The sequence below is a fragment of the Phyllobates terribilis genome, unplaced genomic scaffold, assembly GCF_046119375.1.
Source record: "Phyllobates terribilis strain yellow unplaced genomic scaffold, ASM4611937v1 Scaffold_5__5_contigs__length_657084704, whole genome shotgun sequence".
Classification (NCBI taxonomy): Eukaryota; Metazoa; Chordata; class Amphibia; order Anura; family Dendrobatidae; genus Phyllobates; species Phyllobates terribilis.
Window position 1 is genome coordinate 66,603,740 of NW_027362765.1, and position 141,296 is coordinate 66,745,035.

Here is a 141,296-nt window from a genome sequence, read left to right on the forward strand (position 1 = left end):
TCACACAGTCCCTGCTCCCTCATTACCGGTCCCCAGTGCAGAGTCCCGGTGCTTCACCCAGGACTGAGTCCTGTCCCCTCTATCACACAGTCCCTGCTCCCTCATTACCGGTCACCAGTGCAGAGTCCCGGTGCTTCCCCCAGGACTGAGTCGTGTCCCCTTTATCACACAGTCCCTGCTCTCTCATTACCTGTCCCCAGTGCAGAGTCCCGGTGCTTCCCCCAGGACTGAGTCCTGTCCCCTCATTACCGGTCCCCAGTGCAGAGTCCCGGTGCTTCCCCCAGGACTGAGTCGTGTCCCCTTTATCACACAGTCCCTGCTCTCTCATTACCTGTCCCCAGTGCAGAGTCCCGGTGCTTCCCCCAGGACTGAGTCCTGTCCCCTCTATCACACAGTCCCTGCTCCCTCATTACCGGTCCCCAGTGCAGAGTCCCGGTGCTTCCCCCAGGACTGAGTCCTGTCCCCTCTATCACACAGTCCATGCTCCCTCATTACCAGTCCCTAGTGCAGAGTCACGGTGCTTCCCCCAGGACTGAGTGCTGTCCCCTCTATCACACAGTCCCTGCTCCCTCATTACCGGTCTCCAGTGCAGAGTCCTGGTGCTTCCCCCAGGACTGAGTCCTGTCCTCTCTATCACACAGTCCCTGCTCCCTCATTACCGGTCCACAGTGCAGAGTCCCGATGCTTCCCCCAGGACTGAGTCCTGTCCCCTCTATCACACAGTCCATGCTCCCTCATTACCAGTCCCCAGTGCAGAGTCACGGTGCTTCCCCCAGGACTGAGTGCTGTCCCCTCTATCACACAGTCCCTGCTCCCTCATTACCGGTCTCCAGTGCAGAGTCCTGGTGCTTCCCCCAGGACTGAGTCCTGTCCTCTCTATCACACAGTCCCTGCTCCCTCATTACCGGTCCACAGTGCAGAGTCCCGATGCTTCCCCCAGGACTGAGTCCTGTCCCCTCTATCACACAGTCCATGCTCCCTCATTACCAGTCCCCAGTGCAGAGTCACGGTGCTTCCCCCAGGACTGAGTCCTGTCCCCTCTATCACACAGTCCCTGCTCCCTCATTACCGGTCCCCAGTGCAGAGTCCCGGTGCTTCCCCCAGGACTGAGTCCTGTCCTCTCTATCACACAGTCCCTGCTCCTTCATTACCGGTCCACAGTGCAGAGTCCCGATGCTTACCCCAAGACTGAGTCGTGTCCCCTTTATCACACAGTCCCTGCACCCTCATTACCGGTCCCCAGTGCAGAGTCCCGGTGCTTCCCCCAGGACTGAGTCCTGTCCTCTCTATCACACAGTCCCTGCTCCCTCCTTACCGGTCCACAGTGCAGAGTCCCGGTGCTTCCCCCAGGACTGAGTCGTGTCCTCTTTATCACACAGTCCCTGCTCTCTCATTACCTGTCCCCAGAGCAGAGTCCCGGTGCTTCCCCCAGGACTGAGTCGTGTACCCTCTATCACACAGTCCCTGCTCTCTCATTACCGGTCCCCAGTGCAGAGTCCCGGTGCTTCCCCCAGTACTGAGTCCTGTCCCCTCTATCACACAGTCCATGCTCCCTCATTACCAGTCCCTAGTGCAGAGTCACGGTGCTTCCCCCAGGACTGAGTCGTGTCCCCTCTATCACACAGTCCCTGCTCCCTCATTACCGGTCCCCAGTGCAGAGTCCCGGTGCTTCCCTCAGGACTGAGTCCTGTCCCCTGTATCACACAGTCCCTGCTCCCTCATTACCGGTCCCCAGTGCAGAGTCCTGATGCTTCCCCCAGGACTAAGTCCTGTCCCCTCTATCACACAATCCATGCTCCCTCATTACCAGTCCCCAGTGCAGAGTCCCGGTGCTTCCCCCAGGACTGAGTCCTGTCCCCTCTATCACACAGTCCCTGCTCCCTCATTACCGGTCCCCAGTGCAGAGTCCCGGTGCTTCCCCCAGGACTGAGTCCTGTCCTCTCTATCACACAGTCCCTGCTCCCTCATTACCGGTCCACAGTGCAGAGTCCCGATGCTTCCCCCAGGACTGAGTCGTGTCCCCTTTATCACACAGTCCCTGCTCCCTCATTACCGGTCCCCAGTGCAGAGTCCCGGTGCTTCCCCCAGGACTGAGTCCTGTCCTCTCTATCACACAGTCCCTGCTCCCTCATTACCGGTCCACAGTGCAGAGTCCCGGTGCTTCCCCCAGGACTGAGTCGTGTCCTCTTTATCACACAGTCCCTGCTCTCTCATTACCTGTCCCCAGTGCAGAGTCCCGGTGCTTCCCCCAGGACTGAGTCGTGTCCCCTCTATCACACAGTCCCTGCTCTCTCATTACCGGTCCCCAGTGAAGAGTCCCGGTGCTTCCCCCAGTACTGAGTCCTGTCCCCTCTATCACACAGTCCATGCTCCCTCATTACCAGTCCCTAGTGCAGAGTCACGGTGCTTCCCCAAGGATTGAGTCGTGTCCCCTCTATCACACAGTCCCTGCTCCCTCATTACCGGTCCCCAGTGCAGAGTCCCGGTGCTTCCCCAAGGACTGAGTCGTGTCCCCTTTATCACACAGTCCCTGCTCTCTCATTACCTGTCCCCAGTGCAGAGTCCCGGTGCTTCCCCCAGTACTGAGTCCTGTCCCCTCTATCACACAGTCCATGCTCCCTCATTACCAGTCCCTAGTGCAGAGTCACGGTGCTTCCCCCAGGACTGAGTCCTGTCCCATCTATCACACAGTCCTTGCTCCCTCATTACCGGTCCCCAGTGCAGAGTCCCGGTGCTTCCCCCAGGACTGAGTCCTGTCCTCTCTATCACACAGTCCCTGCTCCCTCATTACCGGTCCCCAGTGCAGAGTCCCAGTGCTTCACCCAGGACTGAGTCCTGTCCCCTCTATCACACAGTCCCTGCTCCCTCATTACCGGTCCCCAGTGCAGAGTCCCGGTGCTTCTCCCAGGACTGAGTCCAGTCCCCTCATTACCGGTCCCCAGTGCAGAGTCCCGGTGCTTCCCCCAGGACTGAGTCGTGTCCCCTTTATCACACAGTCCCTGCTCTCTCATTACCTGTCCCCAGTGCAGAGTCCCGGAGCTTCCCCAGGACTGAGTCCTGTCCCCTCTATCACACAGTCCCTGCTCCCTCATTACCGGTCCCCAGTGCAGAGTCCCGGTGCTTCCCCAGGACTGAGTCCTGTCCCCTCTATCACACAGTCCATGCTCCCTCATTACTAGTCCCTAGTGCAGAGTCACGGTGCTTCCCCCAGGACTGAGTCCTGTCCCCTCTATCACACAGTCCCTGCTCCCTCATTACCGGTCTCCAGTGCAGAGTCCTGGTGCTTCCCCCAGGACTGAGTCCTGTCCTCTCTATCACACAGTCCCTGCTCCCTCATTACCGGTCCACAGTGCAGAGTCCCGATGCTTCCCCCAGGACTGAGTGGTGTCCACTTTATCACACAGTCCCTGCTCTCTCATTACCTGTCCCCAGTGCAGAGTCCCGGTGCTTCCCCCAGGACTGAGTCCTGTCCCCTCTATCACACAGTCCATTCTCCCTCATTACCAGTCCCTAGTGCAGAGTCACGGTGCTTCCCCAGGACTGAGTCCTGTCCCCTCTATCACACAGTTCATGCTCCCTCATTACCGGTCCCCAGTGCAGAGTCCCGGTGCTTCCCCCAGGACTGAGTCCTGTCCTCTCTATCACACAGTCCCTGCTCCCTCATTACCGGTCCCCAGTGCAGAGTCCCGGTGCTTCCCCCAGGACTGAGTCCTGTCCTCTCTATCACACAGTCCCTGCTCCCTCATTACCGGTCCCCAGTGCAGAGTCCCGATGCTTCCCCCAGGACTGAGTCCTGTCCCCTCTATCACACAGTCCCTGCCCCCTCATTACCGGTCCCCAGTGCAGAGTCCCGATGCTTCACCCAGGACTGAGTCCTGTCCCCTCTATCACACAGTCCCTGCTCCCTCATTACCGGTCACCAGTGCAGAGTCCCGGTGCTTCCCCCAGGACTGAGTCGTGTCCCCTTTATCACACAGTCCCTGCTCCCTCATTACCGGTCCCCAGTGCAGAGTCCCGGTGCTTCTCCCAGGACTGAGTCCAGTCCCCTCATTACCGGTCCCCAGTGCAGAGTCCCGGTGCTTCCCCCAGGACTGAGTCGTGTTCCCTTTATCACACAGTCCCTGCTCTCTCATTACCTGTCCCCAGTGCAGAGTCCCGGTGCTTCCCCCAGGACTGAGTCCTGTCCTCTCTATCACACAGTCCTTGCTCCCTCATTACCGGTCCCCAGTGCAGAGTCCCGGTGCTTCCCCCAGGACTGAGTCCTGTCCTCTCTATCACACAGTCCCTGCTCCCTCATTACCGGTCCCCAGTGCAGAGTCCCGATGCTTCCCCCAGGACTGAGTCCTGTCCCCTCTATCACACAGTCCCTGCCCCCTCATTACCGGTCCCCAGTGCAGAGTCCCGATGCTTCACCCAGGACTGAGTCCTGTCCCCTCTATCACACAGTCCCTGCTCCCTCATTACCGGTCACCAGTGCAGAGTCCCGGTGCTTCCCCCAGGACTGAGTCGTGTCCCCTTTATCACACAGTCCCTGCTCTCTCATTACCTGTCCCCAGTGCAGAGTCCCGGTTCTTCCCCCAGGACTGAGTCCTGTCCCCTCTATCACACAGTCCATGCTCCCTCATTACCAGTCCCTAGTGCAGAGTCACGGTGCTTCCCCAGGACTGAGTCCTGTCCCCTCTATCACACAGTTCATGCTCCCTCATTACCGGTCCCCAGTGCAGAGTCCCGGTGCTTCCCCCAGGACTGAGTCCTGTCCTCTCTATCACACAGTCCCTGCTCCCTCATTACCGGTCCCCAGTGCAGAGTCCCGGTGCTTCCCCCAGGACTGAGTCCTGTCCTCTCTATCACACAGTCCCTGCTCCCTCATTACCGGTCCCCAGTGCAGAGTCCCAGTGCTTCTCCCAGGACTGAGTTCAGTCCCCTCTATCACACAGTCCCTGCTCCCTCATTACCGGTCCCCAGTGCAGAGTCCCAGTGCTTCTCCCAGGACTGAGTCCAGTCCCCTCTATCACACAGTCCATGCTCCCTCATTACCAGTCTCTAGTGCAGAGTCACGGTGCTTCCCCCAGGACTGAGTGCTGTCCCCTCTATCACACAGTCCCTGCTCCCTCATTACCGGTCTCCAGTGCAGAGTCCTGGTGCTTCCCCCAGGACTGAGTCCTGTCCTCTCTATCACACAGTCCCTGCTCCCTCATTACCGGTCCACAGTGCAGAGTCCCGATGCTTCCCCCAGGACTGAGTCCTGTCCCCTCTATCACACAGTCCATGCTCCCTCATTACCAGTCCCCAGTGCAGAGTCACGGTGCTTCCCCCAGGACTGAGTCCTGTCCCCTCTATCACACAGTCCCTGCTCCCTCATTACCGGTCCCCAGTGCAGAGTCCCGGTGCTTCCCCCAGGACTGAGTCCTGTCCTCTCTATCACACAGTCCCTGCTAATTCATTACCGGTCCACAGTGCAGAGTCCCGATGCTTCCCCCAGGACTGAGTCGTGTCCCCTTTATCACACAGTCCCTGCACCCTCATTACCGGTCCCCAGTGCAGAGTCCCGGTGCTTCCCCCAGGACTGAGTCCTGTCCTCTCTATCACACAGTCCCTGCTCCCTCATTACCGGTCCACAGTGCAGAGTCCCGGTGCTTCCCCCAGTACTGAGTCCTGTCCCCTCTATCACACACTCCATGCTCCCTCATTACCAGTCCCTAGTGCAGAGTCACGGTGCTTCCCCCAGGACTGAGTCGTGTCCCCTCTATCACACAGTCCCTGCTCCCTCATTACCGGTCCCCAGTGCAGAGTCCCGGTGCTTCCCTCAGGACTGAGTCCTGTCCCCTGTATCACACAGTCCCTGCTCCCTCATTACCGGTCCCCAGTGCAGAGTCCCGATGCTTCCCCCAGGACTGAGTCCTGTCCCCTCTATCACACAATCCATGCTCCCTCATTACCAGTCCCCAGTGCAGAGTCCCGGTGCTTCCCCCAGGACTGAGTCCTGTCCCCTCTATCACACAGTCCCTGCTCCCTCATTACCGGTCCCCAGTGCAGAGTCCCGGTGCTTCCCCCAGGACTGAGTCCTGTCCTCTCTATCACACAGTCCCTGCTCCCTCATTACCGGTCCACAGTGCAGAGTCCCGATGCTTCCCCCAGGACTGAGTCGTGTCCCCTTTATCACACAGTCCCTGCTCCCTCATTACCGGTCCCCAGTGCAGAGTCCCGGTGCTTCCCCCAGGACTGAGTCCTGTCCTCTCTATCACACAGTCCCTGCTCCCTCATTACCGGTCCACAGTGCAGAGTCCCGGTGCTTCCCCCAGGACTGAGTCGTGTCCTCTTTATCACACAGTCCCTGCTCTCTCATTACCTGTCCCCAGTGCAGAGTCCCGGTGCTTCCCCCAGGACTGAGTCGTGTCCCCTCTATCACACAGTCCCTGCTCTCTCATTACCGGTCCCCAGTGAAGAGTCCCGGTGCTTCCCCCAGTACTGAGTCCTGTCCCCTCTATCACACAGTCCATGCTCCCTCATTACCAGTCCCTAGTGCAGAGTCACGGTGCTTCCCCCAGGACTGAGTCCTGTCCTCTCTATCACACAGTCCCTGCTCCCTCATTACCGGTCCCCAGTGCAGAGTCCCAGTGCTTCCCCCAGGACTGAGTCCTGTCCCCTCTATCACACAGTCCCTGCTCCCTCATTACCGGTCCCCAGTGCAGAGTCCCAGTGCTTCACCCAGGACTGAGTGGTGTCCACTTTATCACACAGTCCCTGCTCTCTCATTACCTGTCCCCAGTGCAGAGTCCCGGTGCTTCTCATAGGACTGAGTCCAGTCCCCTCATTACCGGTCCCCAGTGCAGAGTCCCGGAGCTTCCCCCAGGACTGAGTCGTGTCCCCTTTATCACACAGTCCCTGCTCTCTCATTACCTGTCCCCAGTGCAGAGTCCCGATGCTTCCCCCAGGACCGAGTCCTGTCCCCTCTATCACACAGTCCATGCTCCCTTATTACCAGTCCCTAGTGCAGAGTCACGGTGCTTCCCCCAGGACTGAGTCCTGTCCCCTCTATCACACAGTCCCTGCTCCCTCATTACCGGTCCCCAGTGCAGAGTCCTGGTGCTTCCCCCAGGACTGAGTCCTGTCCTCTCTATCACACAGTCCCTGCTCCCTCATTACCGGTCCACAGTGCAGAGTCCCGATGCTTCCCCCAGGACTGAGTGGTGTCCACTTTATCACACAGTCCCTGCTCTCTCATTACCTGTCCCCAGTGCAGAGTCCCGGTGCTTCCCCCAGGACTGAGTCCTGTCCCCTCTATCACACAGTCCCTGCTCTCTCATTACCGGTCCCCAGTGCAGAGTCCCGGTGCTTCCCCCAGTACGGAGTCCTGTCCCCTCTATCACACAGTCCATGCTCTCTCATTACCAGTCCCTAGTGCAGAGTCACGGTGCTTCCCCCAGGACTGAGTCGTGTCCCCTCTATCACACAGTCCCTGCTCCCTCATTACCGGTCCCCAGTGCAGAGTCCCGGTGCTTCCCTCAGGACTGAGTCGTGTCCCCTTTATCACACAGTCCCTGCTCTCTCATTACCTGTCCCCAGTGCAGAGTCCCGGTGCTTCCCCCAGTACTGAGTCCTGTCCCCTCTATCACACAGTCCATGCTCCCTCATTACCAGTCCCTAGTGCAGAGTCACGGTGCTTCCCCCAGGACTGAGTCCTGTCCCCTCTATCACACAGTCCTTGCTCCCTCATTACCGGTCCCCAGTGCAGAGTCCCGGTGCTTCCCCCAGGACTGAGTCCTGTCCTCTCTATCACACAGTCCCTGCTCCCTCATTACCGGTCCCCAGTGCAGAGTCCCAGTGCTTCACCCAGGACTGAGTCCTGTCCCCTGTATCACACATTCCCTGCTCCCTCATTACCCATCCCCAGTGCAGAGTCCCGGTGCTTCTCCCAGGACTGAGTCCAGTCCCCTCATTACCGGTCCCCAGTGCAGAGTCACGGTGCTTCCCCCAGGACTGAGTCCTGTCCCCTCTATCACACAGTCCCTGCTCCCTCATTACCGGTCCCCAGTGCAGAGTCCTGGTGCTTCCCCCAGGACTGAGTCCTGTCCTCTCTATCACACAGTCCCTGCTCCCTCATTACCGGTCCACAGTGCAGAGTCCCGATGCTTCCCCCAGGACTGAGTGGTGTCCACTTTATCACACAGTCCCTGCTCTCTCATTACCTGTCCCCAGTGCAGAGTCCCGGTGCTTCCCCCAGGACTGAGTCCTGTCCCCTCTATCACACAGTCCCTGCTCTCTCATTACCGGTCCCCAGTGCAGAGTCCCGGTGCTTCCCCCAGTACTGAGTCCTATCCCCTCTATCACACAGTCCATGCTCCCTCATTACCAGTCCCTAGTGCAGAGTCACGGTGCTTCCCCCAGGACTGAGTCGTGTCCCCTCTATCACACAGTCCCTGCTCCCTCATTACCGGTCCCCAGTGCAGAGTCCCGGTGCTTCCCCCAGGACTGAGTCGTGTCCCCTTTATCACACAGTCCCTGCTCTCTCATTACCTGTCCCCAGTGCAGAGTCCCGGTGCTTCCCCCAGTACTGAGTCCTGTCCCCTCTATCACACAGTCCATGATCCCTCATTACCAGTCCCTAGTGCAGAGTCACGGCGCTTCCCCCAGGACTGAGTCCTGTCCCCTCTATCACACAGTCCTTGCTCCCTCATTACCGGTCCCCAGTGCAGAGTCCCGGTGCTTCCCCCAGGACTGAGTCCTGTCCTCTCTATCACACAGTCCCTGCTCCCTCATTACCGGTCCCCAGTGCAGAGTCCCAGTGCTTCACCCAGGACTGAGTCCTGTCCCCTGTATCACACATTCCCTGCTCCCTCATTACCGGTCCCCAGTGCAGAGTCCCGGTGCTTCTCCCAGGACTGAGTCCAGTCCCCTCATTACCGGTCCCCAGTGCAGAGTCCCGGTGCTTCACCCAGGACTGAGTCCTGTCCCCTCTATCACACAGTCCCTGCTCCCTCATTACCGGTCTCCAGTGCAGAGTCCCGGTGCTTCCCCCAGGACTGAGTCCTGTCCTCTCTATCACACAGTCCCTGCTCCCTCATTACCGGTCCACAGTGCAGAGTCCCGATGCTTCCCCCAGGACTGAGTGGTGTCCTCTCTATCACACAGTCCCTGCTCCCTCATTACCGGTCCCCAGTGCAGAGTCCCGGTGCTTCCCCCAGGACTGAGTCCTGTCCTCTCTATCACACAGTCCCTGCTCCCTCATTACCGGTCCCCAGTGCAGAGTCCCGATGCTTCCCCCAGGACTGAGTCCTGTCCCCTCTATCACACAGTCCCTGCTCCCTCATTACCGGTCCCCAGTGCAGAGTCCCGGTGCTTCACCCAGGACTGAGTCCTGTCCCCTCTATCACACAGTCCCTGCTCCCTCATTACCGGTCACCAGTGCAGAGTCCCGGCGCTTCCCCCAGGACTGAGTCGTGTCCCCTTTATCACACAGTCCCTGCTATCTCATTACCTGTCCCCAGTGCAGAGTCCCGGTGCTTCCCCCAGGACTGAGTCCTGTCCCCTCTATCACACAGTCAATGCTCCCTCATTACCAGTCCCTAGAGCAGAGTCACGGTGCTTCCCCAGGACTGAGTCCTGTCCCCTCTATTACACAGTTCATGCTCCCTCATTACAGGTCCCCAGTGCAGAGTCCCGGTGCTTCCCCCAGGACTGAGTCCTGTCCTCTCTATCACACAGTCCCTGCTCCCTCATTACCGGTCCCCAGTGCAGAGTCCCGGTGCTTCCCCCAGGACTGAGTCCTGTCCCCTTTATCACACAGTCCCTGCTCTCTCATTACCTGTCCCCAGTGCAGAGTCCCGGTGCTTCCCCCAGTACTGAGTCCTGTCCCCTCTATCACACAGTCCATGCTCCCTCATTACCAGTCCCTAGTGCAGAGTCACGGTGCTTCCCCCAGGACTGAGTCTTGTCCCCTCTATCACACAGTCCCTGCTCCCTCATTACCGGTCCCCAGTGCAGAGTCCCGGTGCTTCCCCCAGGACTGAGTCCTGTCCCCTCTATCACACAGTCCCTGCTCCCTCATTACCGGTCCCCAGTGCAGAGTCCCGGTGCTTCCCCCAGGACTGAGTCTTGTCCCCTCTATCACACAGTCCCTGCTCCCTCATTACCGGTCCCCAGTGCAGAGTCCCAGTGCTTCACCCAAGACTGAGTCCTGTCCCCTCTATCACACAGTCCCTGCTCCGTCATTACCGGTCCCCAGTGCAGAGTCCCGGTGCTTCTCCCAGGACTGAGTGCAGTCCCCTCATTACCGGTCCCCAGTGCAGAGTCCCGGTGCTTCCCCCAGGACTGAGTCGTGTCCCCTTTATCACACAGTCCCTGCTCTCTCATTACCTGTCCCCAGTGCAGAGTCCCGGAGCTTCCCCCAGGACTGAGTCCTGTCCCCTCTATCACACAGTCCCTGCTCCCTCATTACCGGTCCCTAGTGCAGAGTTCCGGTGCTTCCCCCAGGACTGAGTCCTGTCCCCTCTATCACACAGTCCCTGCTCCCTCATTACCGGTCCACAGTGCAGAGTCCCGGTGCTTCCCCCAGGACTGAGTCTTGTCCCCTCTATCACACAGTCCCTGCTCCCTCATTACCGGTCCCCAGTGCAGAGTTCCGGTGCTTCCCCCAGGACTGAGTCCTGTCCCCTCTTTCACACAGTCCCTGCTCCCTCATTACCGGTCCCCAGTGCAGAGTCCCGGTGCTTCCCCCAGGACTGAGTCTTGTCCCCTCTATCACACAGTCCCTGCTCCCTCATTACCGGTCCCCAGTGCAGAGTCCCGGTGCTTCCCCCAGGACTGAGTCCTGTCCCCTCTATCACACAGTCCCTACTCCCTCATTACCGGTCCCCAGTGCAGAGTTCCGGTGCTTCCCCCAGGACTGAGTCCTGTCCCCTCTATCACACAGTCCCTGCTCCCTCATTACCGTTCCCCAGTGCAGAGTCCCGGTGCTTCTCCCAGGACTGAGTCCTGTCCCCTCATTACCGGTCCCCAGTGCAGAGTTCCGGTGCTTCCCCCAGGACTGAGTCCTGTCCCCTCTATCACACAGTCCCTGCTCCCTCATTACCGGTCCCCAGTGTAGAGTCCCGGTGCTTCCTCCAGGACTGCGTCCTGTCCCCTCTATCACACAGTCCCTGCTCCCTCATTACCGGTCCCCAGTGCAGAGTCCTGGTGCTTCCCCCAGGACTGAGTCCTGTCCACTCTATAACACAGTCCCTGCTCCCTCATTACCGGTCACCAGTGCAGAGTCCCGGTGCTTCCCCCAGGACTGAGTCCTGTGCCCTCTATCACAGAGTCCCTGTTCCCTCATTACCGGTCCCTAGTGCAGAGTCACAGTGCTTCTCCCAGGACTGAGTCCTGTCCCCTCTATCACACAGTCCCTGCTCCCTCATTACCGGTCCCCAGTGCACAGTCCCGGTGCTTCCCCCAGGACTGAGTCCCGCCCCCTCTATCACACAGTCCCTGCTCCCTCATTACCGGTCCCCAGTGCAGAGTTCCGGTGCTTCCCCCAGGACTGAGTCCTGTCCCCTCTATCACACAGTCCCTGCTCCCTCATTACCGTTCCCCAGTGCAGAGTCCCGGTGCTTCCCCCAGGACTGAGTCTTGTCCCCTCTATCACACAGTCCCTGCTCCCTCATTACCGATCCCCAGTGCAGAGTTCCGGTGCTTCCCCCAGGACTGAGTCCTGTCCCCTCTATCACACAGTCCCTGCTCCCTCATTACCGGTCCCCAGTGCAGAGTCCCGGTGCTTCCCCCAGGACTGAGTCTTGTCCCCTCTATCACACAGTCCCTGCTCCCTCATTACCGGTCCCCAGTGCAGAGTCCCGGTGCTTCCCCCAGGACTGAGTCCTGTCCTCTCTATCACACAGTCCCTGCTCCCTCATTACCGGTCCCCAGTGCAGAGTCCCGGTGCTTCCCCCAGGACTGAGTCCTGTCCTCTCTATCACACAGTCCCTGCTCCCTCATTACCGGTCCCCAGTGCAGAGTCCCAGTGCTTCACCCAGGACTGAGTCCTGTCCCCTCTATCACACATTCCCTGCTCCCTCATTACCGGTCCCCAGTGCAGAGTCCCGGTGCTTCTCCCAGGACTGAGTCCAGTCCCCTCATTACCAGTCCCCAGTGCAGAGTCCCGGTGCTTCCCCCAGGACTGAGTCGTGTCCCCTCTATCACACAGTCCCTGCTCTCTCATTACCTGTCCCCAGTGCAGAGTCCCGGAGCTTCCCCCAGGACTGAGTCCTGTCCCCTCTATCACACAGTCCCTGCTCCCTCATTACCGGTCCCCAGTGCAGAGTCCCGGTGCTTCCCCCAGGACTGAGTCCTGTCCCCTCTATCACACAGTCCATGCTCCCTCATTACCAGTCCCTAGTGCAGAGTCACGGTGCTTCCCCCAGGACTGAGTCCTGTCCCCTCTATCACACAGTCCCTGCTCCCTCATTACCGGTCTCCAGTGCAGAGTCCTGGTGCTTCCCCCAGGACTGAGTCCTGTCCTCTCTATCACACAGTCCCTGCTCCCTCATTACCGGTCCACAGTGCAGAGTCCCGATGCTTCCCCCAGGACTGAGTGGTGTCCACTTTATCACACAGTCCCTGCTCTCTCATTACCTGTCCCCAGTGCAGAGTCCCGGTGCTTCCCCCAGGACTGAGTCCTGTCCCCTCTATCACACAGTCCATGCTCTCTCATTACAAGTCCCTAGTGCAGAGTCACGGTGCTTCCCCAGGACTGAGTCCTGTCCCCTCTATCACACAGTTCATGCTCCCTCATTACCGGTCCCCAGTGCAGAGTCCCGGTGCTTCCCCCAGGACTGAGTCCTGTCCTCTCTATCACACAGTCCCTGCTCCCTCATTACCGGTCCCCAGTGCAGAGTCCCGGTGCTTCCCCCAGGACTGAGTCGTGTCCTCTCTATCACACAGTCCCTGCTCCCTCATTACCGGTCCCCAGTGCAGAGTCCCGATGCTTCCCCCAGGACTGAGTCCTGTCCCCTCTATCACACAGTTCATGCTCCCTCATTACAGGTCCCCAGTGCAGAGTCCCGGTGCTTCCCCCAGGACTGAGTCCTGTCCTCTCTATCACACAGTCCCTGCTCCCTCATTACCGGTCCCCAGTGCAGAGTCCCGGTGCTTCCCCCAGGACTGAGTCCTGTCCCCTTTATCACACAGTCCCTGCTCTCTCATTACCTGTCCCCAGTGCAGAGTCCCGGTGCTTCCCCCAGTACTGAGTCCTGTCCCCTCTATCACACAGTCCATGCTCCCTCATTACCAGTCCCTAGTGCAGAGTCACGGTGCTTCCCCCAGGACTGAGTCCTGTCCCCTCTATCACACAGTCCTTGCTCCCTCATTACCGGTCTCCAGTGCAGAGTCCCGGTGCTTCCCCCAGGACTGAGTCATGTCCTCTCTATCACACAGTCCCTGCTCCCTCATTACCGGTCCCCAGTGCAGAGTCCCAGTGCTTCACCCAGGACTGAGTCCTGTCCCCTCTATCACACAGTCCCTGCTCCCTCATTACCGGTCCCCAGTGCAGAGTCCCGGTGCTTCTCCCAGGACTGAGTCCAGTCCCCTCATTACCGGTCTTCAGTGCAGAGTCCCGGTGCTTCCCCCAGGACTGAGTCGTGTCCCCTTTATCACACAGTCCCTGCTCTCTCATTACCTGTCCCCAGTGCAGAGTCCCGGAGCTTCCCCCAGGACTGAGTCCTGTCCCCTCTATCACACAGTCCCTGCTCCCTCATTACCGGTCCCTAGTGCAGAGTTCCGGTGCTTCCCCCAGGACTGAGTCCTGTCCCCTCTATCACACAGTCCCTGCTCCCTCATTACCGGTCCACAGTGCAGAGTCCGGGTGCTTCCCCCAGGACTGAGTCTTGTCCCCTCTATCACACAGTCCCTGCTCCCTCATTACCGGTCCCCAGTGCAGAGTCCCGGTGCTTCCCCCAGGACTGAGTCCTGTCCTCTCTATCACACAGTCCCTGCTCCCTCATTACCGGTCCCCAGTGCAGAGTCCCGGTGCTTCCCCCAGGACTGAGTCCTGTCCTCTCTATCACACAGTCCCTGCTCCCTCATTACCGGTCCCCAGTGCAGAGTCCCAGTGCTTCACCCAGGACTGAGTCCTGTCCCCTCTATCACACATTCCCTGCTCCCTCATTACCGGTCCCCAGTGCAGAGTCCCGGTGCTTCTCCCAGGACTGAGTCCAGTCCCCTCATTACCAGTCCCCAGTGCAGAGTCCCGGTGCTTCCCCCAGGACTGAGTCGTGTCCCCTCTATCACACAGTCCCTGCTCTCTCATTACCTGTCCCCAGTGCAGAGTCCCGGAGCTTCCCCCAGGACTGAGTCCTGTCCCCTCTATCACACAGTCCCTGCTCCCTCATTACCGGTCCCCAGTGCAGAGTCCCGGTGCTTCCCCCAGGACTGAGTCCTGTCCCCTCTATCACACAGTCCATGCTCCCTCATTACCAGTCCCTAGTGCAGAGTCACGGTGCTTCCCCCAGGACTGAGTCCTGTCCCCTCTATCACACAGTCCCTGCTCCCTCATTACCGGTCTCCAGTGCAGAGTCCTGGTGCTTCCCCCAGGACTGAGTCCTGTCCTCTCTATCACACAGTCCCTGCTCCCTCATTACCGGTCCACAGTGCAGAGTCCCGATGCTTCCCCCAGGACTGAGTGGTGTCCACTTTATCACACAGTCCCTGCTCTCTCATTACCTGTCCCCAGTGCAGAGTCCCGGTGCTTCCCCCAGGACTGAGTCCTGTCCCCTCTATCACACAGTCCATGCTCTCTCATTACAAGTCCCTAGTGCAGAGTCACGGTGCTTCCCCAGGACTGAGTCCTGTCCCCTCTATCACACAGTTCATGCTCCCTCATTACCGGTCCCCAGTGCAGAGTCCCGGTGCTTCCCCCAGGACTGAGTCCTGTCCTCTCTATCACACAGTCCCTGCTCCCTCATTACCGGTCCCCAGTGCAGAGTCCCGGTGCTTCCCCCAGGACTGAGTCGTGTCCTCTCTATCACACAGTCCCTGCTCCCTCATTACCGGTCCCCAGTGCAGAGTCCCGATGCTTCCCCCAGGACTGAGTCCTGTCCCCTCTATCACACAGTTCATGCTCCCTCATTACAGGTCCCCAGTGCAGAGTCCCGGTGCTTCCCCCAGGACTGAGTCCTGTCCTCTCTATCACACAGTCCCTGCTCCCTCATTACCGGTCCCCAGTGCAGAGTCCCGGTGCTTCCCCCAGGACTGAGTCCTGTCCCCTTTATCACACAGTCCCTGCTCTCTCATTACCTGTCCCCAGTGCAGAGTCCCGGTGCTTCCCCCAGTACTGAGTCCTGTCCCCTCTATCACACAGTCCATGCTCCCTCATTACCAGTCCCTAGTGCAGAGTCACGGTGCTTCCCCCAGGACTGAGTCCTGTCCCCTCTATCACACAGTCCTTGCTCCCTCATTACCGGTCCCCAGTGCAGAGTCCCGGTGCTTCCCCCAGGACTGAGTCATGTCCTCTCTATCACACAGTCCCTGCTCCCTCATTACCGGTCCCCAGTGCAGAGTCCCAGTGCTTCACCCAGGACTGAGTCCTGTCCCCTCTATCACACAGTCCCTGCTCCCTCATTACCGGTCCCCAGTGCAGAGTCCCGGTGCTTCTCCCAGGACTGAGTCCAGTCCCCTCATTACCGGTCTTCAGTGCAGAGTCCCGGTGCTTCCCCCAGGACTGAGTCGTGTCCCCTTTATCACACAGTCCCTGCTCTCTCATTACCTGTCCCCAGTGCAGAGTCCCGGAGCTTCCCCCAGGACTGAGTCCTGTCCCCTCTATCACACAGTCCCTGCTCCCTCATTACCGGTCCCTAGTGCAGAGTTCCGGTGCTTCCCCCAGGACTGAGTCCTGTCCCCTCTATCACACAGTCCCTGCTCCCTCATTACCGGTCCACAGTGCAGAGTCCGGGTGCTTCCCCCAGGACTGAGTCTTGTCCCCTCTATCACACAGTCCCTACTCCCTCATTACCGGTCCCCAGTGCAGAGTTCCGGTGCTTCCCCCAGGACTGAGTCCTGTCCCCTCTATCACACAGTCCCTGCTCCATCATTACCGTTCCCCAGTGCAGAGTCCCGGTGCTTCTCCCAGGACTGAGTCCTGTCCCCTCATTACCGGTCCCCAGTGCAGAGTCCCGGTGCTTCCCCCAGGACTGAGTCCTGTCCCCTCTATCACACAGTCCCTGCTCCCTCATTACCGTTCCCCAGTGTAGAGTCCCGGTGCTTCCTCCAGGACTGCGTCCTGTCCCCTCTATCACACAGTCCCTGCTCCCTCATTACCGGTCCCCAGTGCAGAGTCCTGGTGCTTCCCCCAGGACTGAGTCCTGTCCTCTCTATAACACAGTCCCTGCTCCCTCATTACCGGTCCGCAGTGCAGAGTCCCGGTGCTTCCCCCAGGACTGAGTCCTGTGCCCTCTATCACACAGTCCCTGTTCCCTCATTACCGGTCCCTAGTGCAGAGTCACAGTGCTTCCCCCAGGACTGAGTCCTGTCCCCTCTATCACACAGTCCCTGCTCCCTCATTACCGGTCCCCAGTGCACAGTCCCGGTGCTTCCCCCAGGACTGAGTCCCGCCCCCTCTATCACACAGTCCCTGCTCCCTCATTACCGGTCCCCAGTGCAGAGTTCCGGTGCTTCCCCCAGGACTGAGTCCTGTCCCCTCTATCACACAGTCCCTGCTCCCTCATTACCGTTCCCCAGTGCAGAGTCCCGGTGCTTCCCCCAGGACTGAGTCTTGTCCCCTCTATCACACAGTCCCTGCTCCCTCATTACCGATCCCCAGTGCAGAGTTCCGGTGCTTCCCCCAGGACTGAGTCCTGTCCCCTCTATCACACAGTCCCTGCTCCCTCATTACCGGTCCACAGTGCAGAGTCCCGGTGCTTCCCCCAGGACTGAGTCTTGTCCCCTCTATCACACAGTCCCTGCTCCCTCATTACCGGTTCCCAGTGCAGAGTCCCGGTGCTTCCCCCAGGACTGAGTCCTGTCCCCTCTATCACACAGTCCCTGCTCCCTCATTACCGGTCCCCAGTGCAGAGTCCCGGTGCTTCCCCCAGGACTGAGTCCCGCCCCCTCTATCACACAGTCCCTGCTCCCTCATTACCGGTCCCCAGTGCAGAGTTCCGGTGCTTCCCCCAGGACTGAGTCCTGTCACCTCTATCACACAGTCCCTGCTCCCTCATTACCGGTCCCCAGTGCAGAGTCCCGGTGCTTCCCCCAGGACTGAGTCCTGTCTCCTCTATCACACAGTCCCTGCTACCTCATTACCGGTCCCCAGTGCACAGTCCCGGTGCTTCCCCCAGGACTGAGTCCTGTCCCCTCTATCACACAGTCCCTGCTCCCTCATTACCGGTCCCCAGTGCAGAGTCCCGATGCTTCCCCCAGGACTGAGTCCTGTCCCCTCTATCACACAGTCCCTGCTCCCTCATTACCGGTCCACAGTGCAGAGTCCCGATGCTTCCCCCAGGACTGAGTGGTGTCCACTTTATCACACAGTCCCTGCTCTCTCATTACCTGTCCCCAGTGCAGAGTCCCGTTGCTTCCCCCAGGACTGAGTCCTGTCCCCTCTATCACACAGTCCATGCTCCCTCATTACCAGTCCCTAGTGCAGAGTCACGGTGCTTCCCCAGGACTGAGTCCTGTCCCCTCTATCACACAGTTCATGCTCCCTCATTACCGGTCCCCAGTGCAGAGTCCCGGTGCTTCCCCCAGGACTGAGTCCTGTCCTCTCTATCACACAGTCCCTGCTCCCTCATTACCGGTCCCCAGTGCAGAGTCCCGGTGCTTCCCCCAGGACTGAGTCCTGTCCTCTCTATCACACAGTCCCTGCTCCCTCATTACCGGTCCCCAGTGCAGAGTCCCGATGCTTCCCCCAGGACTGAGTCCTGTCCCCTCTATCACACAGTCCCTGCTCCCTCATTACCGGTCCCCAGTGCAGAGTCCCGGTGCTTCACCCAGGACTGAGTCCTGTCCCCTCTATCACACAGTCCCTGCTCCCTCATTACCGGTCCCCAGTGCAGAGTCCCGGTGCTTCCCCCAGGACTGAGTCGTGTCCCCTTTATCACACAGTCAATGCTCCCTCATTACCAGTCCCTAGTGCAGAGTCACGGTGCTTCCCCAGGACTGAGTCCTGTCCCCGCTATCACACAGTTCATGCTCCCTCATTACAGGTCCCCAGTGCAGAGTCCCGGTGCTTCCCCCAGGACTGAGTCCTGTCCTCTCTATCACACAGTCCCTGCTCCCTCATTACCGGTCCCCAGTGCAGAGTCCCGGTGCTTCCCCCAGTACTGAGTCCTGTCCCCTCTATCACACAGTCCATGCTCCCTCATTACCAGTCCCTAGTGCAGAGTCACGGTGCTTCCCCCAGGACTGAGTCCTGTCCCCTCTATCACACAGTCCTTGCTCCCTCATTACCGGTCCCCAGTGCAGAGTCCCGGTGCTTCCCCCAGGACTGAGTCATGTCCTCTCTATCACACAGTCCCTGCTCCCTCATTACCGGTCCCCAGTGCAGAGTCCCAGTGCTTCACCCAGGACTGAGTCCTGTCCCCTCTATCACACAGTCCCTGCTCCCTCATTACCGGTCCCCAGTGCAGAGTCCCGGTGCTTCTCCCAGGACTGAGTCCAGTCCCCTCATTACCGGTCCCCAGTGCAGAGTCCCGGTGCTTCTCCCAGGACTGAGTCCTGTCCCCTCATTACCGGTCCCCAGTGCAGAGTCCCGGTGCTTCCCCCAGGACTGAGTCCTGTCCCCTCTATCACACAGTCCCTGCTCCCTCATTACCGGTCCCCAGTGTAGAGTCCCGGTGCTTCCTCCAGGACTGCGTCCTGTCCCCTCTATCACACAGTCCCTGCTCTCTCATTACCGGTCCCCAGTGCAGAGTCCTGGTGCTTCCCCCAGGACTGAGTCCTGTCCTCTCTATAACACAGTCCCTGCTCCCTCATTACCGGTCCCCAGTGCAGAGTCCCGGTGCTTCCCCCAGGACTGAGTCCTGTCCCCTCTATCACACAGTCCCTGCTCCCTCATTACCGATCCCCAGTGCAGAGTTCCGGTGCTTCCCCCAGGACTGAGTCCTGTCCCCTCTATCACACAGTCCCTGCTCCCTCATTACCGGTCCCCAGTGCAGAGTCCCGGTGCTTCCCCCAGGACTGAGTCTTGTCCCCTCTATTACACAGTCCCTGCTCCCTCATTACCGGTCCCCAGTGCAGAGTCCCGGTGCTTCCCCCAGGACTGAGTCCTGTCCCCTCTATCACACAGTCCCTGCTCCCTCATTACCGGTCCCCAGTGCAGAGTCCCGGTGCTTCCCCCAGGACTGAGTCCCGCCCCCTCTATCACACAGTCCCTGCTACCTCATTACCGGTCCCCAGTGCAGAGTTCCGGTGCTTCCCCCAGGACTGAGTCCTGTCCCCTCTATCACACAGTCCCTGCTCCCTCATTACCGGTCCCCAGTGCAGAGTCCCGGTGCTTCCCCCAGGACTGAGTCCTGTCTCCTCTATCACACAGTCCCTGCTACCTCATTACCGGTCCCCAGTGCACAGTCCCGGTGCTTCCCCCAGGACTGAGTCCTGTCCCCTCTATCACACAGTCCCTGCTCCCTCATTACCGGTCCCCAGTGCAGAGTCCCGATGCTTCCCCCAGGACTGAGTCCTGTCCCCTCTATCACACAGTTCCTGCTCCCTCATTACCGGTCCCCAGTGCAGAGTCCCGGTGCTTCCCCCAGGACTGAGTCCTGTCCCCTCTATCACACAGTCCCTGCTCCCTCATTACCGGTCCCCAGTGTAGAGTCCCGGTGCTTCCCCCAGGACTGAGTCCTGTCCCCTCTATCACACAGTCCCTGCTCCCTCATTACCGGTCCCCAGTGTAGAGTCCCGGTGCTTCCTCCAGGACTGAGTCCTGTCCCCTCTATCACACAGTCCCTGCTCCCTCATTACCGGTCCCCAGTGCAGAGTCCTGGGGCTTCCCCCAGGACTGAGTCCTGTCCCCTCTATCACACAGTCCCTGCTCCCTCATTACCGGTCCACAGTGCAGAGTCCCGGTGCTTCCCCCAGGACTGAGTCTTGTCCCCTCTATCACACAGTCCCTACTCCCTCATTACCGGTCCCCAGTGCAGAGTTCCGGTGCTTCCCCCAGGACTGAGTCCTGTCCCCTCTATCACACAGTCCCTGCTCCCTCATTACCGTTCCCCAGTGCAGAGTCCCGGTGCTTCTCCCAGGACTGAGTCCTGTCCCCTCATTACCGGTCCCCAGTGCAGAGTCCCGGTGCTTCCCCCAGGACTGAGTCCTGTCCCCTCTATCACACAGTCCCTGCTCCCTCATTACCGTTCCCCAGTGTAGAGTCCCGGTGCTTCCTCCAGGACTGCGTCCTGTCCCCTCTATCACACAGTCCCTGCTCCCTCATTACCGGTCCCCAGTGCAGAGTCCTGGTGCTTCCCCCAGGACTGAGTCCTGTCCTCTCTATAACACAGTCCCTGCTCCCTCATTACCGGTCCGCAGTGCAGAGTCCCGGTGCTTCCCCCAGGACTGAGTCCTGTGCCCTCTATCACACAGTCCCTGTTCCCTCATTACCGGTCCCTAGTGCAGAGTCACAGTGCTTCCCCCAGGACTGAGTCCTGTCCCCTCTATCACACAGTCCCTGCTCCCTCATTACCGGTCCCCAGTGCACAGTCCCGGTGCTTCCCCCAGGACTGAGTCCCGCCCCCTCTATCACACAGTCCCTGCTCCCTCATTACCGGTCCACAGTGCAGAGTCCCGATGCTTCCCCCAGGACTGAGTGGTGTCCACTTTATCACACAGTCCCTGCTCTCTCATTACCTGTCCCCAGTGCAGAGTCCCGTTGCTTCCCCCAGGACTGAGTCCTGTCCCCTCTATCACACAGTCCATGCTCCCTCATTACCAGTCCCTAGTGCAGAGTCACGGTGCTTCCCCAGGACTGAGTCCTGTCCCCTCTATCACACAGTTCATGCTCCCTCATTACCGGTCCCCAGTGCAGAGTCCCGGTGCTTCCCCCAGGACTGAGTCCTGTCCTCTCTATCACACAGTCCCTGCTCCCTCATTACCGGTCCCCAGTGCAGAGTCCCGGTGCTTCCCCCAGGACTGAGTCCTGTCCTCTCTATCACACAGTCCCTGCTCCCTCATTACCGGTCCCCAGTGCAGAGTCCCGATGCTTCCCCCAGGACTGAGTCCTGTCCCCTCTATCACACAGTCCCTGCTCCCTCATTACCGGTCCCCAGTGCAGAGTCCCGGTGCTTCACCCAGGACTGAGTCCTGTCCCCTCTATCACACAGTCCCTGCTCCCTCATTACCGGTCCCCAGTGCAGAGTCCCGGTGCTTCCCCCAGGACTGAGTCGTGTCCCCTTTATCACACAGTCAATGCTCCCTCATTACCAGTCCCTAGTGCAGAGTCACGGTGCTTCCCCAGGACTGAGTCCTGTCCCCGCTATCACACAGTTCATGCTCCCTCATTACAGGTCCCCAGTGCAGAGTCCCGGTGCTTCCCCCAGGACTGAGTCCTGTCCTCTCTATCACACAGTCCCTGCTCCCTCATTACCGGTCCCCAGTGCAGAGTCCCGGTGCTTCCCCCAGTACTGAGTCCTGTCCCCTCTATCACACAGTCCATGCTCCCTCATTACCAGTCCCTAGTGCAGAGTCACGGTGCTTCCCCCAGGACTGAGTCCTGTCCCCTCTATCACACAGTCCTTGCTCCCTCATTACCGGTCCCCAGTGCAGAGTCCCGGTGCTTCCCCCAGGACTGAGTCATGTCCTCTCTATCACACAGTCCCTGCTCCCTCATTACCGGTCCCCAGTGCAGAGTCCCAGTGCTTCACCCAGGACTGAGTCCTGTCCCCTCTATCACACAGTCCCTGCTCCCTCATTACCGGTCCCCAGTGCAGAGTCCCGGTGCTTCTCCCAGGACTGAGTCCAGTCCCCTCATTACCGGTCCCCAGTGCAGAGTCCCGGTGCTTCTCCCAGGACTGAGTCCTGTCCCCTCATTACCGGTCCCCAGTGCAGAGTCCCGGTGCTTCCCCCAGGACTGAGTCCTGTCCCCTCTATCACACAGTCCCTGCTCCCTCATTACCGGTCCCCAGTGTAGAGTCCCGGTGCTTCCTCCAGGACTGCGTCCTGTCCCCTCTATCACACAGTCCCTGCTCTCTCATTACCGGTCCCCAGTGCAGAGTCCTGGTGCTTCCCCCAGGACTGAGTCCTGTCCTCTCTATAACACAGTCCCTGCTCCCTCATTACCGGTCCCCAGTGCAGAGTCCCGGTGCTTCCCCCAGGACTGAGTCCTGTCCCCTCTATCACACAGTCCCTGCTCCCTCATTACCGATCCCCAGTGCAGAGTTCCGGTGCTTCCCCCAGGACTGAGTCCTGTCCCCTCTATCACACAGTCCCTGCTCCCTCATTACCGGTCCCCAGTGCAGAGTCCCGGTGCTTCCCCCAGGACTGAGTCTTGTCCCCTCTATTACACAGTCCCTGCTCCCTCATTACCGGTCCCCAGTGCAGAGTCCCGGTGCTTCCCCCAGGACTGAGTCCTGTCCCCTCTATCACACAGTCCCTGCTCCCTCATTACCGGTCCCCAGTGCAGAGTCCCGGTGCTTCCCCCAGGACTGAGTCCCGCCCCCTCTATCACACAGTCCCTGCTACCTCATTACCGGTCCCCAGTGCAGAGTTCCGGTGCTTCCCCCAGGACTGAGTCCTGTCCCCTCTATCACACAGTCCCTGCTCCCTCATTACCGGTCCCCAGTGCAGAGTCCCGGTGCTTCCCCCAGGACTGAGTCCTGTCTCCTCTATCACACAGTCCCTGCTACCTCATTACCGGTCCCCAGTGCACAGTCCCGGTGCTTCCCCCAGGACTGAGTCCTGTCCCCTCTATCACACAGTCCCTGCTCCCTCATTACCGGTCCCCAGTGCAGAGTCCCGATGCTTCCCCCAGGACTGAGTCCTGTCCCCTCTATCACACAGTTCCTGCTCCCTCATTACCGGTCCCCAGTGCAGAGTCCCGGTGCTTCCCCCAGGACTGAGTCCTGTCCCCTCTATCACACAGTCCCTGCTCCCTCATTACCGGTCCCCAGTGTAGAGTCCCGGTGCTTCCCCCAGGACTGAGTCCTGTCCCCTCTATCACACAGTCCCTGCTCCCTCATTACCGGTCCCCAGTGTAGAGTCCCGGTGCTTCCTCCAGGACTGAGTCCTGTCCCCTCTATCACACAGTCCCTGCTCCCTCATTACCGGTCCCCAGTGCAGAGTCCTGGGGCTTCCCCCAGGACTGAGTCCTGTCCCCTCCATCACACAGTCCCTGCTCCCTCATTACCGGTCCACAGTGCAGAGTCCCGGTGCTTCCCCCAGGACTGAGTCTTGTCCCCTCTATCACACAGTCCCTACTCCCTCATTACCGGTCCCCAGTGCAGAGTTCCGGTGCTTCCCCCAGGACTGAGTCCTGTCCCCTCTATCACACAGTCCCTGCTCCCTCATTACCGTTCCCCAGTGCAGAGTCCCGGTGCTTCTCCCAGGACTGAGTCCTGTCCCCTCATTACCGGTCCCCAGTGCAGAGTCCCGGTGCTTCCCCCAGGACTGAGTCCTGTCCCCTCTATCACACAGTCCCTGCTCCCTCATTACCGTTCCCCAGTGTAGAGTCCCGGTGCTTCCTCCAGGACTGCGTCCTGTCCCCTCTATCACACAGTCCCTGCTCCCTCATTACCGGTCCCCAGTGCAGAGTCCTGGTGCTTCCCCCAGGACTGAGTCCTGTCCTCTCTATAACACAGTCCCTGCTCCCTCATTACCGGTCCGCAGTGCAGAGTCCCGGTGCTTCCCCCAGGACTGAGTCCTGTGCCCTCTATCACACAGTCCCTGTTCCCTCATTACCGGTCCCTAGTGCAGAGTCACAGTGCTTCCCCCAGGACTGAGTCCTGTCCCCTCTATCACACAGTCCCTGCTCCCTCATTACCGGTCCCCAGTGCACAGTCCCGGTGCTTCCCCCAGGACTGAGTCCCGCCCCCTCTATCACACAGTCCCTGCTCCCTCATTACCGGTCCCCAGTGCAGAGTTCCGGTGCTTCCCCCAGGACTGAGTCCTGTCCCCTCTATCACACAGTCCCTGCTCCCTCATTACCGTTCCCCAGTGCAGAGTCCCGGTGCTTCCCCCAGGACTGAGTCTTGTCCCCTCTATCACACAGTCCCTGCTCCCTCATTACCGATCCCCAGTGCAGAGTTCCGGTGCTTCCCCCAGGACTGAGTCCTGTCCCCTCTATCACACAGTCCCTGCTCCCTCATTACCGGTCCACAGTGCAGAGTCCCGGTGCTTCCCCCAGGACTGAGTCTTGTCCCCTCTATCACACAGTCCCTGCTCCCTCATTACCGGTCCCCAGTGCAGAGTCCCGGTGCTTCCCCCAGGACTGAGTCCTGTCCCCTCTATCACACAGTCCCTGCTCCCTCATTACCGGTCCCCAGTGCAGAGTTCCGGTGCTTCCCCCAGGACTGAGTCCCGCCCCCTCTATCACACAGTCCCTGCTCCCTCATTACCGGTCCCCAGTGCAGAGTTCCGGTGCTTCCCCCAGGACTGAGTCCTGTCACCTCTATCACACAGTCCCTGCTCCCTCATTACCGGTCCCCAGTGCAGAGTCCCGGTGCTTCCCCCAGGACTGAGTCCTGTCTCCTCTATCACACAGTCCCTGCTACCTCATTACCGGTCCCCAGTGCACAGTCCCGGTGCTTCCCCCAGGACTGAGTCCTGTCCCCTCTATCACACAGTCCCTGCTCCCTCATTACCGGTCCCCAGTGCAGAGTCCCGATGCTTCCCCCAGGACTGAGTCCTATCCCCTCTATCACACAGTCCCTGCTCCCTCATTACCGGTCCACAGTGCAGAGTCCCGATGCTTCCCCCAGGACTGAGTGGTGTCCACTTTATCACACAGTCCCTGCTCTCTCATTACCTGTCCCCAGTGCAGAGTCCCGTTGCTTCCCCCAGGACTGAGTCCTGTCCCCTCTATCACACAGTCCATGCTCCCTCATTACCAGTCCCTAGTGCAGAGTCACGGTGCTTCCCCAGGACTGAGTCCTGTCCCCTCTATCACACAGTTCATGCTCCCTCATTACCGGTCCCCAGTGCAGAGTCCCGGTGCTTCCCCCAGGACTGAGTCCTGTCCTCTCTATCACACAGTCCCTGCTCCCTCATTACCGGTCCCCAGTGCAGAGTCCCGGTGCTTCCCCCAGGACTGAGTCCTGTCCTCTCTATCACACAGTCCCTGCTCCCTCATTACCGGTCCCCAGTGCAGAGTCCCGATGCTTCCCCCAGGACTGAGTCCTGTCCCCTCTATCACACAGTCCCTGCTCCCTCATTACCGGTCCCCAGTGCAGAGTCCCGGTGCTTCACCCAGGACTGAGTCCTGTCCCCTCTATCACACAGTCCCTGCTCCCTCATTACCGGTCACCAGTGCAGAGTCCCGGTGCTTCCCCCAGGACTGAGTCGTGTCCCCTTTATCACACAGTCAATGCTCCCTCATTACCAGTCCCTAGTGCAGAGTCACGGTGCTTCCCCAGGACTGAGTCATGTCCTCTCTATCACACAGTCCCTGCTCCCTCATTACCGGTCCCCAGTGCAGAGTCCCAGTGCTTCACCCAGGACTGAGTCCTGTCCCCTCTATCACACAGTCCCTGCTCCCTCATTACCGGTCCCCAGTGCAGAGTCCCGGTGCTTCTCCCAGGACTGAGTCCAGTCCCCTCATTACCGGTCCCCAGTGCAGAGTCCCGGTGCTTCTCCCAGGACTGAGTCCTGTCCCCTCATTACCGGTCCCCAGTGCAGAGTCCCGGTGCTTCCCCCAGGACTGAGTCCTGTCCCCTCTATCACACAGTCCCTGCTCCCTCATTACCGGTCCCCAGTGTAGAGTCCCGGTGCTTCCTCCAGGACTGCGTCCTGTCCCCTCTATCACACAGTCCCTGCTCTCTCATTACCGGTCCCCAGTGCAGAGTCCTGGTGCTTCCCCCAGGACTGAGTCCTGTCCTCTCTATAACACAGTCCCTGCTCCCTCATTACCGGTCCCCAGTGCAGAGTCCCGGTGCTTCCCCCAGGACTGAGTCCTGTCCCCTCTATCACACAGTCCCTGCTCCCTCATTACCGATCCCCAGTGCAGAGTTCCGGTGCTTCCCCCAGGACTGAGTCCTGTCCCCTCTATCACACAGTCCCTGCTCCCTCATTACCGGTCCCCAGTGCAGAGTCCCGGTGCTTCCCCCAGGACTGAGTCTTGTCCCCTCTATTACACAGTCCCTGCTCCCTCATTACCGGTCCCCAGTGCAGAGTCCCGGTGCTTCCCCCAGGACTGAGTCCTGTCCCCTCTATCACACAGTCCCTGCTACCTCATTACCGGTCCCCAGTGCAGAGTTCCGGTGCTTCCCCCAGGACTGAGTCCTGTCCCCTCTATCACACAGTCCCTGCTCCCTCATTACCGGTCCCCAGTGCAGAGTCCCGGTGCTTCCCCCAGGACTGAGTCCTGTCTCCTCTATCACACAGTCCCTGCTACCTCATTACCGTTCCCCAGTGCACAGTCCCGGTGCTTCCCCCAGGACTGAGTCCTGTCCCCTCTATCACACAGTCCCTGCTCCCTCATTACCGGTCCCCAGTGCAGAGTCCCGATGCTTCCCCCAGGACTGAGTCCTGTCCCCTCTATCACACAGTTCCTGCTCCCTCATTACCGGTCCCCAGTGCAGAGTCCCGGTGCTTCCCCCAGGACTGAGTCCTGTCCCCTCTATCACACAGTCCCTGCTCCCTCATTACCGGTCCCCAGTGTAGAGTCCCGGTGCTTCCCCCAGGACTGAGTCCTGTCCCCTCTATCACACAGTCCCTGCTCCCTCATTACCGGTCCCCAGTGTAGAGTCCCGGTGCTTCCTCCAGGACTGAGTCCTGTCCCCTCTATCACACAGTCCCTGCTCCCTCATTACCGGTCCCCAGTGCAGAGTCCTGGGGCTTCCCCCAGGACTGAGTCCTGTCCTCTCTATCACACAGTCCCTGCTCCCTCATTACCGGTCCCCAGTGCAGAGTCCCGGTGCTTCCCCCAGGACTGAGTCCTGTCCCCTCTATCACACAGTCCCTGTTCCCTCATTACCGGTCCCTAGTGCAGAGTCACAGTGCTTCTCCCAGGACTGAGTCCAGTCCCCTCATTACCGGTCCCCAGTGCAGAGTCCCGGTGCTTCCCCCAGGACTGAGTCGTGTCCCCTTTATCACACAGTCCCTGCTCTCTCATTACCTGTCCCCAGTGCAGAGTCCCGGAGCTTCCCCCAGGACTGAGTCCTGTCCCCTCTATCACACAGTCCCTGCTCCCTCATTACCAGTCCCTAGTGCAGAGTCACGGTGCTTCCCCCAGGACTGAGTCCTGTCCCCTCTATCACACAGTCCCTGCTCCCTCATTACCGGTCTCCAGTGCAGAGTCCTGGTGCTTCCCCCAGGACTGAGTCCTGTCCTCTCTATCACACAGTCCCTGCTCCCTCATTACCGGTCCACAGTGCAGAGTCCCGATGCTTCCCCCAGGACTGAGTGGTGTCCACTTTATCACACAGTCCCTGCTCTCTCATTACCTGTCCCCAGTGCAGAGTCCCGGTGCTTCCCCCAGGACTGAGTCCTGTCCCCTCTATCACACAGTCCATGCTCCCTCATTACCAGTCCCTAGTGCAGAGTCACGGTGCTTCCCCCAGGACTGAGTCCTGTCCCCTCTATCACACAGTCCTTGCTCCCTCATTACCGGTCCCCAGTGCAGAGTCCCGGTGCTTCCCCCAGGACTGAGTCATGTCCTCTCTATCACACAGTCCCTGCTCCCTCATTACCGGTCCCCAGTGCAGAGTCCCAGTGCTTCACCCAGGACTGAGTCCTGTCCCCTCTATCACACAGTCCCTGCTCCCTCATTACCGGTCCCCAGTGCAGAGTCCCGGTGCTTCTCCCAGGACTGAGTCCTGTCCCCTCTATCACACAGTCCCTGCTCCCTCATTACCGGTCCCCAGAGCACAGTCCCGGTGCTTCCCCCAGGACTGAGTCCTGTCCTCTCTATCACACAGTCCCTGCTCCCTCATTACCGGTCCCCAGTGCAGAGTCCCGATGCCTCCCCCAGGACTGAGTCCTGTCCCCTCTATCACACAGTCCCTGCTCCCTCATTACCGGTCACCAGTGCAGAGTCCCGGTGCTTCCCCCAGGACTGAGTCGTGTCCCCTTTATCACACAGTCCCTGCTCTCTCATTACCTGTCCCCAGTGCAGAGTCCCGGTGCTTCCCCCAGGACTGAGTCCTGTCCCCTCTATCACACAGTCCATGCTCCCTCATTACCAGTCCCTAGTGCAGAGTCACGGTGCTTCCCCAGGACTGAGTCCTGTCCCCTCTATCACACAGTTCATGCTCCCTCATTACCGGTCCCCAGTGCAGAGTCCCGGTGCTTCCCCCAGGACTGAGTCCTGTCCTCTCTATCACACAGTCCCTGCTCCCTCATTACCGGTCCCCAGTGCAGAGTCCCGGTGCTTCCCCCAGGACTGAGTCCTGTCCTCTCTATCACACAGTCCCTGCTCCCTCATTACCGGTCCCCAGTGCAGAGTCCCAGTGCTTCTCCCAGGACTGAGTCCAGTCCCCTCATTACCGGTCCCCAGTGCAGAGTCCCGGTGCTTCCCCCAGGACTGAGTCGTGTCCCCTTTATCACACAGTCCCTGCTCCCTCATTACCGGTCCCCAGTGCAGAGTCCCGGTGCTTCCCCCAGGACTGAGTCCTGTCCCCTCTATCACACAGTCCATGCTCCCTCATTACCAGTCCCTAGTGCAGAGTCACGGTGCTTCCCCCAGGACTGAGTGCTGTCCCCTCTATCACACAGTCACTGCTCCCTCATTACCGGTCTCCAGTGCAGAGTCCTGGTGCTTCCCCCAGGACTGAGTCCTGTCCTCTCTATCACACAGTCCCTGCTCCCTCATTACCGGTCCACAGTGCAGAGTCCCGATGCTTCCCCCAGGACTGAGTCCTGTCCCCTCTATCACACAGTCCATGCTCCCTCATTACCAGTCCCCAGTGCAGAGTCACGGTGCTTCCCCCAGGACTGAGTCCTGTCCCCTCTATCACACAGTCCCTGCTCCCTCATTACCGGTCCCCAGTGTAGAGTCCCGGTGCTTCCCCCAGGACTGAGTCCTGTCCTCTCTATCACACAGTCCCTGCTCCTTCATTACCGGTCCACAGTGCAGAGTCCCGATGCTTCCCCCAGGACTGAGTCGTGTACCCTTTATCACACAGTCCCTGCACCCTCATTACCGGTCCCCAGTGCAGAGTCCCGGTGCTTCCCCCAGGACTGAGTCCTGTCCTCTCTATCACACAGTCCCTGCTCCCTCATTACCGGTCCACAGTGCAGAGTCCCGGTGCTTCCCCCAGGACTGAGTCGTGTCCTCTTTATCACACAGTCCCTGCTCTCTCATTACCTGTCCCCAGTGCAGAGTCCCGGTGCTTCCCCCAGGACTGAGTCGTGTCCCCTCTATCACACAGTCCCTGCTCTCTCATTACCGGTCCCCAGTGCAGAGTCCCGGTGCTTCCCCCAGTACTGAGTCCTGTCCCCTCTATCACACAGTCCATGCTCCCTCATTACCAGTCCCTAGTGCAGAGTCACGGTGCTTCCCCCAGGACTGAGTCGTGTCCCCTCTATCACACAGTCCCTGCTCCCTCATTACCGGTCCCCAGTGCAGAGTTCCGGTGCTTCCCCCAGGACTGAGTCCTGTCCCCTCTATCACACAGTCCCTGCTCCCTCATTACCGGTCCCCAGTGCAGAGTCCCGGTGCTTCCCCCAGGACTGAGTCCTGTCTCCTCTATCACACAGTCCCTGCTACCTCATTACCGGTCCCCAGTGCACAGTCCCGGTGCTTCCCCCAGGACTGAGTCCTGTCCCCTCTATCACACAGTCCCTGCTCCCTCATTACCGGTCCCCAGTGCAGAGTCCCGATGCTTCCCCCAGGACTGAGTCCTGTCCCCTCTATCACACAGTTCCTGCTCCCTCATTACCGGTCCCCAGTGCAGAGTCCCGGTGCTTCCCCCAGGACTGAGTCCTGTCCCCTCTATCACACAGTCCCTGCTCCCTCATTACCGGTCCCCAGTGTAGAGTCCCGGTGCTTCCCCCAGGACTGAGTCCTGTCCCCTCTATCACACAGTCCCTGCTCCCTCATTACCGGTCCCCAGTGTAGAGTCCCGGTGCTTCCTCCAGGACTGAGTCCTGTCCCCTCTATCACACAGTCCCTGCTCCCTCATTACCGGTCCCCAGTGCAGAGTCCTGGTGCTTCCCCCAGGACTGAGTCCTGTCCTCTCTATCACACAGTCCCTGCTCCCTCATTACCGGTCCCCAGTGCAGAGTCCCGATGCTTCCCCCAGGACTGAGTCCTGTCCCCTCTATCACACAGTCCCTGTTCCCTCATTACCGGTCCCTAGTGCAGAGTCACAGTGCTTCTCCCAGGACTGAGTCCAGTCCCCTCATTACCGGTCCCCAGTGCAGAGTCCCGGTGCTTCCCCCAGGACTGAGTCGTGTCCCCTTTATCACACAGTCCCTGCTCTCTCATTACCTGTCCCCAGTGCAGAGTCCCGGAGCTTCCCCCAGGACTGAGTCCTGTCCCCTCTATCACACAGTCCCTGCTCCCTCATTACCGGTCCCCAGTGCAGAGTCCCGGTGCTTCCCCCAGGACTGAGTCCTGTCCCCTCTATCACACAGTCCATGCTCCCTCATTACCAGTCCCTAGTGCAGAGTCACGGTGCTTCCCCCAGGACTGAGTCCTGTCCCCTCTATCACACAGTCCCTGCTCCCTCATTACCGGTCTCCAGTGCAGAGTCCTGGTGCTTCCCCCAGGACTGAGTCCTGTCCTCTCTATCACACAGTCCCTGCTCCCTCATTACCGGTCCACAGTGCAGAGTCCCGATGCTTCCCCCAGGACTGAGTGGTGTCCACTTTATCACACAGTCCCTGCTCTCTCATTACCTGTCCCCAGTGCAGAGTCCCGGTGCTTCCCCCAGGACTGAGTCCTGTCCCCTCTATCACACAGTCCATGCTCCCTCATTACCAGTCCCTAGTGCAGAGTCACGGTGCTTCCCCAGGACTGAGTCCTGTCCCCTCTATCACACAGTTCATGCTCCCTCATTACCGGTCCCCAGTGCAGAGTCCCGGTGCTTCCCCCAGGACTGAGTCCTGTCCTCTCTATCACACAGTCCCTGCTCCCTCATTACCGGTCCCCAGTGCAGAGTCCCGGTGCTTCCCCCAGGACTGAGTCCTGTCCTCTCTATCACACAGTCCCTGCTCCCTCATTACCGGTCCCCAGTGCAGAGTCCCGATGCTTCCCCCAGGACTGAGTCCTGTCCCCTCTATCACACAGTCCCTGCTCCCTCATTACCGGTCCCCAGTGCAGAGTCCCGATGCTTCACCCAGGACTGAGTCCTGTCCCCTCTATCACACAGTCCCTGCTCCCTCATTACCGGTCACCAGTGCAGAGTCCCGGTGCTTCCCCCAGGACTGAGTCGTGTCCCCTTTATCACACAGTCCCTGCTCTCTCATTACCTGTCCCCAGTGCAGAGTCCCGGTGCTTCCCCCAGGACTGAGTCCTGTCCCCTCTATCACACAGTCCATGCTCCCTCATTACCAGTCCCTAGTGCAGAGTCACGGTGCTTCCCCAGGACTGAGTCCTGTCCCCTCTATCACACAGTTCATGCTCCCTCATTACCGGTCCCCAGTGCAGAGTCCCGGTGCTTCCCGCAGGACTGAGTCCTGTCCTCTCTATCACACAGTCCCTGCTCCCTCATTACCGGTCCCCAGTGCAGAGTCCTGGTGCTTCCCCCAGGACTGAGTCCTGTCCTCTCTATCACACAGTCCCTGCTCCCTCATTACCGGTCCCCAGTGCAGAGTCCCAGTGCTTCTCCCAGGACTGAGTCCAGTCCCCTCATTACCGGTCCCCAGTGCAGAGTCCCGGTGCTTCCCCCAGGACTGAGTCGTGTCCCCTTTATCACACAGTCCCTGCTCTCTCATTACCTGTCCCCAGTGCAGAGTCCCGGTGCTTCCCCCAGGACTGAGTCCTGTCCCCTCTATCACACAGTCCCTGCTCCCTCATTACCGGTCCCCAGTGCAGAGTCCCGGTGCTTCCCCCAGGACTGAGTCCTGTCCCCTCTATCACACAGTCCATGCTCCCTCATTACCAGTCCCTAGTGCAGAGTCACGGTGCTTCCCCCAGGACTGAGTGCTGTCCCCTCTATCACACAGTCACTGCTCCCTCATTACTGGTCTCCAGTGCAGAGTCCTGGTGCTTCCCCCAGGACTGAGTCCTGTCCTCTCTATCACACAGTCCCTGCTCCCTCATTACCGGTCCCCAGTGCAGAGTCCTGGTGCTTCCCCCAGGACTGAGTCCTGTCCTCTCTATCACACAGTCCCTGCTCCCTCATTACCGGTCCCCAGTGCAGAGTCCCGATGCTTCCCCCAGGACTGAGTCCTGTCCCCTCTATCACACAGTCCCTGTTCCCTCATTACCGGTCCCTAGTGCAGAGTCACAGTGCTTCTCCCAGGACTGAGTCCAGTCCCCTCATTACCGGTCCCCAGTGCAGAGTCCCGGTGCTTCCCCCAGGACTGAGTCGTGTCCCCTTTATCACACAGTCCCTGCTCTCTCATTACCTGTCCCCAGTGCAGAGTCCCGGAGCTTCCCCCAGGACTGAGTCCTGTCCCCTCTATCACACAGTCCCTGCTCCCTCATTACCGGTCCCCAGTGCAGAGTCCCGGTGCTTCCCCCAGGACTGAGTCCTGTCCCCTCTATCACACAGTCCATGCTCCCTCATTACCAGTCCCTAGTGCAGAGTCACGGTGCTTCCCCCAGGACTGAGTCCTGTCCCCTCTATCACACAGTCCCTGCTCCCTCATTACCGGTCTCCAGTGCAGAGTCCTGGTGCTTCCCCCAGGACTGAGTCCTGTCCTCTCTATCACACAGTCCCTGCTCCCTCATTACCGGTCCACAGTGCAGAGTCCCGATGCTTCCCCCAGGACTGAGTGGTGTCCACTTTATCACACAGTCCCTGCTCTCTCATTACCTGTCCCCAGTGCAGAGTCCCGGTGCTTCCCCCAGGACTGAGTCCTGTCCCCTCTATCACACAGTCCATGCTCCCTCATTACCAGTCCCTAGTGCAGAGTCACGGTGCTTCCCCAGGACTGAGTCCTGTCCCCTCTATCACACAGTTCATGCTCCCTCATTACCGGTCCCCAGTGCAGAGTCCCGGTGCTTCCCCCAGGACTGAGTCCTGTCCTCTCTATCACACAGTCCCTGCTCCCTCATTACCGGTCCCCAGTGCAGAGTCCCGGTGCTTCCCCCAGGACTGAGTCCTGTCCTCTCTATCACACAGTCCCTGCTCCCTCATTACCGGTCCCCAGTGCAGAGTCCCGATGCTTCCCCCAGGACTGAGTCCTGTCCCCTCTATCACACAGTCCCTGCTCCCTCATTACCGGTCCCCAGTGCAGAGTCCCGATGCTTCACCCAGGACTGAGTCCTGTCCCCTCTATCACACAGTCCCTGCTCCCTCATTACCGGTCACCAGTGCAGAGTCCCGGTGCTTCCCCCAGGACTGAGTCGTGTCCCCTTTATCACACAGTCCCTGCTCTCTCATTACCTGTCCCCAGTGCAGAGTCCCGGTGCTTCCCCCAGGACTGAGTCCTGTCCCCTCTATCACACAGTCCATGCTCCCTCATTACCAGTCCCTAGTGCAGAGTCACGGTGCTTCCCCAGGACTGAGTCCTGTCCCCTCTATCACACAGTTCATGCTCCCTCATTACCGGTCACCAGTGCAGAGTCCCGGTGCTTCCCCCAGGACTGAGTCGTGTCCCCTTTATCACACAGTCCCTGCTCTCTCATTACCTGTCCCCAGTGCAGAGTCCCGGTGCTTCCCCCAGGACTGAGTCCTGTCCCCTTTATCACACAGTCCCTGCTCTCTCATTACCGGTCCCCAGTGCAGAGTCCCGGTGCTTCCCGCAGGACTGAGTCCTGTCCTCTCTATCACACAGTCCCTGCTCCCTCATTACCGGTCCCCAGTGCAGAGTCCTGGTGCTTCCCCCAGGACTGAGTCCTGTCCTCTCTATCACACAGTCCCTGCTCCCTCATTACCGGTCCCCAGTGCAGAGTCCCAGTGCTTCTCCCAGGACTGAGTCCAGTCCCCTCATTACCGGTCCCCAGTGCAGAGTCCCGGTGCTTCCCCCAGGACTGAGTCGTGTCCCCTTTATCACACAGTCCCTGCTCTCTCATTACCTGTCCCCAGTGCAGAGTCCCGGTGCTTCCCCCAGGACTGAGTCCTGTCCCCTCTATCACACAGTCCCTGCTCCCTCATTACCGGTCCCCAGTGCAGAGTCCCGGTGCTTCCCCCAGGACTGAGTCCTGTCCCCTCTATCACACAGTCCATGCTCCCTCATTACCAGTCCCTAGTGCAGAGTCACGGTGCTTCCCCCAGGACTGAGTGCTGTCCCCTCTATCACACAGTCACTGCTCCCTCATTACTGGTCTCCAGTGCAGAGTCCTGGTGCTTCCCCCAGGACTGAGTCCTGTCCTCTCTATCACACAGTCCCTGCTCCCTCATTACCGGTCCACAGTGCAGAGTCCCGATGCTTCCCCCAGGACTGAGTCCTGTCCCCTCTATCACACAGTCCATGCTCCCTCATTACCAGTCCCCAGTGCAGAGTCACGGTGCTTCCCCCAGGACTGAGTCCTGTCCTCTCTATCACACAGTCCCTGCTCCTTCATTACCGGTCCACAGTGCAGAGTCCCGATGCTTCCCCCAGGACTGAGTCGTGTCCCCTTTATCACACAGTCCCTGCACCCTCATTACCGGTCCCCGGTGCAGAGTCCCGGTGCTTCCCACAGGACTGAGTCCTGTCCTCTCTATCACACAGTCCCTGCTCCCTCATTACCGGTCCACAGTGCAGAGTCCCGGTGCTTCCCCCAGGACTGAGTCGTGTCCTCTTTATCACACAGTCCCTGCTCTCTCATTACCTGTCCCCAGTGCAGAGTCCCGGTGCTTCCCCCAGGACTGAGTCGTGTCCCCTCTATCACACAGTCCCTGCTCTCTCATTACCGGTCCCCAGTGCAGAGTCCCGGTGCTTCCCCCAGTACTGAGTCCTGTCCCCTCTATCACACAGTCCATGCTCCCTCATTACCAGTCCCTAGTGCAGAGTCACGGTGCTTCCCCCAGGACTGAGTCGTGTCCCCTCTATCACACAGTCCCTGCTCCCTCATTACCGGTCCCCAGTGCAGAGTCCCGGTGCTTCCCTCAGGACTGAGTCCTGTCCCCTGTATCACACAGTCCCTGCTCCCTCATTACCGGTCCCCAGTGCAGAGTCCCGATGCTTCCCCCAGGACTGAGTCCTGTCCCCTCTATCACACAATCCATGCTCCCTCATTACCAGTCCCCAGTGCAGAGTCCCGGTGCTTCCCCCAGGACTGAGTCCTGTCCCCTCTATCACACAGTCCCTGCTCCCTCATTACCTGTCCCCAGTGCAGAGTCCCGGTGCTTCCCCCAGGACTGAGTCCTGTCCCCTCTATCACACAGTCAATGCTCCCTCATTACCAGTCCCTAGTGCAGAGTCACGGTGCTTCCCCAGGACTGAGTCCTGTCCCCTCTATCACACAGTTCATGCTCCCTCATTACAGGTCCCCAGTGCAGAGTCCCGGTGCTTCCTCCAGGACTGAGACCTGTCCTCTCTATCACACAGTCCCTGCTCCCTCATTACCGGTCCCCAGTGCAGAGTCCCGGTGCTTCCCCCAGGACTGAGTCCTGTCCCCTTTATCACACAGTCCCTGCTTTCTCATTACCTGTCCCCAGTGCAGAGTCCCGGTGCTTCCCCCAGTACTGAGTCCTGTCCCCTCTATCACACAGTCCATGCTCCCTCATTACCAGTCCCTAGTGCAGAGTCACGGTGCTTCCCCCAGGACTGAGTCCTGTCCCCTCTATCACACAGTCCTTGCTCCCTCATTACCGGTCCCCAGTGCAGAGTCCCGGTGCTTCCCCCAGGACTGAGTCCTGTCCTCTCTATCACACAGTCCCTGCTCCCTCATTACCGGTCCCCAGTGCAGAGTCCCAGTGCTTCACCCAGGACTGAGTCCTGTCCCCTCTATCACACAGTCCCTGCTCCCTCATTACCGGTCCCCAGTGCAGAGTCCCGGTGCTTCTCCCAGGACTGAGTCCAGTCCCCTCATTACCGGTCCCCAGTGCAGAGTCCCGGTGCTTCCCCCAGGACTGAGTCGTGTCCCCTTTATCACACAGTCCCTGCTCTCTCATTACCTGTCCCCAGTGCAGAGTCCCGGAGCTTCCCCCAGGACTGAGTCCAGTCCCCTCATTACCGGTCCCCAGTGCAGAGTCCCGGTGCTTCCCCCAGGACTGAGTCGTGTCCCCTTTATCACACAGTCCCTGCTCTCTCATTACCTGTCCCCAGTGCAGAGTTCCGGAGCTTCCCCCAGGACTGAGTCCTGTCCCCTCTATCACACAGTCCCTGCTCCCTCATTACCGTTCCCTAGTGCAGAGTTCCGGTGCTTCCCCCAGGACTGAGTCCTGTCCCCTCTATCACACAGTCCCTGCTCCCTCATTACCGGTCCCCAGTGCAGAGTTCCGGTGCTTCCCCCAGGACTGAGTCCTGTCCCCTCTTTCACACAGTCCCTGCTCCCTCATTACCGGTCCCCAGTGCAGAGTCCCGGTGCTTCCCCCAGTACTGAGTCTTGTCCCCTCTATCACACAGTCCCTGCTCCCTCATTACCGGTCCACAGTGCAGAGTCCCGGTGCTTCCCCCAGGACTGAGTCCTGTCCCCTCTATCACACAGTCCCTGCTCCCTCATTACCGTTCCCCAGTGCAGAGTCCCGGTGCTTCTCCCAGGACTGAGTCCTGTCCCCTCATTACCGGTCCCCAGTGCAGAGTCCCGGTGCTTCCCCCAGGACTGAGTCCTGTCCCCTCTATCACACAGTCCCTGCTCCCTCATTACCGGTCCCCAGTGTAGAGTCCCGGTGCTTCCTCCAGGACTGCGTCCTGTCCCCTCTATCACACAGTCCCTGCTCCCTCATTACCGGTCCCCAGTGCAGAGTCCTGGTGCTTCCCCCAGGACTGAGTCCTGTCCTCTCTATAACACAGTCCCTGCTCCCTCATTACCGGTCCCCAGTGCAGAGTCCCGGTGCTTCCCCCAGGACTCAGTCCTGTGCCCTCTATCACACAGTCCCTGTTCCCTCATTACCGGTCCCTAGTGCAGAGTCACAGTGCTTCCCCCAAGACTGAGTCCTGTCCCCTCTATCACACAGTCCCTGCTCCCTCATTACCGGTCCCCAGTGCACAGTCCCGGTGCTTCCCCCAGGACTGAGTCCCGCCCCCTCTATCACACAGTCCCTGCTCCCTCATTACCGGTCCCCAGTGCAGAGTTCCGGTGCTTCCCCCAGGACTGAGTCCTGTCCCCTCTATCACACAGTCCCTGCTCCCTCATTACCGTTCCCCAGTGCAGAGTGCCGGTGCTTCCCCCAGGACTGAGTCTTGTCCCCTCTATCACACAGTCCCTTCTCCCTCATTACCGATCCCCAGTGCAGAGTTCCGGTGCATCCCCCAGGACTGAGTCCTGTCCCCTCTATCACACAGTCCCTGCTCCCTCATTACCGGTCCCCAGTGCAGAGTCCCGGTGCTTCCCCCAGGACTGAGTCTTGTCCCCTCTATCACACAGTCCCTGCTCCCTCATTACCGGTCCCCAGTGCAGAGTCCCGGTGCTTCCCCCAGGACTGAGTCCTGTCCCCTCTATCACACAGTCCCTGCTCCCTCATTACCGGTCCCCAGTGCAGAGTCCCGGTGCTTCCCCCAGGACTGAGTCCCGCTCCCTCTATCACACAGTCCCTGCTCCCTCATTACCGGTCCCCAGTGCAGAGTTCCGGTGCTTCCCCCAGGACTGAGTCCTGTCCCCTCTATCACACAGTCCCTGCTCCCTCATTACCGGTCCCCAGTGCAGAGTCCCGGTGCTTCCCCCAGGACTGAGTCCTGTCTCCTCTATCACACAGTCCCTGCTACCTCATTACCGGTCCCCAGTGCACAGTCCCGGTGCTTCCCCCAGGACTGAGTCCTGTCCCCTCTATCACACAGTCCCTGCTCCCTCATTACCGGTCCCCAGTGCAGAGTCCCGATGCTTCCCCCAGGACTGAGTCCTGTCCCCTCTATCACACAGTTCCTGCTCCCTCATTACCGGTCCCCAGTGCAGAGTCCCGGTGCTTCCCCCAGGACTGAGTCCTGTCCCCTCTATCACACAGTCCCTGCTCCCTCATTACCGGTCCCCAGTGTAGAGTCCCGGTGCTTCCCCCAGGACTGAGTCCTGTCCCCTCTATCACACAGTCCCTGCTCCCTCATTACCGGTCCCCAGTGTAGAGTCCCGGTGCTTCCTCCAGGACTGAGTCCTGTCCCCTCTATCACACAGTCCCTGCTCCCTCATTACCGGTCCCCAGTGCAGAGTCCTGGTGCTTCCCCCAGGACTGAGTCCTGTCCTCTCTATCACACAGTCCCTGCTCCCTCATTACCGGTCCCCAGTGCAGAGTCCCGGTGCTTCCCCCAGGACTGAGTCCTGTCCCCTCTATCACACAGTCCCTGTTCCCTCATTACTGGTCCCTAGTGCAGAGTCACAGTGCTTCTCCCAGGACTGAGTCCAGTCCCCTCATTACCGGTCCCCAGTGCAGAGTTCCGGTGCTTCCCCCAGGACTGAGTCGTGTCCCCTTTATCACACAGTCCCTGCTCTCTCATTACCTGTCCCCAGTGCAGAGTCCCGGAGCTTCCCCCAGGACTGAGTCCTGTCCCCTCTATCACACAGTCCCTGCTCCCTCATTACCGGTCCCCAGTGCAGAGTCCCGGTGCTTCCCCCAGGACTGAGTCCTGTCCCCTCTATCACACAGTCCATGCTCCCTCATTACCAGTCCCTAGTGCAGAGTCACGGTGCTTCCCCCAGGACTGAATCCTGTCCCCTCTATCACACAGTCCCTGCTCCCTCATTACCGGTCTCCAGTGCAGAGTCCTGGTGCTTCCCCCAGGACTGAGTCCTGTCCTCTCTATCACACAGTCCCTGCTCCCTCATTACCGGTCCACAGTGCAGAGTCCCGATGCTTCCCCCAGGACTGAGTGGTGTCCACTTTATCACACAGTCCCTGCTCTCTCATTACCTGTCCCCAGTGCAGAGTCCCGGTGCTTCCCCCAGGACTGAGTCCTGTCCCCTCTATCACACAGTCCATGCTCCCTCATTACCAGTCCCTAGTGCAGAGTCACGGTGCTTCCCCAGGACTGAGTCAAGTCCCCTCTATCACACAGTTCATGCTCCCTCATTACCGGTCCCCAGTGCAGAGTCCCGGTGCTTCCCCCAGGACTGAGTCCTGTCCTCTCTATCACACAGTCCCTGCTCCCTCATTACCGGTCCCCAGTGCAGAGTCCCGGTGCTTCCCCCAGGACTGAGTCCTGTCCTCTCTATCACACAGTCCCTGCTCCCTCATTACCGGTCCCCAGTGCAGAGTCCCGATGCTTCCCCCAGGACTGAGTCCTGTCCCCTCTATCACACAGTCCCTACTCCCTCATTACCGGTCCCCAGTGCAGAGTCCCGATGCTTCACCCAGGACTGAGTCCTGTCCCCTCTATCACACAGTCCCTGCTCCCTCATTACCGGTCACCAGTGCAGAGTCCCGGTGCTTCCCCCAGGACTGAGTCGTGTCCCCTTTATCACACAGTCCCTGCTCTCTCATTACCTGTCCCCAGTGCAGAGTCCCAGTGCTTCCCCCAGGACTGAGTCCTGTCCCCTCTATCACACAGTCCATGCTCCCTCATTACCAGTCCCCAGTGCAGAGTCCCGGTGCTTCCCCCAGGACTGAGTCCTGTCCCCTCTATCACACAGTCCATGCTCCCTCATTACCAGTCCCTAGTGCAGAGTCACGGTGCTTCCCCAGGACTGAGTCCTGTCCCCTCTATCACACAGTTCATGCTCCCTCATTACCGGTCCCCAGTGCAGAGTCCCGGTGCTTCCCCCAGGACTGAGTCCTGTCCTCTCTATCACACAGTCCCTGCTCCCTCATTACCGGTCCCCAGTGCAGAGTCCCGGTGCTTCCCCCAGGACTGAGTCCTGTCCTCTCTATCACACAGTCCCTGCTCCCTCATTACCGGTCCTCAGTGCAGAGTCCCGATGCTTCCCCCAGGACTGAGTCCTGTCCCCTCTATCACACAGTCCCTGCTCCCTCATTACCGGTCCCCAGTGCAGAGTCCCGATGCTTCACCCAGGACTGAGTCCTGTCCCCTCTATCACACAGTCCCTGCTCCCTCATTACCGGTCACCAGTGCAGAGTCCCGGTGCTTCCCCCAGGACTGAGTCGTGTCCCCTTTATCACACAGTCCCTGCTCTCTCATTACCTGTCCCCAGTGCAGAGTCCCGGTGCTTCCCCCAGGACTGAGTCCTGTCCCCTCTATCACACAGTCCATGCTCCCTCATTACCAGTCCCTAGTGCAGAGTCACGGTGCTTCCCCAGGACTGAGTCCTGTCCCCTCTATCACACAGTTCATGCTCCCTCATTACCGATCCCCAGTGCAGAGTCCCGGTGCTTCCCCCAGGACTGAGTCCTGTCCTCTCTATCACACAGTCCCTGCTCCCTCATTACCGGTCCCCAGTGCAGAGTCCCGGTGCTTCCCCCAGGACTGAATGCTGTCCTCTCTATCACACAGTCCCTGCTCCCTCATTACCGGTCCCCAGTGCAGAGTCCCAGTGCTTCTCCCAGGACTGAGTCCAGTCCCCTCATTACCGGTCCCCAGTGCAGAGTCCCGGTGCTTCCCCCAGGACTGAGTCGTGTCCCCTTTATCACACAGTCCCTGCTCTCTCATTACCTGTCCCCAGTGCAGAGTCCCGGTGCTTCCCCCAGGACTGAGTCCTGTCCCCTCTATCACACAGTCCATGCTCCCTCATTACCAGTCCCTAGTGCAGAGTCACGGTGCTTCCCCAGGACTGAGTCCTGTCCCCTCTATCACACAGTTCATGATCCCTCATTACCGGTCCCCAGTGCAGAGTCCCGGTGCTTCCCCCAGGACTGAGTCCTGTCCTCTCTATCACACAGTCCCTGCTCCCTCATTACCGGTCCCCAGTGCAGAGTCCCGGTGCTTCCCCCAGGACTGAGTCCTGTCCTCTCTATCACACAGTCCCTGCTCCCTCATTACCGGTCCCCAGTGCAGAGTCCCGGTGCTTCCCCCAGGACTGAGTCCTGTCCTCTCTATCACACAGTCCCTGCTCCCTCATTACCGGTCCCCAGTGCAGAGTCCCGATGCTTCCCCCAGGACTGAGTCCTGTCCCCTCTATCACACAGTCCCTGCTCCCTCATTATCGGTCCCCAGTGCAGAGTCACAGTGCTTCTCCCAGGACTGAGTCCAGTCCCCTCATTACCGGTCCCCAGTGCAGAGTCCCGGTGCTTCCCCCAGGACTGAGTCGTGTCCCCTTTATCACACAGTCCCTGCTCTCTCATTACCTGTCCCCAGTGCAGAGTCCCGGTGCTTCCCCCAGGACTGAGTCCTGTCCCCTCTATCACACAGTCCCTGCTCCCTCATTACCGGTCCCCAGTGCAGAGTCCCGGTGCTTCCCCCAGGACTGAGTCCTGTCCCCTCTATCACACAGTCCATGCTCCCTCATTACCAGTCCCTAGTGCAGAGTCACGGTGCTTCCCCCAGGACTGAGTGCTGTCCCCTCTATCACACAGTCACTGCTCCCTCATTACCGGTCTCCAGTGCAGAGTCCTGGTGCTTCCCCCAGGACTGAGTCCTGTCCTCTCTATCACACAGTCCCTGCTCCCTCATTACCGGTCCACAGTGCAGAGTCCCGATGCTTCCCCCAGGACTGAGTCCTGTCCCCTCTATCACACAGTCCATGCTCCCTCATTACCAGTCCCCAGTGCAGAGTCACGGTGCTTCCCCCAGGACTGAGTCCTGTCCCCTCTATCACACAGTCCCTGCTCCCTCATTACCGGTCCCCAGTGCAGAGTCCCGGTGCTTCCCCCAGGACTGAGTCCTGTCCTCTCTATCACACCGCCCTGCTCCTTCATTACCGGTCCACAGTGCAGAGTCCCGATGCTTCCCCCAGGACTGAGTCGTGTCCCCTTTATCACACAGTCCCTGCACCCTCATTACCGGTCCCCAGTGCAGAGTCCCGGTGCTTCCCCCAGGACTGAGTCCTGTCCTCTCTATCACACAGTCCCTGCTCCCTCATTACCGGTCCACAGTGCAGAGTCCCGGTGCTTCCCCCAGGACTGAGTCGTGTCCTCTTTATCACACAGTCCCTGCTCTCTCATTACCTGTCCCCAGTGCAGAGTCCCGGTGCTTCCCCCAGGACTGAGTCGTGTCCCCTCTATCACACAGTCCCTGCTCTCTCATTACCGGTCCCCAGTGCAGAGTCCCGGTGCTTCCCCCAGTACTGAGTCCTGTCCCCTCTATCACACAGTCCATGCTCCCTCATTACCAGTCCCTAGTGCAGAGTCACGGTGCTTCCCCCAGGACTGAGTCGTGTCCCCTCTATCACACAGTCCCTGCTCCCTCATTACCGGTCCCCAGTGCAGAGTTCCGGTGCTTCCCCCAGGACTGAGTCCTGTCCCCTCTATCACACAGTCCCTGCTCCCTCATTACCGGTCCCCAGTGCAGAGTCCCGGTGCTTCCCCCAGGACTGAGTCCTGTCTCCTCTATCACACAGTCCCTGCTACCTCATTACCGGTCCCCAGTGCACAGTCCCGGTGCTTCCCCCAGGACCGAGTCCTGTCCCCTCTATCACACAGTCCCTGCTCCCTCATTACCGGTCCCCAGTGCAGAGTCCCGATGCTTCCCCCAGGACTGAGTCCTGTCCCCTCTATCACACAGTCCCTGCTCCCTCATTACCGGTCCCCAGTGTAGAGTCCCGGTGCTTCCTCCAGGACTGCGTCCTGTCCCCTCTATCACACAGTCCCTGCTCCCTCATTACCGGTCCACAGTGCAGAGTCCTGGTGCTTCCCCCAGGACTGAGTCCTGTCCTCTCTATAACACAGTCCCTGCTCCCTCATTACCGGTCCCCAGTGCAGAGTTCCGGTGCTTCCCCCAGGACTCAGTCCTGTGCCCTCTATCACACAGTCCCTGTTCCCTCATTACCGGTCCCTAGTGCAGAGTCACAGTGCGTCCCCCAAGACTGAGTCCTGTCCCCTCTATCACACAGTCCCTGCTCCCTCATTACCGGTCCCCAGTGCACAGTCCCGGTGCTTCCCCAAGGACTGAGTCCCGCCCCCTCTATCACACAGTCCCTGCTCCCTCATTACCGGTCCCCAGTGCAGAGTTCCGGTGCTTCCCCCAGGACTGAGTCCTGTCCCCTCTATCACACAGTCCCTGCTCCCTCATTACCGTTCCCCAGTGCAGAGTCCCGGTGCTTCCCCCAGGACTGAGTCTTGTCCCCTCTATCACACAGTCCCTTCTCCCTCATTACCGATCCCCAGTGCAGAGTTCCGGTGCTTCCCCCAGGACTGAGTCCTGTCCCCTCTATCACACAGTCCCTGCTCCCTCATTACCGGTCCCCAGTGCAGAGTCCCGGTGCTTCCCCCAGGACTGAGTCTTGTCCCCTCTATCACACAGTCCCTGCTCCCTCATTACCGGTCCCCAGTGCAGAGTCCCGGTGCTTCCCCCAGGACTGAGTCCTGTCCCCTCTATCACACAGTCCCTGCTCCCTCATTACCGGTCCCCAGTGCAGAGTCCCGGTGCTTCCCCCAGGACTGAGTCCCGCCCCCTCTATCACACAGTCCCTGCTCCCTCATTACCGGTCCCCAGTGCAGAGTTCCGGTGCTTCCCCCAGGACTGAGTCCTGTCCCCTCTATCACACAGTCCCTGCTGCCTCATTACCGGTCCCCAGAGCAGAGTCCCGATGCTTCCCCCAAGACTGAGTCCTGTCTCCTCTATCACACAGTCCCTGCTACCTCATTACCGGTCCCCAGTGCACAGTCCCGGTGCTTCCCCCAGGACTGAGTCCTGTCCCCTCTATCACACAGTCCCTGCTCCCTCATTACCGGTCCCCAGTGCAGAGTCCCGATGCTTCCCCCAGGACTGAGTCCTGTCCCCTCTATCACACAGTTCCTGCTCCCTCATTACCGGTCCCCAGTGCAGAGTCCCGGTGCTTCCCCCAGGACTGAGTCCTGTCCCCTCTATCACACAGTCCCTGCTCCCTCATTACCGGTCCCCAGTGTAGAGTCCCGGTGCTTCCCCCAGGACTGAGTCCTGTCCCCTCTATCACACAGTCCCTGCTCCCTCATTACCGGTCCCCAGTGTAGAGTCCCGGTGCTTCCTCCAGGACTGAGTCCTGTCCCCTCTATCACACAGTCCCTGCTCCCTCATTACCGGTCCCCAGTGCAGAGTCCTGGTGCTTCCCCCAGGACTGAGTCCTGTCCTCTCTGTCACACAGTCCCTGCTCCCTCATTACCGGTCCCCAGTGCAGAGTCCCGGTGCTTCCCCCAGGACTGAGTCCTGTCCCCTCTATCACACAGTCCCTGTTCCCTCATTACTGGTCCCTAGTGCAGAGTCACAGTGCTTCTCCCAGGACTGAGTCCAGTCCCCTCATTACCGGTCCCCAGTGCAGAGTCCCGGTGCTTCCCCCAGGACTGAGTCGTGTCCCCTTTATCACACAGTCCCTGCTCTCTCATTACCTGTCCCCAGTGCAGAGTCCCGGAGCTTCCCCCAGGACTGAGGCCTGTCCCCTCTATCACACGGTCCCTGCTCCCTCATTACCGGTCCCCAGTGCAGAGTCCCGGTGCTTCCCCCAGGACTGAGTCCTGTCCCCTCTATCACACAGTCCATGCTCACTCATTACCAGTCCCTAGTGCAGAGTCACGGTGCTTCCCCCAGGACTGAATCCTGTCCCCTCTATCACACAGTCCCTGCTCCCTCATTACCGGTCTCCAGTGCAGAGTCCTGGTGCTTCCCCCAGGACTGAGTCCTGTCCTCTCTATCACACAGTCCCTGCTCCCTCATTACCGGTCCACAGTGCAGAGTCCCGATGCTTCCCCCAGGACTGAGTGGTGTCCACTTTATCACACAGTCCCTGCTCTCTCATTACCTGTCCCCAGTGCAGAGTCCCGGTGCTTCCCCCAGGACTGAGTCCTGTCCCCTCTATCACACAGTCCATGCTCCCTCATTACCAGTCCCTAGTGCAGAGTCACGGTGCTTCCCCAGGACTGAGTCCTGTCCCCTCTATCACACAGTCCCTGCTCCCTCATTACCGGTCCCCAGTGCAGAGTCCCGGTGCTTCCCCCAGGACTGAGTCCTGTCCTCTCTATCACACAGTCCCTGCTCCCTCATTACCGGTCCCCAGTGCAGAGTCCCGATGCTTCCCCCAGGACTGAGTCCTGTCCCCTCTATCACACAGTCCCTACTCCCTCATTACCGGTCCCCAGTGCAGAGTCCCGATGCTTCACCCAGGACTGAGTCCTGTCCCCTCTATCAAACAGTCCCTGCTCCCTCATTACCGGTCACCAGTGCAGAGTCCCGGTGCTTCCCCCAGGACTGAGTCGTGTCCCCTTTATCACACAGTCCCTGCTCTCTCATTACCTGTCCCCAGTGCAGAGTCCCGGTGCTTCCCCCAGGACTGAGTCCTGTCCCCTCTATCACACAGTCCATGCTCCCTCATTACCAGTCCCCAGTGCAGAGTCCCGGTGCTTCCCCCAGGACTGAGTCCTGTCCCCTCTATCACACAGTCCATGCTCCCTCATTACCAGTCCCTAGTGCAGAGTCACGGTGCTTCCCCAGGACTGAGTCCTGTCCCCTCTATCACACAGTTCATGCTCCCTCATTACCGGTCCCCAGTGCAGAGTCCCGGTGCTTCCCCCAGGACTGAGTCCTGTCCTCTCTATCACACAGTCCCTGCTCCCTCATTACCGGTCCCCAGTGCAGAGTCCCGGTGCTTCCCCCAGGACTGAGTCCTGTCCTCTCTATCACACAGTCCCTGCTCCCTCATTACCGGTCCCCAGTGCAGAGTCCCGATGCTTCCCCCAGGACTGAGTCCTGTCCCCTCTATCACACAGTCCCTGCTCCCTCATTACCGGTCCCCAGTGCACAGTCCCGATGCTTCACCCAGGACTGAGTCCTGTCCCCTCTATCACACAGTCCCTGCTCCCTCATTACCGGTCACCAGTGCAGAGTCCCGGTGCTTCCCCCAGGACTGAGACGTGTCCCCTTTATCACACAGTCCCTGCTCTCTCATTACCTGTCCCCAGTGCAGAGTCCCGGTGCTTCCCCCAGGACTGAGTCCTGTCCCCTCTATCACACAGTCCATGCTCCCTCATTACCAGTCCCTAGTGCAGAGTCACGGTGCTTCCCCAGGACTGAGTCCTGTCCCCTCTATCACACAGTTCATGCTCCCTCATTACCGGTCCCCAGTGCAGAGTCCCGGTGCTTCCCCCAGGACTGAGTCCTGTCCTCTCTATCACACAGTCCCTGCTCCCTCATTACCGGTCCCCAGTGCAGAGTCCCGGTGCTTCCCCCAGGACTGAGTCCTGTCCTCTCTATCACACAGTCCCTGCTCCCTCATTACCGGTCCCCAGTGCAGAGTCCCAGTGCTTCTCCCAGGACTGAGTCCAGTCCCCTCATTACCGGTCCCCAGTGCAGAGTCCCGGTGCTTCCCCCAGGACTGAGTCGTGTCCCCTTTATCACACAGTCCCTGCTCTCTCATTACCTGTCCCCAGTGCAGAGTCCCGGTGCTTCCCCCAGGACTGAGTCCTGTCCCCTCTATCACACAGTCCATGCTCCCTCATTACCAGTCCCTAGTGCAGAGTCACGGTGCTTCCCCAGGACTGAGTCCTGTCCCCTCTATCACACAGTTCATGCTCCCTCATTACCGGTCCCCAGTGCAGAGTCCCGGTGCTTCCCCCAGGACTGAGTCCTGTCCTCTCTATCACACAGTCCCTGCTCCCTCATTACCGGTCCCCAGTGCAGAGTCTCGGTGCTTCCCCCAGGACTGAGTCCTGTCCTCTCTATCACACAGTCCCTGCTCCCTCATTACCGGTCCCCAGTGCAGAGTCCCGATGCTTCCCCCAGGACTGAGTCCTGTCCCCTCTATCACACAGTCCCTGCTCCCTCATTACCGGTCCCCAGTGCAGAGTCCCGATGCTTCACCCAGGACTGAGTCCTGTCCCCTCTATCACACAGTCCCTGCTCCCTCATTACCGGTCACCAGTGCAGAGTCCCGGTGCTTCCCCCAGGACTGAGTCGTGTCCCCTTTATCACACAGTCCCTGCTCTCTCATTACCTGTCCCCAGTGCAGAGTCCCGGTGCTTCCCCCAGGACTGAGTCCTGTCCCCTCTATCACACAGTCCATGCTCCCTCATTACCAGTCCCTAGTGCAGAGTCACGGTGCTTCCCCAGGACTGAGTCCTGTCCCCTCTATCACACAGTTCATGCTCCCTCATTACCGGTCCCCAGTGCAGAGTCCCGGTGCTTCCCCCAGGACTGAGTCCTGTCCTCTCTATCACACAGTCCCTGCTCCCTCATTACCGGTCCCCAGTGCAGAGTCCCGGTGCTTCCCCCAGGACTGAGTCCTGTCCTCTCTATCACACAGTCCCTGCTCCCTCATTACCGGTCCCCAGTGCAGAGTCCCAGTGCTTCTCCCAGGACTGAGTCCAGTCCCCTCATTACCGGTCCCCAGTGCAGAGTCCCGGTGCTTCCCCTAGGACTGAGTCGTGTCCCCTTTATCACACAGTCCCTGCTCTCTCATTACCTGTCCCCAGTGCAGAGTCCCGGTGCTTCCCCCAGGACTGAGTCCTGTCCCCTCTATCACACAGTTCCTGCTCCCTCATTACCGGTCCCCAGTGCAGAGTCCCGGTGCTTCCCCCAGGACTGAGTCCTGTCCCCTCTATCACACAGTCCCTGCTCCCTCATTACCGGTCCCCAGTGTAGAGTCCCGGTGCTTCCCCCAGGACTGAGTCCTGTCCCCTCTATCACACAGTCCCTGCTCCCTCATTACCGGTCCCCAGTGTAGAGTCCCGGTGCTTCCTCCAGGACTGAGTCCTGTCCCCTCTATCACACAGTCCCTGCTCCCTCATTACCGGTCCCCAGTGCAGAGTCCTGGTGCTTCCCCCAGGACTGAGTCCTGTCCTCTCTGTCACACAGTCCCTGCTCCCTCATTACCGGTCCCCAGTGCAGAGTCCCGGTGCTTCCCCCAGGACTGAGTCCTGTCCCCTCTATCACACAGTCCCTGTTCCCTCATTACTGGTCCCTAGTGCAGAGTCACAGTGCTTCTCCCAGGACTGAGTCCAGTCCCCTCATTACCGGTCCCCAGTGCAGAGTCCCGGTGCTTCCCCCAGGACTGAGTCGTGTCCCCTTTATCACACAGTCCCTGCTCTCTCATTACCTGTCCCCAGTGCAGAGTCCCGGAGCTTCCCCCAGGACTGAGGCCTGTCCCCTCTATCACACGGTCCCTGCTCCCTCATTACCGGTCCCCAGTGCAGAGTCCCGGTGCTTCCCCCAGGACTGAGTCCTGTCCCCTCTATCACACAGTCCATGCTCACTCATTACCAGTCCCTAGTGCAGAGTCACGGTGCTTCCCCCAGGACTGAATCCTGTCCCCTCTATCACACAGTCCCTGCTCCCTCATTACCGGTCTCCAGTGCAGAGTCCTGGTGCTTCCCCCAGGACTGAGTCCTGTCCTCTCTATCACACAGTCCCTGCTCCCTCATTACCGGTCCACAGTGCAGAGTCCCGATGCTTCCCCCAGGACTGAGTGGTGTCCACTTTATCACACAGTCCCTGCTCTCTCATTACCTGTCCCCAGTGCAGAGTCCCGGTGCTTCCCCCAGGACTGAGTCCTGTCCCCTCTATCACACAGTCCATGCTCCCTCATTACCAGTCCCTAGTGCAGAGTCACGGTGCTTCCCCAGGACTGAGTCCTGTCCCCTCTATCACACAGTCCCTGCTCCCTCATTACCGGTCCCCAGTGCAGAGTCCCGGTGCTTCCCCCAGGACTGAGTCCTGTCCTCTCTATCACACAGTCCCTGCTCCCTCATTACCGGTCCCCAGTGCAGAGTCCCGATGCTTCCCCCAGGACTGAGTCCTGTCCCCTCTATCACACAGTCCCTACTCCCTCATTACCGGTCCCCAGTGCAGAGTCCCGATGCTTCACCCAGGACTGAGTCCTGTCCCCTCTATCAAACAGTCCCTGCTCCCTCATTACCGGTCACCAGTGCAGAGTCCCGGTGCTTCCCCCAGGACTGAGTCGTGTCCCCTTTATCACACAGTCCCTGCTCTCTCATTACCTGTCCCCAGTGCAGAGTCCCGGTGCTTCCCCCAGGACTGAGTCCTGTCCCCTCTATCACACAGTCCATGCTCCCTCATTACCAGTCCCCAGTGCAGAGTCCCGGTGCTTCCCCCAGGACTGAGTCCTGTCCCCTCTATCACACAGTCCATGCTCCCTCATTACCAGTCCCTAGTGCAGAGTCACGGTGCTTCCCCAGGACTGAGTCCTGTCCCCTCTATCACACAGTTCATGCTCCCTCATTACCGGTCCCCAGTGCAGAGTCCCGGTGCTTCCCCCAGGACTGAGTCCTGTCCTCTCTATCACACAGTCCCTGCTCCCTCATTACCGGTCCCCAGTGCAGAGTCCCGGTGCTTCCCCCAGGACTGAGTCCTGTCCTCTCTATCACACAGTCCCTGCTCCCTCATTACCGGTCCCCAGTGCAGAGTCCCGATGCTTCCCCCAGGACTGAGTCCTGTCCCCTCTATCACACAGTCCCTGCTCCCTCATTACCGGTCCCCAGTGCACAGTCCCGATGCTTCACCCAGGACTGAGTCCTGTCCCCTCTATCACACAGTCCCTGCTCCCTCATTACCGGTCACCAGTGCAGAGTCCCGGTGCTTCCCCCAGGACTGAGACGTGTCCCCTTTATCACACAGTCCCTGCTCTCTCATTACCTGTCCCCAGTGCAGAGTCCCGGTGCTTCCCCCAGGACTGAGTCCTGTCCCCTCTATCACACAGTCCATGCTCCCTCATTACCAGTCCCTAGTGCAGAGTCACGGTGCTTCCCCAGGACTGAGTCCTGTCCCCTCTATCACACAGTTCATGCTCCCTCATTACCGGTCCCCAGTGCAGAGTCCCGGTGCTTCCCCCAGGACTGAGTCCTGTCCTCTCTATCACACAGTCCCTGCTCCCTCATTACCGGTCCCCAGTGCAGAGTCCCGGTGCTTCCCCCAGGACTGAGTCCTGTCCTCTCTATCACACAGTCCCTGCTCCCTCATTACCGGTCCCCAGTGCAGAGTCCCAGTGCTTCTCCCAGGACTGAGTCCAGTCCCCTCATTACCGGTCCCCAGTGCAGAGTCCCGGTGCTTCCCCCAGGACTGAGTCGTGTCCCCTTTATCACACAGTCCCTGCTCTCTCATTACCTGTCCCCAGTGCAGAGTCCCGGTGCTTCCCCCAGGACTGAGTCCTGTCCCCTCTATCACACAGTCCATGCTCCCTCATTACCAGTCCCTAGTGCAGAGTCACGGTGCTTCCCCAGGACTGAGTCCTGTCCCCTCTATCACACAGTTCATGCTCCCTCATTACCGGTCCCCAGTGCAGAGTCCCGGTGCTTCCCCCAGGACTGAGTCCTGTCCTCTCTATCACACAGTCCCTGCTCCCTCATTACCGGTCCCCAGTGCAGAGTCCCGGTGCTTCCCCCAGGACTGAGTCCTGTCCTCTCTATCACACAGTCCCTGCTCCCTCATTACCGGTCCCCAGTGCAGAGTCCCGATGCTTCCCCCAGGACTGAGTCCTGTCCCCTCTATCACACAGTCCCTGCTCCCTCATTACCGGTCCCCAGTGCAGAGTCCCGATGCTTCACCCAGGACTGAGTCCTGTCCCCTCTATCACACAGTCCCTGCTCCCTCATTACCGGTCACCAGTGCAGAGTCCCGGTGCTTCCCCCAGGACTGAGTCGTGTCCCCTTTATCACACAGTCCCTGCTCTCTCATTACCTGTCCCCAGTGCAGAGTCCCGGTGCTTCCCCCAGGACTGAGTCCTGTCCCCTCTATCACACAGTCCATGCTCCCTCATTACCAGTCCCTAGTGCAGAGTCACGGTGCTTCCCCAGGACTGAGTCCTGTCCCCTCTATCACACAGTTCATGCTCCCTCATTACCGGTCCCCAGTGCAGAGTCCCGGTGCTTCCCCCAGGACTGAGTCCTGTCCTCTCTATCACACAGTCCCTGCTCCCTCATTACCGGTCCCCAGTGCAGAGTCCCGGTGCTTCCCCCAGGACTGAGTCCTGTCCTCTCTATCACACAGTCCCTGCTCCCTCATTACCGGTCCCCAGTGCAGAGTCCCAGTGCTTCTCCCAGGACTGAGTCCAGTCCCCTCATTACCGGTCCCCAGTGCAGAGTCCCGGTGCTTCCCCTAGGACTGAGTCGTGTCCCCTTTATCACACAGTCCCTGCTCTCTCATTACCTGTCCCCAGTGCAGAGTCCCGGTGCTTCCCCCAGGACTGAGTCCTGTCCCCTCTATCACACAGTCCATGCTCCCTCATTACCAGTCCCTAGTGCAGAGTCACGGTGCTTCCCCAGGACTGAGTCCTGTCCCCTCTATCACACAGTTCATGCTCCCTCATTACCGGTCCCCAGTGCAGAGTCCCGGTGCTTCCCCCAGGACTGAGTCCTGTCCTCTCTATCACACAGTCCCTGCTCCCTCATTACCGGTCCCCAGTGCAGAGTCCCGGTGCTTCCCCAAGGACTGAGTCCTGTCCTCTCTATCACACAGTCCCTGCTCCCTCATTACCGGTCCCCAGTGCAGAGTCCCGGTGCTTCCCCCAGGACTGAGTCCTGTCCTCTCTATCACACAGTCCCTGCTCCCTCATTACCGGTCCCCAGTGCAGAGTCCCGATGCTTCCCCCAGGACTGAGTCCTGTCCCTTCTATCACACAGTCCCTGCTCCCTCATTACCGGTCCCCAGTGCAGAGTCACAGTGCTTCTCCCAGGACTGAGTCCAGTCCCCTCATTACCGGTCCCCAGTGCAGAGTCCCGGTGCTTCCCCCAGGACTGAGTCGTGTCCCCTTTATCACACAGTCCCTGCTCTCTCATTACCTGTCCCCAGTGCAGAGTCCCGGTGCTTCCCCCAGGACTGAGTCCTGTCCCCTCTATCACACAGTCCTTGCTCCCTCATTACCGGTCCCCAGTGCAGAGTCCCGGTGCTTCCCCCAGGACTGAGTCCTGTCCCCTCTATCACACAGTCCATGCTCCCTCATTACCAGTCCCTAGTGCAGAGTCACGGTGCTTCCCCCAGGACTGAGTGCTGTCCCCTCTATCACACAGTCACTGCTCCCTCATTACCGGTCTCCAGTGCAGAGTCCTGTTGCTTCCCCCAGGACTGAGTCCTGTCCTCTCTATCACACAGTCCCTGCTCCCTCATTACCGGTCCACAGTGCAGAGTCCCGATGCTTCCCCCAGGACTGAGTCCTGTCCCCTCTATCACACAGTCCATGCTCCCTCATTACCAGTCCCCAGTGCAGAGTCACGGTGCTTCCCCCAGGACTGAGTCCTGTCCCCTCTATCACACAGTCCCTGCTCCCTCATTACCGGTCCCCAGTGCAGAGTCCCGGTGCTTCCCCCAGGACTGAGTCCTGTCCTCTCTATCACACAGTCCCTGCTCCTTCATTACCGGTCCCCAGTGCAGAGTCCCGATGCTTCCCCCAGGACTGAGTCCTGTCCCCTCTATCACACAGTTCCTGCTCCCTCATTACCGGTCCCCAGTGCAGAGTCCCGGTGCTTCCCCCAGGACTGAGTCCTGTCCCCTCTATCACACAGTCCCTGCTCCCTCATTACCGGTCCCCAGTGTAGAGTCCCGGTGCTTCCCCCAGGACTGAGTCCTGTCCCCTCTATCACACAGTCCCTGCTCCCTCATTACCGGTCCCCAGTGTAGAGTCCCGGTGCTTCCTCCAGGACTGAGTCCTGTCCCCTCTATCACACAGTCCCTGCTCCCTCATTACCGGTCCCCAGTGCAGAGTCCTGGTGCTTCCCCCAGGACTGAGTCCTGTCCTCTCTATCACACAGTCCCTGCTCCCTCATTACCGGTCCCCAGTGCAGAGTCCCGGTGCTTCCCCTAGGACTGAGTCCTGTCCCCTCTATCACACAGTCCCTGTTCCCTCATTACTGGTCCCTAGTGCAGAGTCACAGTGCTTCTCCCAGGACTGAGTCCAGTCCCCTCATTACCGGTCCCCAGTGCAGAGTCCCGGTGCTTCCCCCAGGACTGAGTCGTGTCCCCTTTATCACACAGTCCCTGCTCTCTCATTACCTGTCCCCAGTGCAGAGTCCCGGAGCTTCCCCCAGGACTGAGGCCTGTCCCCTCTATCACACGGTCCCTGCTCCCTCATTACCGGTCCCCAGAGCAGAGTCCCGGTGCTTCCCCCAGGACTGAGTCCTGTCCCCTCTATCACACAGTCCATGCTCCCTCATTACCAGTCCCTAGTGCAGAGTCACGGTGCTTCCCCCAGGACTGAATCCTGTCCCCTCTATCACACAGTCCCTGCTCCCTCATTACCGGTCTCCAGTGCAGAGTCCTGGTGCTTCCCCCAGGACTGAGTCCTGTCCTCTCTATCACACAGTCCCTGCTCCCTCATTACCGGTCCACAGTGCAGAGTCCCGATGCTTCCCCCAGGACTGAGTGGTGTCCACTTTATCACACAGTCCCTGCTCTCTCATTACCTGTCCCCAGTGCAGAGTCCCGGTGCTTCCCCCAGGACTGAGTCCTGTCCCCTCTATCACACAGTCCATGCTCCCTCATTACCAGTCCCTAGTGCAGAGTCACGGTGCTTCCCCAGGACTGAGTCCTGTCCCCTCTATCACACAGTTCATGCTCCCTCATTACCGGTCCCCAGTGCAGAGTCCCGGTGCTTCCCCCAGGACTGAGTCCTGTCCTCTCTATCACACAGTCCCTGCTCCCTCATTACCGGTCCCCAGTGCAGAGTCCCGGTGCTTCCCCCAGGACTGAGTCCTGTCCTCTCTATCACACAGTCCCTGCTCCCTCATTACCGGTCCCCAGTGCAGAGTCCCGATGCTTCCCCCAGGACTGAGTCCTGTCCCCTCTATCACACAGTCCCTACTCCCTCATTACCGGTCCCCAGTGCAGAGTCCCGATGCTTCACCCAGGACTGAGTCCTGTCCCCTCTATCACACAGTCCCTGCTCCCTCATTACCGGTCACCAGTGCAGAGTCCCGATGCTTCCCCCAGGACTGAGTCGTGTCCCCTTTATCACACAGTCCCTGCTCTCTCATTACCTGTCCCCAGTGCAGAGTCCCGGTGCTTCCCCCAGGACTGAGTCCTGTCCCCTCTATCACACAGTCCATGCTCCCTCATTACCAGTCCCCAGTGCAGAGTCCCGGTGCTTCCCCCAGGACTGAGTCCTGTCCCCTCTATCACACAGTCCATGCTCCCTCATTACCAGTCCCTAGTGCAGAGTCACGGTGCTTCCCCAGGACTGAGTCCTGTCCCCTCTATCACACAGTTCATGCTCCCTCATTACCGGTCCCCAGTGCAGAGTCCCGGTGCTTCCCCCAGGACTGAGTCCTGTCCTCTCTATCACACAGTCCCTGCTCCCTCATTACCGGTCCCCAGTGCAGAGTCCCGATGCTTCCCCCAGGACTGAGTCCTGTCCCCTCTATCACACAGTCCCTGCTCCCTCATTACCGGTCCCCAGTGCAGAGTCACAGTGCTTCTCCCATGACTCAGTCCAGTCCCCTCATTACCGGTCCCCAGTGCAGAGTCCCGGTGCTTCCCCCAGGACTGAGTCGTGTCCCCTTTATCACACAGTCCCTGCTCTCTCATTACCTGTCCCCAGTGCAGAGTCCCGGTGCTTCCCCCAGGACTGAGTCCTGTCCCCTCTATCACACAGTCCCTGCTCCCTCATTACCGGTCCCCAGTGCAGAGTCCCGGTGCTTCCCCCAGGACTGAGTCCTGTCCCCTCTATCACACAGTCCATGCTCCCTCATTACCAGTCCCTAGTGCAGAGTCACGGTGCTTCCCCCAGGACTGAGTGCTGTCCCCTCTATCACACAGTCACTGCTCCCTCATTACCGGTCTCCAGTGCAGAGTCCTGGTGCTTCCCCCAGGACTGAGTCCTGTCCTCTCTATCACACAGTCCCTGCTCCCTCATTACCGGTCCACAGTGCAGAGTCCCGATGCTTCCCCCAGGACTGAGTCCTGTCCCCTCTATCACACAGTCCATGCTCCCTCATTACCAGTCCCCAGTGCAGAGTCACGGTGCTTCCCCCAGGACTGAGTCCTGTCCCCTCTATCACACAGTCCCTGCTCCCTCATTACCGGTCCCCAGTGCAAAGTCCCGGTGCTTCCCCCAGGACTGAGTCCTGTCCTCTCTATCACACAGTCCCTGCTACTTCATTACCGGTCCACAGTGCAGAGTCCCGATGCTTCCCCCAGGACTGAGTCGTGTCCCCTTTATCACACAGTCCCTGCACCCTCTTTACCGGTCCCCAGTGCAGAGTCCCGGTGCTTCCCCCAGGACTGAGTCCTGTCCTCTCTATCACACAGTCCCTGCTCCCTCATTACCGGTCCACAGTGCAGAGTCCCGGTGCTTCCCCCAGGACTGAGTCGTGTCCTCTTTATCACACAGTCCCTGCTCTCTCATTACCTGTCCCCAGTGCAGAGTCCCGGTGCTTCCCCCAGGACTGAGTCGTGTCCCCTCTATCACACAGTACCTGCTCTCTCATTACCGGTCCCCAGTGCAGAGTCCCGGTGCTTCCCTCAGTACTGAGTCCTGTCCCCTCTATCACACAGTCCATGCTCCCTCATTACCAGTCCCTAGTGCAGAGTCACGGTGCTTCCCCCAGGACTGAGTCGTGTCCCCTCTATCACACAGTCCCTGCTCCCTCATTACCGGTCCCCAGTGCAGAGTTCCGGTGCTTCCCCCAGGACTGAGTCCTGTCCCCTCTATCACACAGTCCCTGCTCCCTCATTACCGGTCCCCAGTGCAGAGTCCCGGTGCTTCCCCCAGGACTGAGTCCTGTCTCCTCTATCACACAGTCCCTGCTACCTCATTACCGGTCCCCAGTGCACAGTCCCGGTGCTTCCCCCAGGACTGAGTCCTGTCCCCTCTATCACACAGTCCCTGCTCCCTCATTACAGGTCCCCAGTGCAGAGTCCCGATGCTTCCCCCAGGACTGAGTCCTGTCCCCTCTATCACACAGTTCCTGCTCCCTCATTACCGGTCCCCAGTGCAGAGTCCCGGTGCTTCCCCCAGGACTGAGTCCTGTCCCCTCTATCACACAGTCCCTGCTCCCTCATTACCGGTCCCCAGTGTAGAGTCCCGGTGCTTCCCCCAGGACTGAGTCCTGTCCCCTCTATCACACAGTCCCTGCTCCCTCATTACCGGTGCCCAGTGTAGAGTCCCGGTGCTTCCTCCAGGACTGAGTCCTGTCCCCTCTATCACACAGTCCCTGCACCCTCATTACCGGTCCCCAGTGCAGAGTCCTGGTGCTTCCCCCAGGACTGAGTCCTGTCCTCTCTATCACACAGTCCCTGCTCCCTCATTACCGGTCCCCAGTGCAGAGTCCCGGTGCTTCCCCCAGGACTGAGTCCTGTCCCCTCTATCACACAGTCCCTGTTCCCTCATTACCGGTCCCTAGTGCAGAGTCACAGTGCTTCTCCCAGGACTGAGTCCAGTCCCCTCATTACCGGTCCCCAGTGCAGAGTCCCGGTGCTTCCCCCAGGACTGAGTCGTGTCCCCTTTATCACACAGTCCCTGCTCTCTCATTACCTGTCCCCAGTGCAGAGTCCCGGAGCTTCCCCCAGGACTGAGTCCTGTCCCCTCTATCACACAGTCCCTGCTCCCTCATTACCGGTCCCCAGTGCAGAGTCCCGGTGCTTCCCCCAGGACTGAGTCCTGTCCCCTCTATCACACAGTCCATGCTCCCTCATTACCAGTCCCTAGTGCAGAGTCACGGTGCTTCCCCCAGGACTGAGTCCTGTCCCCTCTATCACACAGTCCCTGCTCCCTCATTACCGGTCTCCAGTGCAGAGTCCTGGTGCTTCCCCCAGGACTGAGTCCTGTCCTCTCTATCACACAGTCCCTGCTCCCTCATTACCGGTCCACAGTGCAGAGTCCCGATGCTTCCCCCAGGACTGAGTGGTGTCCACTTTATCACACAGTCCCTGCTCTCTCATTACCTGTCCCCAGTGCAGAGTCCCGGTGCTTCCCCCAGGACTGAGTCCTGTCCCCTCTATCACACAGTCCATGCTCCCTCATTACCAGTCCCTAGTGCAGAGTCACGGTGCTTCCCCAGGACTGAGTCCTGTCCCCTCTATCACACAGTTCATGCTCCCTCATTACCGGTCCCCAGTGCAGAGTCCCGGTGCTTCCCCCAGGACTGAGTCCTGTCCTCTCTATCACACAGTCCCTGCTCCCTCATTACCGGTCCCCAGTGCAGAGTCCCGGTGCTTCCCCCAGGACTGAGTCCTGTCCTCTCTATCACACAGTCCCTGCTCCCTCATTACCGGTCCCCAGTGCAGAGTCCCGATGCTTCCCCCAGGACTGAGTCCTGTCCCCTCTATCACACAGTCCCTGCTCCCTCATTACCGGTCCCCAGTGCAGAGTCCCGATGCTTCACCCAGGACTGAGTCCTGTCCCCTCTATCACACAGTCCCTGCTCCCTCATTACCGGTCACCAGTGCAGAGTCCCGGTGCTTCCCCCAGGACTGAGTCGTGTCCCCTTTATCACACAGTCCCTGCTCTCTCATTACCTGTCCCCAGTGCAGAGTCCCGGTGCTTCCCCCAGGACTGAGTCCTATCCCCTCTATCACACAGTCCATGCTCCCTCATTACCAGTCCCTAGTGCAGAGTCACGGTGCTTCCCCAGGACTGAGTCCTGTCCCCTCTATCACACAGTTCATGCTCCCTCATTACCGGTCCCCAGTGCAGAGTCCCGGTGCTTCCCCCAGGACTGAGTCCTGTCCTCTCTATCACACAGTCCCTGCTCCCTCATTACCGGTCCCCAGTGCAGAGTCCCAGTGCTTCTCCCAGGACTGAGTCCAGTCCCCTCATTACCGGTCCCCAGTGCAGAGTCCCGGTGCTTCCCCCAGGACTGAGTCGTGTCCCCTTTATCACACAGTCCCTGCTCTCTCATTACCTGTCCCCAGTGCAGAGTCCCGGTGCTTCCCCCAGGACTGAGTCCTGTCCCCTCTATCACACAGTCCCTGCTCCCTCATTACCGGTCCCCAGTGCAGAGTCCCGGTGCTTCCCCCAGGACTGAGTCCTGTCCCCTCTATCACACAGTCCATGCTCCCTCATTACCAGTCCCTAGTGCAGAGTCACGGTGCTTCCCCCAGGACTGAGTGCTGTCCCCTCTATCACACAGTCACTGCTCCCTCATTACCGGTCTCCAGTGCAGAGTCCTGGTGCTTCCCCCAGGACTGAGTCCTGTCCTCTCTATCACACAGTCCCTGCTCCCTCATTACCGGTCCACAGTGCAGAGTCCCGATGCTTCCCCCAGGACTGAGTCCTGTCCCCTCTATCACACAGTCCATGCTCCCTCATTACCAGTCCCCAGTGCAGAGTCACGGTGCTTCCCCAGGACTGAGTCCTGTCCCCTCTATCACACAGTCCCTGCTCCCTCATTACCGGTCCCCAGTGCAGAGTCCCGGTGCTTCCCCCAGGACTGAGTCCTGTCCTCTCTATCATTACCGGTCCACAGTGCAGAGTCCCGATGCTTCCCCCAGGACTGAGTCGTGTCCCCTTTATCACACAGTCCCTGCACCCTCATTACCGGTCCCCAGTGCAGAGTCCCGGTGCTTCCCCCAGGACTGAGTCCTGTCCTCTCTATCACACAGTCCCTGCTCCCTCATTACCGGTCCACAGTGCAGAGTCCCGGTGCTTCCCCCAGGACTGAGTCGTGTCCTCTCTATCACACAGTCCCTGCTCCCTCATTACCGGTCCCCAGTGCAGAGTCCCGGTGCTTCCCCCAGGACTGAGTGCTGTCCCCTCTATCACACAGTCCCTGCTCTCTCATTACCTGTCCCCAGTGCAGAGTCCCGGTGCTTCCCCCAGGACTGAGTCGTGTCCCCTCTATCACACAGTCCCTGCTCTCTCATTACCGGTCCCCAGTGCAGAGTCCCGGTGCTTCCCCCAGTACTGAGTCCTGTCCCCTCTATCACACAGTCCATGCTCCCTCATTACCAGTCCCTAGTGCAGAGTCACGGTGCTTCCCCCAGGACTGAGTCGTGTCCCCTCTATCACACAGTCCCTGCTCCCTCATTACCGGTCCCCAGTGCAGAGTCCCGGTGCTTCCCTCAGGACTGAGTCCTGTCCCCTGTATCACACAGTCCCTGCTCCCTCATTACCGGTCCCCAGTGCAGAGTCCCGATGCTTCCCCCAGGACTGAGTCCTGTCCCCTCTATCACACAATCCATGCTCCCTCATTACCAGTCCCAAGTGCAGAGTCCCGGTGCTTCCCCCAGGACTGAGTCCTGTCCCCTCTATCACACAGTCCCTGCTCCCTCATTACCTGTCCCCAGTGCAGAGTCCCGGTGCTTCCCCCAGGACTGAGTCCTGTCCCCTCTATCACACAGTCCATGCTCCCTCATTACCAGTCCCTAGTGCAGAGTCACGGTGCTTCCCCCAGGACTGAGTCCTGTCCCCTCTATCACACAGTCCTTGCTCCCTCATTACCGGTCCCCAGTGCAGAGTCCCGGTGCTTCCCCCAGGACTGAGTCCTGTCCTCTCTATCACACAGTCCCTGCTCCCTCATTACCGGTCCCCAGTGCAGAGTCCCAGTGCTTCACCCAGCACTGAGTCCTGTCCCCTCTATCACACAGTCCCTGCTCCCTCATTACCGGTCCCCAGTGCAGAGTCCCGGTGCTTCTCCCAGGACTGAGTCCAGTCCCCTCATTACCGGTCCCCAGTGCAGAGTCCCGGTGCTTCCCCCAGGACTGAGTCGTGTCCCCTTTATCACACAGTCCCTGCTCTCTCATTACCTGTCCCCAGTGCAGAGTCCCGGAGCTTCCCCCAGGACTGAGTCCAGTCCCCTCATTACCGGTCCCCAGTGCAGAGTCCCGGTGCTTCCCCCAGGACTGAGTCGTGTCCCCTTTATCACACAGTCCCTGCTCTCTCATTACCTGTCCCCAGTGCAGAGTCCCGGAGCTTCCCCCAGGACTGAGTCCTGTCCCCTCTATCACACAGTCCCTGCTCCCTCATTACCGGTCCCTAGTGCAGAGTTCCGGTGCTTCCCCCAGGACTGAGTCCTGTCCCCTCTATCACACAGTCCCTGCTCCCTCATTACCGGTCCCCAGTGCAGAGTTTCGGTGCTTCCCCCAGGACTGAGTCCTGTCCCCTCTTTCACACAGTCCCTGCTCCCTCATTACCGGTCCCCAGTGCAGAGTCCCGGTGCTTCCCCCAGGACTGAGTCTTGTCCCCTCTATCACACAGTCCCTGCTCCCTCATTACCGGTCCCCAGTGCAGAGTCCCGGTGCTTCCCCCAGGACTGAGTCCTGTCCCCTCTATCACACAGTCCCTACTCCCTCATTACCGGTCCCCAGTGCAGAGTTCCGGTGCTTCCCCCAGGACTGAGTCCTGTCCCCTCTATCACACAGTCCCTGCTCCCTCATTACCGTTCCCCAGTGCAAAGTGCCGGTGCTTCTCCCAGGACTGAGTCCTGTCCCCTCATTACCGGTCCCCAGTGCAGAGTCCCGGTGCTTCCCCCAGGACTGAGTCCTGTCCCCTCTATCACACAGTCCCTGCTCCCTCATTACCGGTCCCCAGTGTAGAGTCCCGGTGCTTCCTCCAGGACTGCGTCCTGTCCCCTCTATCACACAGTCCCTGCTCCCTCATTACCGGTCCCCAGTGCAGAGTCCTGGTGCTTCCCCCAGGACTGAGTCCTGTCCTCTCTATAACACAGTCCCTGCTCCCTCATTACCGGTCCCCAGTGCAGAGTCCCGGTGCTTCCCCCAGGACTCAGTCCTGTGCCCTCTATCACACAGTCCCTGTTCCCTCATTACCGGTCCCTAGTGCAGAGTCACAGTGCTTCCCCCAGGACTGAGTCCTGTACCCTCTATCACACAGTCCCTGCTCCCTCATTACCGGTCCCCAGTGCAGAGTTCCGGTGCTTCCCCCAGGACTGAGTCCTGTCCCCTCTATCACACAGTCCCTGCTCCCTCATTACCGTTCCCCAGTGCAGAGTCCCGGTGCTTCCCCCAGGACTGAGTCTTGTCCCCTCTATCACACAGTCCCTTCTCCCTCATTACCGATCCCCAGTGCAGAGTTCCGGTGCTTCCCCCAGGACTGAGTCCTGTCCCCTCTATCACACAGTCCCTGCTCCCTCATTACCGGTCCCCAGTGCAGAGTCCCGGTGCTTCCCCCAGGACTGAGTCTTGTCCCCTCTATCACACAGTCCCTGCTCCCTCATTACCGGTCCCCAGTGCAGAGTCCCGGTGCTTCCCCCAGGACTGAGTCCTGTCCCCTCTATCACACAGTCCCTGCTCCCTCATTACCGGTCCCCAGTGCAGAGTCCCGGTGCTTCCCCCAGGACTGAGTCCCGCCCCCTCTATCACACAGTCCCTGCTCCCTCATTACCGGTCCCCAGTGCAGAGTTCCGGTGCTTCCCCCAGGACTGAGTCCTGTCCCCTCTATCACACAGTCCCTGCTCCCTCATTACCGGTCCCCAGTGCAGAGTCCCGGTGCTTCCCCCAGGACTGAGTCCTGTCTCCTCTATCACACAGTCCCTGCTACCTCATTACCGGTCCCCAGTGCACAGTCCCGGTGCTTCCCCCAGGACTGAGTCCTGTCCCTTCTATCACACAGTCCATGCTCCCTCATTACCAGTCCCTAGTGCAGAGTCACGGTGCTTCCCCAGGACTGAGTCCTGTCCCCTCTATCACACAGTTCATGCTCCCTCATTACCGGTCCCCAGTGCAGAGTCCCGGTGCTTCCCCCAGGACTGAGTCCTGTCCTCTCTATCACACAGGCCCTGCTCCCTCATTACCGGTCCCCAGTGCAGAGTCCCGGTGCTTCCCCCAGGACTGAGTCCTGTCCTCTCTATCACACAGTCCCTGCTCCCTCATTACCGGTCACCAGTGCAGAGTCCCGGTGCTTCCCCCAGGACTGAGTCGTGTCCCCTTTATCACACAGTCCCTGCTCTCTCATTACCTGTCCCCAGTGCAGAGTCCCGGTGCTTCCCCCAGGACTGAGTCCTGTCCCCTCTATCACACAGTCCATGCTCCCTCATTACCAGTCCCCAGTGCAGAGTCCCGGTGCTTCCCCCAGGACTGAGTCCTGTCCCCTCTATCACACAGTCCATGCTCCCTCATTACCAGTCCCTAGTGCAGAGTCACGGTGCTTCCCCAGGACTGAGTCCTGTCCCCTCTATCACACAGTTCATGCTCCCTCATTACCGGTCCCCAGTGCAGAGTCCCGGTGCTTCCCCCAGGACTGAGTCCTGTCCTCTCTATCACACAGTCCCTGCTCCCTCATTACCGGTCCCCAGTGCACAGTCCCGGTGCTTCCCCCAGGACTGAGTCCTGTCCTCTCTATCACACAGTCCCTGCTCCCTCATTACCGGTCCCCAGTGCAGAGTCCCGATGCTTCCCCCAGGACTGAGTCCTGTCCCCTCTATCACACAGTCCCTGCTCCCTCATTACCGGTCCCCAGTGCAGAGTCCCGATGCTTCACCCAGGACTGAGTCCTGTCCCCTCTATCACACAGTCCCTGCTCCCTCATTACCGGTCACCAGTGCAGAGTCCCGGTGCTTCCCCCAGGACTGAGTCGTGTCCCCTTTATCACACAGTCCCTGCTCTCTCATTACCTGTCCCCAGTGCAGAGTCCCGGTGCTTCCCCCAGGACTGAGTCCTGTCCCCTCTATCACACAGTCCATGCTCCCTCATTACCAGTCCCTAGTGCAGAGTCACGGTGCTTCCCCAGGACTGAGTCCTGTCCCCTCTATCACACAGTTCATGCTCCCTCATTACCGGTCCCCAGTGCAGAGTCCCGGTGCTTCCCCCAGGACTGAGTCCTGTCCTCTCTATCACACAGTCCCTGCTCCCTCATTACCGGTCCCCAGTGCAGAGTCCCGGTGCTTCCCCCAGGACTGAGTCCTGTCCTCTCTATCACACAGTCCCTGCTCCCTCATTACCGGTCCCCAGTGCAGAGTCCCAGTGCTTCTCCCAGGACTGAGTCCAGTCCCCTCATTACCGGTCCCCAGTGCAGAGTCCCGGTGCTTCCCCCAGGACTGAGTCGTGTCCCCTTTATCACACAGTCCCTGCTCTCTCATTACCTGTCCCCAGTGCAGAGTCCCGGTGCTTCCCCCAGGACTGAGTCCTGTCCCCTCTATCACACAGTCCCTGCTCCCTCATTACCGGTCCCCAGTGCAGAGTCCCGGTGCTTCCCCCAGGACTGAGTCCTGTCCCCTCTATCACACAGTCCATGCTCCCTCATTACCAGTCCCTAGTGCAGAGTCACGGTGCTTCCCCCAGGACTGAGTGCTGTCCCCTCTATCACACAGTCCCTGCTCCCTCATTACCGGTCTCCAGTGCAGAGTCCTGGTGCTTCCCCCAGGACTGAGTCCTGTCCTCTCTATCACACAGTCCCTGCTCCCTCATTACCGGTCCACAGTGCAGAGTCCCGATGCTTCCCCCAGGACCGAGTCCTGTCCCCTCTATCACACAGTCCATGCTCCCTCATTACCAGTCCCCAGTGCAGAGTCACGGTGCTTCCCCCAGGACTGAGTCCTGTCCCCTCTATCACACAGTCCCTGCTCCCTCATTACCGGTCCCCAGTGCAGAGTCCCGGTGCTTCCCCCAGGACTGAGTCCTGTCCTCTCTATCACACAGTCCCTGCTCCTTCATTACCGGTCCACAGTGCAGAGTCCCGATGCTTCCCCCAGGACTGAGTCGTGTCCCCTTTATCACACAGTCCCTGCACCCTCATTACCGGTCCCCAGTGCAGAGTCCCGGTGCTTCCCCCAGGACTGAGTCCTGTCCTCTCTATCACACAGTCCCTGCTCCCTCATTACCGGTCCACAGTGCAGAGTCCCGGTGCTTCCCCCAGGACTGAGTCGTGTCCTCTTTATCACACAGTCCCTGCTCTCTCATTACCTGTCCCCAGTGCAGAGTCCCGGTGCTTCCCCCAGGACTGAGTCGTGTCCCCTCTATAACACAGTCCCTGCTCTCTCATTACCGGTCCCCAGTGCAGAGTCCCGGTGCTTCCCCCAGTACTGAGTCCTGTCCCCTCTATCACACAGTCCAAGCTCCCTCATTACCAGTCCCTAGTGCAGAGTCCCGGTGCTTCCCCCAGGACTGAGTCCTGTCCTCTCTATCACACAATCCCTGCTCCCTCATTACCGGTCCACAGTGCAGAGTCCCGATGCTTCCCCCAGGACTGAGTCGTGTCCCCTTTATCACACAGTCCCTGCTCCCTCATTACCGGTCCCCAGTGCAGAGTCCCGGTGCTTCCCCCAGGACTGAGTCCTGTCCTCTCTATCACACAGTCCCTGCTCCCTCATTACCGGTCCACAGTGCAGAGTCCCGGTGCTTCCCCCAGGACTGAGTCGTGTCCTCTTTATCACACAGTCCCTGCTCTCTCATTACCTGTCCCCAGTGCAGAGTCCCGGTACTTCCCCCAGGACTGAGTCGTGTCCCCTCTATCACACAGTCCCTGCTCTCTCATTACCGGTCCCCAGTGAAGAGTCCCGGTGCTTTCCCCAGTACTGAGTCCTGTCCCCTCTATCACACAGTCCATGCTCCCTCATTACCAGTCCCTAGTGCATAGTCACGGTGCTTCCCCCAGGACTGAGTCCTGTCCTCTCTATCACACAGTCCCTGCTCCCTCATTACCGGTCCCCAGTGCAGAGTCCCAGTGCTTCCCCCAGGACTGAGTCCTGTCCCCTCTATCACACAGTCCCTGGTCCCTCATTACCGGTCCCCAGTGCAGAGTCCCAGTGCTTCACCCAGGACTGAGTCCAGTCCCCTCTATCACACAGTCCCTGCTCCCTCATTACCGGTCCCCAGTGCAGAGTCCCGGTGCTTCTCCCAGGACTGAGTCCAGTCCCCTCATTACCGGTCCCCAGTGCAGAGTCCCGGAGCTTCCCACAGGACTGAGTCGTGTCCCCTTTATCACACAGTCCCTGCTCTCTCATTACCTGTCCCCAGTGCAGAGTCCCGATGCTTCCCCCAGGACTGAGTCCTGTCCTCTCTATCACACAGTCCCTGCTCCCTCATTACCGGTCCACAGTGCAGAGTCCCGATGCTTCCCCCAGTACTGAGTCCTGTCCCCTCTATCACACAGTCCCTGCTCTCTCATTACCTGTCCCCAGTGCAGAGTCCCGGTGCTTCCCCCAGTACTGAGTCCTGTCCCCTCTATCACACAGTCCATGCTCCCCCATTACCAGTCCCTAGTGCAGAGTCACGGTGCTTCCCCCAGGACTGAGTCCTGTCCCCTCTATCACACAGTCCCTGCTCTCTCATTACCTGTCCCCAGTGCAGAGTCCCGGTGCTTCCCCCAGGACTGAGTCCTGTCCCCTCTATCACACAGTCCCTGCTCTCTCATTACCGGTCCCCAGTGCAGAGTCCCGGTGCTTCCCCCAGTACTGAGTCCTGTCCCCTCTATCACACAGTCCATGCTCCCTCATTACCAGTCCCTAGTGCAGAGTCACGGTGCTTCCCCCAGGACTGAGTCGTGTCCCCTCTATCACACAGTCCCTGCTCCCTCATTACCGGTCCCCAGTGCAGAGTCCCGGTGCTTCCCCCAGGACTGAGTCGTGTCCCCTTTATCACACAGTCCCTGCTCTCTCATTACCTGTCCCCAGTGCAGAGTCCCGGTGCTTCCCCCAGTACTGAGTCCTGTCCCCTCTATCACACAGTCCATGCTCCCTCATTACCAGTCCCTAGTGCAGAGTCACGGTGCTTCCCCCAGGACTGAGTCCTGTCCCCTCTATCACACAGTCCTTGCTCCCTCATTACCGGTCCCCAGTGCAGAGTCCCGGTGCTTCCCCCAGGACTGAGTCCTGTCCTCTCTATCACACAGTCCCTGCTCCCTCATTACCGGTCCCCAGTGCAGAGTCCCAGTGCTTCACCCAGGACTGAGTCCTGTCCTCTCTATCACACAGTCCCTGCTCCCTCATTACCGGTCCCCAGTGCAGAGTCCCAGTGCTTCTCCCAGGACTGAGTCCAGTCCCCTCATTACCGGTCCCCAGTGCAGAGTCCCGGTGCTTCCCCCAGGACTGAGTCGTGTCCCCTTTATCACACAGTCCCTGCTCTCTCATTACCTGTCCCCAGTGCAGAGTCCCGGTGCTTCCCCCAGGACTGAGTCCTGTCCCCTCTATCACACAGTCCCTGCTCCCTCATTACCGGTCCCCAGTGCAGAGTCCCGGTGCTTCCCCCAGGACTGAGTCCTGTCCCCTCTATCACACAGTCCATGCTCCCTCATTACCAGTCCCTAGTGCAGAGTCACGGTGCTTCCCCCAGGACTGAGTCCTGTCCCCTCTATCACACAGTCCCTGCTCCCTCATTACCGGTCCCCAGTGCAGAGTCCCGATGCTTCACCCAGGACTGAGTCCTGTCCCCTCTATCACACAGTCCCTGCTCCCTCATTACCGGTCACCAGTGCAGAGTCCCGGTGCTTCCCCCAGGACTGAGTCGTGTCCCCTTTATCACACAGTCCCTGCTCTCTCATTACCTGTCCCCAGTGCAGAGTCCCGGTGCTTCCCCCAGGACTGAGTCCTGTCCCCTCTATCACACAGTCCATGCTCCCTCATTACCAGTCCCTAGTGCAGAGTCACGGTGCTTCCCCAGGACTGAGTCCTGTCCCCTCTATCACACAGTTCATGCTCCCTCATTACCGGTCCCCAGTGCAGAGTCCCGGTGCTTCCCCCAGGACTGAGTCCTGTCCTCCCTATCACACAGTCCCTGCTCCCTCATTACCGGTCCCCAGTGCAGAGTCCCGGTGCTTCCCCCAGGACTGAGTCCTGTCCTCTCTATCACACAGTCCCTGCTCCCTCATTACCGGTCCCCAGTGCAGAGTCCCAGTGCTTCTCCCAGGACTGAGTCCAGTCCCCTCATTACCGGTCCCCAGTGCAGAGTCCCGGTGCTTCCCCCAGGACTGAGTCGTGTCCCCTTTATCACACAGTCCCTGCTCTCTCATTACCTGTCCCCAGTGCAGAGTCCCGGTGCTTCCCCCAGGACTGAGTCCTGTCCCCTCTATCACACAGTCCCTGCTCCCTCATTACCGGTCCCCAGTGCAGAGTCCCGGTGCTTCCCCCAGGACTGAGTCCTGTCCCCTCTATCACACAGTCCATGCTCCCTCATTACCAGTCCCTAGTGCAGAGTCACGGTGCTTCCCCCAGGACTGAGTGCTGTCCCCTCTATCACACAGTCCCTGCTCCCTCATTACCGGTCTCCAGTGCAGAGTCCTGGTGCTTCCCCCAGGACTGAGTCCTGTCCTCTCTATCACACAGTCCCTGCTCCCTCATTACCGGTCCACAGTGCAGAGTCCCGATGCTTCCCCCAGGACCGAGTCCTGTCCCCTCTATCACACAGTCCATGCTCCCTCATTACCAGTCCCCAGTGCAGAGTCACGGTGCTTCCCCCAGGACTGAGTCCTGTCCCCTCTATCACACAGTCCCTGCTCCCTCATTACCGGTCCCCAGTGCAGAGTCCCGGTGCTTCCCCCAGGACTGAGTCCTGTCCTCTCTATCACACAGTCCCTGCTCCTTCATTACCGGTCCACAGTGCAGAGTCCCGATGCTTCCCCCAGGACTGAGTCGTGTCCCCTTTATCACACAGTCCCTGCACCCTCATTACCGGTCCCCAGTGCAGAGTCCCGGTGCTTCCCCCAGGACTGAGTCCTGTCCTCTCTATCACACAGTCCCTGCTCCCTCATTACCGGTCCACAGTGCAGAGTCCCGGTGCTTCCCCCAGGACTGAGTCGTGTCCTCTTTATCACACAGTCCCTGCTCTCTCATTACCTGTCCCCAGTGCAGAGTCCCGGTGCTTCCCCCAGGACTGAGTCGTGTCCCCTCTATAACACAGTCCCTGCTCTCTCATTACCGGTCCCCAGTGCAGAGTCCCGGTGCTTCCCCCAGGACTGAGTCCTGTCCCCTCTATCACACAGTCCCTGCTCCCTCATTACCGGTCCCCAGTGCAGAGTCCCGGTGCTTCCCCCAGGACTGAGTCCTGTCCTCTCTATCACACAGTCCCTGCTCCCTCATTACCGGTCCACAGTGCAGAGTCCCGATGCTTCCCCCAGGACTGAGTCGTGTCCCCTTTATCACACAGTCCCTGCTCCCTCATTACCGGTCCCCAGTGCAGAGTCCCGGTGCTTCCCCCAGGACTGAGTCCTGTCCTCTCTATCACACAGTCCCTGCTCCCTCATTACCGGTCCCCAGTGCAAAGTCCCGGTGCTTCCCCCAGGACTGAGTCCTGTCCTCTCTATCACACAGTCCCTGCTACTTCATTACCGGTCCACAGTGCAGAGTCCCGATGCTTCCCCCAGGACTGAGTCGTGTCCCCTTTATCACACAGTCCCTGCACCCTCTTTACCGGTCCCCAGTGCAGAGTCCCGGTGCTTCCCCCAGGACTGAGTCCTGTCCTCTCTATCACACAGTCCCTGCTCCCTCATTACCGGTCCCCAGTGCAGAGTCCCGGTGCTTCCCCCAGGACTGAGTCCTGTCCTCTCTATCACACAGTCCCTGCTCCCTCATTACCGGTCCCCAGTGCAGAGTCCCAGTGCTTCTCCCAGGACTGAGTCCAGTCCCCTCATTACCGGTCCCCAGTGCAGAGTCCCGGTGCTTCCCCCAGGACTGAGTCGTGTCCCCTTTATCACACAGTCCCTGCTCTCTCATTACCTGTCCCCAGTGCAGAGTCCCGGTGCTTCCCCCAGGACTGAGTCCTGTCCCCTCTATCACACAGTCCATGCTCCCTCATTACCAGTCCCTAGTGCAGAGTCACGGTGCTTCCCCAGGACTGAGTCCTGTCCCCTCTATCACACAGTTCATGCTCCCTCATTACCGGTCCCCAGTGCAGAGTCCCGGTGCTTCCCCCAGGACTGAGTCCTGTCCTCTCTATCACACAGTCCCTGCTCCCTCATTACCGGTCCCCAGTGCAGAGTCCCGGTGCTTCCCCCAGGACTGAGTCCTGTCCTCTCTATCACACAGTCCCTGCTCCCTCATTACCGGTCCCCAGTGCAGAGTCCCGATGCTTCCCCCAGGACTGAGTCCTGTCCCCTCTATCACACAGTCCCTGCTCCCTCATTACCGGTCCCCAGTGCAGAGTCCCGATGCTTCACCCAGGACTGAGTCCTGTCCCCTCTATCACACAGTCCCTGCTCCCTCATTACCGGTCACCAGTGCAGAGTCCCGGTGCTTCCCCCAGGACTGAGTCGTGTCCCCTTTATCACACAGTCCCTGCTCTCTCATTACCTGTCCCCAGTGCAGAGTCCCGGTGCTTCCCCCAGGACTGAGTCCTGTCCCCTCTATCACACAGTCCATGCTCCCTCATTACCAGTCCCTAGTGCAGAGTCACGGTGCTTCCCCAGGACTGAGTCCTGTCCCCTCTATCACACAGTTCATGCTCCCTCATTACCGGTCCCCAGTGCAGAGTCCCGGTGCTTCCCCCAGGACTGAGTCCTGTCCTCTCTATCACACAGTCCCTGCTCCCTCATTACCGGTCCCCAGTGCAGAGTCCCGGTGCTTCCCCCAGGACTGAGTCCTGTCCTCTCTATCACACAGTCCCTGCTCCCTCATTACCGGTCCCCAGTGCAGAGTCCCAGTGCTTCTCCCAGGACTGAGTCCAGTCCCCTCATTACCGGTCCCCAGTGCAGAGTCCCGGTGCTTCCCCTAGGACTGAGTCGTGTCCCCTTTATCACACAGTCCCTGCTCTCTCATTACCTGTCCCCAGTGCAGAGTCCCGGTGCTTCCCCCAGGACTGAGTCCTGTCCCCTCTATCACACAGTCCATGCTCCCTCATTACCAGTCCCTAGTGCAGAGTCACGGTGCTTCCCCAGGACTGAGTCCTGTCCCCTCTATCACACAGTTCATGCTCCCTCATTACCGGTCCCCAGTGCAGAGTCCCGGTGCTTCCCCCAGGACTGAGTCCTGTCCTCTCTATCACACAGTCCCTGCTCCCTCATTACCGGTCCCCAGTGCAGAGTCCCGGTGCTTCCCCCAGGACTGAGTCCTGTCCTCTCTATCACACAGTCCCTGCTCCCTCATTACCGGTCCCCAGTGCAGAGTCCCGGTGCTTCCCCCAGGACTGAGTCCTGTCCTCTCTATCACACAGTCCCTGCTCCCTCATTACCGGTCCCCAGTGCAGAGTCCCGATGCTTCCCCCAGGACTGAGTCCTGTCCCCTCTATCACACAGTCCCTGCTCCCTCATTACCGGTCCCCAGTGCAGAGTCACAGTGCTTCTCCCAGGACTGAGTCCAGTCCCCTCATTACCGGTCCCCAGTGCAGAGTCCCGGTGCTTCCCCCAGGACTGAGTCGTGTCCCCTTTATCACACAGTCCCTGCTCTCTCATTACCTGTCCCCAGTGCAGAGTCCCGGTGCTTCCCCCAGGACTGAGTCCTGTCCCCTCTATCACACAGTCCTTGCTCCCTCATTACCGGTCCCCAGTGCAGAGTCCCGGTGCTTCCCCCAGGACTGAGTCCTGTCCCCTCTATCACACAGTCCATGCTCCCTCATTACCAGTCCCTAGTGCAGAGTCACGGTGCTTCCCCCAGGACTGAGTGCTGTCCCCTCTATCACACAGTCACTGCTCCCTCATTACCGGTCTCCAGTGCAGAGTCCTGTTGCTTCCCCCAGGACTGAGTCCTGTCCTCTCTATCACACAGTCCCTGCTCCCTCATTACCGGTCCACAGTGCAGAGTCCCGATGCTTCCCCCAGGACTGAGTCCTGTCCCCTCTATCACACAGTCCATGCTCCCTCATTACCAGTCCCCAGTGCAGAGTCACGGTGCTTCCCCCAGGACTGAGTCCTGTCCCCTCTATCACACAGTCCCTGCTCCCTCATTACCGGTCCCCAGTGCAGAGTCCCGGTGCTTCCCCCAGGACTGAGTCCTGTCCTCTCTATCACACAGTCCCTGCTCCTTCATTACCGGTCCCCAGTGCAGAGTCCCGATGCTTCCCCCAGGACTGAGTCCTGTCCCCTCTATCACACAGTTCCTGCTCCCTCATTACCGGTCCCCAGTGCAGAGTCCCGGTGCTTCCCCCAGGACTGAGTCCTGTCCCCTCTATCACACAGTCCCTGCTCCCTCATTACCGGTCCCCAGTGTAGAGTCCCGGTGCTTCCCCCAGGACTGAGTCCTGTCCCCTCTATCACACAGTCCCTGCTCCCTCATTACCGGTCCCCAGTGTAGAGTCCCGGTGCTTCCTCCAGGACTGAGTCCTGTCCCCTCTATCACACAGTCCCTGCTCCCTCATTACCGGTCCCCAGTGCAGAGTCCTGGTGCTTCCCCCAGGACTGAGTCCTGTCCTCTCTATCACACAGTCCCTGCTCCCTCATTACCGGTCCCCAGTGCAGAGTCCCGGTGCTTCCCCTAGGACTGAGTCCTGTCCCCTCTATCACACAGTCCCTGTTCCCTCATTACTGGTCCCTAGTGCAGAGTCACAGTGCTTCTCCCAGGACTGAGTCCAGTCCCCTCATTACCGGTCCCCAGTGCAGAGTCCCGGTGCTTCCCCCAGGACTGAGTCGTGTCCCCTTTATCACACAGTCCCTGCTCTCTCATTACCTGTCCCCAGTGCAGAGTCCCGGAGCTTCCCCCAGGACTGAGGCCTGTCCCCTCTATCACACGGTCCCTGCTCCCTCATTACCGGTCCCCAGAGCAGAGTCCCGGTGCTTCCCCCAGGACTGAGTCCTGTCCCCTCTATCACACAGTCCATGCTCCCTCATTACCAGTCCCTAGTGCAGAGTCACGGTGCTTCCCCCAGGACTGAATCCTGTCCCCTCTATCACACAGTCCCTGCTCCCTCATTACCGGTCTCCAGTGCAGAGTCCTGGTGCTTCCCCCAGGACTGAGTCCTGTCCTCTCTATCACACAGTCCCTGCTCCCTCATTACCGGTCCACAGTGCAGAGTCCCGATGCTTCCCCCAGGACTGAGTGGTGTCCACTTTATCACACAGTCCCTGCTCTCTCATTACCTGTCCCCAGTGCAGAGTCCCGGTGCTTCCCCCAGGACTGAGTCCTGTCCCCTCTATCACACAGTCCATGCTCCCTCATTACCAGTCCCTAGTGCAGAGTCACGGTGCTTCCCCAGGACTGAGTCCTGTCCCCTCTATCACACAGTTCATGCTCCCTCATTACCGGTCCCCAGTGCAGAGTCCCGGTGCTTCCCCCAGGACTGAGTCCTGTCCTCTCTATCACACAGTCCCTGCTCCCTCATTACCGGTCCCCAGTGCAGAGTCCCGGTGCTTCCCCCAGGACTGAGTCCTGTCCTCTCTATCACACAGTCCCTGCTCCCTCATTACCGGTCCCCAGTGCAGAGTCCCGATGCTTCCCCCAGGACTGAGTCCTGTCCCCTCTATCACACAGTCCCTACTTCCTCATTACCGGTCCCCAGTGCAGAGTCCCGATGCTTCACCCAGGACTGAGTCCTGTCCCCTCTATCACACAGTCCCTGCTCCCTCATTACCGGTCACCAGTGAAGAGTCCCGATGCTTCCCCCAGGACTGAGTCGTGTCCCCTTTATCACACAGTCCCTGCTCTCTCATTACCTGTCCCCAGTGCAGAGTCCCGGTGCTTCCCCCAGGACTGAGTCCTGTCCCCTCTATCACACAGTCCCTGCTCCCTCATTACCGGTCCCCAGTGCAGAGTCCCGGTGCTTCCCCCAGGACTGAGTCCTGTCCCCTCTATCACACAGTCCATGCTCCCTCATTACCAGTCCCTAGTGCAGAGTCACGGTGCTTCCCCCAGGACTGAGTGCTGTCCCCTCTATCACACAGTCACTGCTCCCTCATTACCGGTCTCCAGTGCAGAGTCCTGGTGCTTCCCCCAGGACTGAGTCCTGTCCTCTCTATCACACAGTCCCTGCTCCCTCATTACCGGTCCACAGTGCAGAGTCCCGATGCTTCCCCCAGGACTGAGTCCTGTCCCCTCTATCACACAGTCCATGCTCCCTCATTACCAGTCCCCAGTGCAGAGTCACGGTGCTTCCCCCAGGACTGAGTCCTGTCCCCTCTATCACACAGTCCCTGCTCCCTCATTACCGGTCCCCAGTGCAAAGTCCCGGTGCTTCCCCCAGGACTGAGTCCTGTCCTCTCTATCACACAGTCCCTGCTACTTCATTACCGGTCCACAGTGCAGAGTCCCGATGCTTCCCCCAGGACTGAGTCGTGTCCCCTTTATCACACAGTCCCTGCACCCTCTTTACCGGTCCCCAGTGCAGAGTCCCGGTGCTTCCCCCAGGACTGAGTCCTGTCCTCTCTATCACACAGTCCCTGCTCCCTCATTACCGGTCCACAGTGCAGAGTCCCGGTGCTTCCCCCAGGACTGAGTCGTGTCCTCTTTATCACACAGTCCCTGCTCTCTCATTACCTGTCCCCAGTGCAGAGTCCCGGTGCTTCCCCCAGGACTGAGTCGTGTCCCCTCTATCACACAGTACCTGCTCTCTCATTACCGGTCCCCAGTGCAGAGTCCCGGTGCTTCCCCCAGTACTGAGTCCTGTCCCCTCTATCACACAGTCCATGCTCCCTCATTACCAGTCCCTAGTGCAGAGTCACGGTGCTTCCCCCAGGACTGAGTCGTGTCCCCTCTATCACACAGTCCCTGCTCCCTCATTACCGGTCCCCAGTGCAGAGTTCCGGTGCTTCCCCCAGGACTGAGTCCTGTCCCCTCTATCACACAGTCCCTGCTCCCTCATTACCGGTCCCCAGTGCAGAGTCCCGGTGCTTCCCCCAGGACTGAGTCCTGTCTCCTCTATCACACAGTCCCTGCTACCTCATTACCGGTCCCCAGTGCACAGTCCCGGTGCTTCCCCCAGGACTGAGTCCTGTCCCCTCTATCACACAGTCCCTGCTCCCTCATTACAGGTCCCCAGTGCAGAGTCCCGATGCTTCCCCCAGGACTGAGTCCTGTCCCCTCTATCACACAGTTCCTGCTCCCTCATTACCGGTCCCCAGTGCAGAGTCCCGGTGCTTCCCCCAGGACTGAGTCCTGTCCCCTCTATCACACAGTCCCTGCTCCCTCATTACCGGTCCCCAGTGTAGAGTCCCGGTGCTTCCCCCAGGACTGAGTCCTGTCCCCTCTATCACACAGTCCCTGCTCCCTCATTACCGGTGCCCAGTGTAGAGTCCCGGTGCTTCCTCCAGGACTGAGTCCTGTCCCCTCTATCACACAGTCCCTGCACCCTCATTACCGGTCCCCAGTGCAGAGTCCTGGTGCTTCCCCCAGGACTGAGTCCTGTCCTCTCTATCACACAGTCCCTGCTCCCTCATTACCGGTCCCCAGTGCAGAGTCCCGGTGCTTCCCCCAGGACTGAGTCCTGTCCCCTCTATCACACAGTCCCTGTTCCCTCATTACCGGTCCCTAGTGCAGAGTCACAGTGCTTCTCCCAGGACTGAGTCCAGTCCCCTCATTACCGGTCCCCAGTGCAGAGTCCCGGTGCTTCCCCCAGGACTGAGTCGTGTCCCCTTTATCACACAGTCCCTGCTCTCTCATTACCTGTCCCCAGTGCAGAGTCCCGGAGCTTCCCCCAGGACTGAGTCCTGTCCCCTCTATCACACAGTCCCTGCTCCCTCATTACCGGTCCCCAGTGCAGAGTCCCGGTGCTTCCCCCAGGACTGAGTCCTGTCCCCTCTATCACACAGTCCATGCTCCCTCATTACCAGTCCCTAGTGCAGAGTCACGGTGCTTCCCCCAGGACTGAGTCCTGTCCCCTCTATCACACAGTCCCTGCTCCCTCATTACCGGTCTCCAGTGCAGAGTCCTGGTGCTTCCCCCAGGACTGAGTCCTGTCCTCTCTATCACACAGTCCCTGCTCCCTCATTACCGGTCCACAGTGCAGAGTCCCGATGCTTCCCCCAGGACTGAGTGGTGTCCACTTTATCACACAGTCCCTGCTCTCTCATTACCTGTCCCCAGTGCAGAGTCCCGGTGCTTCCCCCAGGACTGAGTCCTGTCCCCTCTATCACACAGTCCATGCTCCCTCATTACCAGTCGCTAGTGCAGAGTCACGGTGCTTCCCCAGGACTGAGTCCTGTCCCCTCTATCACACAGTTCATGCTCCCTCATTACCGGTCCCCAGTGCAGAGTCCCGGTGCTTCCCCCAGGACTGAGTCCTGTCCTCTCTATCACACAGTCCCTGCTCCCTCATTACCGGTCCCCAGTGCAGAGTCCCGGTGCTTCCCCCAGGACTGAGTCCTGTCCTCTCTATCACACAGTCCCTGCTCCCTCATTACCGGTCCCCAGTGCAGAGTCCCGATGCTTCCCCCAGGACTGAGTCCTGTCCCCTCTATCACACAGTCCCTGCTCCCTCATTACCGGTCCCCAGTGCAGAGTCCCGATGCTTCACCCAGGACTGAGTCCTGTCCCCTCTATCACACAGTCCCTGCTCCCTCATTACCGGTCACCAGTGCAGAGTCCCGGTGCTTCCCCCAGGACTGAGTCGTGTCCCCTTTATCACACAGTCCCTGCTCTCTCATTACCTGTCCCCAGTGCAGAGTCCCGGTGCTTCCCCCAGGACTGAGTCCTATCCCCTCTATCACACAGTCCATGCTCCCTCATTACCAGTCCCTAGTGCAGAGTCACGGTGCTTCCCCAGGACTGAGTCCTGTCCCCTCTATCACACAGTTCATGCTCCCTCATTACCGGTCCCCAGTGCAGAGTCCCGGTGCTTCCCCCAGGACTGAGTCCTGTCCTCTCTATCACACAGTCCCTGCTCCCTCATTACCGGTCCCCAGTGCAGAGTCCTGGTGCTTCCCCCAGGACTGAGTCCTGTCCTCTCTATCACACAGTCCCTGCTCCCTCATTACCGGTCCCCAGTGCAGAGTCCCAGTGCTTCTCCCAGGACTGAGTCCAGTCCCCTCATTACCGGTCCCCAGTGCAGAGTCCCGGTGCTTCCCCCAGGACTGAGTCGTGTCCCCTTTATCACACAGTCCCTGCTCTCTCATTACCTGTCCCCAGTGCAGAGTCCCGGTGCTTCCCCCAGGACTGAGTCCTGTCCCCTCTATCACACAGTCCCTGCTCCCTCATTACCGGTCCCCAGTGCAGAGTCCCGGTGCTTCCCCCAGGACTGAGTCCTGTCCCCTCTATCACACAGTCCATGCTCCCTCATTACCAGTCCCTAGTGCAGAGTCACGGTGCTTCCCCCAGGACTGAGTGCTGTCCCCTCTATCACACAGTCACTGCTCCCTCATTACCGGTCTCCAGTGCAGAGTCCTGGTGCTTCCCCCAGGACTGAGTCCTGTCCTCTCTATCACACAGTCCCTGCTCCCTCATTACCGGTCCACAGTGCAGAGTCCCGATGCTTCCCCCAGGACTGAGTCCTGTCCCCTCTATCACACAGTCCATGCTCCCTCATTACCAGTCCCCAGTGCAGAGTCACGGTGCTTCCCCAGGACTGAGTCCTGTCCCCTCTATCACACAGTCCCTGCTCCCTCATTACCGGTCCCCAGTGCAGAGTCCCGGTGCTTCCCCCAGGACTGAGTCCTGTCCTCTCTATCATTACCGGTCCACAGTGCAGAGTCCCGATGCTTCCCCCAGGACTGAGTCGTGTCCCCTTTATCACACAGTCCCTGCACCCTCATTACCGGTCCCCAGTGCAGAGTCCCGGTGCTTCCCCCAGGACTGAGTCCTGTCCTCTCTATCACACAGTCCCTGCTCCCTCATTACCGGTCCACAGTGCAGAGTCCCGGTGCTTCCCCCAGGACTGAGTCGTGTCCTCTCTATCACACAGTCCCTGCTCCCTCATTACCGGTCCCCAGTGCAGAGTCCCGGTGCTTCCCCCAGGACTGAGTGCTGTCCCCTCTATCACACAGTCCCTGCTCTCTCATTACCTGTCCCCAGTGCAGAGTCCCGGTGCTTCCCCCAGGACTGAGTCGTGTCCCCTCTATCACACAGTCCCTGCTCTCTCATTACCGGTCCCCAGTGCAGAGTCCCGGTGCTTCCCCCAGTACTGAGTCCTGTCCCCTCTATCACACAGTCCATGCTCCCTCATTACCAGTCCCTAGTGCAGAGTCACGGTGCTTCCCCCAGGACTGAGTCGTGTCCCCTCTATCACACAGTCCCTGCTCCCTCATTACCGGTCCCCAGTGCAGAGTCCCGGTGCTTCCCTCAGGACTGAGTCCTGTCCCCTGTATCACACAGTCCCTGCTCCCTCATTACCGGTCCCCAGTGCAGAGTCCCGATGCTTCCCCCAGGACTGAGTCCTGTCCCCTCTATCACACAATCCATGCTCCCTCATTACCAGTCCCAAGTGCAGAGTCCCGGTGCTTCCCCCAGGACTGAGTCCTGTCCCCTCTATCACACAGTCCCTGCTCCCTCATTACCTGTCCCCAGTGCAGAGTCCCGGTGCTTCCCCCAGGACTGAGTCCTGTCCCCTCTATCACACAGTCCATGCTCCCTCATTACCAGTCCCTAGTGCAGAGTCACGGTGCTTCCCCCAGGACTGAGTCCTGTCCCCTCTATCACACAGTCCTTGCTCCCTCATTACCGGTCCCCAGTGCAGAGTCCCGGTGCTTCCCCCAGGACTGAGTCCTGTCCTCTCTATCACACAGTCCCTGCTCCCTCATTACCGGTCCCCAGTGCAGAGTCCCAGTGCTTCACCCAGCACTGAGTCCTGTCCCCTCTATCACACAGTCCCTGCTCCCTCATTACCGGTCCCCAGTGCAGAGTCCCGGTGCTTCTCCCAGGACTGAGTCCAGTCCCCTCATTACCGGTCCCCAGTGCAGAGTCCCGGTGCTTCCCCCAGGACTGAGTCGTGTCCCCTTTATCACACAGTCCCTGCTCTCTCATTACCTGTCCCCAGTGCAGAGTCCCGGAGCTTCCCCCAGGACTGAGTCCAGTCCCCTCATTACCGGTCCCCAGTGCAGAGTCCCGGTGCTTCCCCCAGGACTGAGTCGTGTCCCCTTTATCACACAGTCCCTGCTCTCTCATTACCTGTCCCCAGTGCAGAGTCCCGGAGCTTCCCCCAGGACTGAGTCCTGTCCCCTCTATCACACAGTCCCTGCTCCCTCATTACCGGTCCCTAGTGCAGAGTTCCGGTGCTTCCCCCAGGACTGAGTCCTGTCCCCTCTATCACACAGTCCCTGCTCCCTCATTACCGGTCCCCAGTGCAGAGTTTCGGTGCTTCCCCCAGGACTGAGTCCTGTCCCCTCTTTCACACAGTCCCTGCTCCCTCATTACCGGTCCCCAGTGCAGAGTCCCGGTGCTTCCCCCAGGACTGAGTCTTGTCCCCTCTATCACACAGTCCCTGCTCCCTCATTACCGGTCCCCAGTGCAGAGTCCCGGTGCTTCCCCCAGGACTGAGTCCTGTCCCCTCTATCACACAGTCCCTACTCCCTCATTACCGGTCCCCAGTGCAGAGTTCCGGTGCTTCCCCCAGGACTGAGTCCTGTCCCCTCTATCACACAGTCCCTGCTCCCTCATTACCGTTCCCCAGTGCAGAGTGCCGGTGCTTCTCCCAGGACTGAGTCCTGTCCCCTCATTACCGGTCCCCAGTGCAGAGTCCCGGTGCTTCCCCCAGGACTGAGTCCTGTCCCCTCTATCACACAGTCCCTGCTCCCTCATTACCGGTCCCCAGTGTAGAGTCCCGGTGCTTCCTCCAGGACTGCGTCCTGTCCCCTCTATCACACAGTCCCTGCTCCCTCATTACCGGTCCCCAGTGCAGAGTCCTGGTGCTTCCCCCAGGACTGAGTCCTGTCCTCTCTATAACACAGTCCCTGCTCCCTCATTACCGGTCCCCAGTGCAGAGTCCCGGTGCTTCCCCCAGGACTCAGTCCTGTGCCCTCTATCACACAGTCCCTGTTCCCTCATTACCGGTCCCTAGTGCAGAGTCACAGTGCTTCCCCCAGGACTGAGTCCTGTACCCTCTATCACACAGTCCCTGCTCCCTCATTACCGGTCCCCAGTGCACAGTCCCGGTGCTTCCCCCAGGACTGAGTCCCGCCCCCTCTATCACACAGTCCCTGCTCCCTCATTACCGGTCCCCAGTGCAGAGTTCCGGTGCTTCCCCCAGGACTGAGTCCTGTCCCCTCTATCACACAGTCCCTGCTCCCTCATTACCGTTCCCCAGTGCAGAGTCCCGGTGCTTCCCCCAGGACTGAGTCTTGTCCCCTCTATCACACAGTCCCTTCTCCCTCATTACCGATCCCCAGTGCAGAGTTCCGGTGCTTCCCCCAGGACTGAGTCCTGTCCCCTCTATCACACAGTCCCTGCTCCCTCATTACCGGTCCCCAGTGCAGAGTCCCGGTGCTTCCCCCAGGACTGAGTCTTGTCCCCTCTATCACACAGTCCCTGCTCCCTCATTACCGGTCCCCAGTGCAGAGTCCCGGTGCTTCCCCCAGGACTGAGTCCTGTCCCCTCTATCACACAGTCCCTGCTCCCTCATTACCGGTCCCCAGTGCAGAGTCCCGGTGCTTCCCCCAGGACTGAGTCCCGCCCCCTCTATCACACAGTCCCTGCTCCCTCATTACCGGTCCCCAGTGCAGAGTTCCGGTGCTTCCCCCAGGACTGAGTCCTGTCCCCTCTATCACACAGTCCCTGCTCCCTCATTACCGGTCCCCAGTGCAGAGTCCCGGTGCTTCCCCCAGGACTGAGTCCTGTCTCCTCTATCACACAGTCCCTGCTACCTCATTACCGGTCCCCAGTGCACAGTCCCGGTGCTTCCCCCAGGACTGAGTCCTGTCCCTTCTATCACACAGTCCATGCTCCCTCATTACCAGTCCCTAGTGCAGAGTCACGGTGCTTCCCCAGGACTGAGTCCTGTCCCCTCTATCACACAGTTCATGCTCCCTCATTACCGGTCCCCAGTGCAGAGTCCCGGTGCTTCCCCCAGGACTGAGTCCTGTCCTCTCTATCACACAGGCCCTGCTCCCTCATTACCGGTCCCCAGTGCAGAGTCCCGGTGCTTCCCCCAGGACTGAGTCCTGTCCTCTCTATCACACAGTCCCTGCTCCCTCATTACCGGTCACCAGTGCAGAGTCCCGGTGCTTCCCCCAGGACTGAGTCGTGTCCCCTTTATCACACAGTCCCTGCTCTCTCATTACCTGTCCCCAGTGCAGAGTCCCGGTGCTTCCCCCAGGACTGAGTCCTGTCCCCTCTATCACACAGTCCATGCTCCCTCATTACCAGTCCCCAGTGCAGAGTCCCGGTGCTTCCCCCAGGACTGAGTCCTGTCCCCTCTATCACACAGTCCATGCTCCCTCATTACCAGTCCCTAGTGCAGAGTCACGGTGCTTCCCCAGGACTGAGTCCTGTCCCCTCTATCACACAGTTCATGCTCCCTCATTACCGGTCCCCAGTGCAGAGTCCCGGTGCTTCCCCCAGGACTGAGTCCTGTCCTCTCTATCACACAGTCCCTGCTCCCTCATTACCGGTCCCCAGTGCACAGTCCCGGTGCTTCCCCCAGGACTGAGTCCTGTCCTCTCTATCACACAGTCCCTGCTCCCTCATTACCGGTCCCCAGTGCAGAGTCCCGATGCTTCCCCCAGGACTGAGTCCTGTCCCCTCTATCACACAGTCCCTGCTCCCTCATTACCGGTCCCCAGTGCAGAGTCCCGATGCTTCACCCAGGACTGAGTCCTGTCCCCTCTATCACACAGTCCCTGCTCCCTCATTACCGGTCACCAGTGCAGAGTCCCGGTGCTTCCCCCAGGACTGAGTCGTGTCCCCTTTATCACACAGTCCCTGCTCTCTCATTACCTGTCCCCAGTGCAGAGTCCCGGTGCTTCCCCCAGGACTGAGTCCTGTCCCCTCTATCACACAGTCCATGCTCCCTCATTACCAGTCCCTAGTGCAGAGTCACGGTGCTTCCCCAGGACTGAGTCCTGTCCCCTCTATCACACAGTTCATGCTCCCTCATTACCGGTCCCCAGTGCAGAGTCCCGGTGCTTCCCCCAGGACTGAGTCCTGTCCTCTCTATCACACAGTCCCTGCTCCCTCATTACCGGTCCCCAGTGCAGAGTCCCGGTGCTTCCCCCAGGACTGAGTCCTGTCCTCTCTATCACACAGTCCCTGCTCCCTCATTACCGGTCCCCAGTGCAGAGTCCCAGTGCTTCTCCCAGGACTGAGTCCAGTCCCCTCATTACCGGTCCCCAGTGCAGAGTCCCGGTGCTTCCCCCAGGACTGAGTCGTGTCCCCTTTATCACACAGTCCCTGCTCTCTCATTACCTGTCCCCAGTGCAGAGTCCCGGTGCTTCCCCCAGGACTGAGTCCTGTCCCCTCTATCACACAGTCCCTGCTCCCTCATTACCGGTCCCCAGTGCAGAGTCCCGGTGCTTCCCCCAGGACTGAGTCCTGTCCCCTCTATCACACAGTCCATGCTCCCTCATTACCAGTCCCTAGTGCAGAGTCACGGTGCTTCCCCCAGGACTGAGTGCTGTCCCCTCTATCACACAGTCCCTGCTCCCTCATTACCGGTCTCCAGTGCAGAGTCCTGGTGCTTCCCCCAGGACTGAGTCCTGTCCTCTCTATCACACAGTCCCTGCTCCCTCATTACCGGTCCACAGTGCAGAGTCCCGATGCTTCCCCCAGGACCGAGTCCTGTCCCCTCTATCACACAGTCCATGCTCCCTCATTACCAGTCCCCAGTGCAGAGTCACGGTGCTTCCCCCAGGACTGAGTCCTGTCCCCTCTATCACACAGTCCCTGCTCCCTCATTACCGGTCCCCAGTGCAGAGTCCCGGTGCTTCCCCCAGGACTGAGTCCTGTCCTCTCTATCACACAGTCCCTGCTCCTTCATTACCGGTCCACAGTGCAGAGTCCCGATGCTTCCCCCAGGACTGAGTCGTGTCCCCTTTATCACACAGTCCCTGCACCCTCATTACCGGTCCCCAGTGCAGAGTCCCGGTGCTTCCCCCAGGACTGAGTCCTGTCCTCTCTATCACACAGTCCCTGCTCCCTCATTACCGGTCCACAGTGCAGAGTCCCGGTGCTTCCCCCAGGACTGAGTCGTGTCCTCTTTATCACACAGTCCCTGCTCTCTCATTACCTGTCCCCAGTGCAGAGTCCCGGTGCTTCCCCCAGGACTGAGTCGTGTCCCCTCTATAACACAGTCCCTGCTCTCTCATTACCGGTCCCCAGTGCAGAGTCCCGGTGCTTCCCCCAGTACTGAGTCCTGTCCCCTCTATCACACAGTCCAAGCTCCCTCATTACCAGTCCCTAGTGCAGAGTCCCGGTGCTTCCCCCAGGACTGAGTCCTGTCCTCTCTATCACACAGTCCCTGCTCCCTCATTACCGGTCCACAGTGCAGAGTCCCGATGCTTCCCCCAGGACTGAGTCGTGTCCCCTTTATCACACAGTCCCTGCTCCCTCATTACCGGTCCCCAGTGCAGAGTCCCGGTGCTTCCCCCAGGACTGAGTCCTGTCCTCTCTATCACACAGTCCCTGCTCCCTCATTACCGGTCCACAGTGCAGAGTCCCGGTGCTTCCCCCAGGACTGAGTCGTGTCCTCTTTATCACACAGTCCCTGCTCTCTCATTACCTGTCCCCAGTGCAGAGTCCCGGTACTTCCCCCAGGACTGAGTCGTGTCCCCTCTATCACACAGTCCCTGCTCTCTCATTACCGGTCCCCAGTGAAGAGTCCCGGTGCTTTCCCCAGTACTGAGTCCTGTCCCCTCTATCACACAGTCCATGCTCCCTCATTACCAGTCCCTAGTGCATAGTCACGGTGCTTCCCCCAGGACTGAGTCCTGTCCTCTCTATCACACAGTCCCTGCTCCCTCATTACCGGTCCCCAGTGCAGAGTCCCAGTGCTTCCCCCAGGACTGAGTCCTGTCCCCTCTATCACACAGTCCCTGGTCCCTCATTACCGGTCCCCAGTGCAGAGTCCCAGTGCTTCACCCAGGACTGAGTCCAGTCCCCTCTATCACACAGTCCCTGCTCCCTCATTACCGGTCCCCAGTGCAGAGTCCCGGTGCTTCTCCCAGGACTGAGTCCAGTCCCCTCATTACCGGTCCCCAGTGCAGAGTCCCGGAGCTTCCCACAGGACTGAGTCGTGTCCCCTTTATCACACAGTCCCTGCTCTCTCATTACCTGTCCCCAGTGCAGAGTCCCGATGCTTCCCCCAGGACTGAGTCCTGTCCTCTCTATCACACAGTCCCTGCTCCCTCATTACCGGTCCACAGTGCAGAGTCCCGATGCTTCCCCCAGTACTGAGTCCTGTCCCCTCTATCACACAGTCCCTGCTCTCTCATTACCTGTCCCCAGTGCAGAGTCCCGGTGCTTCCCCCAGTACTGAGTCCTGTCCCCTCTATCACACAGTCCATGCTCCCCCATTACCAGTCCCTAGTGCAGAGTCACGGTGCTTCCCCCAGGACTGAGTCCTGTCCCCTCTATCACACAGTCCCTGCTCTCTCATTACCTGTCCCCAGTGCAGAGTCCCGGTGCTTCCCCCAGGACTGAGTCCTGTCCCCTCTATCACACAGTCCCTGCTCTCTCATTACCGGTCCCCAGTGCAGAGTCCCGGTGCTTCCCCCAGTACTGAGTCCTGTCCCCTCTATCACACAGTCCATGCTCCCTCATTACCAGTCCCTAGTGCAGAGTCACGGTGCTTCCCCCAGGACTGAGTCGTGTCCCCTCTATCACACAGTCCCTGCTCCCTCATTACCGGTCCCCAGTGCAGAGTCCCGGTGCTTCCCCCAGGACTGAGTCGTGTCCCCTTTATCACACAGTCCCTGCTCTCTCATTACCTGTCCCCAGTGCAGAGTCCCGGTGCTTCCCCCAGTACTGAGTCCTGTCCCCTCTATCACACAGTCCATGCTCCCTCATTACCAGTCCCTAGTGCAGAGTCACGGTGCTTCCCCCAGGACTGAGTCCTGTCCCCTCTATCACACAGTCCTTGCTCCCTCATTACCGGTCCCCAGTGCAGAGTCCCGGTGCTTCCCCCAGGACTGAGTCCTGTCCTCTCTATCACACAGTCCCTGCTCCCTCATTACCGGTCCCCAGTGCAGAGTCCCAGTGCTTCACCCAGGACTGAGTCCTGTCCTCTCTATCACACAGTCCCTGCTCCCTCATTACCGGTCCCCAGTGCAGAGTCCCAGTGCTTCTCCCAGGACTGAGTCCAGTCCCCTCATTACCGGTCCCCAGTGCAGAGTCCCGGTGCTTCCCCCAGGACTGAGTCGTGTCCCCTTTATCACACAGTCCCTGCTCTCTCATTACCTGTCCCCAGTGCAGAGTCCCGGTGCTTCCCCCAGGACTGAGTCCTGTCCCCTCTATCACACAGTCCCTGCTCCCTCATTACCGGTCCCCAGTGCAGAGTCCCGGTGCTTCCCCCAGGACTGAGTCCTGTCCCCTCTATCACACAGTCCATGCTCCCTCATTACCAGTCCCTAGTGCAGAGTCACGGTGCTTCCCCCAGGACTGAGTCCTGTCCCCTCTATCACACAGTCCCTGCTCCCTCATTACCGGTCCCCAGTGCAGAGTCCCGATGCTTCACCCAGGACTGAGTCCTGTCCCCTCTATCACACAGTCCCTGCTCCCTCATTACCGGTCACCAGTGCAGAGTCCCGGTGCTTCCCCCAGGACTGAGTCGTGTCCCCTTTATCACACAGTCCCTGCTCTCTCATTACCTGTCCCCAGTGCAGAGTCCCGGTGCTTCCCCCAGGACTGAGTCCTGTCCCCTCTATCACACAGTCCATGCTCCCTCATTACCAGTCCCTAGTGCAGAGTCACGGTGCTTCCCCAGGACTGAGTCCTGTCCCCTCTATCACACAGTTCATGCTCCCTCATTACCGGTCCCCAGTGCAGAGTCCCGGTGCTTCCCCCAGGACTGAGTCCTGTCCTCTCTATCACACAGTCCCTGCTCCCTCATTACCGGTCCCCAGTGCAGAGTCCCGGTGCTTCCCCCAGGACTGAGTCCTGTCCTCTCTATCACACAGTCCCTGCTCCCTCATTACCGGTCCCCAGTGCAGAGTCCCAGTGCTTCTCCCAGGACTGAGTCCAGTCCCCTCATTACCGGTCCCCAGTGCAGAGTCCCGGTGCTTCCCCCAGGACTGAGTCGTGTCCCCTTTATCACACAGTCCCTGCTCTCTCATTACCTGTCCCCAGTGCAGAGTCCCGGTGCTTCCCCCAGGACTGAGTCCTGTCCCCTCTATCACACAGTCCCTGCTCCCTCATTACCGGTCCCCAGTGCAGAGTCCCGGTGCTTCCCCCAGGACTGAGTCCTGTCCCCTCTATCACACAGTCCATGCTCCCTCATTACCAGTCCCTAGTGCAGAGTCACGGTGCTTCCCCCAGGACTGAGTGCTGTCCCCTCTATCACACAGTCCCTGCTCCCTCATTACCGGTCTCCAGTGCAGAGTCCTGGTGCTTCCCCCAGGACTGAGTCCTGTCCTCTCTATCACACAGTCCCTGCTCCCTCATTACCGGTCCACAGTGCAGAGTCCCGATGCTTCCCCCAGGACCGAGTCCTGTCCCCTCTATCACACAGTCCATGCTCCCTCATTACCAGTCCCCAGTGCAGAGTCACGGTGCTTCCCCCAGGACTGAGTCCTGTCCCCTCTATCACACAGTCCCTGCTCCCTCATTACCGGTCCCCAGTGCAGAGTCCCGGTGCTTCCCCCAGGACTGAGTCCTGTCCTCTCTATCACACAGTCCCTGCTCCTTCATTACCGGTCCACAGTGCAGAGTCCCGATGCTTCCCCCAGGACTGAGTCGTGTCCCCTTTATCACACAGTCCCTGCACCCTCATTACCGGTCCCCAGTGCAGAGTCCCGGTGCTTCCCCCAGGACTGAGTCCTGTCCTCTCTATCACACAGTCCCTGCTCCCTCATTACCGGTCCACAGTGCAGAGTCCCGGTGCTTCCCCCAGGACTGAGTCGTGTCCTCTTTATCACACAGTCCCTGCTCTCTCATTACCTGTCCCCAGTGCAGAGTCCCGGTGCTTCCCCCAGGACTGAGTCGTGTCCCCTCTATAACACAGTCCCTGCTCTCTCATTACCGGTCCCCAGTGCAGAGTCCCGGTGCTTCCCCCAGGACTGAGTCCTGTCCCCTCTATCACACAGTCCCTGCTCCCTCATTACCGGTCCCCAGTGCAGAGTCCCGGTGCTTCCCCCAGGACTGAGTCCTGTCCTCTCTATCACACAGTCCCTGCTCCCTCATTACCGGTCCACAGTGCAGAGTCCCGATGCTTCCCCCAGGACTGAGTCGTGTCCCCTTTATCACACAGTCCCTGCTCCCTCATTACCGGTCCCCAGTGCAGAGTCCCGGTGCTTCCCCCAGGACTGAGTCCTGTCCTCTCTATCACACAGTCCCTGCTCCCTCATTACCGGTCCACAGTGCAGAGTCCCGGTGCTTCCCCCAGGACTGAGTCGTGTCCTCTTTATCACACAGTCCCTGCTCTCTCATTACCTGTCCCCAGTGCAGAGTCCCGGTGCTTCCCCCAGGACTGAGTCGTGTCCCCTCTATCACACAGTCCCTGCTCTCTCATTACCGGTCCCCAGTGAAGAGTCCCGGTGCTTCCCCCAGTACTGAGTCCTGTCCCCTCTATCACACAGTCCATGCTCCCTCATTACCAGTCCCTAGTGCATAGTCACGGTGCTTCCCCCAGGACTGAGTCCTGTCCTCTCTATCACACAGTCCCTGCTCCCTCATTACCGGTCCCCAGTGCAGAGTCCCAGTGCTTCCCCCAGGACTGAGTCCTGTCCCCTCTATCACACAGTCCCTGGTCCCTCATTACCGGTCCCCAGTGCAGAGTCCCAGTGCTTCACCCAGGACTGAGTCCAGTCCCCTCTATCACACAGTCCCTGCTCCCTCATTACCGGTCCCCAGTGCAGAGTCCCGGTGCTTCTCCCAGGACTGAGTCCAGTCCCCTCATTACCGGTCCCCAGTGCAGAGTCCCGGAGCTTCCCCCAGGACTGAGTCGTGTCCCCTTTATCACACAGTCCCTGCTCTCTCATTACCTGTCCCCAGTGGAGAGTCCCGATGCTTCCCCCAGGACCGAGTCCTGTCCCCTCTATCACACAGTCCCTGCTCCCTCATTACCGGTCCCCAGTGCAGAGTCCCGGTGCTTCCCCCAGGACTGAGTCCTGTCCCCTCTATCACACAGTCCATGCTCCCTTATTACCAGTCCCTAGTGCAGAGTCACGGTGCTTCCCCCAGGACTGAGTCCTGTCCCCTCTATCACACAGTCCCTGCTCCCTCATTACCGGTCCCCAGTGTAGAGTCCTGGTGCTTCCCCCAGGACTGAGTCCTGTCCTCTCTATCACACAGTCCCTGCTCCCTCATTACCGGTCCACAGTGCAGAGTCCCGATGCTTCCCCCAGTACTGAGTCCTGTCCCCTCTATCACACAGTCCCTGCTCTCTCATTACCTGTCCCCAGTGCAGAGTCCCGGTGCTTCCCCCAGTACTGAGTCCTGTCCCCTCTATCACACAGTCCATGCTCCCTCATTACCAGTTGTGATGAACCTGTAGCCGCCATCTTGGTAATGATAAATCATATCCAGGGATGGCCACACTTCAGCAGCCCCCACCCTTGGGACCTTCTGTTAAAACGTCAACTAGATAGTTTCCCCCCATCCAGGCTCCTGTAAGATAAGAAGCCTACTTAACACTTGAATGCTAGGAGCTTCAAAGACTTCGAGAGGAAACACAGCCAGCAGGGGGGGGTGCTTCGTCTATCTGTACCTGACCATTTGTCCCATAGGACTAGTTTCTTTGTCTGTCACAAGCATGGAGGCATAAGATATAGAAACATGAAAAGTACACGCATGTTGCATGGGATGGGCCAATAAAAAAATATCACGGCGTCCCGGAGCCATTGCGCACACAAGCCTCCGCGGTAGACGTTTGTACGTGCTCTGGAAGCCAAGATATAGCGCGGAGCCATTCCTGAGGACCGTATGGTATCATAATTGATATCAAAAGGTCGGTTACGGCGGCCCGAATCCATGGGAACCCCTGGGGGTATCATGAGACCATCCCAGAAGAAGTTATTGGGTTCCATAGAATTTGGGCTTCTGATCGAAGTTAGACCTGAGGGTGGAGACTGAGCCAGCTGACCTCACCAGCAGTGGGCGGGACGGGGCAGGTAAGATAGCAGGACAGACAAGAGACAAGTCAGTCGTGACCCAAGAGTGGTGTGCTGAACATCTGAGCACCAGCTGAGGCCACCAAGGGGAGGAGCAGTTTGACCATGCGGTGGTAGGCCTCAGCCTGTAACAAAGAACCGTGCCTGCGATCGCAGAATCCTCTCCCTGCGTCACAAGAGAATCAAGAAACCGGTAACTGATATGCTGTGGTGATTCTGTGTGTTGTATTCCATTGTTGTATAGTTTAGCCTGACCTTATACCTGTGTATATTTAGTTGTATATCGTGTATCTAGTGTATTATTATAATCAATTACCTCAAGTAATTGTGGGCCTGCCTTTTATTCTGCATAACGAACGCACGTCCGTGTGAGCTCGGCTCAAGCCAAAAACGCTACCCAGGGTTGGTTCCTGACCCGATATAGGCCCATTCACGGACTGGGCGTATATCTAAAATAGGGACTGGTGGCAGCATACCAACTGGGGATTGGGGAAGGCTGGTAGTGACGGTCGGAGGTTCAGATATATATATTCCTGGCGCGGCCAAGGAAGATATATATACCGCCCTCACTACAGAGGGCCCCGATACCCAGTAGGTTACAGGACAGTCTCCCTGGCGACCGCTTATCCTAGGTGCAGTTCCTTGACTGACCTGAGGCTAAGAGGGCGCTAGCGAGTTGTGCTGTGTAGTGACGTTACGGTTAGTGACGTTGAAGGGATAACACACTACCGTGTTCCCTGCGCTGGTTGCAGCTACCTGGCACTACTTTCTCTAGGTGCAGTACCTTGACTGACCTGAGAGGTAAGGGGGCGCCAGAGAGCTGCACCCACCGGCCGGCTTTCATCACATTGGTGGCAGAGCGGTGGGATTGCAGAATAATAGTGTTGTGGGACCCCTACTCCCAGGCACTAAAGACTGCCAGTGGTAACTTCCACTGCTGGAGTCTTAAGGTCAGCCCAACGTTAGACGGTCAGGCTAAAAGTATAACAAGGTGTGTGCAAACTCAGGGTTGCAGCGGTGTCGGTTACCAAGATGGCAGACGGCACCAGGAGCAAGACCCTGCAAGAGGCTAATGCTACGGTCCGTGTGGCAGGAGGGGAGGACATTGTTACTCATGGCGAGGAGGAGTCCAGCCCGGGCACCTCAGGGAGCCAGTCCCCAGTATACGGTCCCGCAGTGGGCTGCCCACCACCTACCCAGCCCAGCCTGTCCAGATCACAAGCCCTTTTACAAGCGGCTATGGCAAGTCTCCAGTCTCATGGCGATGCCGTCTACAAAACCCTCCTGGCAGCATCAGAGAAGGCAGCGGAGGAGGAGCGTGCAGAGCGGGCTGCGGAGCGGGCTGCGGAGCGGGCTGCGGAGCGTGAAGCTGCAGAGCGCCGGGAGGCTGCGGAGCGTGAAGCTGCAGAGCGCCGGGAGGCTGCGGAGCGTGAAGCTGCAGAGCGCCGGGAGGTTGCGGAGCGTGCAGAGCGAGCTGCGGAGCGCCAGCACCAACTGGACCTGGCCCAGCGGGGGCTTCCGCTAGAGCAACCAACCCATCAGGAGACCAAGTCGTCCAAAGTCCGAGCTGAGGACTTCCCTCTACTGGAGAAGGATGGGGACCTGGACTCCTTTCTGGTGGCATTTGAACGGACCTGTCTTCAGCACCATCTGGCCCGGGATCAGTGGGCCAGATACCTGACCCCCCGTTTGAGGGGTAAGTCCCTGGATGCCTTGGGGGACTTACCTGCCGGGGAGGTACAGAACTACGACTGCATCAAGCGGGCCCTGATCCGGCAGTACAACCTCACTCCCGAGTCGTACCGCCAGAAGTTCCGGAGCCTGCTGCGTGGCCCCAAGGACACCTGGACCGATCATATGCGGGCGCTGTTGAGAGCCGCAGAGCACTGGACCTCGGGTCTAGCGCTTACTACCCGCCAGGAGGTCCAGGAACTGTTCGTCACGGAGCAGTTCTTGTGGAACTGCCCAGAGGACCTCCGACAGTTCCTCCGTGACCGAAAACCAACAGGGGCTTCTGCTACAGCCGCCCTGGCAGACGAGTATGCCAATAACAGGGCGCCTGAGCTGAAGAAGTCTGCCAGCAGCACCTGGAGAGGGGGTAAGCCCAGTCATGCCCCCGTTTCCCCGGCCCCTAGAACACAAGGGGTGTATCCCCCTGTTGCCCTCTCCAGGCAAGGACCAGACGTAAGACGTTGTCATCTATGCAACAAACCAGGACACTTTAGGGCTGAGTGTCCCCAGCGCCAAAAGACCCCATCCCAGTCCCAGAGAGCGCCCAATGTTTTGTGTGTGGGAGGGGGTGGTGGTAGGTCCCTGGACAACATCCAACCCGTCACCATAGGCCGTTCTGCGGTCATGGGACTGCGGGACACGGGCGCTGAACGAACACTGGTACGGCCTGAGGTGGTGTCCCCCCAGGACTTGGTACCAGGAAAGACTCTTTCCGTCTCCGGGGTTGGAGGCGTGGAGCCGGCACTTCCCGTTGCCATGGTGTATTTGGACTGGGGTGCCGGAAGGGGGATGCGGGAGGTGGGAGTAACGCCAAATATTCCCGCAAATGTTTTATTAGGGACCGACTTGGGGCGTCTAGTATCGCAGTATGTACCCTCTGAACCCCCAAGTTCGGCCCCCCAAGAGTGTATTGATTTGTCTGCTGCTAATGCCAACCATGTTGTATGTAGTGTGTGTCCTGCTGAGGAGGAGGGAGTGAAACCTGAGGGTAACACCTGCACAGACACAACACAAACAGGGTTAGTGAAAGCAGGTGGGGAGTGTGGGGATGCCCGCAGAGGTGCTCAGCCGGCTTGCCGTGACCTCTTGTCCTCCGGTGAGGGAGGGGGCGGGCAGGATTCTGTAGAGGGAAGCTCAGGGATGGAGAGGGGGGCAGCTACCGGCAGTGTAGGGCTCCCAGGGGTATCCAGGCTGCTGAGTATAGGCCCACTGCAGGGGGAGGAACAGGCCATGGGAGGTGGGGGTGTCCCAAGAGAGAAGCCGCCAGGTAAGACCCCAGGGCAGGAGTTCCCCACATCCGAGATGTCCAAAGGCCTAGGAAGCCTGCCTGATCGGGCGGCTTGGTCAGAAACAGAGGGGAAGCAGGCACTACCCACGGTCACAGCGGTCATAGCCGCTGTCACCAGGAGTGGGAGCGCCGGAGCCCAAGGAGCCTTGCAGAGGTCCGACGGCTTCCCCACTTCTGACCAAGTGTCTGCCGGGTCAGACAGCGGCCAGGTGACATGCCCGGAGGGGCTGACAGAGGATGTGGCAGTTTCGTCGATTCTGGCCACATCAAGTCAGGAATTTCAGGCTGCGTTGGAAGCAGACGACAGCCTGAAAGCTCTCAAGGAACAGGCGGCACAGCCTCCCATGGAGTCAGACTGCGAGCGGGTGGTCTGGGACCAGGGACGGCTGTACCGGGTAACGGTCCAGCAGGGTTCACCGGAGGCGTGGCCCAGGGACCGACAGTTAGTGGTACCCTATCCGTTCAGGGCGGAATTGTTGCGGATCGCACACGAGATTCCGATGGCCGGACACCTAGGGATCGCTAAAACCAAGGCCAGGATAGCTCAGCATTTCTACTGGCCCGGGATGGGAGCCGCGGTGGGTGCCTACTGCCGTTCGTGTGACACCTGTCAGAGGGTGGGGAAGGCGGGGCCGCGCCCCAAAGCCCCACTGGTAACTCTGCCAATCATCGAAGAGCCTTTCTCGAGGGTCGCTGTGGATCTTATTGGACCTCTGTCCACTCCCAGCCACTCCGGGAAATGCTTCATACTCACGGTAGTGGACTATGCCACCCGGTACCCGGAAGCGGTAGCTTTGTCGTCCATTCGGGCCGACAAGGTGGCTACCGCCTTACTGGAGATCTTCTCCAGAGTGGGTTTCCCCCAAGAAATGCTCACCGACCGAGGGACCCAGTTCATGTCGCGGCTGATGGAGTCCCTCTGTAAGCAAATGCAGGTGCAACATCTGGTGGCCAGCCCGTATCACCCACAGACTAATGGCCTGTGTGAGCGGTTCAATGGCACCTTAAAGCAGATGCTTAAGATGTTGGTCGACTCCCACGGGAGAGACTGGGAGCGTTACCTCCCACACCTCCTATTTGCTTACCGGGAGGTTCCGCAGGCCTCAACGGGGTTCTCCCCCTTTGAGCTCCTGTACGGGCGACGGGTACGGGGCCCCCTGGCTCTGGTGAAGGAAGCATGGGAAGGGGATTTGGCCACCCCCGAGGTGTCGGTCATCGAGTATGTCGTGCGCCACCGGGACAGGATGATGGCCTTGGCAAAGCTGGTGCAGGACAATATGGCCCAGGCCCAGGCCGACCAGAAGCGGTGGTACGACCAGAATGCTTGTGAGAGGACCTACCAGGTGGGTCAAAAGGTGTGGGTACTGGTCCCCGTACCACAGAACAAGCTTCAGGCAGCCTGGGAAGGTCCCTACTTCGTGCACCAGAAACTCAATGCCGTCACCTATCTGGTCACCCTGGATCACGCCCGTGGAAGGAGGAAGGCCTTCCACGTGAACATGATGAAGGCTCATCATGAGCGGGAAGCGACTGCCCACCCAGTGTGCAACCTTCCCGAGGAAGGAGAGGTAGAAACCCTCCTGGATCTGCTCACCCAAGCCAAGGCGGGTGGGTCCATCGAGGATGTGGGGGTTGGCCACCAGCTCACGGAGGACCAACGGTCCCAGCTGGGGACCACCCTGCACCCCTTCCGGGGGCTGTTCAGCAGCCTGCCCGGAAGGACTGAGATGGCTGTCCACGACGTGGACACTGGCGATCACCCGCCGATCCGGCGTTCAGCATATCGGGTCTCTTTCGAGGTGCAGGGAAACATGCGCCAAGAGATAGACGAGATGCTGAAGCTGGGGGTGATCCAGGCATCCAGCAGCGCGTGGGCCTCGCCTGTAGTCCTCGTACCAAAGAAGGACCGAACTACACGGTTCTGCGTGGACTACCGGGGGCTCAACGCTGTAACGGCCACCGATGCGTTCCCCATACCACGCATCGATGACCTGCTCGATCGGATGGCCGGGGCTAAGTACCTGACCATCATGGATCTGAGCCGGGGGTACTGGCAGATTCCTCTGACCCCCGCGGCAAGGGAACGCTCTGCCTTTATCACCCCTTTTGGACTGTATGAGTCCACAGTGATGCCATTCGGCATGAAGAATGCCCCTGCCACTTTTCAGCGGATGGTCAATACGCTGCTTGAGGGACTTGAAGGGTACGCGGCTGCGTACTTGGACGATATTGCAGTCTTCAGTCCCACTTGGGAGGATCACCTAGAGCACCTGCGGCAGGTGCTCGGTCGGATCCACCGGGCAGGCTTGACCATCAAGCCGGAAAAGTGCCAGCTGGGCATGAGTGAGGTCCTCTACCTGGGTCACCGGGTAGGCGGGGGGGTTCTGAAGCCAGAACCGGGGAAAGTGGATGCCATCGCATCCTGGCCCACTCCTAGGACCAAAAAGCAGGTGATGTCCTTCTTGGGGACCGCCGGGTACTATAGGAGGTTCGTCCCACACTATAGCACCCTGGCCAAGCCCCTGACGGACCTCACCAAGAAGAAGCTGCCCGTCGCAGTCGACTGGACAGTCGCCTGCGAGACAGCTTTCGGGGCACTCAAGGCCGCCCTAAGTAGCTCCCCTGTACTGCAAGCTGCCGACTTCGACCGGCCGTTTGTGGTACAGACCGACGCCAGTGACTTTGGCCTCGGTGCTGTGCTAAGTCAGGTCAACACGACAGGCCAGGAACATCCTGTCTTGTACCTGAGCAGGAAGCTACTGCCCCGGGAGGTGGCTTACTCCACGGTGGAAAAAGAATGCCTGGCAATTGTATGGGCCCTGCAGCGTCTGCAGCCCTACTTGTACGGGAGCCATTTCACCGTGGAGACGGACCACAACCCCCTCAGCCGGTTACACACGGTCTCTGGGTCGAATGGCAGGTTGCTACGCTGGAGCCTCGCTCTCCAGCAGTACCACTTCTCCATTCGCCGCAGAAGAGGCCGTGACCACGGTAACGCTGACGGGTTATCCCGGCAAGGGGAGGGTGCAGAAGGACGCACGGGGGAACACAGGAATGTGCTACCCCCTCGCGCCCTCGTATAGGGGGAGGTGTGATGAACCTGTAGCCGCCATCTTGGTAATGATAAATCATATCCAGGGATGGCCACACTTCAGCAGCCCCCACCCTTGGGACCTTCTGTTAAAACGTCAACTAGATAGTTTCCCCCCATCCAGGCTCCTGTAAGATAAGAAGCCTACTTAACACTTGAATGCTAGGAGCTTCAAAGACTTCGAGAGGAAACACAGCCAGCAGGGGGGGGTGCTTCGTCTATCTGTACCTGACCATTTGTCCCATAGGACTAGTTTCTTTGTCTGTCACAAGCATGGAGGCATAAGATATAGAAACATGAAAAGTACACGCATGTTGCATGGGATGGGCCAATAAAAAAATATCACGGCGTCCCGGAGCCATTGCGCACACAAGCCTCCGCGGTAGACGTTTGTACGTGCTCTGGAAGCCAAGATATAGCGCGGAGCCATTCCTGAGGACCGTATGGTATCATAATTGATATCAAAAGGTCGGTTACGGCGGCCCGAATCCATGGGAACCCCTGGGGGTATCATGAGACCATCCCAGAAGAAGTTATTGGGTTCCATAGAATTTGGGCTTCTGATCGAAGTTAGACCTGAGGGTGGAGACTGAGCCAGCTGACCTCACCAGCAGTGGGCGGGACGGGGCAGGTAAGATAGCAGGACAGACAAGAGACAAGTCAGTCGTGACCCAAGAGTGGTGTGCTGAACATCTGAGCACCAGCTGAGGCCACCAAGGGGAGGAGCAGTTTGACCATGCGGTGGTAGGCCTCAGCCTGTAACAAAGAACCGTGCCTGCGATCGCAGAATCCTCTCCCTGCGTCACAAGAGAATCAAGAAACCGGTAACTGATATGCTGTGGTGATTCTGTGTGTTGTATTCCATTGTTGTATAGTTTAGCCTGACCTTATACCTGTGTATATTTAGTTGTATATCGTGTATCTAGTGTATTATTATAATCAATTACCTCAAGTAATTGTGGGCCTGCCTTTTATTCTGCATAACGAACGCACGTCCGTGTGAGCTCGGCTCAAGCCAAAAACGCTACCCAGGGTTGGTTCCTGACCCGATATAGGCCCATTCACGGACTGGGCGTATATCTAAAATAGGGACTGGTGGCAGCATACCAACTGGGGATTGGGGAAGGCTGGTAGTGACGGTCGGAGGTTCAGATATATATATTCCTGGCGCGGCCAAGGAAGATATATATACCGCCCTCACTACAGAGGGCCCCGATACCCAGTAGGTTACAGGACAGTCTCCCTGGCGACCGCTTATCCTAGGTGCAGTTCCTTGACTGACCTGAGGCTAAGAGGGCGCTAGCGAGTTGTGCTGTGTAGTGACGTTACGGTTAGTGACGTTGAAGGGATAACACACTACCGTGTTCCCTGCGCTGGTTGCAGCTACCTGGCACTACTTTCTCTAGGTGCAGTACCTTGACTGACCTGAGAGGTAAGGGGGCGCCAGAGAGCTGCACCCACCGGCCGGCTTTCATCACACCAGTCCCTAGTGCAGAGTCACGGTGCTTCCCCCAGGACTGAGTCCTGTCCCCTCTATCACACAGTCCCTGCTCTCTCATTACCTGTCCCCAGTGCAGAGTCCCGGTGCTTCCCCCAGGACTGAGTCCTGTCCCCTCTATCACACAGTCCCTGCTCTCTCATTACCGGTCCCCAGTGCAGAGTCCCGGTGCTTCCCCCAGTACTGAGTCCTGTCCCCTCTATCACACAGTCCATGCTCCCTCATTACCAGTCCCTAGTGCAGAGTCACGGTGCTTCCCCCAGGACTGAGTCATGTCCCCTCTATCACACAGTCCCTGCTCCCTCATTACCGGTCCCCAGTGCAGAGTCCCGGTGCTTCCCCCAGGACTGAGTCGTGTCCCCTTTATCACACAGTCCCTGCTCTCTCATTACCTGTCCCCAGTGCAGAGTCCCGGTGCTTCCCCCAGTACTGAGTCCTGTCCCCTCTATCACACAGTCCATGCTCCCTCATTACCAGTCCCTAGTGCAGAGTCACGGTGCTTCCCCCAGGACTGAGTCCTGTCCCCTCTATCACACAGTCCTTGCTCCCTCATTACCGGTCCCCAGTGCAGAGTCCCGGTGCTTCCCCCAGGACTGAGTCCTGTCCTCTCTATCACACAGTCCCTGCTCCCTCATTACCGGTCCCCAGTGCAGAGTCCCAGTGCTTCACCCAGGACTGAGTCCTGTCCCCTCTATCACACATTCCCTGCTCCCTCATTACCGGTCCCCAGTGCAGAGTCCCGGTGCTTCTCCCAGGACTGAGTCCAGTCCCCTCATTACCGGTCCCCAGTGCAGAGTCCCGGTGCTTCCCCCAGGACTGAGTCGTGTCCCCTTTATCACACAGTCCCTGCTCTCTCATTACCTGTCCCCAGTGCAGAGTCCCGGAGCTTCCCCCAGGACTGAGTCCTGTCCCCTCTATCACACAGTCCCTGCTCCCTCATTACCGGTCCCCAGTGCAGAGTCCCGGTGCTTCCCCCAGGACTGAGTCCTGTCCCCTCTATCACACAGTCCATGCTCCCTCATTACCAGTCCCTAGTGCAGAGTCACGGTGCTTCCCCCAGGACTGAGTCCTGTCCCCTCTATCACACAGTCCATGCTCCCTCATTACCAGTCCCTAGTGCAGAGTCACGGAGCTTCCCCAGGACTGAGTCCTGTCCCCTCTATCACACAGTTCATGCTCCCTCATTACCGGTCCCCAGTGCAGAGTCCCGGTGCTTCCCCCAGGACTGAGTCCTGTCCTCTCTATCACACAGTCCCTGCTCCCTCATTACCGGTCCCCAGTGCAGAGTCCCGGTGCTTCCCCCAGGACTGAGTCCTGTCCTCTCTATCACACAGTCCCTGCTCCCTCATTACCGGTCCCCAGTGCAGAGTCCCGATGCTTCCCCCAGGACTGAGTCCTGTCCCCTCTATCACACAGTCCCTGCTCCCTCATTACCGGTCCCCAGTGCAGAGTCCCGGTGCTTCCCCCAGGACTGAGTCCTGTCCTCTCTATCACACAGTCCCTGCTCCCTCATTACCGGTCACCAGTGCAGAGTCCCGGTGCTTCCCCCAGGACTGAGTCGTGTCCCCTTTATCACACAGTCCCTGCTATCTCATTATCTGTCCCCAGTGCAGAGTCCCGGTGCTTCCCCCAGGACTGAGTCCAGTCCCCTCTATCACACAGTCAATGCTCCCTCATTACCTGTCCCTAGTGCAGAGTCACGGTGCTTCCCCAGGACTGAGTCCTGTCCCCTCTATCACACAGTTCATGCTCTCTCATTACCTGTCCCCAGTGCAGAGTCCCGGTGCTTCCCCCAGGACTGAGTCCTGTCCTCTCTATCACACAGTCCCTGCTCCCTCATTACCGGTCCACAGTGCAGAGTCCCGATGCTTCCCCCAGGACCGAGTCCTGTCCCCTCTATCACACAGTCCATGCTCCCTCATTACCAGTCCCCAGTGCAGAGTCACGGTGCTTCCCCCAGGACTGAGTCCTGTCCCCTCTATCACACAGTCCCTGCTCCCTCATTACCGGTCCCCAGTGCAGAGTCCCGGTGCTTCCCCCAGGACTGAGTCCTGTCCTCTCTATCACACAGTCCCTGCTCCTTCATTACCGGTCCACAGTGCAGAGTCCCGATGCTTCCCCCAGGACTGAGTCGTGTCCCCTTTATCACACAGTCCCTGCACCCTCATTACCGGTCCCCAGTGCAGAGTCCCGGTGCTTCCCCCAGGACTGAGTCCTGTCCTCTCTATCACACAGTCCCTGCTCCCTCATTACCGGTCCACAGTGCAGAGTCCCGGTGCTTCCCCCAGGACTGAGTCGTGTCCTCTTTATCACACAGTCCCTGCTCTCTCATTACCTGTCCCCAGTGCAGAGTCCCGGTGCTTCCCCCAGGACTGAGTCGTGTCCCCTCTATAACACAGTCCCTGCTCTCTCATTACCGGTCCCCAGTGCAGAGTCCCGGTGCTTCCCCCAGGACTGAGTCCTGTCCCCTCTATCACACAGTCCCTGCTCCCTCATTACCGGTCCCCAGTGCAGAGTCCCGGTGCTTCCCCCAGGACTGAGTCCTGTCCTCTCTATCACACAGTCCCTGCTCCCTCATTACCGGTCCACAGTGCAGAGTCCCGATGCTTCCCCCAGGACTGAGTCGTGTCCCCTTTATCACACAGTCCCTGCTCCCTCATTACCGGTCCCCAGTGCAGAGTCCCGGTGCTTCCCCCAGGACTGAGTCCTGTCCTCTCTATCACACAGTCCCTGCTCCCTCATTACCGGTCCACAGTGCAGAGTCCCGGTGCTTCCCCCAGGACTGAGTCGTGTCCTCTTTATCACACAGTCCCTGCTCTCTCATTACCTGTCCCCAGTGCAGAGTCCCGGTGCTTCCCCCAGGACTGAGTCGTGTCCCCTCTATCACACAGTCCCTGCTCTCTCATTACCGGTCCCCAGTGAAGAGTCCCGGTGCTTCCCCCAGTACTGAGTCCTGTCCCCTCTATCACACAGTCCATGCTCCCTCATTACCAGTCCCTAGTGCATAGTCACGGTGCTTCCCCCAGGACTGAGTCCTGTCCTCTCTATCACACAGTCCCTGCTCCCTCATTACCGGTCCCCAGTGCAGAGTCCCAGTGCTTCCCCCAGGACTGAGTCCTGTCCCCTCTATCACACAGTCCCTGGTCCCTCATTACCGGTCCCCAGTGCAGAGTCCCAGTGCTTCACCCAGGACTGAGTCCAGTCCCCTCTATCACACAGTCCCTGCTCCCTCATTACCGGTCCCCAGTGCAGAGTCCCGGTGCTTCTCCCAGGACTGAGTCCAGTCCCCTCATTACCGGTCCCCAGTGCAGAGTCCCGGAGCTTCCCCCAGGACTGAGTCGTGTCCCCTTTATCACACAGTCCCTGCTCTCTCATTACCTGTCCCCAGTGGAGAGTCCCGATGCTTCCCCCAGGACCGAGTCCTGTCCCCTCTATCACACAGTCCCTGCTCCCTCATTACCGGTCCCCAGTGCAGAGTCCCGGTGCTTCCCCCAGGACTGAGTCCTGTCCCCTCTATCACACAGTCCATGCTCCCTTATTACCAGTCCCTAGTGCAGAGTCACGGTGCTTCCCCCAGGACTGAGTCCTGTCCCCTCTATCACACAGTCCCTGCTCCCTCATTACCGGTCCCCAGTGTAGAGTCCTGGTGCTTCCCCCAGGACTGAGTCCTGTCCTCTCTATCACACAGTCCCTGCTCCCTCATTACCGGTCCACAGTGCAGAGTCCCGATGCTTCCCCCAGTACTGAGTCCTGTCCCCTCTATCACACAGTCCCTGCTCTCTCATTACCTGTCCCCAGTGCAGAGTCCCGGTGCTTCCCCCAGTACTGAGTCCTGTCCCCTCTATCACACAGTCCATGCTCCCTCATTACCAGTCCCTAGTGCAGAGTCACGGTGCTTCCCCCAGGACTGAGTCCTGTCCCCTCTATCACACAGTCCCTGCTCTCTCATTACCTGTCCCCAGTGCAGAGTCCCGGTGCTTCCCCCAGGACTGAGTCCTGTCCCCTCTATCACACAGTCCCTGCTCTCTCATTACCGGTCCCCAGTGCAGAGTCCCGGTGCTTCCCCCAGTACTGAGTCCTGTCCCCTCTATCACACAGTCCATGCTCCCTCATTACCAGTCCCTAGTGCAGAGTCACGGTGCTTCCCCCAGGACTGAGTCATGTCCCCTCTATCACACAGTCCCTGCTCCCTCATTACCGGTCCCCAGTGCAGAGTCCCGGTGCTTCCCCCAGGACTGAGTCGTGTCCCCTTTATCACACAGTCCCTGCTCTCTCATTACCTGTCCCCAGTGCAGAGTCCCGGTGCTTCCCCCAGTACTGAGTCCTGTCCCCTCTATCACACAGTCCATGCTCCCTCATTACCAGTCCCTAGTGCAGAGTCACGGTGCTTCCCCCAGGACTGAGTCCTGTCCCCTCTATCACACAGTCCTTGCTCCCTCATTACCGGTCCCCAGTGCAGAGTCCCGGTGCTTCCCCCAGGACTGAGTCCTGTCCTCTCTATCACACAGTCCCTGCTCCCTCATTACCGGTCCCCAGTGCAGAGTCCCAGTGCTTCACCCAGGACTGAGTCCTGTCCCCTCTATCACACATTCCCTGCTCCCTCATTACCGGTCCCCAGTGCAGAGTCCCGGTGCTTCTCCCAGGACTGAGTCCAGTCCCCTCATTACCGGTCCCCAGTGCAGAGTCCCGGTGCTTCCCCCAGGACTGAGTCGTGTCCCCTTTATCACACAGTCCCTGCTCTCTCATTACCTGTCCCCAGTGCAGAGTCCCGGAGCTTCCCCCAGGACTGAGTCCTGTCCCCTCTATCACACAGTCCCTGCTCCCTCATTACCGGTCCCCAGTGCAGAGTCCCGGTGCTTCCCCCAGGACTGAGTCCTGTCCCCTCTATCACACAGTCCATGCTCCCTCATTACCAGTCCCTAGTGCAGAGTCACGGTGCTTCCCCCAGGACTGAGTCCTGTCCCCTCTATCACACAGTCCATGCTCCCTCATTACCAGTCCCTAGTGCAGAGTCACGGAGCTTCCCCAGGACTGAGTCCTGTCCCCTCTATCACACAGTTCATGCTCCCTCATTACCGGTCCCCAGTGCAGAGTCCCGGTGCTTCCCCCAGGACTGAGTCCTGTCCTCTCTATCACACAGTCCCTGCTCCCTCATTACCGGTCCCCAGTGCAGAGTCCCGGTGCTTCCCCCAGGACTGAGTCCTGTCCTCTCTATCACACAGTCCCTGCTCCCTCATTACCGGTCCCCAGTGCAGAGTCCCGATGCTTCCCCCAGGACTGAGTCCTGTCCCCTCTATCACACAGTCCCTGCTCCCTCATTACCGGTCCCCAGTGCAGAGTCCCGGTGCTTCCCCCAGGACTGAGTCCTGTCCTCTCTATCACACAGTCCCTGCTCCCTCATTACCGGTCACCAGTGCAGAGTCCCGGTGCTTCCCCCAGGACTGAGTCGTGTCCCCTTTATCACACAGTCCCTGCTATCTCATTATCTGTCCCCAGTGCAGAGTCCCGGTGCTTCCCCCAGGACTGAGTCCAGTCCCCTCTATCACACAGTCAATGCTCCCTCATTACCTGTCCCTAGTGCAGAGTCACGGTGCTTCCCCAGGACTGAGTCCTGTCCCCTCTATCACACAGTTCATGCTCTCTCATTACCTGTCCCCAGTGCAGAGTCCCGGTGCTTCCCCCAGTACTGAGTCCTGTCCCCTCTATCACACAGTCCATGCTCCCTCATTACCAGTCCCTAGTGCAGAGTCACGGTGCTTCCCCCAGGACTGAGTCCTGTCCCCTCTATCACACAGTCCTTGCTCCCTCATTACCGGTCCCCAGTGCAGAGTCCCGGTGCTTCCCCCAGGACTGAGTCCTGTCCTCTCTATCACACAGTCCCTGCTCCCTCATTACCGGTCCCCAGTGCAGAGTCCCAGTGCTTCACCCAGGACTGAGTCCTGTCCTCTCTATCACACAGTCCCTGCTCCCTCATTACCGGTCCCCAGTGCAGAGTCCCAGTGCTTCTCCCAGGACTGAGTCCAGTCCCCTCATTACCGGTCCCCAGTGCAGAGTCCCGGTGCTTCCCCCAGGACTGAGTCGTGTCCCCTTTATCACACAGTCCCTGCTCTCTCATTACCTGTCCCCAGTGCAGAGTCCCGGTGCTTCCCCCAGGACTGAGTCCTGTCCCCTCTATCACACAATCCCTGCTCCCTCATTACCGGTCCCCAGTGCAGAGTCCCGGTGCTTCCCCCAGGACTGAGTCCTGTCCCCTCTATCACACAGTCCATGCTCCCTCATTACCAGTCCCTAGTGCAGAGTCACGGTGCTTCCCCCAGGACTGAGTGCTGTCCCCTCTATCACACAGTCCCTGCTCCCTCATTACCGGTCTCCAGTGCAGAGTCCTGGTGCTTCCCCCAGGACTGAGTCCTGTCCTCTCTATCACACAGTCCCTGCTCCCTCATTACCGGTCCACAGTGCAGAGTCCCGATGCTTCCCCCAGGACTGAGTCCTGTCCTCTCTATCACACAGTCCCTGCTCCTTCATTACCGGTCCACAGTGCAGAGTCCCGATGCTTCCCCCAGGACTGAGTCGTGTCCCCTTTATCACACAGTCCCTGCACCCTCATTACCGGTCCCCAGTGCAGAGTCCCGGTGCTTCCCCCAGGACTGAGTCCTGTCCTCTCTATCACACAGTCCCTGCTCCCTCATTACCGGTCCACAGTGCAGAGTCCCGGTGCTTCCCCCAGGACTGAGTCGTGTCCTCTTTATCACACAGTCCCTGCTCTCTCATTACCTGTCCCCAGTGCAGAGTCCCGGTGCTTCCCCCAGGACTGAGTCGTGTCCCCTCTATAACACAGTCCCTGCTCTCTCATTACCGGTCCCCAGTGCAGAGTCCCGGTGCTTCCCCCAGTACTGAGTCCTGTCCCCTCTATCACACAGTCCAAGCTCCCTCATTACCAGTCCCTAGTGCAGAGTCACGGTGCTTCCCACAGGACTGAGTCGTGTCCCCTCTATCACACAGTCCCTGCTCCCTCATTACCGGTCCCCAGTGCAGAGTCCCGGTGCTTCCCTCAGGACTGAGTCCTGTCCCCTGTATCACACAGTCCCTGCTCCCTCATTACCGGTCCCCAGTGCAGAGTCCCGATGCTTCCCCCAGGACTGAGTCCTGTCCCCTCTATCACACAATCCATGCTCCCTCATTACCAGTCCCCAGTGCAGAGTCCCGGTGCTTCCCCCAGGACTGAGTCCTGTCCCCTCTATCACACAGTCCCTGCTCCCTCATTACCGGTCCCCAGTGCAGAGTCCCGGTGCTTCCCCCAGGACTGAGTCCTGTCCTCTCTATCACACAGTCCCTGCTCCCTCATTACCGGTCCACAGTGCAGAGTCCCGATGCTTCCCCCAGGACTGAGTCGTGTCCCCTTTATCACACAGTCCCTGCTCCCTCATTACCGGTCCCCAGTGCAGAGTCCCGGTGCTTCCCCCAGGACTGAGTCCTGTCCTCTCTATCACACAGTCCCTGCTCCCTCATTACCGGTCCACAGTGCAGAGTCCCGGTGCTTCCCCCAGGACTGAGTCGTGTCCTCTTTATCACACAGTCCCTGCTCTCTCATTACCTGTCCCCAGTGCAGAGTCCCGGTGCTTCCCCCAGGACTGAGTCGTGTCCCCTCTATCACACAGTCCCTGCTCTCTCATTACCGGTCCCCAGTGAAGAGTCCCGGTGCTTCCCCCAGTACTGAGTCCTGTCCCCTCTATCACACAGTCCATGCTCCCTCATTACCAGTACCTAGTGCATAGTCACGGTGCTTCCCCCAGGACTGAGTCCTGTCCTCTCTATCACACAGTCCCTGCTCCCTCATTACCGGTCCCCAGTGCAGAGTCCCAGTGCTTCCCCCAGGACTGAGTCCTGTCCCCTCTATCACACAGTCCCTGGTCCCTCATTACCGGTCCCCAGTGCAGAGTCCCAGTGCTTCACCCAGGACTGAGTCCAGTCCCCTCTATCACACAGTCCCTGCTCCCTCATTACCGGTCCCCAGTGCAGAGTCCCGGTGCTTCTCCCAGGACTGAGTCCAGTCCCCTCATTACCGGTCCCCAGTGCAGAGTCCCGGAGCTTCCCCCAGGACTGAGTCGTGTCCCCTTTATCACACAGTCCCTGCTCTCTCATTACCTGTCCCCAGTGGAGAGTCCCGATGCTTCCCCCAGGACCGAGTCCTGTCCCCTCTATCACACAGTCCCTGCTCCCTCATTACCGGTCCCCAGTGCAGAGTCCCGGTGCTTCCCCCAGGACTGAGTCCTGTCCCCTCTATCACACAGTCCATGCTCCCTTATTACCAGTCCCTAGTGCAGAGTCACGGTGCTTCCCCCAGGACTGAGTCCTGTCCCCTCTATCACACAGTCCCTGCTCCCTCATTACCGGTCCCCAGTGTAGAGTCCTGGTGCTTCCCCCAGGACTGAGTCCTGTCCTCTCTATCACACAGTCCCTGCTCCCTCATTACCGGTCCACAGTGCAGAGTCCCGATGCTTCCCCCAGTACTGAGTCCTGTCCCCTCTATCACACAGTCCCTGCTCTCTCATTACCTGTCCCCAGTGCAGAGTCCCGGTGCTTCCCCCAGTACTGAGTCCTGTCCCCTCTATCACACAGTCCATGCTCCCTCATTACCAGTCCCTAGTGCAGAGTCACGGTGCTTCCCCCAGGACTGAGTCCTGTCCCCTCTATCACACAGTCCCTGCTCTCTCATTACCTGTCCCCAGTGCAGAGTCCCGGTGCTTCCCCAGGACTGAGTCCTGTCCCCTCTATCACACAGTCCCTGCTCTCTCATTACCGGTCCCCAGTGCAGAGTCCCGGTGCTTCCCCCAGTACTGAGTCCTGTCCCCTCTATCACACAGTCCATGCTCCCTCATTACCAGTCCCTAGTGCAGAGTCACGGTGCTTCCCCCAGGACTGAGTCATGTCCCCTCTATCACACAGTCCCTGCTCCCTCATTACCGGTCCCCAGTGCAGAGTCCCGGTGCTTCCCCCAGGACTGAGTCGTGTCCCCTTTATCACACAGTCCCTGCTCTCTCATTACCTGTCCCCAGTGCAGAGTCCCGGTGCTTCCCCCAGTACTGAGTCCTGTCCCCTCTATCACACAGTCCATGCTCCCTCATTACCAGTCCCTAGTGCAGAGTCACGGTGCTTCCCCCAGGACTGAGTCCTGTCCCCTCTATCACACAGTCCTTGCTCCCTCATTACCGGTCCCCAGTGCAGAGTCCCGGTGCTTCCCCCAGGACTGAGTCCTGTCCTCTCTATCACACAGTCCCTGCTCCCTCATTACCGGTCCCCAGTGCAGAGTCCCAGTGCTTCACCCAGGACTGAGTCCTGTCCCCTCTATCACACATTCCCTGCTCCCTCATTACCGGTCCCCAGTGCAGAGTCCCGGTGCTTCTCCCAGGACTGAGTCCAGTCCCCTCATTACCGGTCCCCAGTGCAGAGTCCCGGTGCTTCCCCCAGGACTGAGTCGTGTCCCCTTTATCACACAGTCCCTGCTCTCTCATTACCTGTCCCCAGTGCAGAGTCCCGGAGCTTCCCCCAGGACTGAGTCCTGTCCCCTCTATCACACAGTCCCTGCTCCCTCATTACCGGTCCCCAGTGCAGAGTCCCGGTGCTTCCCCCAGGACTGAGTCCTGTCCCCTCTATCACACAGTCCATGCTCCCTCATTACCAGTCCCTAGTGCAGAGTCACGGTGCTTCCCCCAGGACTGAGTCCTGTCCCCTCTATCACACAGTCCATGCTCCCTCATTACCAGTCCCTAGTGCAGAGTCACGGTGCTTCCCCAGGACTGAGTCCTGTCCCCTCTATCACACAGTTCATGCTCCCTCATTACCGGTCCCCAGTGCAGAGTCCCGGTGCTTCCCCCAGGACTGAGTCCTGTCCTCTCTATCACACAGTCCCTGCTCCCTCATTACCGGTCCCCAGTGCAGAGTCCCGGTGCTTCCCCCAGGACTGAGTCCTGTCCTCTCTATCACACAGTCCCTGCTCCCTCATTACCGGTCCCCAGTGCAGAGTCCCGATGCTTCCCCCAGGACTGAGTCCTGTCCCCTCTATCACACAGTCCCTGCTCCCTCATTACCGGTCCCCAGTGCAGAGTCCCGGTGCTTCACCCAGGACTGAGTCCTGTCCCCTCTATCACACAGTCCCTGCTCCCTCATTACCGGTCACCAGTGCAGAGTCCCGGTGCTTCCCCCAGGACTGAGTCGTGTCCCCTTTATCACACAGTCCCTGCTATCTCATTATCTGTCCCCAGTGCAGAGTCCCGGTGCTTCCCCCAGGACTGAGTCCAGTCCCCTCTATCACACAGTCAATGCTCCCTCATTACCTGTCCCTAGTGCAGAGTCACGGTGCTTCCCCAGGACTGAGTCCTGTCCCCTCTATCACACAGTTCATGCTCCCTCATTACAGGTCCCCAGTGCAGAGTCCCGGTGCTTCCCCCAGGACTGAGTCCTGTCCTCTCTATCACACAGTCTCTGCTCCCTCATTACCGGTCCCCAGTGCAGAGTCCCGGTGCTTCCCCCAGGACTGAGTCCTGTCCCCTTTATCACACAGTCCCTGCTCTCTCATTACCTGTCCCCAGTGCAGAGTCCCGGTGCTTCCCCCAGTACTGAGTCCTGTCCCCTCTATCACACAGTCCATGCTCCCTCATTACCAGTCCCTAGTGCAGAGTCACGGTGCTTCCCCCAGGACTGAGTCCTGTCCCCTCTATCACACAGTCCTTGCTCCCTCATTACCGGTCCCCAGTGCAGAGTCCCGGTGCTTCCCCCAGGACTGAGTCCTGTCCTCTCTATCACACAGTCCCTGCTCCCTCATTACCGGTCCCCAGTGCAGAGTCCCAGTGCTTCACCCAGGACTGAGTCCTGTCCCCTCTATCACACAGTCCCTGCTCCCTCATTACCGGTCCCCAGTGCAGAGTCCCGGTGCTTCTCCCAGGACTGAGTCCAGTCCCCTCATTACCGGTCCCCAGTGCAGAGTCCCGGTGCTTCCCCCAGGACTGAGTCGTGTCCCCTTTATCACACAGTCCCTGCTCTCTCATTACCTGTCCCCAGTGCAGAGTCCCGGAGCTTCCCCCAGGACTGAGTCCTGTCCCCTCTATCACACAGTCCCTGCTCCCTCATTACCGGTCCCTAGTGCAGAGTTCCGGTGCTTCCCCCAGGACTGAGTCCTGTCCCCTCTATCACACAGTCCCTGCTCCCTCATTACCGGTCCCCAGTGCAGAGTCCCGGTGCTTCCCCCAGGACTGAGTCCTGTCCCCTCTATCACACAGTCCATGCTCCCTTATTACCAGTCCCTAGTGCAGAGTCACGGTGCTTCCCCCAGGACTGAGTCCTGTCCCCTCTATCACACAGTCCCTGCTCCCTCATTACCGGTCCCCAGTGCAGAGTCCTGGTGCTTCCCCCAGGACTGAGTCCTGTCCTCTCTATCACACAGGCCCTGCTCCCTCATTACCGGTCCACAGTGCAGAGTCCCGATGCTTCCCCCAGGACTGAGTGGTGTCCACTTTATCACACAGTCCCTGCTCTCTCATTACCTGTCCCCAGTGCAGAGTCCCGGTGCTTCCCCCAGGACTGAGTCCTGTCCCCTCTATCACACAGTCCCTGCTCTCTCATTACCGGTCCCCAGTGCAGAGTCCCGGTGCTTCCCCCAGTACTGAGTCCTGTCCCCTCTATCACACAGTCCATGCTCCCTCAATACCAGTCCCTAGTGCAGAGTCACGGTGCTTCCCCCAGGACTGAGTCGTGTCCCCTCTATCACACAGTCCCTGCTCCCTCATTACCGGTCCCCAGTGCAGAGTCCCGGTGCTTCCCCCAGGACTGAGTCGTGTCCCCTTTATCACACAGTCCCTGCTCTCTCATTACCTCTCCCCAGTGCAGAGTCCCGGTGCTTCCCCCAGTACTGAGTCCTGTCCCCTCTATCACACAGTCCATGCTCCCTCATTACCAGTCCCTAGTGCAGAGTCACGGTGCTTCCCCCAGGACTGAGTCCTGTCCCCTCTATCACACAGTCCTTGCTCCCTCATTACCGGTCCCCAGTGCAGAGTCCCGGTGCTTCCCCCAGGACTGAGTCCTGTCCTCTCTATCACACAGTCCCTGCTCCCTCATTACCGGTCCCCAGTGCAGAGTCCCAGTGCTTCACCCAGGACTGAGTCCTGTCCCCTCTATCACACATTCCCTGCTCCCTCATTACCGGTCCCCAGTGCAGAGTCCCGGTGCTTCTCCCAGGACTGAGTCCAGTCCCCTCATTACCGGTCCCCAGTGCAGAGTCCCGATGCTTCCCCCAGGACTGAGTCGTGTCCCCTTTATCACACAGTCCCTGCTCTCTCATTACCTGTCCCCAGTGCAGAGTCCCGGAGCTTCCCCCAGGACTGAGTCCTGTCCCCTCTATCACACAGTCCCTGCTCCCTCATTACCAGTCCCTAGTGCAGAGTCACGGTGCTTCCCCCAGGACTGACTCCTGTCCCCTCTATCACACAGTCCCTGCTCCCTCATTACCGGTCTCCAGTGCAGAGTCCTGGTGCTTCCCCCAGGACTGAGTCCTGTCCTCTCTATCACACAGTCCCTGCTCCCTCATTACCGGTCCACAGTGCAGAGTCCCGATGCTTCCCCCAGGACTGAGTGGTGTCCACTTTATCACACAGTCCCTGCTCTCTCATTACCTGTCCCCAGTGCAGAGTCCCGGTGCTTCCCCCAGGACTGAGTCCTGTCCCCTCTATCACACAGTCCATGCTCCCTCATTACCAGTCCCTAGTACAGAGTCACGGTGCTTCCCCAGGACTGAGTCCTGTCCCCTCTATCACACAGTTCATGCTCCCTCATTACCGGTCCCCAGTGCAGAGTCCCGGTGCTTCCCCCAGGACTGAGTCCTGTCCTCTCTATCACACAGTCCCTGCTCCCTCATTACCGGTCCCCAGTGCAGAGTCCCGGTGCTTCCCCCAGGACTGAGTCCTGTCCTCTCTATCACACAGTCCCTGCTCCCTCATTACCGGTCCCCAGTGCAGAGTCCCGGTGCTTCACCCAGGACTGAGTCCTGTCCCCTCTATCACACAGTCCCTGCTCCCTCATTACCGGTCACCAGTGCAGAGTCCCGGTGCTTCCCCCAGGACTGAGTCGTGTCCCCTTTATCACACAGTCCCTGCTATCTCATTACCTGTCCCCAGTGCAGAGTCCCGGTGCTTCCCCCAGGACTGAGTCCAGTCCCCTCTATCACACAGTCAATGCTCCCTCATTACCAGTCCCTAGTGCAGAGTCACGGTGCTTCCCCAGGACTGAGTCCTGTCCCCTCTATCACACAGTTCATGCTCCCTCATTACAGGTCCCCAGTGCAGAGTCCCGGTGCTTCCCCCAGGACTGAGTCCTGTCCTCTCTATCACACAGTCTCTGCTCCCTCATTACCGGTCCCCAGTGCAGAGTCCCGGTGCTTCCCCCAGGACTGAGTCCTGTCCCCTTTATCACACAGTCCCTGCTCTCTCAATACCTGTCCCCAGTGCAGAGTCCCGGTGCTTCCCCCAGTACTGAGTCCTGTCCCCTCTATCACACAGTCCATGCTCCCTCATTACCAGTCCCTAGTGCAGAGTCACGGTGCTTCCCCCAGGACTGAGTCCTGTCCCCTCTATCACACAGTCCTTGCTCCCTCATTACCAGTCCCCAGTGCAGAGTCCCGGTGCTTCCCCCAGGACTGAGTCCTGTCCTCTCTATCACACAGTCTCTGCTCCCTCATTACCGGTCCCCAGTGCAGAGTCCCAGTGCTTCACCCAGGACTGAGTCCTGTCCCCTCTATCACACAGTCCCTGCTCCCTCATTACCCGTCCCCAGTGCAGAGTCCCGGTGCTTCTCCCAGGACTGAGTCCAGTCCCCTCATTACCGGTCCCCAGTGCAGAGTCCCGGTGCTTCCCCCAGGACTGAGTCGTGTCCCCTTTATCACACAGTCCCTGCTCTCTCATTACCTGTCCCCAGTGCAGAGTCCCGGAGCTTCCCCCAGGACTGAGTCCTGTCCCCTCTATCACACAGTCCCTGCTCCCTCATTACCGGTCCCTAGTGCAGAGTTCCGGTGCTTCCCCCAGGACTGAGTCCTGTCCCCTCTATCACACAGTCCCTGCTCCCTCATTACCGGTCCACAGTGCAGAGTCCCGGTGCTTCCCCCAGGACTGAGTCTTGTCCCCTCTATCACACAGTCCCTGCTCCCTCATTACCGGTCCCCAGTGCAGAGTTCCGGTGCTTCCCCCAGGACTGAGTCCTGTCCCCTCTTTCACACAGTCCCTGCTCCCTCATTACCGGTCCCCAGTGCAGAGTCCCGGTGCTTCCCCCAGGACTGAGTCTTGTCCCCTCTATCACACAGTCCCTGCTCCCTCATTACCGGTCCCCAGTGCAGAGTCCCGGTGCTTCCCCCAGGACTGAGTCCTGTCCCCTCTATCACACAGTCCCTACTCCCTCATTACCGGTCCCCAGTGCAGAGTTCCGGTGCTTCCCCCAGGACTGAGTCCTGTCCCCTCTATCACACAGTCCCTGCTCCCTCATTACCGTTCCCCAGTGCAGAGTCCCGGTGCTTCTCCCAGGACTGAGTCCTGTCCCCTCATTACCGGTCCCCAGTGCAGAGTCCTGGTGCTTCCCCCAGGACTGAGTCCTGTCCCCTCTATCACACAGTCCCTGCTCCCTCATTACCGGTCCCCAGTGTAGAGTCCCGGTGCTTCCTCCAGGACTGCGTCCTGTCCCCTCTATCACACAGTCCCTGCTCCCTCATTACCGATCCCCAGTGCAGAGTCCTGTGGCTTCCCCCAGGACTGAGTCCTGTCCTCTCTATAACACAGTCCCTGCTCCCTCATTACCGGTCCCCAGTGCAGAGTCCCGGTGCTTCCCCCAGGACTGAGTCCCGTGCCCTCTATCACACAGTCCCTGTTCCCTCATTACCGGTCCCTAGTGCAGAGTCACAGTGCTTCCCCCAGGACTGAGTCCTGTCCCCTCTATCACACAGTCCCTGCTCCCTCATTACCGGTCCCCAGTGCACAGTCCCGGTGCTTCCCCCAGGACTGAGTCCCGCCCCCTCTATCACACAGTCCCTGCTCCCTCATTACCAGTCCCCAGTGCAGAGTTCCGGTGCTTCCCCCAGGACTGAGTCCTGTCCCCTCTATCACACAGTCCCTGCTCCCTCATTACCGTTCCCCAGTGCAGAGTCCCGGTGCTTCCCCCAGGACTGAGTCTTGTCCCCTTTATCACACAGTCCCTGCTCCCTCATTACCGATCCCCAGTGCAGAGTTCCGGTGCTTCCCCCAGGACTGAGTCCTGTCCCCTCTATCACACAGTCCCTGCTCCCTCATTACCGGTCCCCAGTGCAGAGTCCCGGTGCTTCCCCCAGGACTGAGTCTTGTCCCCTCTATCACACAGTCCCTGCTCCCTCATTACCGGTCCCCAGTGCAGAGTCCCGGTGCTTCCCCCAGGACTGAGTCCTGTCCCCTCTATCACACAGTCCCTGCTCCCTCATTACCGGTCCCCAGTGCAGAGTCCCGGTGCTTCCCCCAGGACTGAGTCCCGCCCCCTCTATCACACAGTCCCTGCTCCCTCATTACCGGTCCCCAGTGCAGAGTTCCGGTGCTTCCCCCAGGACTGAGTCCTGTCCCCTCTATCACACAGTCCCTGCTCCCTCATTACCGGTCCCCAGTGCAGAGTCCCGGTGCTTCCCCCAGGACTGAGTCCTGTCTCCTCTATCACACAGTCCCTGCTCCCTCATTACCGGTCCCCAGTGCACAGTCCCGGTGCATCCCCCAGGACTGAGTCCTGTCCCCTCTATCACACAGTCCCTGCTCCCTCATTACCGGTCCCCAGTGCAGAGTCCCGATGCTTCCCCCAGGACTGAGTCCTGTCCCCTCTATCACACAGTTTCTGCTCCCTCATTACCGGTCCCCAGTGCAGAGTCCCGGTGCTTCCCCCAGGACTGAGTCCTGTCCCCTCTATCACACAGTCCCTGCTCCCTCATTACCGGTCCCCAGTGTAGAGTCCCGGTGCTTCCCCCAGGACTGAGTCCTGTCCCCTCTATCACACAGTCCCTGCTCCCTCATTACCGGTCCCCAGTGTAGAGTCCCGGTGCTTCCTCCAGGACTGAGTCCTGTCCCCTCTATCACACAGTCCCTGCTCCCTCATTACCGGTCCCCAGTGCAGAGTCCTGGTGCTTCCCCCAGGACTGAGTCCTGTCCTCTCTATCACACAGTCCCTGCTCCCTCATTACCGGTCCCCAATGCAGAGTCCCGGTGCTTCCCCCAGGACTGAGTCCTGTCCCCTCTATCACACAGTCCCTGTTCCCTCATTACCGGTCCCTAGTGCAGAGTCACAGTGCTTCCCCCAGGACTGAGTCCTGTCCCCTCTATCACACAGTCCCTGCTCCCTCATTACCGGTCCCCAGTGCAGAGTCCCGGTGCTTCCCCCAGGACTGAGTCCCGTCCCCTCTATCACACAGTTCCTGCTCCCTCATTACCGGTCCCCAGTGCAGAGTCCCGGTGCTTCCCCCAGGACTGAGTCCCGCCCCCTCTGTCACACAGTCCCTGCTCCCTCATTACCGGTCCCTAGTGCAGAGTTCCGGTGCTTCCCCCAGGACTGAGTCCTGTCCCCTCTATCACACAGTCCCTGCTCCCTCATTACCGGTCCCCAGTGCAGAGTCCCGGTGCTTCCCCCAGGACTGAGTCTTGTCCCCTCTATCACACAGTCCCTGCTCCCTCATTACTGGTCCCCAGTGCAGAGTCCCGATGCTTCCCCCAGGACTGAGTCCGGTCTCCTCTATCACACAGTCCCTGCTCCCTCATTACCGGTCCCCAGTGCAGAGTCCCGGTGCTTCCCCCAGGACTGAGTCCTGTCCCCTTCATCACACAGTCCCTGCTCCCTCATTACCGGTCCCCAGTGCAGAGTCCCGGTGCTTCCCCCAGGACTGAGTCCTGTCCCCTCTATCACACAGTCCCTGCTCCCTCATTACCGGTCCCCAGTGCAGAGTCCCGGTGCTTCCCCCAGAACTGAGTCCTGTCCCCTCTATCACACAGTCCCTGCTCCCTCATTACCGGTCCCCAGTGTAGAGTCCCGATGCTTCCCCCAGGACTGAGTCCGGTCCCCTCTATCACACAGTCCCTGCTCCCTCATTACCGGTCCCCAGTGCAGAGTCCAGGTGCTTCCCCCAGGACTGAGTCCTGTCCCCTCTATCACACAGTCCCTGCTCCCTCATTACCGGTCCCCAGTGCAGAGTCCCGGTGCTTCCTCCAGGACTGAGTCCTGTCCCCTCTATCACACAGTCCCTGCTCCCTCATTACCGGTTCCCAGTGCAGAGTCCTGGTGCTTCCCCCCAGGACTGAGTCCTGTCCCCTCTATCACACAGTCCCTGCTCCCTCATTACCGGTCCCCAGTGCAGAGTCCCGGTGCTTCCCCCAGGACTGAGTCCTGTCCCCTCTATCACACAGTCCCTGCTCCCTCATTACCGGTCCCTAGTGCAGAGTCCCGGTGCTTCCCCCAGGACTGAGTCCTGTCCCCTCTATCATACAGTCCCTGCTCCCTCATTACCGGTCCCCAGTGCAGAGTCCCGGTGCTTCCTCCAGGACTGAGTCCTGTCCCCTCTATCACACAGTCCCTGCTCCCTCATTACCGGTCTCCAGTGTAGAGTCCCGGTGCTTCCTCCAGGACTGAGTCCTGTCCCCTCTATCACACAGTCCCTGCTCCCTCATTACCGGTCCCCAGTGTAGAGTCCCGGTGCTTCCCCCAGGACTGAGTCCTGTCCCCTCTATCACACAGTCCCTGCTCCCTCATTACCGGTCTCCAGTGCAGAGTCCCGGTGCTTCCTCCAGGACTGAGTCCTGTCCCCTCTATCACACAGTCCCTGCTCCCTCATTACCGGTCCCCAGTGCAGAGTCCCGGTGCTTCCCCCAGGACTGAGTCCTGTCCTCTCTATCACACAGTCCCTGCTCTCTCATTACCGGTCCCCAGTGTAGAGTCCCGGTGCTTCCCCCAGGACTGATTCCTGTCCCCTCTATCACACAGTCCGTGCTCCCTCATTACCGGTCCCCAGTGTAGAGTCCCGGTGCTTCCCCCAGGACTGAGTCCTGTCCCCTCTATCACACAGTCCCTGCTCCCTCATTACCGGTCCCCAGTGTAGAGTCCCGGTGCTTCCCCCAGGACTGAGTCCTGTCCTCTCTATCACACAGTCCCTGCTCCCTCATTACCGGTCCCCAGTGTAGAGTCCCGGTGCTTCCCCCAGGACTGATTCCTGTCCCCTCTATCACACAGTCCCTGCTCCCTCATTACCGGTCCCCAGTGCAGAGTCCCGTTGCTTCCCCCAGGACTGAGTCCTGTCCCCTCTATCACACAGTCCCTGCTCCCTCATTACTGGTCCCCAGTGCAGAGTCCCGGTGCTTCCCCCAGGACTGAGTCCTGTCCCCTCTATCACACAGTCCCTGCTCCCTCATTACTGGTCTCCAGTGTATAGTCACGGTGCTTCCCCCAGGACTGAGTCCTGTCCTCTCTATCACACAGTCCCTGCTCCCTCATTACCGGTCCCCAGTGCAGAGTCCCGGTGCTTCCCCCAGTACTGAGTCCTGTCCCCTCTATCACACAGTCCCTGCTCCCTCATTACCAGTCCCCAGTGCAGAGTCCCGGTGCTTCCTCCAGGACTGAGTCCTGTCCCCTCTATCACACAGTCCCTGCTCCCTCATTACCAGTCCCCAGTGCAGAGTCCCGGTGCTTCCCCCAGGACTGAGTCCTGTCCCCTCTATCACACAGTCCCTGCTCCCTCATTACCGGTCCCCAGTGCAGAGTCCCGGTGCTTTCCCCAGGACTGAGTCCTGTCCCTTCTATCACACAGTCCCTGCTCCCTCATTACCGGTCCCCAGTGTAGAGTCCCGGTGCTTCCCCCAGGACTGAGTCCTGTCCCCTCTATCACACAGTCCCTGCTCCCTCATTACCGGTCCCCAGTGTAGAGTCCCGGTGCTTCCTCCAGGACTGAGTCCTGTCCCTTCTATCACACAGTCCCTGCTCCCTCATTACCGGTCCCCAGTGCAGAGTCCCGGTGCTTCCCCCAGGACTGAGTCCTGTCCCCTCTATCACACAGTCCCTACTCCCTCATTACCGGTCCCCAGTGCAGAGTCCCAGTGCTTCCCCCAGGACTGAGTCCTGTCCCCTCTATCACACAGTCCCTGCTCCCTCATTACCGGTCCCCAGTGCAGAGTCCCGGTGCTTCCCCCAGGACTGAGTCCTGTCCCCTCTATCACACAGTCCCTGCTCCCTCATTACCGGTCTCCAGTGCAGAGTCCCGGTGCTTCCTCCAGGACTGAGTCCTGTCCCCTCTATCACACAGTCCCTGCTCCCTCATTACCGATCCCCAGTGCAGAGTCCCGGTGCTTCCCCCAGGACTGAGTCCTGTCCCCTCTATCACACAGTCCCTGCTCCCTCATTACCGGTCCCCAGTGCAGAGTCCCGGTGCTTCCCCCAGGACTGAGTCCTGTCCCCTCTATCACACAGTCCCTGCTCCCTCATTACCGGTCCCCAGTGTAGAGTCCCGGTGCTTCCCCCAGGACTGAGTCCTGTCCCCTCTATCACACAGTCCCTGCTCCCTCATTACCGGTCTCCAGTGCAGAGTCCCGGTGCTTCCCCCAGGACTGAGTCCTGTCCCCTCTATCACACAGTCCCTGCTCCCTCATTACCGGTCCCCAGTGTAGAGTCCCGGTGCTTCCCCCAGGACTGAGTCCTGTCCCCTCTATCACACAGTCCCTGCTCCCTCATTACCGGTCCCCAGTGTAGAGTCCCGGTGCTTCCCCCAGGACTGAGTCCTGTCCCCTCTATCACACAGTCCCTGCTCCCTCATTACCGGTCCCCAGTGTAGAGTCCCGATGCTTCCCCCAGGACTGAGTCCTGTCCCCTCTATCACACAGTCCCTGCTCCCTCATTACCGGTCTCCAGTGTAGAGTCCCGGTGCTTCCCCCAGGACTGAGTCCTGTCCCCTCTATCACACAGTCCCTGCTCCCTCATTACCGGTCCCCAGTGCAGAGTCTCGGTGCTTCCCCCAGGACTGAGTCCTGTCCCCTCTATCACACAGTCCCTGCTCCCTCGTTACCGGTCTCCAGTGTAGAGTCCCGGTGCTTCCCCCAGGACTGAGTCCTGTCCCCTCTATCACACAGTCCCTGCTCCCTCATTACCGGTCCCCAGTGTAGAGTCCCGGTGCTTCCTCCAGGACTGAGTCCTGTCCCTTCTATCACACAGTCCCTGCTCCCTCATTACCGGTTCCCAGTGCAGAGTCCCGGTGCTTCCCCCAGGACTGAGTCCTGTCCCCTCTATCACACAGTCCCTGCTCCCTCATTACCGGTCCCCAGTGCAGAGTCCCAGTGCTTCCCCCAGGACTGAGTCCTGTCCCCTCTATCACACAGTCCCTGCTCCCTCATTACCGGTCCCCAGTGCAGAGTCCCGGTGCTTCCCCCAGGACTGAGTCCTGTCCCCTCTATCACACAGTCCCTGCTCCCTCATTACCGGTCTCCAGTGCAGAGTCCCGGTGCTTCCTCCAGGACTGAGTCCTGTCCCCTCTATCACACAGTCCCTGCTCCCTCATTACCGGTCTCCAGTGCAGAGTCCCGGTGCTTCCCCCAGGACTGAGTCCTGTCCCCTCTATCACACAGTCCCTGCTCCCTCATTACCGGTCCCCAGTGTAGAGTCCCGGTGCTTCCCCCAGGACTGAGTCCTGTCCCCTCTATCACACAGTCCCTGCTCCCTCATTACCGGTCCCCAGTGTAGAGTCCCGGTGCTTCCTCCAGGACTGAGTCCTGTCCCCTCTATCACACAGTCCCTGCTCCCTCATTACCGGTCCCCAGTGCAGAGTCCTGGTGCTTCCCCCAGGACTGAGTCCTGTCCTCTCTATCACACAGTCCCTGCTCCCTCATTACCGGTCCCCAGTGCAGAGTCCCGGTGCTTCCCCCAGGACTGAGTCCTGTCCCCTCTATCACACAGTCCCTGTTCCCTCATTACCGGTCCCTAGTGCAGAGTCACAGTGCTTCCCCCAGGACTGAGTCCTGTCCCCTCTATCACACAGTCCCTGCTCCCTCATTACCGGTCCCCAGTGCAGAGTCCCGGTGCTTCCCCCAGGACTGAGTCCCGTCCCCTCTATCACACAGTTCCTGCTCCCTCATTACCGGTCCCCAGTGCAGAGTCCCGGTGCTTCCCCCAGGACTGAGTCCCGCCCCCTCTGTCACACAGTCCCTGCTCCCTCATTACCGGTCCCTAGTGCAGAGTTCCGGTGCTTCCCCCAGGACTGAGTCCTGTCCCCTCTATCACACAGTCCCTACTCCCTCATTACCGGTCCCCAGTGCAGAGTCCCGGTGCTTCCCCCAGGACTGAGTCTTGTCCCCTCTATCACACAGTCCCTGCTCCCTCATTACTAGTCCCCAGTGCAGAGTTCCGGTGCTTCCCCCAAGACTGAGTCCTGTCCCCTCTATCACACAGTCCCTGCTCCCTCATTACCGGTCCCCAGTGCAGAGTCCCGGTGCTTCCCCCAGGACTGAGTCTTGTCCCCTCTATCACACAGTCCCTGCTCCCTCATTACCGGTCCCCAGTGCAGAGTCCCGGTGCTTCCCCAAGGACTGATTCCTGTCCACTCTATCACACAGTCCCTGCTCCCTCATTACCGGTCCCCAGTGTAGAGTCCCGGTGCTTCCCCCAGGACTGAGTCCTGTCCCCTCTATCACACAGTCCCTGCTCCCTCATTACCGGTTCCCAGTGCAGAGTCCCGGTGCTTCCCCCAGGACTGAGTCCTGTCCCCTCTATCACACAGTCCCTGCTCCCTCATTACCGGTCTCCAGTGCAGAGTCCCGGTGCTTCCCCCAGGACTGAGTCCTGTCCTCTCTATCACACAGTCCCTGCTCCCTCATTACCGGTCCCCAGTGCAGAGTCCCGGTGCTTCCCCCAGGACTGAGTCCTGTCCCCTTTATCACACAGACCCTGCTCTCTCATTACCGGTCCCCAGTGCAGAGTCCCGGTTCTTCCCCCAGGACTGAGTCCCATCCCCTCTATCACACAGTTCCTGCTCCCTCATTACCGGTCCCCAGTGTAGAGTCCCGATGCTTCCCCCAGGACTGAGTCCGGTCTCCTCTATCACACAGTCCCTGCTCCCTCATTACCGGTCCCCAGTGCAGAGTCCCGGTGCTTCCCCCAGGACGGAGTCCTGTCCCCTTCATCACACAGTCCCTGCTCCCTCATTACCGGTCCCCAGTGCAGAGTCCCGGTGCTTCCCCCAGGACTGAGTCCTGTCCCCTCTATCACACAGTCCCTGCTCCCTCATTACCGGTCCCCAGTGCAGAGTCCCGGTGCTTCCCCCAGGACTGAGTCCTGTCCCCTCTATCACACAGTCCCTGCTCCCTCATTACCGGTCCCCAGTGTAGAGTCCCGATGCTTCCCCCAGGACTGAGTCCGGTCCCCTCTATCACACAGTCCCTGCTCCCTCATTACCGGTCTCCAGTGCAGAGTCCCGGTGCTTCCTCCAGGACTGAGTCCTGTCCCCTCTATCACACAGTCCCTGCTCCCTCATTACCGATCCCCAGTGCAGAGTCCCGGTGCTTCCCCCAGGACTGAGTCCTGTCCCCTCTATCACACAGTCCCTGCTCCCTCATTACCGGTCCCCAGTGCAGAGTCCCGGTGCTTCCCCCAGGACTGAGTCCTGTCCCCTCTATCACACAGTCCCTGCTCCCTCATTACCGGTCCCCAGTGTAGAGTCCCGGTGCTTCCCCCAGGACTGAGTCCTGTCCCCTCTATCACACAGTCCCTGCTCCCTCATTACCGGTCTCCAGTGCAGAGTCCCGGTGCTTCCCCCAGGACTGAGTCCTGTCCCCTCTATCACACAGTCCCTGCTCCCTCATTACCGGTCCCCAGTGTAGAGTCCCGGTGCTTCCCCCAGGACTGAGTCCTGTCCCCTCTATCACACAGTCCCTGCTCCCTCATTACCGGTCCCCAGTGTAGAGTCCCGGTGCTTCCCCCAGGACTGAGTCCTGTCCCCTCTATCACACAGTCCCTGCTCCCTCATTACCGGTCCCCAGTGTAGAGTCCCGATGCTTCCCCCAGGACTGAGTCCTGTCCCCTCTATCACACAGTCCCTGCTCCCTCATTACCGGTCTCCAGTGTAGAGTCCCGGTGCTTCCCCCAGGACTGAGTCCTGTCCCCTCTATCACACAGTCCCTGCTCCCTCATTACCGGTCCCCAGTGCAGAGTCTCGGTGCTTCCCCCAGGACTGAGTCCTGTCCCCTCTATCACACAGTCCCTGCTCCCTCGTTACCGGTCTCCAGTGTAGAGTCCCGGTGCTTCCCCCAGGACTGAGTCCTGTCCCCTCTATCACACAGTCCCTGCTCCCTCATTACCGGTCCCCAGTGTAGAGTCCCGGTGCTTCCTCCAGGACTGAGTCCTGTCCCTTCTATCACACAGTCCCTGCTCCCTCATTACCGGTTCCCAGTGCAGAGTCCCGGTGCTTCCCCCAGGACTGAGTCCTGTCCCCTCTATCACACAGTCCCTGCTCCCTCATTACCGGTCCCCAGTGCAGAGTCCCAGTGCTTCCCCCAGGACTGAGTCCTGTCCCCTCTATCACACAGTCCCTGCTCCCTCATTACCGGTCCCCAGTGCAGAGTCCCGGTGCTTCCCCCAGGACTGAGTCCTGTCCCCTCTATCACACAGTCCCTGCTCCCTCATTACCGGTCTCCAGTGCAGAGTCCCGGTGCTTCCTCCAGGACTGAGTCCTGTCCCCTCTATCACACAGTCCCTGCTCCCTCATTACCGGTCTCCAGTGCAGAGTCCCGGTGCTTCCCCCAGGACTGAGTCCTGTCCCCTCTATCACACAGTCCCTGCTCCCTCATTACCGGTCCCCAGTGTAGAGTCCCGGTGCTTCCCCCAGGACTGAGTCCTGTCCCCTCTATCACACAGTCCCTGCTCCCTCATTACCGGTCCCCAGTGTAGAGTCCCGGTGCTTCCTCCAGGACTGAGTCCTGTCCCCTCTATCACACAGTCCCTGCTCCCTCATTACCGGTCCCCAGTGCAGAGTCCTGGTGCTTCCCCCAGGACTGAGTCCTGTCCTCTCTATCACACAGTCCCTGCTCCCTCATTACCGGTCCCCAGTGCAGAGTCCCGGTGCTTCCCCCAGGACTGAGTCCTGTCCCCTCTATCACACAGTCCCTGTTCCCTCATTACCGGTCCCTAGTGCAGAGTCACAGTGCTTCCCCCAGGACTGAGTCCTGTCCCCTCTATCACACAGTCCCTGCTCCCTCATTACCGGTCCCCAGTGCAGAGTCCCGGTGCTTCCCCCAGGACTGAGTCCCGTCCCCTCTATCACACAGTTCCTGCTCCCTCATTACCGGTCCCCAGTGCAGAGTCCCGGTGCTTCCCCCAGGACTGAGTCCCGCCCCCTCTGTCACACAGTCCCTGCTCCCTCATTACCGGTCCCTAGTGCAGAGTTCCGGTGCTTCCCCCAGGACTGAGTCCTGTCCCCTCTATCACACAGTCCCTACTCCCTCATTACCGGTCCCCAGTGCAGAGTCCCGGTGCTTCCCCCAGGACTGAGTCTTGTCCCCTCTATCACACAGTCCCTGCTCCCTCATTACTGGTCCCCAGTGCAGAGTTCCGGTGCTTCCCCCAAGACTGAGTCCTGTCCCCTCTATCACACAGTCCCTGCTCCCTCATTACCGGTCCCCAGTGCAGAGTCCCGGTGCTTCCCCCAGGACTGAGTCTTGTCCCCTCTATCACACAGTCCCTGCTCCCTCATTACCGGTCCCCAGTGCAGAGTCCCGGTGCTTCCCCAAGGACTGATTCCTGTCCACTCTATCACACAGTCCCTGCTCCCTCATTACCGGTCCCCAGTGTAGAGTCCCGGTGCTTCCCCCAGGACTGAGTCCTGTCCCCTCTATCACACAGTCCCTGCTCCCTCATTACCGGTTCCCAGTGCAGAGTCCCGGTGCTTCCCCCAGGACTGAGTCCTGTCCCCTCTATCACACAGTCCCTGCTCCCTCATTACCGGTCTCCAGTGCAGAGTCCCGGTGCTTCCCCCAGGACTGAGTCCTGTCCTCTCTATCACACAGTCCCTGCTCCCTCATTACCGGTCCCCAGTGCAGAGTCCCGGTGCTTCCCCCAGGACTGAGTCCTGTCCCCTTTATCACACAGACCCTGCTCTCTCATTACCGGTCCCCAGTGCAGAGTCCCGGTTCTTCCCCCAGGACTGAGTCCCATCCCCTCTATCACACAGTTCCTGCTCCCTCATTACCGGTCCCCAGTGTAGAGTCCCGATGCTTCCCCCAGGACTGAGTCCGGTCTCCTCTATCACACAGTCCCTGCTCCCTCATTACCGGTCCCCAGTGCAGAGTCCCGGTGCTTCCCCCAGGACGGAGTCCTGTCCCCTTCATCACACAGTCCCTGCTCCCTCATTACCGGTCCCCAGTGCAGAGTCCCGGTGCTTCCCCCAGGACTGAGTCCTGTCCCCTCTATCACACAGTCCCTGCTCCCTCATTACCGGTTCCCAGTGCAGAGTCCTGGTGCTTCCCCCCAGGACTGAGTCCTGTCCCCTCTATCACACAGTCCCTGCTCCCTCATTACCGGTCCCCAGTGCAGAGTCCCGGTGCTTCCCCCAGGACTGAGTCCTGTCCCCTCTATCACACAGTCCCTGCTCCCTCATTACCGGTCCCTAGTGCAGAGTCCCGGTGCTTCCCCCAGGACTGAGTCCTGTCCCCTCTATCACACAGTCCCTGCTCCCTCATTACCGGTCCCCAGTGCAGAGTCCCGGTGCTTCCTCCAGGACTGAGTCCTGTCCCCTCTATCACACAGTCCCTGCTCCCTCATTACCGGTCTCCAGTGTAGAGTCCCGGTGCTTCCTCCAGGACTGAGTCCTGTCCCCTCTATCACACAGTCCCTGCTCCCTCATTACCGGTCCCCAGTGTAGAGTCCCGGTGCTTCCCCCAGGACTGAGTCCTGTCCCCTCTATCACACAGTCCCTGCTCCCTCATTACCGGTCTCCAGTGCAGAGTCCCGGTGCTTCCTCCAGGACTGAGTCCTGTCCCCTCTATCACACAGTCCCTGCTCCCTCATTACCAGTCCCCAGTGCAGAGTCCTGGTGCTTCCCCCAGGACTGAGTCCTGTCCCCTCTATCACACAGTCCCTGCTCCCTCATTACCGGTCTCCAGTGCAGAGTCCCGGTGCTTCCCCCAGGACTGAGTCCTGTCCCCTCTATCACACAGTCCCTGCTCCCTCATTACCGGTCCCCAGTGTAGAGTCCCGGTGCTTCCCCCAGGACTGAGTCCTGTCCCCTCTATCACACAGTCCCTGCTCCCTCATTACCGGTCCCCAGTGTAGAGTCCCGGTGCTTCCCCCAGGACTGAGTCCTGTCCCCTCTATCACACAGTCCCTGCTCCCTCATTACCGATCCCCAGTGCAGAGTCCCGGTGCTTCCCCCAGGACTGAGTCCTGTCCCCTCTATCACACAGTCCCTGCTCCCTCATTACCGGTCCCCAGTGCAGAGTCCCGGTGCTTCCCCCAGGACTGAGTCCTGTCCTCTCTATCACACAGTCCCTGCTCTCTCATTACCGGTCCCCAGTGTAGAGTCCCGGTGCTTCCCCCAGGACTGATTCCTGTCCCCTCTATCACACAGTCCCTGCTCCCTCATTACCGGTCCCCAGTGTAGAGTCCCGGTGCTTCCCCCAGGACTGAGTCCTGTCCCCTCTATCACACAGTCCCTGCTCCCTCATTACCGGTCTCCAGTGCAGAGTCCTGGTGCTTCCCCCAGGACTGAGTCCTGTCCCCTCTATCACACAGTCCCTGCTCCCTCATTACCGGTCCCCAGTGTAGAGTCCCGGTGCTTCCCCCAGGACTGAGTCCTGTCCCCTCTATCACACAGTCCCTGCTCCCTCATTACCGGTCCCCAGTGTAGAGTCCCGGTGCTTCCCCCAGGACTGAGTCCTGTCCCCTCTATCACACAGTCCCTGCTCCCTCATTACCGGTCTCCAGTGCAGAGTCCCGGTGCTTCCTCCAGGACTGAGTCCTGTCCCCTCTATCACACAGTCCCTGCTCCCTCATTACCGGTCCCCAGTGCAGAGTCCCGGTGCTTCCCCCAGGACTGAGTCCTGTCCCCTCTATCACACAGTCCCTGCTCCCTCATTACCGGTCCCCAGTGCAGAGTCCCGGTGCTTCCCCCAGGACTGAGTCCTGTCCCCTCTATCACACAGTCCCTGCTCCCTCATTACCGGTCCCCAGTGTAGAGTCCCGGTGCTTCCCCCAGGACTGAGTCCTGTCCCCTCTATCACACAGTCCCTGCTCCCTCATTACCGGTCTCCAGTGCAGAGTCCCGGTGCTTCCCCCAGGACTGAGTCCTGTCCCCTCTATCACACAGTCCCTGCTCCCTCATTACCGGTCCCCAGTGTAGAGTCCCGGTGCTTCCCCCAGGACTGAGTCCTGTCCCCTCTATCACACAGTCCCTGCTCCCTCATTACCGGTCTCCAGTGCAGAGTCCTGGTGCTTCCCCCAGGACTGAGTCCTGTCCCCTCTATCACACAGTCCCTGCTCCCTCATTACCGGTCTCCAGTGCAGAGTCCCGGTGCTTCCCCCAGGACTGAGTCCTGTCCCCTCTATCACACAGTCCGTGCTCCCTCATTACCGGTCCCCAGTGTAGAGTCCCGGTGCTTCCCCCAGGACTGAGTCCTGTCCCCTCTATCACACAGTCCCTGCTCCCTCATTACCGGTCCCCAGTGTAGAGTCCCGGTGCTTCCCCCAGGACTGAGTCCTGTCCTCTCTATCACACAGTCCCTGCTCCCTCATTACCGGTCCCCAGTGTAGAGTCCCGGTGCTTCCCCCAGGACTGATTCCTGTCCCCTCTATCACACAGTCCCTGCTCCCTCATTACCGGTCCCCAGTGCAGAGTCCCGTTGCTTCCCCCAGGACTGAGTCCTGTCCCCTCTATCACACAGTCCCTGCTCCCTCATTACCGGTCCCCAGTGCAGAGTCCCGGTGCTTCCCCCAGGACTGAGTCCTGTCCCCTCTATCACACAGTCCCTGCTCCCTCATTACTGGTCTCCAGTGTATAGTCACGGTGCTTCCCCCAGGACTGAGTCCTGTCCTCTCTATCACACAGTCCCTGCTCCCTCATTACCGGTCCCCAGTGCAGAGTCCCGGTGCTTCCCCCAGTACTGAGTCCTGTCCCCTCTATCACACAGTCCCTGCTCCCTCATTACCAGTCCCCAGTGCAGAGTCCCGGTGCTTCCTCAAGGACTGAGTCCTGTCCCCTCTATCACACAGTCCCTGCTCCCTCATTACCGGTCCCCAGTGCAGAGTCCCAGTGCTTCCCCCAGTACTGAGTCCTGTCCCCTCTATCACACAGTCCCTGCTCCCTCATTACCAGTCCCCAGTGCAGAGTCCCGGTGCTTCCTCCAGGACTGAGTCCTGTCCCCTCTATCACACAGTCCCTGCTCCCTCATTACCGGTCCCCAGTGCAGAGTCCCAGTGCTTCCCCCAGGACTGAGTCCTGTCCCCTCTATCACACAGTCCCTGCTCCCTCATTACCGGTCCCCAGTGCAGAGTCCCGGTGCTTCCCCCAGGACTGAGTCCTGTCCCCTCTATCACACAGTCCCTGCTCCCTCATTACCGGTCTCCAGTGCAGAGTCCCGGTGCTTCCTCCAGGACTGAGTCCTGTCCCCTCTATCACACAGTCCCTGCTCCCTCATTACCGGTCCCCAGTGCAGAGTCCCGGTGCTTCCCCCAGGACTGAGTCCTGTCCCCTCTATCACACAGTCCCTGCTCCCTCATTACCGGTCCCCAGTGCAGAGTCCCGGTGCTTCCCCCAGGACTGAGTCCTGTCCCCTCTATCACACAGTCCCTGCTCCCTCATTACCGGTCCCCAGTGTAGAGTACCGGTGCTTCCCCCAGGACTGAGTCCTGTCCCCTCTATCACACAGTCCCTGCTCCCTCATTACCGGTCTCCAGTGCAGAGTCCCGGTGCTTCCCCCAGGACTGAGTCCTGTCCCCTCTATCACACAGTCCCTGCTCCCTCATTACCGGTCCCCAGTGTAGAGTCCCGGTGCTTCCCCCAGGACTGAGTCCTGTCCCCTCTATCACACAGTCCCTGCTCCCTCATTACCGGTCCCCAGTGTAGAGTCCCGGTGCTTCCCCCAGGACTGAGTCCTGTCCCCTCTATCACACAGTCCCTGCTCCCTCATTACCGGTCCCCAGTGTAGAGTCCCGATGCTTCCCCCAGGACTGAGTCCTGTCCCCTCTATCACACAGTCCCTGCTCCCTCATTACCGGTCTCCAGTGTAGAGTCCCGGTGCTTCCCCCAGGACTGAGTCCTGTCCCCTCTATCACACAGTCCCTGCTCTCTCATTACCGGTCCCCAGTGCAGAGTCCCGGTGCTTCCCCCAGGACTGAGTCCTGTCCCCTCTATCACACAGTCCCTGCTCCCTCATTACCGGTCTCCAGTGTAGAGTCCCGGTGCTTCCCCCAGGACTGAGTCCTGTCCCCTCTATCACACAGTCCCTGCTCCCTCATTACCGGTCCCCAGTGTAGAGTCCCGGTGCTTCCTCCAGGACTGAGTCCTGTCCCTTCTATCACACAGTCCCTGCTCCCTCATTACCGGTCCCCAGTGCAGAGTCCCGGTGCTTCCCCCAGGACTGAGTCCTGTCCCCTCTATCACACAGTCCCTGCTCCCTCATTACCGGTCCCCAGTGCAGAGTCCCAGTGCTTCCCCCAGGACTGAGTCCTGTCCCCTCTATCACACAGTCCCTGCTCCCTCATTACCGGTCCCCAGTGCAGAGTCCCGGTGCTTCCCCCAGGACTGAGTCCTGTCCCCTCTATCACACAGTCCCTGCTCCCTCATTACCGGTCTCCAGTGCAGAGTCCCGGTGCTTCCTCCAGGACTGAGTCCTGTCCCCTCTATCACACAGTCCCTGCTCCCTCATTACCGGTCTCCAGTGTAGAGTCCCGGTGCTTCCCCCAGGACTGAGTCCTGTCCCCTCTATCACACAGTCCCTGCTCCCTCATTACCGGTCTCCAGTGTAGAGTCCCGGTGCTTCCCCCAGGACTGAGTCCTGTCCCCTCTATCACACAGTCCCTGCTCCCTCATTACCGGTCACCAGTGCAGAGTCCCGGTGCTTCCCCCAGGACTGAGTCCTGTCCCCTCTATCACACAGTCCCTGCTCCCTCATTACCGGTCCCCAGTGTAGAGTCCCGGTGCTTCCCCCAGGACTGAGTCCTGTCCCCTCTATCACACAGTCCCTGCTCCCTCATTACCTGTCCCCAGTGTAGAGTCCCGGTGCTTCCCCCAGGACTGAGTCCTGTCCTCTCTATCACACAGTCCCTGCTCCCTCATTACCGGTCTCCAGTGTAGAGTCCCGGTGCTTCCCCCAGGACTGAGTCCTGTCCTCTCTATCACACAGTCCCTGCTCTCTCATTACCTGTCCCCAGTGCAGAGTCCCGGTGCTTCCCCCAGGACTGAGTCCTGTCCCCTCTATCACACAGTCCCTGCTCCCTCATTACCGGTCTCCAGTGTAGAGTCCCGGTGCTTCCCCCAGGACTGAGTCCTGTCCCCTCTATCGCACAGTCCCTGCTCCCTCATTACCGGTCCCCAGTGTAGAGTCCCGGTGCTTCCCCCAGGACTGAGTCCTGTCCCCTCTATCACACAGTCCATGCTCCCTCATTACCGGTCCCCAGTGTAGAGTCCCGGTGCTTCCCCCAGGACTGAGTCCTGTCCCCTCTATCACACAGTCCATGCTCCCTCATTACCGGTCCCCAGTGTAGAGTCCCGGTGCTTCCCCCAGGACTGAGTCCTGTCCCCTCTATCACACAGTCCCTGCTCCCTCATTATCGGTCTCCAGTGTAGAGTCCCGGTGCTTCCCCCAGGACTGAGTCCTGTCCCCTCTATCACACAGTCCCTGCTCCCTCATTACCGGTCCCCAGTGTGGACTTCTCCTCAGCTTCAGCTCTTACCTGTGGCCGCTTCCTACACAGAAAACCCTTCACTTCCTGATGTGTGGTTCATGAACAATCAGGAGAGATGAAGCGCCGGCTCCTTTATGTGAACACAGGAGGCTGTTCCCAGGCTGCTGGCTCATTCAGACATGACTGTGGTCTGGGAATTACAGAGGAGAAGCAAGAGAGCAGTAACTGTGACTGGGCTCCTCCCACAATCTCTGATTGTGATTGGCTGCTTACTGCTCACATGATCAGTGACATCACTAAGGTCCTGAAATTGCTGGCATAATATATAGGGAAAATATATATTCTTGTACCGTGTTAGCCAGTAGATTGAAAAATATTTAGATTTGAGAGTCCTCAGTGGTTGATACAATCTTTTCAGTTAGCCATTAAAAGGTAACAAATTGCAAGCTTTTGAGACTACTCAGGTCTCTTCATCAGGCATAGTATACCACAAAATCTGAAGAGTCACATATTTATACACAATAAAACACACAAGAGAAAAAAAGAATGCAATAGGTAAAACAGGTGATGAAAAGCAGAGTTATTATGGAAGAGATAAACAGTTCTGGCTATAAATATTTTAGCAGTTAATAGATAAGTAGTGTTGAGCATTCCGATACTGAAATATCGGGTATCGGCCGATATTCGCGGTATCGGAATTCCGATACTTAATTCCGATACTTTTGCAATATCGTATACCGGAATCGGAAGTTCCCATAATGCAATGAGACATTTTCATTTTATTCAGCCAATGAGGATCCTAAGAAGTGTGGGCACATCCTGTTAGGCATGTAGGCATCTTAACTAATGGCATGGCTGTGATTGGCTGCTGAAATGATGTCATGATGCACTATAAAAGCCACCGCCGCCATTTTGAGCTCACTCTGCTGTGAATTCAGTTAGGGATAGGACGCTGTTGTTCTGAGGGACAGTTTTAGCTACCTATTTGCTCTATACTGCTTTACCCAAGCTACTTTCTAAATCACTGTGCCTTGCAGCGCTAGTGCACAGTTCTCTGTGCTGTTCACTGCTGTCTGCAAGGTCTGGTGTGTGAGTGCAGCTCACCCTGTAGTGTGTGCTTCAGCCAAGTCTGGTTGTAGTGCACTCAGTGTGTGTCACTGCCTCATACATTGTCCTTTTTTGCCAATTCATAATTTTTCCTGATATCTCCTATTAGTGTGGTGATTCCAAACACACTATATAGGAGTAGATAGAGGAGCCTTTCTGCAGCCTTGGGCCCTGCAGCCCCAGCCAGATTAGTATTAGCCTATTTTTTGCAGCCTCATCTATTGCATTGTAGGTTACCTTCCTACATTGTAATAGCTACAAAAAGTTTGTGATACTATCGTTATTACATCTTTAGGCACATCCAGTGTCTTTTTGTGACAAAAAAAAACCTAAATAAAGTTCACCAAACACTCCACTTTACAGTTGTGTAGGCCACATTAGCTCATATTAAAGTCTAGTCCACACTTTATAAAATTAGTGTTTCTTATACCTGTTAGCAGCTGTTCAGGAATAAGCACACTAAGCCCTTAGTACTTTTTTGCCTATCTTTATCAGTCTACCAAGATGAAGAAGGCAGGGAGTAAGGCATGTGGTCGTGGTCGTGGGCGTGGAGTTTCTGCAGGGAGAGGACGTGAGGATTCTGTGCCTGCAGGGAGAGGACGTGGGGATTCTGTGCCTGCTGCGGGCACCAGTGACTCAGCATCCCCCAGTTTTACCAGGGAACAGTCCTTTATGCGCAGCTTTGTAGGAGCTAGCCGTACCCCACTGCTGCGCGAGGACCAAATTGAAGCCGTTGTCGGATGGATGGCAGCTAACGCATCGACTTCAATTAGTTCCAGATCCTCTCAGGTCCTGAGCACTGAAGAGCACCCATCTGTCTCTTCACCACCTGCCAAATTGCCCAGGCAGTCAGAGAGCCCTGGACAGGAGCCATCTCTACTTCTGTTCTCTGAATCTCTTGGCTTGGAAAGAGGGGGCCAGCCAAGCAGAATTCGAGAATTTGAAGAAGAGGTAGTATGCAGTGATGCGCAACCGTTTTGTCTCTCTGAATCTGAAGAGGCGGGTGGGCCAGTGCCTATGGTCAGCAGCACACCTCAGTACGCATCTGATGATGAGACTCAGGTGCCACTTTCTGGTGCGTACTGTGCTGTCGAGACTACCCAGGAGAAGCAGTTGTTTGAAGAGGGTGGTGTAGATGATGAGGTCCTTGACCCATCATGGCGTGAGGGACAGGAAGGTGGTGGGAGCAGCTCTGAGGAAGAGATTCCCCGAACGGCCCAAAAAGGAGGGAGAGGGAGGGGGCAGACTTGGTTGCCTGTAGCCTCCACTTCGGCACCCATTAGGAGCATGGCTCTTCCAAAATCCAAAGCGGGCGCTCCCAAGACTTGCAGTGCCTGGTCCTTTTTTGACACAGTTGCAGATGACATTTGCTTTGTCAAATGCAAGCTGTGTAATCAGAAGGTGAAAAGAGGGAAAAGTGTCAGCAACCTCAATACCACAAATATGTGGAAACATGTGCGGACCAAGCACGTGGTGGAGTTACACAAACACACTGAAGACCTAGGCCAACCTACAGCGCCACCTACCACCTCTTCAGCTCGTGTTGTAGCCTCTTCCTCCAGCTCACACACAGCTGGTTCGGCTTCCTCACAGGATCGCCATGGAAGAATCTCTGGCACTGTTGTACAGAGACACAGTGTAATTCCACCCACAGCACCACTTTCCCAGTCATCCTCACACTCCCAGGCCAGTCTACAGCCATCGTTAGCACAGGCATGGGAGAAAAGGCGCCCATACTCGGCAAACCACCCCCGAGCACAGGCTCTGAATGCTGGCATTGCTAAACTACTGGCCCTTGAAATGCTATCATTCAGGCTGGTGGAGACTGACACATTCCGTAACTTTATGGCATTGGCAGTCCCACAATACAACGTGCCCAGCCGCTTTTATTTCAGCAGGCAAGCCGTCCCTGCCCTGCAACATCATGTGGAGGGAAAAATTAAACATGCGCTACAAAACGCCGTCAGTAGCAAGGTCCACCTGACCACTGATGCGTGGACCAGTAAGCATGGACAGGGACGATACCTTTCCCTCACTGCCCATTGGGTAAATGTTGTGGAGCCGGGTACAGATCTTGAGAGTGGCGCTGTACGTGTTCTGCCAACTCCAAGGATTGCAGGAATCCAGTCTGTACACATTGACTCCTCCTCATACTCCAGTTCCTCTGAATCAGCGCTGCAGGAGCAGTCACGGTCTACCTCCACATCGACCCGTGAACGGTTACCTGTTATGATGACCGATATGAGCACAGCCGTGGCCAAACGTCAACAGGCCGTATTAAAATTAATTTCTTTGGGGAATCGAAGCCACACAGCGCAGGAGCTCTGGAATGCCATCAAGCAGCAGAGTGACGTGTGGTTTGTGCCAGCGAATCTCCAGCCAGGCATGGTAGTGTGTGACAATGGCCGAAATCTGGTGGCAGCTCTGGGCCTAGGCAACCTCACTTACATCCCATGTCTGGCACATGTGCTCAACTTGGTCGTGCAGAGTTTTTTGAGGGACTATCCGGATCTTGATGCACTGCTTCACAAGGTCCGCATAGAGTGCGCTCACTTGCGGCGTTCCAGCAATGCAAGATCACGCATTGCAGCTCTGCAGCGCCGATTATGTCTTCCGAAACATCGCATCATATGTGACCTACCCACCAAGTGGAATTCAACGTTACATATGTTGGAGAGGTTGTGTGAGCAGCAGGCAGCAGTAATGGAGTACCAGCTGCAGCAGGCGCAAACAAGTCGCAGTGCGCGCCGTTCACACTTCACCACCACTGAGTGGGCCTCTATGAAGGACATTTGCCACGTTTTGCGTGCCTTCGATTATTCCACGCGGATGGCGAGTGCAGATGATGCACTAGTCAGCATGACTATCCCCCTTATCTGCCTGCTTGAAAAAACACTGCAAGCACTAAGGGACGAGGTTTTGGAAGAGGTGGAGGATGAGGAGTCACAAATGCCATCTGCTTCTCTACAGTCTGCGCAACGTGGTTCCTCACAAAGGCCTAGGCAGGGGACACTTTGTGAGGAGGATGAGGAGGAGTCAATGGATGAGGAAGACATCTGTCCAGAGGAGGGAGGTACACAATGCTCTAGTAGTCAGTATCTAGAGCGAGGGTGGGGTGATGCAGAGCAGGCAGAGATCACGCCTCAAGCAGGGGACAGCGTTTCTTGGCCAGTTGGCAGTCTGCAGCACATGGTTGATTTCATGCTGCAGTGCCTGAGAAACGACCGCCGCATCGCCCACATTCTCAACACGGCTGATTATTGGGTGTCCACCCTCCTAGATCCTCGCTACCGGGACAACTTACAAAGCCTCATAACACCGTTGAACCGGGAGCGTAAAATGCGGGAGTACCAAGACGCACTGGTGCATTCCATCATGTTCTCCATTCCAACCGAGAGCAGTGCTGCTAGTGCTTTACAAAGCAGCTCAGTGCGTCGAGGCAGTGGAGGAAGCTCTGCACAAAGAGGGAGCAGAAGCAGCGCCTCAGCACAAGGCAAGACCAGTATGGCCGAAATGTGGCAAAGTTTTGTGTCCCCGCCGCCACAAATGTCTACACCATCACAGATGGCTCCAGTCAGCAGGAGGCAACGTTTCCGTCAGATGGTGACAGACTACATGTCTTGCCCTCTTAGTGTACTCCCAGACGGCTCTTCTCCCTTCAAGTTTTGGGTCTGTAAGCTGGATACATGGCCAGAGCTTAGTCAGTATGCACTGGAGGTGCTAGCTTGCCTTGCTGCTAGTGTATTATCGGAACGCGTCTTTAGTGCCGCAGGTGGTGTACTAACAGACCGTCGCATGCGACTATCCTCCGATAACGTTGACCGGCTTACTTTTCTCAAAATGAACAAGGCCTGGATCTCTCATGAATTTGCCAGTCCTCTTCCAGAATAAATAATTGGTTGGCAACAGTATCCAGGTCTCCTGTTCTGTTCATGTTTCTACCACCTGAACTGTAATCCCTGAGCTCCAACACCGCCAGTTGGCGCTCGGAAGTGCCGTCTGCACAGTCAACACTTGCTGCCGTGTTATTGGGGTTCAGTAACGTCAGCTGTTCCCCTGCTGTGCGGACGGCAATTTCTCCTGCTCTGTCCACATCCACTGTACTACTGATTTAAAACCTCCTCCAAATACACCTCTGGCTCCTCTGTTTTCAGTATTATCCCTGAGCTCCAACACCGCCAGTTGGCGCTCGGAAGTGCCGTCTGCACAGTCAACACTTGCTACCATGTTATTGGGGTTCAGTAACGTCAGCTGTTCCCCTGCTGTGCGGACGGCAATTTCTTCTGCTCTGTCCACATTCTCACTACTACAGATTTTAAAGTTGCTCCAATTACACCTCTGGCTCCTCTGTTTTCAGTATTATCCCTGAGCTCCAACACCGCCAGTTGGCGCTCGGAAGTGCCGTCTGCACAGTCAACACTTGCTGCCGTGTTATTGGGGTTCAGTAACGTCAGCTGTTCCCCTGCTGTGCGGACGGCAATTTCTCCTGCTTTGTCCACATCCACTGTACTACACATTTTAAAGTTGCTCCAATTACACCTCTGGCTCCTCTGTTTTCATTCTTATCCCTGGGCTCCAACACCGCCAGTTGGCGCTCGGAAGTGCCGTCTGCACAGTCAACACTTGCTGCGGTGTTATTGGGGTTCGGTAACGTCAGCTGTTCCCCTGCTGTGTTCACGGCAATTTCTCCTGCTCTGTCCATATTCACTGTGCTACTTATTTAAAACTTGCTCCAATTACACCTCTGGCTCCTCCGTTTTTAGTATTTACCCTGGGCTCCAATACCGCTAGTTGCTGCTCAGAAGTGCCGTCTGCACAGTCAACGCTTGCTCCAGTGTTATTGGGGTTCAGTAACGTCAGCTGATCCCCAGCTGTGTGTCCGGCAAATTCTCCTGCTTTGTCCACATCCACTGTACTACGGATTTAAAACCTCCTCCAAATACACCTCTGGCTCCTCTGTTTTTAGTATTTACCCTGGGCTCCAGCACCGCCAGCTGGTTCTCGGCAGTTCCATTGGCTCTTGTACCTTCTGCTACCCATCCGGGTTCCAGTACCGTCAGCTGGTCCTCGGTAGTTCCATTTGCTCTTGTATCTTCTGCTACCCATCCGGGTTCCAGTACCGTCAGCTGGTTCTCGGCAGTGTCTTTGGCACGGGTACTCCCTCCTGCCCAGCCTGGTTCCAGCACGCCAGCTGTTTCCGGGTAGTGTCAACGTCACTTTGCCTCCAATGCGTTGTCCTGTCGTGTTGCGGTCGGGTTAGCCGACTCTATGGTGCCTGCAGTTTAGGTGACTCCTATGTGGGCTGCGGGATCTGGCAATGAAGGCTGGTTCCATAGTGCCAATAGGACAAGCACCCCCTGTAGGACTGTGGGTTTTGGTAACTGCGGCCGGCTCGCGGCCTTGAACTTTTTTTTACATGGGTACCTTCTGCTACCCATCCGGGTTCCAGTACCGTCAGCTGGTTCTCGGCAGTGCCTTTGGATTAGGTGCCTCCTTCTCGGTATCCAAGTTCCACCAACGTCTGCTGGTCCTTGGTAGTGCTTTCTGGCACAGGTACCTCCTGCTTAGTAACCGAGTTCCAGTAACATCAGCTGGTCCTCGGTAGTTCCATTGGCTCTTGTACCTTCTGCTACCCATCCGGGTTCCAGTACCGTCAGCTGGTCCTCGGTAGTTCCATTTGCTCTTGTATCTTCTGCTACCCATCCGGGTTCCAGTACCGTCAGCTGGTTCTCGGCAGTGTCTTTGGCACGGGTACTCCCTCCTGCCCAGCCTGGTTCCAGCACGCCAGCTGTTTCCGGGTAGTGTCAACGTCACTTTGCCTCCAATGCGTTGTCCTGTCGTGTTGCGGTCGGGTTAGCCGACTCTATGGTGCCTGCAGTTTAGGTGACTCCTATGTGGGCTGCGGGATCTGGCAAAGAAGGCTGGTTCCATAGTGCCAATAGGACAAGCACCCCCTGTAGGACTGTGGGTTTTGGTAACTGCGGCCGGCTCGCGGCCTTGAACTTTTTTTTACATGGGTACCTTCTGCTACCCATCCGGGTTCCAGTACCGTCAGCTAGTTCTCGGCAGTGCCTTTGGATTAGGTGCCTCCTTCTCGGTATCCAAGTTCCACCAACGTCTGCTGGTCCTTGGTAGTGCTTTCTGGCACAGGTACCTCCTGCTTAGTAACCGAGTTCCAGTAACATCAGCTGGTCCTCGGTAGTTCCATTGGCTCTTGTACCTTCTGCTACCCATCCGGGTTCCAGTACCGTCAGCTGGTCCTCGGTAGTTCCTCAGCTTTCTTGTACCTTCTGCTACATTTCCAAGTTCAAGCTTTTTGAAATGGTTCTTGGTAATCACTCTGGATCTCCCTGACAAGGACCCTGAAGACGAGGACCCTGAAGACCAACCCTAAGAAGACGAGGACCCCGAAGACAATGACCCTGAAGACGAGGACCCTGAAGACCACCCCGAAGAAGACGAGGACCCTGAAGACCACCCCGAAGACGAGGACCCTGAAGACCACCCCGAAGAAGACGAGGACCCCGAAGACGAGGACCCAGAAGACCAACCCGAAGAAGACGAGGACCCCGAAGACGAGGACCCCCGAAGACGACGACCCTGAAGACCACCCCGAAGAAGACCAAGAAGATGACCCTGAAGAAGTTGACCAAGAAGACAAAGAAGAGAAGACAAGCACCAAGATACAGAAGAACAAGAGACAGAAAACCAAGAAGCAGAAATACAAGAAGCTGCAGAACAAAAAGCGGAAGAACATTAAGCATAAGACTAAAAATCAGAGAAAAAGATAATATCTAAATTATAAGCAGAAGATGACTAAGCAGTGTATGGGGGTGAGTCCGTTCCTCCTCGTGGTGCCCCTGGAAAAGACCTGCTGCTGCAGGCCAAACTGAATGCGGACAAATCCTGTTGTAAATCTTTTGTGACGGGCAGAACGAAAGGTGTAATGTCCAACCTTTTATAGATAACAACTACAGGAATGCCTGTCACAAATAAGAATATGATGAAGAAGAAGAATATGAAGAAGATGAAGAAGTAGAATATGAAGAATGTAAAAAAAAGAATAATACGAAGAAGGTGAAGAAGAAGAAGGTGAAGAAGAAGTGGATGAAAAAGATGCTGAGGATGATGAAGGAGAAAGTGTGGGAGAAGTAAAAAAGAAGGTGAAGAGCATGGAAGTAGTGAAACATAAATATCTGACAAAATATAAAAATACTTAACATAGTTAATATTTCCGTAACTCAGAACATAATAAAAAAAATAGTAATTCCTGCTATTCCATTTGACTGGGCTAAACCTCTATGCCTTTATTGTCTCCCCCACCTCCCCCAATACATTCTACATTATTCTTAGTTGTTTTCCTTCATGTAGAAATAACCTACAAGGAAAGAAAGGGTTTATTTTAATTCCGATATTTATGTCCCATTGACTTGCATTGGTTTCCGGTATCGGAATCGGCGATATCCGATACTTTTTCGGTATCGGTCCGATCCAATCCGATCCGATATTTCCCGATATCGGAAGGTATCGCTCAACACTATAGATAAGGAATGAAGGTTTTATTGTCCTGTGACTAGGTCCAGTGTTATGATGGCCTCACAAGTCTGAGGGGCACATTCCTTAGTTGATGTAGAATGACATAATCCATGCGACACATTCATTCCTGCTCTGAAAGTGTTAAGGGTCACCATCAGTTTATATTCTGAGATTCTTCTTTCTCTTTGAGATTTGAAGTTACCTTTTAATACCAGTAATTTCATGTCTTTTATGCTGTGATCAGGGGAACAAAAATGCTTGGCTACAGGCAGATCTATTCTTTTTTCTTTTATTGTGTGGCGAGGATGATTCATCCTTGTTCTAAGTTTTTGCCCTGTCTCCCCTACATAAAGACCCCCAGCTGGACATTTGGTACATATAATTAAGTACACTACATTAGATGTGATACAGCTGAACGTACCTGGGATCTTATAGTGCTGATGTGAGTTGGGTATCTTTATCTTGTCTGTGGTCGTTATAAACGGACAGGTTTTAATTTTTTTCTGGTTGCAAGGAAAGGTACCGGTAGCTGGTGGAGATGACAGGGAGCTTCTGACAATGATGCTTCTTAGATTTAGGGGCTGCCTGAAACACAGAAGGGTCCCAGTCACAGGAGGGTATAGCGTCGGATGTGACATGGTAGTGACACTCGGCTCCAGCTCTGCTGCGAGCGTGATCCAAGTGTCAGTGCTCCGATCCTTTCACATGAGATAATCGCAGCACATGTGCAGGGGAGACGGAGAAAGTAATTTCTCCATCTCCTCTGTTGCCGGCGGGAATCGCAGTGTATTCAGGTGACAACAGAGTGCAGTGCGATGTTTCACTCGCACCCATAGACTTGTATAAGTGCGTGCGATCCGATTCTCACCACCATTGTTTTCGCATGCTGAATCTGCGTGAGGAAATAATGGCAGATATGCGCTGCCCCAAAGTCTTATACTGGGCTGAGAACAATCCAATTTTTTTTATGGAATTGCACTTGTCTAATTCATTCGCTCGTGTGAGCGATCCCTTGTTTTTACAGACTGAGTTAATTTCAGATTTCAATAGACTGGACTTTTGTGGACACGTTGATACCAAATGTGATTTTATTTTTTTTTAAACACTTCTTTATCATTCACTAGGGCAGTGATGGGCAACCTTTCGAGCTTGGTGTGTCAAAATTCGACAAAAAAACGATCATAACTCGGCTGGTGTGTCACTTCGAGAAAAAAATAATAATTTTGGGATATTTATAGTTTAAATAACAAAAATGTATACTTGTAATATATAACTGTATTTAATAAACCAAAAATTAATTATTTAACTTACCTTCTTAGTGACTTCTTTGTTCATCTGTCAGTTGGTTTCTTTTGTTGGTCTTGATATTATTTAACTTGTGTGGGGTGCCGTGAACTAAGATAAGTGAGGGGGAGGGGGAATTCTTTAACCTGTCTATTAGTGACTTTTTTGTTGCTGAATTTCATTGGCTAAATCTTCAATTGAAGGTTGGTTTTTTGTACACTTCAAGTCCAAGCAAGCGCTACTAACTTCATCTGTCGATCTGTTTCTTTTGTTGGTTTTGATATTACTTAACGCTGAGAATAAGGTCTTACAAAAGTAAAAAAGAGGGAAAATTTGGGAGTAAAGCCATTGCTATATTTTTCAGGGTGCTAAAAGTGTCCGGTAACTGGTTCCAGGCACACCAAATTTTACTGTTCGTAGTGGCACTCCTCTTGATTCTCCAAGCGGCACCTTTCCAGATTCTCAAGCTTTGACCTCGACAAACACCTGAGCCCAGATGCTGTCTTGAAGTTCTGCACGTTGCATCTCCAAATCATCAATTTGCATCCATTGGAAACCATTTAATTCCAAACTACTGTAGACTACTACATCCAGATACTTAATTATTTTCATAGTCTGTTCTAGGCTTCTAAATTGATTAATTCTATCACTGAACTGGTCAAGTAACGAGTCTAAAACATGCTGTTACTTTATATGCAAGGGTTTGTACAGCTGCACTGGCCTTCTCAGAATACTTTGTTACTCAAGGAAAATACTTATAAGTTTTAGATTCGACATCTCACTTAAAAATTTTAAGTTGATTTTCAAAAGTTTTTATGTATCCAAACATAACGTCAATACTTTTGCCAAAACCTTGTAACTTTAAGTTCAGTTCATTAATATGAACAGAGAGATCTGTAAAAAACATCAGGGTGTTGACCAATGACGCGCCCCCTGGGCCGTAGGGTACTCGGCAACCAGGCCTCTGGTTGCTGGGGGATATCACGGTAGCTGGCCCCGTCCGTGACCCAGGGTGGTCAGTAAAAAGGGGGGGGGCATTTATAAGGGATTTAAGTTTTCGTGACGCCACCTGTGGACTGCAGCTAAAGGGTGCCGCCACTGTGGAGCAGTCCTCTGGAGCTGGTGTTATGGCAGCAGGGATGGTGTGGCTCTTCACAGGTAGAGCAAGCTCCAGGGCAGTATAGTGGTATAATGGATGGTGGTGCAAGGAAGAGAAGGCAGGACAGTCCCGGAGGAAAGATGGACACTCACACGGGAGTAAGCTTCAGTACCTTTACTGGTGGTGTTACAGGCACTGTCCAGGGTACTCCAGGCGAAGGGCACACTTTTGGACTCTCCCCAGTGAGCGGGTATAGGGCCTCCTGATCAGTTGCTTTATTCTCTAAGCTTCTGACCTGCCTGGAGCTAGGCCTAGCTTGGTTACTGTCTCTCTTTGCACCTACTGACCTGGTGGTAGGGCCTTCTCTTTGGAGATCACTCTCCCTGGACGCTGGGGCCTCCGTGACTCCTAGCCCTGGTACTGTAGTCAGCGTTTGGTGAACCTGGGACCTGTAGTCCTCCAGGGGTTCCGGTGGTTCCTACTGGGTATAAAGGGTCCCTGTAGGCGCGGACCCGGTGTCTGGTATATATCTCGGGGTGAGCATGGTATGCTCCTCTGCCCCCTCACTACTTCTTCCTTCTCCTCTCGCCTTCGGCCCACTCAAGGCCCTCACTAGGCTTCCACACGTGCTGTAGGCCTTGGCTTGCCTAAGCACAGCAGCCAGCTCGCTGCCTCTTCACTGCTCTCTGAGCGTCAGCACGCTCTCTGCTCAACCCTGAGCTGTGTTCCTCTCTGTCTCTGAACACACTAAACTCTAACTGAGCTGCCTGGCTCCACCCTCCCTATATATATATCCCTATCAGGGCTCCCTCTGGTGGTCTGAGGTGGTAGGGTGGAGGTGTGTGAATGTAGTGAGGGCCTCTTGTGGAGAAGTCCATCCATGCACCCTTCTGGGTTCTGTGGCACCAATGCGCAGCAGGGTGCCACATTCCCCCCTAGTAAAACTCAGTACTCCTGGACTTAAACACATGCTAAAAAGAAAGAAAGAAATGTTTATTAAATGGAAAGAGGGAGGCATATCTAAAGAAGATTATAATGCAGTCTGCAGATCCTGCAGGGCACGTATCAGGTTAGCTAAAGCCGACAATGAATTAAGGCTTGCAAGAGATGTCAAAAGCAATAAAAAAGGATTTTGGGGGTATGTCAAAAGTAAAAGAAAAGTCAAAGATGCTATAGGATTTTTACAGGATGAAAATGGAGAAATGGTAAGAGAGGATGTTGAGAAGGCCGAACTTTTTAATTCCTATTTTGCATCTCTTTTCTCTCAGAAAGAAAATGTAACATCAACTGATCTTCACTGTCCTTTTAAAGGAATAGAGGAATCCAAGTTATCAGTAAACAGAAAGATTGTGAGGGAATATTTAGCTAACATAAATGAGTTCAAGTCTCCAGGTCCAGATGAATTACACCCCAGAGTACTGAAGGAGATTGTAGAAGAAATTTTAGAACCACTCTCCATAATCTTTGAAAATTCTTGGAGAACAGGAGAAGTCCCAGAAGACTGGAGAAGAGCAAATGTTGTTCCTATCTTCAAAAAGGGGAAGAAGGTGGACCCAGGGAACTATAGGCCGGTGAGTCTGACTTCTATACCAGGAAAGATCTTTGAACAAATTATTAAACAACATGTATGTAAGTACATGGATAAGAATGAAGTGATTAACCAGAGTCAGCATGGGTTTGTAACTAACAAGTCATGTCAGACTAACTTAATTTCCTTCTATGACAGAATCACTGACTGGGTGGATCAGGGAAATGCTGTAGATATAGTATATCTTGACTTCAGCAAAGCATTTGACAAAGTATCTCACATCATCCTTATTGAAAAAATGACCAAGTATGCAATGGACCAGGCAACTGTTAGGTGGATTCATAACTGGCTTAGTGATCGGACTCAAAGGGTGGTTGTAAATGGCTTCACATCCAGCTGGATGAATGTCTCAAGTGGGGTACCACAGGGCTCCGTCCTGGGACCTGTATTGTTCAACATCTTTATTAATGATTTAGATGAAGGAATTGAGGGTAAACTGATTAAATTTGCTGATGACACAAAGCTAGGAGGGATAGCTAATACTAGAGAAGAGAGAGAGAGGATTCAAAAAGACCTAAATAAACTGGAGCAGTGGGCAGCAACCAACAGAATGGTTTTTAACAGGGAAAAATGCAAAGTACTACATCTGGGCAATAAAAATGAAAAAAGCATATACAGAATGGGAGGAATAGAGCTAAGCAACAGTACATGTGAAAAAGACTTAGGTATACTAATAGATCATAGACTGAACATGAGTCAACAGTGTGATGCAGCAGCAAAAAAGGCAAATACAATTCTGGGATGTATTAACAGAAGCATACAGTCTAGATCACGTGAAGTCATTATCGGTCTTTACTCCTCTTTGGTCAGACCTCATCTGGAATACTGTGTACAGTTTTGGGCACCACATTTTAAAAAAGAAATCGACAAACTGGAGCAAGTTCAGAGAAGAGCGACCAGAATGGTGACTGGTCTGCAAACCATGTCCTATGAGGAACGGTTGCAGGATTTGGGAATGTTTAGCTTGCAAAAAAGAAGACTGAGAGGAGACTTAATAGCTGTCTACAAATATGTCAAGGGCTGTCACATTGTAGAAGGATCATCTTTATTCTCATTTGCACAAGGAAAGACTAGAAGCAATGGGATGAAACTAAATGGGAGGAGACACAGATTAGATATTAGAAAAAACTTTTTGACAGTTAGGGTGATTAATGAGTGGAACAGGCTGCCACGAGAGTTCCCCTTCAATGGACGTCTTCAAACAGAGGCTGGACAGACATCTGTCTGAGATGATCTAGTGAATCCTGCTTTGAGCAGGGGGTTGGACCAGATGACCCAGGAGGTCCCTTCCAACTCTACCATTCTATGATTCTATGATCTATTCTATGATTCTATGAAGCATTTTTTTTCAAAACAGGTTAAAACAATAACAATTCTTCCCTTTATGGGAGGCACTTTTCTTAAACGTTACAGGTAACATTATAATACAATAATTACAATTATAAATAACAATAAAGTTACAGCAAGTCCTGTAACTTGGTGTCCATTTCACCGATGAAGGAACATGAGGGACCCGCCTGAAAACCCTCAACGTAGGCCCTGGGCGTGGCTACAGGGCATAGGTGATCCAGGTGCTGGACCACGTCTTCCGCCACGCCAAACGGGTTTTTGTTCCGTGGTCACTTAAGGGGCACTCCAAGGAGTGAAACTATGTACATGACAGTTTTTGGGCTGCTCACAGTCCTCAGCCACCGAGTCCTTGTACCCTTACGGGTAACTAAATAAACACACACTATAACATTATTCTCAACTTCAACACTGCACCCTTACGGGTGACTATATGCAATTAGTGTTCAGTCCCACCTGCTGGCTTAATAGTGGGGACCCCGCCTGGGGTACTTTTCGTTCTTCCCTGACGCAGCCGGGTCATGAGGGATGTCCTGCAGGGGTGTGTCCTCGCTGACACGATACACGTGCAGGGCGTACCAGCCACGTTCACCATGGTGCCGTGTGAACGTGACACGGTCTCCCGGATACAGGTTCCGGTCTGGATGGCCTTCCTCCAGCTCTGGCTCCACATCCCGCCGGTTTACAAATATGTCCCTTTCGAA